General features: G+C 43.5%; 4 protein-coding genes across 8 annotated transcripts; 2 read left to right on the top strand and 2 right to left on the bottom strand.

Annotated features, from left to right (window-relative positions):
- Positions 1–37,176: 37,176 nt before the first annotated feature.
- CHCHD4 (coiled-coil-helix-coiled-coil-helix domain containing 4) lies at positions 37,177–50,152 on the bottom strand. Its single transcript, XM_004738602.3, has 3 exons — positions 49,887–50,152; positions 44,203–44,301; positions 37,177–38,310 (listed from the first exon to the last, which is right to left on the bottom strand). Exons 1-3 carry the CDS (start codon positions 49,906–49,908, stop codon positions 38,009–38,011), a joined length of 423 nt encoding a protein of 140 aa, XP_004738659.2. The 5' UTR covers positions 49,909–50,152; the 3' UTR covers positions 37,177–38,008.
- A 101-nt stretch (positions 50,153–50,253) lies between these two features.
- TMEM43 (transmembrane protein 43) lies at positions 50,254–66,636 on the top strand. Of its 2 annotated transcripts, XM_004738603.3 has the most exons (12): positions 50,255–50,469; positions 54,469–54,618; positions 55,447–55,581; positions 56,201–56,295; positions 57,011–57,060; positions 57,327–57,396; positions 58,161–58,231; positions 59,023–59,144; positions 59,432–59,506; positions 59,993–60,094; positions 62,650–62,767; positions 64,613–66,636. In XM_004738603.3, the coding sequence occupies exons 1-12, from the start codon at positions 50,458–50,460 to the stop codon at positions 64,813–64,815; spliced, it is 1,203 nt and encodes a 400-aa protein (XP_004738660.1). In that variant the 5' UTR covers positions 50,255–50,457; the 3' UTR covers positions 64,816–66,636. The 2 variants fall into 2 exon arrangements, with proteins under 2 accessions (XP_044919298.1, XP_004738660.1); XM_045063363.1 differs by lacking the exon at positions 55,447–55,581 and having other exon boundaries at positions 50,254–50,469.
- A 1,008-nt stretch (positions 66,637–67,644) lies between these two features.
- XPC (XPC complex subunit, DNA damage recognition and repair factor) lies at positions 67,645–120,080 on the bottom strand. 4 transcript variants are annotated; one of them, XM_013054933.2, is made up of 17 exons: positions 120,062–120,080; positions 113,839–114,034; positions 112,410–112,518; positions 104,092–104,210; positions 94,149–94,272; positions 93,114–93,198; positions 91,221–91,378; positions 90,604–90,724; positions 80,606–80,695; positions 78,871–79,740; positions 77,873–78,033; positions 72,299–72,380; positions 71,262–71,396; positions 71,008–71,177; positions 70,394–70,487; positions 69,747–69,836; positions 67,645–68,623 (listed from the first exon to the last, which is right to left on the bottom strand). In XM_013054933.2, the coding sequence occupies exons 3-17, from the start codon at positions 112,418–112,420 to the stop codon at positions 68,408–68,410; spliced, it is 2,526 nt and encodes an 841-aa protein (XP_012910387.1). In that variant the 5' UTR covers positions 112,421–112,518; positions 113,839–114,034; positions 120,062–120,080; the 3' UTR covers positions 67,645–68,407. The 4 variants fall into 4 exon arrangements, with proteins under 4 accessions (XP_012910387.1, XP_004738656.2, XP_044919297.1 ...); XM_004738599.3 differs by lacking the exons at positions 112,410–112,518; positions 120,062–120,080 and adding an exon at positions 119,850–120,053; XM_045063362.1 differs by lacking the exons at positions 112,410–112,518; positions 120,062–120,080 and adding an exon at positions 119,989–120,033.
- A 26-nt stretch (positions 120,081–120,106) lies between these two features.
- On the top strand, positions 120,107–133,956 carry LSM3 (LSM3 homolog, U6 small nuclear RNA and mRNA degradation associated). The gene is made up of 4 exons (XM_004738598.3): positions 120,107–120,260; positions 123,037–123,147; positions 125,748–125,843; positions 133,647–133,956. The coding sequence occupies exons 1-4, from the start codon at positions 120,240–120,242 to the stop codon at positions 133,725–133,727; spliced, it is 309 nt and encodes a 102-aa protein (XP_004738655.1). The 5' UTR covers positions 120,107–120,239; the 3' UTR covers positions 133,728–133,956.
- Positions 133,957–144,179: the final 10,223 nt, after the last annotated feature.

Here is a 144,179-nt window from a genome sequence, read left to right as displayed (position 1 = left end):
TGACCAGCCTGATGAGGAGACGCCCTCTCCTGTGATGGAAGAAACAAATACCTGGAAGTGTTCTAGTTTTCAAATGCTTCCCCAAATATTTTCCTTTTTCTTTCTTTCTTTTTTTTTTTTTTTTTGTATGTCTATATGTGCTCTGACATAAAGTACATAACTTGGGATCTGCCCTTGGAAGTTTGAGAGAATTTATCTAGGCTTGGGGCATCTGGGGAGGTATAACATGAATTGATTTTTTGTTTCTACTGTGGTTAGTAGCCTAGTTTATTGGAAAGGTTCTCTCTTCTTGCACACATTTTAAAATATATTGACCTAGAGTTGTATTTACACTGTCTTATAAGTAATTCTTTTTGATTCACCCTTTGATTGTTAGAGTACCCCTTTATACTTTACAACAGTTTTTCTTTCTCTTTTAAAATTGGTTAAATTTGTGAAAAGTGCTTGTTTGTTCCCATACTCCCCTCAAAAACAAAAACAGCCCTCAAACTTCTTTACCCATTGCATTGATATTCTGGATTTTTTTCTCTGCTTTCATCATTATTTCCTTCTGTGTTCTCCTGTTTTTTGTATCTTTTTGAGTTGAAAGTTTAATTCGCTTATTTCCACTTTTGTCATACAAAAATCATTCAAAGAAAGCTTTGATGACATCTCATACCTTTTGATTGACATATGCATTATTATATAGATGTCCCCCTCTTTATTTTTTTTAATTTTTAATTTTTTAATTTCTTTTTTCTTTTTTAATTTTTATTTATTTTAATTTTTATTTATTTTTTTTTGTATATGTAAGATTTAATTGTAAGAAACCAACAAATTGTCTTCCAAAGTGGCCATACTGTTCTACATTCCCACCAGCAATGAATAAAAGTTTCTGTTGCTCCATATTGTCACTGGTATTTGGTGGTGTCAGAATTCCAGATTTCAGTCATTCTAATAGGTGTTTAGTGGTATCTCTTTGTTGTTTTAATTTACATTTTTTCTGATGATATATGTCATGGAGCATCTTTACTGTGCTCTTACATGATCTGTATATCATCTTTGGTGAGGTGTCTGTTAAGGTATTTGGCCAGTTTTCTAATTGAGTTATTTGTTTTCTTATTATTGAGTTTTAATAGGTCACTGTATATTTTGGGTAACAGTCCTTTATCAGATGTGTCTTTTTCAAATATTTTCTCCCAGTCTTCCCAGAGCAGAAGTTTTAATCTTTTCTTTTTAGTGTTTTATTGTTTTTCTATTTTTGATTTTTAAATTTATTTTCAGCATAGCAGTATCATTGTTTTTGCTCCACACCCACTGCTCCATGAAATCCGTCTCCTCTCCAATACCCGCCATCTGGTTCCCTCAACTTCCCACCCCCCACCCCTTCAAAACCCTCAGATTGTTTTTCAGAGTCCATAGTCTCTCGTGATTCACCTCCCCTTCCAATTTCCCTCAACTCCCTTCTCCTCTCCATCTCCCCTTGTCCTCCATGCTATTTGTTATGCTCCACAAATAAGTGAAACCATATGATAATTGACTCTCTCTGCTTGACTTATTTCACTCAACATAATCTCTTCCTGTCCAATCCATGTTGTTATAAAAGTTGGGTATTCATCCTTTCTGATGGAGGCACAATACTCCATAGTGTATATGGACCACATCTTCCTTATCCATTCATCTGTTGAAGGGCATCTTGGTTCAATCCACAGTTTGGTGACCGTGGCCATTGCTGCTATAAACATTGAGGTACAGATGGCCCTTTTTTCACCACATCTGTATCTTTGGGGTAAATACCCAGGAGTGCAATGGCAGGGTCATAGGGAAGCTCTATTTTTAATTTCTTGAGGAATCTCCACACTGTTTTCCAAAGTGACTGCACCAACTTGCATTCCCACCAACAGTGTAAGAGAGTTCCCATTTCTCCACATCCTCTCCAACACATGTTGTTTCTTGTCTTGCTAATTTTGGCCATTCTAACTGGTGTAAGGAGGTATCTCAATGTGGTTTTCATTTGAATGCCCCTGATGGCTAGTGATGATTAACATTTTTTCATGTGTCTGACAGCCATTTGTATGTCTTCATTGGAGAAGTGTCTGTTCATATCTTCTGCCCATTTTTTAATACGATTGTCTGTTTTGTGAGTGTTGAGTTTGAGGAGTTCTTTATAGATCCTGGATATCAACCTTTTGTCTGTACTGTCATTTGCAAGTATCTTCTCCCATTCCGTGGGTTGCCTCGTTGTTTTCTTGACTGTTTCCTTTGCTGTGCAGAAGCTTTTGATTTTGATGAAGTCGCAAAAGTTCATTTTTGCTTTTGTTTCCTTTGCCTTTGGAGACATATCTTGAAAGAAGTTGCTGTGGCTGATATCGAAGAGATTACTGCCTATGTCTCCTTAGGATTCTGATGGATTCCTGTCTCACGTTGAGGTCTTTCATCCATTTCGAGTTTATCTTTGTGTACAGTGTAAGAGAATGGTCGATTATCATTCTTCTACATATAACTGTCCAGTTTTCCCAGCATCATTTATTGAAGAGACTGTCTTTTTTCCACTGTATATTTTTTCCAGTTTTGTCGAAGATTAATTGACCATAGCGTTGAGGGTCCATATCTGGGCTCTCTACTCTGTTCCACTGGTCTCTGTGTCTGATTTAATTCCATTTCCATGCTGTCTTGGTGATCACAGATTTGTAGTAAAGCTTGAAATCAGGCAACGTGATGCCCACAGTTTTGTTTTTCTTCTTCAACATTTCCTTAGCGATTGGGGGTCTCTTCTGATTCCATACAAATTTTAGGATTGTTTGCTCCAGCTCTTTGAAAAATACTGGTGGAATTTTGATAGGAATGGAATTAAAAGTATAGATTGCTCTAGGCAGTATAGACATTTTAACAATGTTTATTCTTCCGATCCAAGAGCATGGAATGATCTGCCATCTTTTTGTGTCTTCTTCCATTTCTTTCATGAGTGTTCTGTAGTTCCTCGAGTACAGATCCTTTACCTCTTTGGTTAGGTTTATTCCCAGGTATCTTATGGTTCTTGGTGCTATAGTGAATGGAACTGATTCTCTAATTTCCCTTTCTGTATTTTCATTGCTAGAGTATAAGAAAGCAACTGATTTCTGTACATTGACTTTGTGTCCTGCCACATTACTGAATTGCTGTATGAGTTCTAGTAGTTTGGGGGGGGGAGTCTTTTGGGTTTTCCATATAAAGAATCATGTCATCTATGAAGAGAGAGAATTTGACTTCTTCATTACCAATTTGGATACCTTTTATTTCCCTTTGTTGTCTGATTGCTGTTGCTAGGACTTCTAATACTATGTTGAACAAGAGTGGAGAGAGTGGGCATCCTTGTCATGTTCCTGATCTCAATGAGAAGGCTGCGAGCTTTTTCCCATTGAGGATGATATTCACTTTGGGTTTTTCATAGATAGATATGATGAAGTTCAGGAATGTTCCCTCTATCCCTATACTTTGACGCGTTTTAATCAGGAATGGATGCTGGATTTTGTCAAATGCTTTTTCTGCATCAATTGAGAGGACCATGTGGTTCTTCTCTCTTCTCTTATTGATTTGTTCTATCACATTGATTGATTTGAGAATGTTGAACCATCCTTGTAGCCCAGGGATGAATCCCACCTGGTCATGGTGGATAATCTTTTTAATGTGCTGTTGGATCCTATTTGCTAGGATCTTGTTGAGAATCTTAGCATCCATATTCATCAGTGATATTGGTCTGAAATTCTTTTTGGTGGGGGTCTTTGCTTTGTTTGGTGATGAGGGTAATGCTGGCCTTATGGATTGAATTTGGAGGTTTTCCTTCTCCTTCAATTTTTTGAAACAGCTTCAGTAGAATAGGTATTATTTCTTCTTTGAATATTTGGTAGAATTCCCCAGTGAGTCCTTCAGGCCCTGGACTCTTAATTTTTGGGAGGTTTTGATCACTGCTTCAATCTCGCTGCTAGTGATTGGTCTATTCAGGATGTCAGAATATTCCTGTTTCAGTCTTAGATGTATCTAGGTTTCCAGGAATGCATCCATTTCTTCTAGGCTGCTTAAAACTTATTGGCATATAACTATTGATAACAATTTCTGATGATTGCTTCCATTTCCTTGCTGTTAGTCATGATCTCTCCCCTTTCATTCATGATTTTATTGATTTGGGTCCTTTTCACTTTCTTTTTGATAAGTCTGGCCAGAGGTTTATCAATCTAATTAATTCTTTTAATGAACCATCTCCTAGTTTTTTCAATGTTTTCTAGTGTATCTCTTTTGGTTTCTAATTCATTGATATCTTCCCTAATCTTAATTATTTCCCTTCTTGTGCATGGGGTATGCTTAATTTGTTGTTGATTCTCCAGTTCTTTAAGGTGTAAAGAGAGTTTGTGTATTCAGGATTTTTCTTTTTCTTTTTCTTTTTTTTTCCATAGGTTTTGGACTAATGTGTCTTCACTTTTTTTATTTCCATGAATTGTTTAAGTTCTTCTTGTTTTCCCATTTGCTTCAAACCTAAACAGGATGGTCTTTAGCTTCCAAGTGTTTGAATTTCTTAACAATGAATACTGTTATGCTGAAAATAAATTTTAAAAAATTAAACTTCTCTTGTGATTGAGTTCTAGTTTCAAAGTATTTTGATTTGAGAATATGCCAGGAATCATCTCAATATTTTTGTATCAATTGAGATCTGATTTGTGATTCAGTATGTAATCTATTCTGGAGAAAGTTCCATGTGCACTTGAGAAGAATGAGTATTCTGTTGTTTTAGAGTGGAATGTTCCATATATACCTGTGAGTACCATCTAATCCAATGTGTCATTCAAAGCTCTTTTTTCTTTGTTGATTTTCTACTGAGTTGGTCTGTCCCTTGCTGAGAGTGGCATGTAAAGTTCTCCTGCAATTAATGAATTCTTATCAGTATGTCTCCTCATTTTGTTTAACAGTTGGCTTATGTAGTTGGCAGTTTTCATGTTGGAGGCATAGATATTTACAATTGTTAGATATTCTTGTTGAATAGACTCTTTTTTTTTTTATGAGTAGAGCTTTTAATATAATTTTTTTTCTTTTTTATAAACATATATTTTTATCCCCAGGGGTACAGGTCTGTGAATCGCCAGGTTTACACACTTCACAGCACTCACCAAAACACATACCCTCCCCAATGTCCATAATACCACCCCCCTCTCCCAAACCCCCTCCCCCCCAGCAACCCTAAGTTTGTTTTGTGAGATTAAGAGTCACTTATGGTTTGTCTCCCTCCCAATCCCATCTTGTTTCATTTATTCTTCTCCTACCCACTTAAGCCCCCATGTTGCATCACCACTTCCTCATATCAGGGAGATCATATGATAGTTGTCTTTCTCTGCTTGACTTATTTCGCTAAGCATGATACGCTCTAGTTCCATCCATGTTGTCGCAAATGGCAAGATTTCATTTCTTTTGATGGCTGCATAGTATTCCATTGTGTATATATACCACATCTTCTTGATCCATTCATCTGTTGATGGACATCTAGGTTCTTTCCATAGTTTGGCTATTGTGGACATTGCTGCTATAAACATTCGAGTACACGTGCCCCTTTGGATCACTACGTTTGTCTCTGTAGGGTAAATACCCAATAGTGCAATTGCTGGGTCCTGGGGCAGTTCTATTTTCAACATTTTGAGGAACCTCCGTGCTGTTTTCCAGAGAGGTTGCACCAGCTTGCATTCCCACCAACAGTGTAGGAGGGTTCCCCTTTCTCCACATCCTCGCCAGCATCTGTCATTTCCTGACTTGTTGATTTTAGCCATTCTGACTGGTGTGAGGTGATATCGCATCGTGGTTTTGATTTGTATTTCCCTGATGCCGAGTGATATGGAGCACTTTTTCATATGTCTGTTGGATGTCTTCTTTGCAGAAATGTCTGTTCATGTCCTCTGCCCATTTCTTCATTGGGTTATTTGTTCTTTGGGTGTTGAGTTTGCTAAGTTCTTTATAGATTCTGGACACTAGTCCTTTATCTGATATGTCGTTTGCAAATATCTTCTCCCATTCTGTCAGCTGTTTTTGATTTTGTTAACTGTGTCCTTTGCTGTGCAAAAGCTTTTGATCTTGATGAAATCCCAATAGTTCATTTTTGCCCTTCCTTCCCTTGCCTTTTGCGTTGTTCCTAGGAAGATGTTGCTGCAGCAGAGGTCGAAGAGGTTGCTGCCTGTGTTCTCCTCAAGGATTTTAATGGATTCCTTTCGCACATTGAGGTCCTTCATCCATTTTGAGTCTATTTTCGTGTGTGGTGTAAGGAAATGGTCCAATTTCATTGTTCTGCATGTGGCTGTCCAATTTTCCCAGCACCATTTATTGAAGAGGCTGTCTTTTTTCCATTGGACATTCTTTCCTGCTTTGTCAAAGATTAGTTGACCATAGAGTTGAGAGTCTATTTCTGGGCTCTCTATTCTGTTCCATTCATCTATGGGTCTGTTTTTGTGCCAGTACCATGCTGTCTTGATGATGACAGCTTTGTAATAGAGCTTGAAGTCCGGAATTGTGATGCCACCAACGTTGGCTTTCTTTTTCAATATCCCTTTAGCTATTCGAGGTCTTTTCTCATTCCATATAAATTTTAGCATTATTTGTTCCATTTCTTTGAAAAAGATGGATGGTACTTTGATAGGAATTGCATTAAATGTGTAGATTGCTTTAGGTAGCATAGACATTTTCACAATATTTATTCTTCCAATCCAGGAGCATGGAACATTTTTCCATTTCTTTGTGTCTTCCTCAATTTCTTTCATGAGTACTTTATAGTTTTCTGAGTATAGATTCTGTGCCTCTTTGGTTAGGTTTATTCCTAGGTATCTTATGGTTTTGGGTGCAATTGTAAATGGGATTGACTCCTTAATTTCTCTTTCTTCTGTCATGCTGTTGGTGTAGAGAAATGCAACTGATTTCTGTGCATTGACTTTATATCCTGACACTTTACTGAATTCCTGTATAAGTTCTAGCAGTTTTGGAGTGGAATCTTTTGGGTTTTCCACATAAAGTATCATATCATCTGCGAAGAGTGATAATTTGACTTCTTCTTTGCCAATTTGGATGCCTTTAATTTCCTTTTGTTGTCTGATTGCTGAGGCTAGGACCTCTAGTACTATGTTGAATAGCAGTGGTGATAATGGACATCCCTGCCGTGTTCCTGACCTTAGCGGAAAAGCTTTCAGTTTTTCTCCATTGAGAATGATATTTGCAGTGGGTTTTTCATAGATGGCTTTGATGATATTGAGGTATGTGCCCTCTATCCCTACACTTTGAAGAGTTTTGATCAGGAAGGGATGCTGTACTTTGTCAAATGCTTTTTCAGCATCTATTGAGAGTATCATATGGTTCTTGTTCTTTCTTTTATTGATGTGTTGTATCACATTGACTGATTTGCGGATGTTGAACCAACCTTGCAGCCCTGGAATAAATCCCACTTGGTCGTGGTGAATAATCTTTTTAATGTACTGTTGAATCCTATTGGCTAGTATTTTGTTGAGTATTTTCACATCTGTGTTCATCATGGATATTGGTCTATAGCTCTCTTTTTTGGTGGGATCCTTGTCTGGTTTTGGGATCAAGGTGATGCTGGCCTCATAAAATGAGTTTGGAAGTTTTCCTTCCATTTCTATTTTTTGGAACAGTTTTAGGAGAATAGGAATTAGTTCTTCTTTAAATGTTTGGTAGAATTCCCCCGGGAAGCCATTGGCCCTGGGCTTTTCTTTGTTTGGAGATTTTTAATGACTGTTTCAATCTCCTTACTGGTTATGGGTCTGTTCAGGCTTTCTATTTCTTCCTGGTTGAGTTGTGGTAGTTTATATGTTTCTAGGAATGCATCCATTTCTTCCAGATTGTCAAATTTATTGGCGTAGAGTTGCTCATAGTATGTTCTTATAATAGTTTGTATTTCTTTGGTGTTAGTTGTGATCTCTCCTCTTTCATTCATGATTTTATTTATTTGGGTCCTTTCTCTTTTCTTTTTGATAAGGCGGGCCAGGGGTTTATCAATTTTATTAATTCTTTCAAAGAACCAGCTCCTAGTTTCGTTGATTTGTTCTATTGTTTTTTTGGTTTCTATTTCATTGATTTCTGCTCTGATCTTTACGATTTCTCTTCTCCTGCTAGGCTTAGGGTTTCTTTCTTGTTCTTTCTCCAGCTCCTTTAGGTGTAGGGTTAGATTGTGTACCTGAGACCTTTCTTGTTTCTTGAGAAAGGCTTGTACCGCTATATATTTTCCTCTCAGGACTGCCTTTGTTGTGTCCCACAGATTTTGAACCGTTGTATTTTCATCATCATTTGTTTCCATGATTTTTTTCAATTCTTCTTTAATTTCCTGGTTGACCCATTCATTCTTTAGAAGGATGCTGTTTAGTCTCCATGTATTTTGGTTCTTTCCAAACTTCCTTTTGTGGTTGAGATGTAGCTTTAGAGCATTGTGGTCTGAAAATATGCAGGGAATGATCCCAATCTTTTGATACCGGTTGAGTCCTGATTTAGGACCGAGGATGTGATCTATTCTGGAGAATGTTCCATGTGCACTAGAGAAGAATGTGTATTCTGTTGCTTTGGGATGAAATGTTCTGAATATATCTGTGATGTCCATCTGGTCCAGTGTGTCGTTTAAGGCCTTTATTTCCTTGCTGATCTTTTGCTTGGATGATCTGTCCATTTCAGTGAGGGGAGTGTTAAAGTCTCCTACTATTATTGTATTATTGTTGATGTGTTTCTTTGATTTTGTTATTAATTGGTTTATATAGTTGGCTGCTCCCACGTTGGGGGCATAGATATTTAAAATTGTTAAATCTTCTTGTTGGACAGACCCTTTGAGTATGATATAGTGTCCTTCCTCATCTCTTATTATAGTCTTTGGCTTAAAATCTAATTGATCTGATATAAGGATTGCCACTCCTGCTTTCTTCTGATGTCCATTAGCATGGTAAATTCTTTTCCACCCCCTCACTTTAAATCTGGAGGTGTCTTCGGGCTTAAAATGAGTTTCTTGGAGGCTACATATAGATGGGTTTTGTTTTTTTATCCATTCTGATACCCTGTGTCTTTTGACTGGGGCATTTAGCCCATTAACATTCAGGGTAACTATTGAGAGATATGAGTTTAGTGCCATTGTTTTGCCTGTAAGGTGACTGTTGCTGTATATGGTCTCTGTTCCTTTCTGATCTACCACTTGTAGACTCTCTCTTTGCTTAGAGGACCCCTTTCAAGATTTCCTGTAGAGCTGGTTTGGTGTTTGCAAATTCTTTCAGTTGTTGTTTGTCCTGGAAGCTTTTAATCTCTCCTTCTATTTTCAATGATAGCCTAGCTGGATATAGTATTCTTGGCTGCATGTTTTTCTCATTTAGTGCTCTGAAAATATCATGCCAGCTCTTTCTGGCCTGCCAGGTCTCTGTGGATAAGTCAGCTGCCAATCTAATATTTTTACCATTGTATGTTACAGACTTCTTTTCCCAGGCTGCTTTCAGGATTTTCTCTTTGTCACTGAGACTTGTAAATTTTACTATTAGGTGACGGGGTGTGGGCCTATTCTTATTGATTTTGAGGGGCGTTCTCTGAACTTCCTGAATTTTGATGCTCGTTCCCTTTGCCATATTGGGGAAATTCTCCACAATAATTCTCTCTAGTATACCTTCTGCTCCCCTCTCTCTTTCTTCTTCTTCTGGAATCCCAATTATTCTAATGTTGTTTCGTCTTATGGTGTCACTTATCTCTCGAATTCTCCCCTCGTGGTCCAGTAGCTGTTTGTCCCTCTTTTGCTCAGCTTCTTTATTCTCTGTCATTTGGTCTTCTATATCACTAATTCTTTCTTCTGCCTCATTTATCCTAGCAGTGAGAGCCTTCATTTTTGATTGCACCTCATTAATAGCTTTTTTGTTTTCAAGTTGGTTAGATTTTAGTTCTTTTATTTCTCCAGAAAGGGCTTTTATATCTCTCGAGAGGGTTTCTCTAATATCTTCCATGCCTTTTTCGAGCCCGGCTAGAACCTTGAGAATTGTCATTCTGAACTCTAGATCTGACATATTACCAATGTCTGTATTGATTAGGTCCCTAGCCTTCGGTACTGCCTCTTGTTCTTTTTTTTGTATTGAATATTTACGTCTTGTCATTTTGTCCAGAGAAGAGTATATGAAGGGGCAAGTAAAATACTAAAAGGGTGGCAACAACCCCAGGAAAATATGCTTTAGCCAAATTAGAAGAGATCCCAAATCGTGAGGGGGGAGAAGGGGATAAAAAGAGGTTCAAAAAGGAAGAAAGAAAAAAAAGAAAAAAGAAAGAAAAAAAAGAAAAGAATTAAAAAAAAAGAAAACACCTAAGAAAAATATAAAAAAGAAAAAATATATGTATTATATAAACTAGTAAAAAATCGTTAAAAAAGAAAAAGGTAACAGTTAAAAAAAAAAATTTACCCGAAGGCGAGAAAAAAAACCAAAAATGAAAAAGAATAAAATTAAATTAACCGCAAGACTAAAAAAAATCACAGGGAAAAAGCCATGAGTTCCGTGCTTTGCTTTCTCCTCCTCTAGAATTCTGCTGCTCTCCTTGGTATTGAAACCGCCCTCCTTGGTAGGTGAACTTGGTCTCGGCTGGATTTCTTGTTGATCTTCTGGGGGAGGGGCCTTTTGTAGTGATTCTCAAGTGTCTTTGCCCCAGGCGGAATTGCACCGCCCTTACCCGGGGCCGGGGTGAGTAATCCGCTTGGGTTTGCTTTCAGGAGCTTTTGTTCCCTGAGCGCTTTCCGTAGAGTTCCAGAGGACGGGAATACAAATGGCGGCCTCCTGGTCTCCGGCCCGGAGGAGCCGAGAGCCCAGGGCCCCACTCCTCAGTGCCCGCTCAGAGAACCGCGCCCAGTTACTCCCGTCTGCCTGACCTCCGGCCGCGCTCCGAGCTCACCGAGCCTGCGACCGGTTCAAGGTAACCCCGAGCTGCGAGCTTACTGTTGGCTCTCTCTCTGTAGCCGGCTTTCCCGTTCCAATACCTGCAAGCTCTGCGACACTCAGACACCCCCGATCCTTCTGTGACCCTGCGGGACCTGAGGCCACGCTGACCCCATGTGGGCTTTGCCCCGGGTAGCCTCTGGAGCGATGTCCCTCAGCGGAACAGACTTTTAAAAGTCCTGATTTTGTGCGCGGTTGCTCCGCCGCTTGCCGGTAGCCAGTCCCTCCCCCCGGGGTCTATCTTCCCATTGCTTTGGATTCACTTCTCCGCCGGTCCTACCTTTCAGAAAGTGGTTGTTTTTCTGTTTCCAGAATTGCTGTTCTTCTTCTCTTCGATCTGCCGATGGATTTTCAGGTGTTTGCAATCTTTAGATAAGCTATCTAGCTGATATCCGGCTAGCTGAAGTAGTCTCGGCCTGCTACTTCTCCGCCATCTTGACTCCTCCCCGAATAGACTCTTTAAGAATGATATAGTGTACTTCTGTTCTTTAAGCACAGTCTTTAGCTTAAGATATAAATTGTCTGATATGAGAATTCTACCCCAGCTTTCTTTTGAGGTGTGTTGGCATGAAAAATTGTTCTCCATTCCTTCACTTTCAGTCTGGATGTATCCTTAGGTTCAGAATGAGTCTCTTAGAGACAGCATACGGATGGGTCCTGTCTTTTTATCTAATCTGCAATCTTGTGCAATTTCACGGGAGCATTTAAGCCATTCAAGTTGAGAGTGATTGTTGACAGGTAAGATATTATTATTATCATGTTGCTTGCGATGTCCTTGTTTCTATGTATATGTCTGTTCTGTATCACTCTTGGGCTCTTTCTCCTTTTATAGAACCCCCCTTAACTTCATTAAGATAAAAATTTCTGCACAGCAAAGGAAACAGTCAATGAAACAAAGAGGCAACCCACGGAATCAGAAAATATATTCTCAACTGACACTACAGACAAAGGGCTGATAAGAACTTTTCAAAATCAACAACCAAAAAACAAATAATCAAGTCCCCCCAAAATGGGCAGAAGACATGAACAGACACATCTACAATGAAGAATACAAATGGATCACAGACACATGAAACAATGTTCATCATCATTGGCCATCAGGGAAATTTGAATCAAAACCACATTGAGATACCACCTTACATCAGTTAGAATGGCAAAGATTAACAAGGCAGAACACTGTTGGAGAGGATGTGGAGAAATGGGAACAGTCTTACACAGTTGGTGGGAATGCAAATTGGTGCAGCCACTTTGGAAAACAGTGTGGAGATTCAATTGTTTGAACAATTGAAAATAGAACTACCCTATGACCCTGCAATTGTACTACTGGGTATTTGCCCCAATGATACAGGTATAGTGAAAAGAGGGGCCATATGTACCTCAGTGTTCATAGCAGCAATGTCCACAATAGCTAAAATTTGGAAGGAGCCAAGATGACCTTCCACAGGTGAATGGATAAAGATGATGTGGTCTCTATATACAATGGAATACTACTCAGCCATCAGAAAGGATAAATACCCAACTTTTGCATCAACATGGATGGGACTGGAGGAGATTATGCTGAGTGAAATAAGTCAAGCAGAGAAATCCAATTATCATATGGTTTCACTTACTTGTGGAACATAAGAAATAACATGGAGGACATTAAGAGAAGGAAAGGAAAGATGAAGGGGCAGAAATTGGAGGCAGGGGATGACCCATGAGAGACTGTGGACTCTGAGAAGCAATCTGAGGTTTTAGAGAGGATGAATGGTGGGATGGGTGAGCCTAGTAGTGCATATAAAGCAAGGTATATATTGCATGGAGCTCTGGGTGTTGTACATAAACAATGAATCTTGGAATACTGCATCAAAAACTAATGGTGTGAAGGAACTCAAACACCTGGAAGCTAAAGACCACCTTGCTTAAGAATGCTTGGATCAACCAGGAGATCAAGGAAGAACTGAAACAATTCATGGAAACCAATGACAATGAAGACACTTCGATCCAAAACCTATGGGTTTTCCTTTCCTTCTCAGCAAAATTGGTCCTAAGGGGGAAATACATAGCCATCCAAGCCTCCCTCAAAAAAAAATTGAAAAATTCAGAACACAGCAGCTGTCTCTACACCTTCAAAAACTGGAGAATCAACAACAAATCAAACCAACTCCACACATAAGAAGGGAAATCATCAAGATTAGAGCTGAGATCGATAAGGTAGAAACCAGAGATACAGTAGAACGTATCAATGAAACTAGAAGATAGTTTTTTGAAAGAATCAATAAGATCGGTAAACCATTGGCGATACTAATCCAAAAGAAAAGAGAGAAAGCTCAAATATATAAAATTATGAATGAAAAGGGAGAGATCACAACGAACACCAAGGAAGTAGAAACAATCATCAGAAGTTATTATCAACAGTTATATGCCAATAAGCTTAGCAACCTAGATGAAATGGATGCATTCCTGGAAAACTATAAACTCCCAAAATTGAATCAGGAAGAAATTGACAACCTAAATAGACCAATATCTAGTAATGAGATTGAAGTAATGATCAAAAACCTCCCAAAAAACAAGAGCCCAGGACCTGATGGATTCCCTGGGGAATTCTACCAAACTTACAAAGAAGAAATAACACTTATTCTCCTGAAGCTGTTTCCAAAAACTGAAGCAGAAGGAAAACTTCCTGACTCTCTCTATGAAGCCAGAATTACCCTGATCGCCAAACCAGGTAAAGACCCTACCAAAAAGGAGAATTTCAGATCAATTACACTGATGAATATGGATGCTAAGATTCTCAACAAAATCCTAGCAAATAGGATCCAACAGCACATTAAAAAGATTATCCACCATGACCAGGTGGGATTCATCCCTGGGCTACAAGGATGGTTCAACATTCTCAAATCAATCAATGTGATAGAACAAATCAATAAGAGAAGAGAGAAGAACCACATGGTCCTCTCAATTGATGCAGAAAAAGCATTTGACAAAATCCAGCATCCATTCCTGATTAAAACGCGTCAAAGTATAGGGATAGAGGGAACATTCCTGAACTTCATCATATCTATCTATGAAAAACCCAAAGTGAATATCATCCTCAATGGGAAAAAGCTCGCAGCCTTCTCATTGAGATCAGGAACATGACAAGGATGCCCACTCTCTCCACTCTTGTTCAACATAGTATTAGAAGTCCTAGCAACAGCAATCAGACAACAAAGGGAAATAAAAGGTATCCAAATTGGTAACGAAGAAGTCAAACTCTCTCTCGTCGCAGATGACATGATTCTTTATATGGAAAACCCAAAGACACCACCCCCAAACTACTGGAACTCATACAGCAATTAGGCAATGTGGCAAAATACAGAGTCAATGTACAGAAATCAGTGGGTTTCTTATACACTAACATTGAAAATACAGAAAGGGAAATTAGAGAATCGATTCCATTTACTGTAGCACCAAGAACCATAAGATACCTGGGAATAAACTTAACCAAAGAGGTAAAGGATCTGTATTCATGGAACTACAGAACACTCACGAAAGAAATTGAAGAAGACACAAAAAGATGGCAGATCATTCCATGCTCTTGGATCGGAGGAATAAACATTGTTAAAATGTCTATACTGCCTAGAGCAATCTGTACTTTTAATGCCATTCCTATCAAAATTCCACCAGTATTTTTCAAAGAGCTCGAACAAACAATCCTAAAATTTGTATGGAATCAGAAGAGACCCCGAATCGCTAAGGAAGTGTTGAAAAACAAAACGGGGGGCATCATGTTACCTGATTTCAAGCTTTACTACAAAGCTGTGATCAAGCTGCTAACCAAGACAGCATGGTACTGGCATAAAAACAGACACATAGACCAGTGGAACAGAGTAGAGAGCCCAGATATCGACCCTCAACTCTATGATCAAATAATCTTCGACAAAACAGGAAAAAATACACAATGGAAAAAAGACAGTCTCTTCAATAAATGGTGCTGAGAAAACTGGACAGCTATATGTACAAGAATGAAGCTCAACCATTCTCTTACACCATACACAAAGATAAACTCAAAATGTATAAGAGACCTCAACGTGAGACAGGAATCCATCAGAATGCTAGAGGAGAACATAGGCAGTAATCTCTTCGATATCAGCCACAACAATTTCTTTCAAGATATGTCTCCAAAGGCAAAGGAAACAAAGCGAAAATAAACTTTTGGGACTTCATCAATCAAAAGCTTCTGCACAGCAAAAGAATCAGTCAAGAAAACAAAGAGGCAACCCAGGGAATGGGAGAAGATATTTGCAAATGACAGTACAGACAAAAGATTGATATCCAGGATCTATAATGAACTCCTCAAACTCAACACACACAAAACAGACAAGCATATCAAAAAATGGGCAGAAGATATGAACAGACAATTCTCCAATGAAGACATACAAATGGCTGTCAGACACATGAAAAAATGTTCATCATCACTAGCCCTCAGGGAGATTCAAATTAAAACCACATTGACTTTGGGGAGGGTATGTGCTTTGGTGAGTGCTGATTCACAGACCTGTACCCCTAGGGATAAAAATACATGTTTATAAAAAAAAAATTAAAAAATAAACATATTGAGATATCACCTTACACCAGTTAAAATGGCCAAAATTAACAAAAAAGGAAACAACATGTGTTGGAGAGGATGTGGAGAAAGGGGAACCCTCTTACACTGTTGGTGGAAATGCAAGTTGGTGCAGCCTCTTTGGAGAACAGTGTGGAGATTCCTCAAGAAATTAAAAATAGAACATCCCTATGACCCTGCAATTACACTCCTGGGTATTTACCCCAAAGATACAGATGTAGTGAAAAGAAGGGCCATCTGTACCCCAATGTCTATAGCAGCAATGGCCACGGTCGACAAGCTGTGGAAAGAACCAAGATGCCCTTCAACAGATGAATGGATAAGGAAGATGTGGTCCATATACACTATGGAGTATTATGCCTCCATCAGAAAGGACAAATACCCAACTTTTGTAGCAACATGCACAGGACTGGAAGAGATTATGCTGAGTGAAATAAGTCAAGCAGAGAGAGTCAACTATCATATGGTTTCACTTATTTGTGAAGCATAACAAATAACATGGAGGACATGGGGAGTTACAGAGGAGAAGGGAGTTGGGAGAAATTGGAAGGGGAGGTGAACCATGAGAGATTATGGACTCTGAAAAACAATCTGAGGAGTTTGAAGTGTTGGGGGATGGGAGGTTGGGGGAACCAGGTGGTGGGTATTATAGAGGGCACGGATTGCATGGGGCATTTGGTGTGGTGCAAAAATAATGAATACTGTTATGCTGAAAATAAATTTTTAAAAAATAGTGCATGGAATTTGAAAGTATTCAATAAATATTTGCTAAATAAATGACTCCCCAATAAAAACAAAACAAAACAAACAAAAAACAAAACAAACAAAAATAAAAAAAACAGACGCATAGAGCAGTGGAACAGAGTAGAGAGCCCAGATATGGACCCTCAACTCTATGGTCAAGTAATCTTCAACAAAGCATGAAAACAATATATAGTCGAAAAAAGACAGTCTCTTCAAATAATGGTCCTTGGAAAATTGGACAGCTATGTGTAGAAGAATGAACCTCAACCATTCTCTTACACCATACACAAAGATAAACTCAAAATGGATAAAAGACCTCAGTGTGAGACAGGAATCCATCAGAATCCCAGAGGAGAACATAGGCAGTAACCTCTTCGACATCAGCCACAGCAACTTCTTTCAAGACATGTCTCCAAAGGCAAAGGAAACAAAAGTGAAAATAAACTTTTAGGACTTAATCAAAATCAAAAGCTTCCGCACAGCAAAGGAAACATTCAAAAAAACAAAGAGGCAACCCAAAGAATGGGAGAAGGTAGTCACAAATGACAGGGCTGATATCGAAGATCTATAAAGAACTCCTCAAACTCAACACACACAAAACAGTCATCAAAAAATGGGCAGAATATATGGACAGAAACTTCTCCAATAAAGACATACAAATGTCTATCAGACACATGAAAAAATGTTCATCATCACTAGCTGTCAGGGAGATTCAAATTAAAACTACATTGAGATATCACCTTACACCAGTTAAAATGGCCAAAATTAGCAAGACAAGAAACAACATGTGTTGGAGGGAATGTGGAGAAAGGGGAACCTTCTTACACTGTTGGTGGGAATGCAAGTTGGTGCAGCCTCTTTGGAGAACAATGTGAAGATTCTTCAAGAAATTAAAAATAGAACTTCCCTATGACCCTGCCATTGCACTCCTGGGTATTTACCCCAAAGATACAGATGTAGTGAAAAGAAGGGCCATCTGTACCCTAGTGTTTATAGCAGCAATGGCCACAGTCGCCAAGCTGCGGAAAGAACCAAGATGCCCTTCAACGGACGAATTGATTAGGAAGATGTGGTCCATATACACTATGGAGTATTATGCCTCCATCAGAAAGGACAAATACCCAACTTTTGTAGAAACATGGATGGGACTGGAAGAGATTATGCTGAGTGAAATAAGTCAAGCAGAGAGAGTCAATTATCATTATGGTTTTATTTATTTGTGGAGCATGACAAATAGCATGGAGGACAATGGGGAGTTACAGAGGAGAAGGGAGTTGGGGGAAATTGGAAGGGGAAGTGAACCATGAGAGACTATGGACTCAGAAAAACAATCTGAGGGATTTGAAGGGGCGGGGGTGGGGTGGGAGGATGGGGTACCAGGTGGTGGGTATTATAGAGGGCATGGATTACATGGAGCACTGGGTGTGGTGTCAAAATAATGAATACTGTTATGCTGAAAATAAACAATAAATTTAAAAAAACAGATAATCATATCAAAAAATGCACAGAAGACATGAACAGACACTACTCCAAAGAAGACACAAATGGCTAACAGACACATGAAAAAATGTCCATCATCACTAGCCATCAGGGAGACTCAAATCAAAACCACACTGAGATACCACCTTACTCAACTTAGAATGGCCAAAATTAACAAGACAGGAAACAAGACGTGTTGGAGAGGATGTGAAGAAAGGGGAACCCTCTTACACTGTTAGATGGAATGCAAGTTGGTGCAGCCACTTTGGAAAACAGTGTGGATATTCCTCAAGAAATTAAAAATAGAGCTTCTCTATGACCCTGCCTTTGCACTCCTGGGTATTTACCCCAAAGATACAGATGTAGTGAAAAGAAGGGCCATCTGTACCCCCAATGTTTATAGCAGCAATGGCCATGGTCGCCAAACTGTGGAAAGAACCAAGATGCCCTTCAACGGACGAATTGATTAGGAAGATGTGGTCCATATACACTATGGAGTATTATGCCTCCATCAGAAATGATGAATACCCAACTTTTGTAGCAACATGCACGGGACTGGAAGAGATTATGTTGAGTGAAATAAGTCAAGCAGAGAGAGTCAACTATCATATGGTTTCACTTATTTGTGAAGCATAACAAATAACATGGAGGACATGGGGAGATGGAGAGGAGAAGGGAGTTGAGGGAAACTGGAAGGGGAGGCAAACCATGAGAGACTATAGACTCTGAAAAACAATCTGAGGGTTTTGAAGGGGTGGGTGGTGGGAGGTTGGGGGAACCAGGTGGTAGGTATTAAGGAGGGCACATATTGCATGGAGCGCTGGGTGTGGTGCAAAAACGATGAATACTGCTATGCTGAAAAGAAATAAAAATTTTTTTTTAAGTAAGAAAATAAATAAATAAATAAATAAATACACACTGAGATACGACCTTACATCAGTTAGAGTGGTCAAAATTAATAAAACAGTAAACAACATGTGTTGGAGAGGATGTGGAGAAAGGGGAACCCTCTTACACTGTTGGTGGGATAGCAAGTTGGTGCAGCCACCTTAGAAAACAGTGCGGAGATTGCTTAGGAAATTCATACTAGAGCTCCCCTATGACCCTGCAATTGCACTATTGGGTATTTACCCCAAACATACAGATGTAGTGAAAATAAGGGTCATCTGTACCCCAATGTTGTTAGCAGCAATGGCCACAGTCGCCAAACTGTGGAAAGATCCTAGATACCCTTCACCAGACAAATGGATAAAGAAGATATGGTCCATCAGAAAGGATGAATACCCAACTTTTGTAGCAACATGCACGGGACTGGAAGAGATTATGTTGAGTGAAATAAGTCTAGCAGAGAGAGTCAATTATCATATGGTTTCACTTATTTGTGGAGCATAATAAATAGCATGGAGGACAAGGGGAGATGGAGAGGAGAAAAGAGTTGAGGGAAACTGGAAGGGGAGGCGAACCATGAGAGACTATGGACTCTGAAAAACAACGTGAGGGTTTTGAAGGGGCGGGGGTGGGAGGTTGGGGGAACCAGGTGGTGGGTATTAGAGAGGGCACATATTGTATGGATCACTGGGTGCAGTGCAAAAATGATGAATACTGTTACACTGAAAAGAAATAAAAAATTTTTTTAAAAAAGAAAGAAATACTAAGGACCATAGCTCTTAATTAATAGTTTTGTTATTATCCTGCCATAATACTTTATGTACTTTCCATCCACTGTGACAGGGTTTAAAAACTTTAGTGTTCTTCTTACTAAAAGTTGTTCTCTGTGAATGTTCTGTGCTATAAGTCACTGAAAATATTTTATTAATAAAGACAGATATTCAAGTTAAAAAAACGGAAAATCCTCCTTAGATCTGTAGTTCCTATTTAAAAAAAAAAAAAAGATATGGCCCATATACACTATGGAGTATTATCCCTCCATCAGAAAGGATAAATATCCAACTTCTGTATCAACATGGACGGGACTCGAAGAGATTATGCTGAGTGAAATAAGTCAAGCAAAGAGAGCCAATTATCATATGGTTTTGCCTATTTGTGGAGCTTAAGGAATAACATGGAGGACATGGAAAGATGGAGCGGAGAAGGGAACTGGGGGAAATTGGAGGGGGAGACGAACCATGAGAGACTGTGAACTCTGAGGAACTGAGGGTTTTTGAGGGTAGGAGGTTGGGAGGTTGGGTGAGCCTATTGGTGGGTATTATGGAGGGAATGTGTTACATGGAGCACTGGGTGTGGTGCACAAACAATGAATTCTGGAACACTTAAATTTTTAAAAAAATCATAAAAATGTGTTTTAAAGTTCCACTTTGTTCTTTACTACAACAACATGGTCTAGATTCAATGCCTAGGCTTTAGCTAAATTTAGCATTGTATTTGTGACAGAGCTCTTCCTGTTTTTGCATCTCCTAAGTCTACAGTATCAATTTCTGCCCTCCTTCTTCTTCACAGAACACATATCAATGCCTTGGGGTAGTAAATTACGGTAGCAAGAAAGACTATTTGCTCCACCTCTGATCAGAATCACCTTCCTTTGTTTAACCCAAAGTGTCTCTCTTCTTAATATAAAGATATAAGAGTTTGACCGTCAAAGAAAAGTATCACACTTCCTAAAGTCATAAGCATTCTTCTTCCCTTAGTCACATGACATTTGTATATTCTACAGAAGGGATATTTGGTCTTCCTTAACTATGCCAAATTGTTTCTCTGTATTTCCCTCAATGGTTTTGACATTGATTTCATGAGCATTGTGTTGAGACATGGATTCTCATTATCCATTAGAAATGTGTATTGATAAAATCATTCTGACAATCAGTTGGTTAAGCATCTGCCTTTGGCTCAGGTCATGATCTTGGGCTTCTGGGATTGAGCCCTGCATTGTGCTCCCTGCTCCAAGGGGAGTCTGATTCTCCCTTTTCCCTGCCACTTCCCCCTCTGCTTGTGCACACACTCTCTGTCTAATAAACAATAAAGTAAAATCTTCCTGAAAAAAGAAATGTGTGGCTTTTTTTTTATTTTTTATTTTTTCAGCGTAACAGTATTCATTATTTTTGCACCACACCCAGTGCTCCATGCAAAAGAAATGTGTATTGATAAAATTAGATGGTTATCCTAGATCTTTAGAGTCATTTATTCCATCATTCTTACTATTCACATGGAGATTGAGGGGAAAAATATATATTACATATATCATATACATATATAAGCAACATATATATATAAATATATATAATTGTATGTATATACAACTCTCTCAAGCTAAAGTTAGATGGTGATAAATAAGTCAATTGTTAACAAGTCTATAGTGCTTCATGTATGTTATGCATTTTCTAAACGGTCTTCATATATTTACTTATATATTCCCTACAACAATGCTGTGATGAAAGCACTATTCTTATCCCCCTTTTACTTGTGATGTTAATGGAGACAATATTAGTTAACTGAAAAAACAAAGCTCACCCAGCTAGTCAGAGGTGGAATCTGGGTTTAAACAAAGGCATCTGAATCTAGGGCACAAAATACTAAATCCTTCATAATTTTGCACTTTTGTAAATAAATGATGAGAATAGTCCTGTTGGGATTGCTTATCCGGAGGATTCTTATTTCCTCTTGTCCACAATTTACATCAACAGGCTTTAGTGAGTTGAAACTCAAAGGCTGAATAAAAGCAAGTCATGTTTATGTAGAATTATTGTGGTTAAAATGATGATTCTAGAGATTGAAAAGGATGATGTGATGATTCATAGAATAATAAAAACAATACTGTTGTCAGAATCTCTTATTTTTCTTTCCAGAAATAACATTTGCCTTAACATTCACATGAAGATGAATGAATGTTCCAGTTACGTTGTCATTAGAAAATGCCTTTTATCTTTAAGCTGGTATAGGATCTCAGAAACCTCACTTCTTTTCCTCCACATTTCACTTTTCTTTGTGGGACTTAAGCCCAAGCTCACTGACCTGACCATTACCCACTTTAGCTATAGTCCATATAATGATACTCCTCATCATGGGGTTCTTGTCTACAGACATTTGGTGACATGGGATATGCAAAGTGACTTCAAATGTGGAGTGATTGTCTTCCTTAAGGTACTGAGGGGACTCTCTACTTGTACACCTGCCTCTTAAGTGTGCTTTGGGCCATCACCATCATCCCTAGGAGCTCCTGGCTGCTAAATTCAAACTTAAATCTCCAAATCCCATCCTGTGTTTATTTCTTTTCTTATAGGTCCTGAACATATCCATCTGTAGCAATTTGTTCCTCTGTACTTTGACCACAGCCAATGAGACCTAGGCTAGTCTTTTGTTCCTAATGGAGCACTGTTCCTTTCTGCCCATGAGCTAAACAGGGGCCTATGTTTCACACTGATGGCATTCAGAGATGTCTTCTTCATGGGTCTTAGCTCCTGTCAGGTGCATACATGATAATTCTCTTAAGGAGACATAGGCAGCAGTCATAGCATCTTCACGGCAAGAGTCTCTCTCCAAGAAGCTCCCCAGAAAAATGGGCTACTCAGACAATTATGCTGCTGATGAGTTGTTTTGTGATCATATATTGTATGGATTTCATTTCATTTTCCATGGGCAAGGCATGGACAAATGACCCAATCTTGTTATGTATCCAGATGTCATGGCCAATGGTCATGACATCATCAGTCCTTTGGTGCTAATCACTGGTGAGAAACAATAAAAATTATGCAAACCATGTAGGGGAGGAAAGATCAGTGTTTAACAAAACAGCAATAGAAATATTTTAAGAGAAAAATGCTTCCACTCTTGTTAGAACAATCTTATGTTTCACAGAATTTTCTCTCTGAAAAAAATGGATTAAATATAGCATTAAAAATTTTCTGTCATAACATGGTAATTTAGTATCTATATGACTAAAAACTACATTGTAGATAATTTGGGCAGTCTTTTTTTTAAATATTTATTTATTTATTTGTCAGACAGAGATCACAAATAGTCAGAGAGGCAGGCAGGGAGAGAGGAGGAAGCAGGTTCCCTGCTGAGCAGAAAGCCCAATGCGGGGCTCCATCCCAGGACCCTGGGATCATGACCTGAGCTGAAGGCAGAGGCTTTAACCCACTGAGCCACCCAGGCGCCCCTTGGGCAGTCTTTTTTTGAGAATTATGTTGTCTAATGAAAATTCTTTTTATGAAAGATTGTTTTTTAACTTTTTCTAAATTCCTTCCACTCTTGGTGGTTTTAATTTCTTGTATTAAACTCTTCTGTACTTTCACTAAAATGTATCTATGTGTGTATATACTTTCTATATTGATATTGTTATATCTCTTATTAAGCCTTATTCCATGTAAGTGATTATCCTTCCTAGGAAGTTCTAAATCTTTATCACTTCAAATACTTGTTCTTTTTTTCCCCCTGTATTTGTGAAGTTCCAATTCAGTGTGTGTTAAACCTTATTATTTTATTTTCTATGTTCCTTAATATTTTTCATATTTTCCATCATATTTTCCATATGTTCTATGAACTAAGTCCTGAATAATTTCTTCAATCTATTACTCTAGTTCACTAATTCTCTCTTCAGCTGTGTTTCAAACTGCTATTTCACACATCCATTAATAGTGTATTATATTTATTGTTTATTCCTAAGAGTTAGTTTCATTTGTTCTTTTTAATCTGCCTGGAGTATTTTATAATTACATATTTTCTTCATATTTTATTAGTTTTGTATGTATGCCTTTCTAAAAAACGTTTTACTCTACTTAATAATAAATATCTGATATCCACGGAAATATAATTCCATTTTCGTTTTTGAGGGCTATTCTTAGTATTTGAATTTTTTTTTTTTTTTTTTTTTTTTGATGCGGAGAAAGGGGAACCCTCCTACACTGTTGGTGGGAATGCAAGCTGGTGCAACCTCTCTGGAAAACAGCCTGGAGGTTCCTCAAAATGTTGAAAATAGAACTGCCCTATGACCCAGCAATTGCACTATTGGGTATTTACCCTAAAGATACAAACGTAGTGATCCAAAGGGGCACGTGTACTCGAATGTTTATAGCAGCAATGTCCACAATAGCCAAACTATGGAAAGAACCTAGATGTCCATCAACAGATGAATGGATCAAGAAGATGTGGTATATATACACAATGGAATACTATGCAGTATTTGAAATTTTTTAATTATGGCTTCATATTTAGCAAATTTTAATTCATAGGGAAACTGAAAATCCTAGTTGAGATGTATTTATCCAGTGAAGGGGGATTTGAATTCTCTTCCTCCTAGTATATGACACAAGTCTGGGGAATTTTCAGATTAATCTTTTGTTTAGATTTTCCTGGACTCACATGGGGATAAATTTGAACTCCAAGCCAACATAAAAGCAAGATTTTGTTCCAAAAGAAGCCAACAAAGCAGCGGGGTAATTTCATTGTTAAGTTCATTTACCAGATTTTCCAAGCTCACATTTTTGCTAAAGACATCAATCCTTATGCACACTGGCTTTATGTAGGAGTCCTGTTCCTCCTCTATGCCTTGTGCGGATTCATGATATTGTCACCTGTCTGCATATAGCGGTCAAGATCCCCCTTTCTAGGTTCAATAAACAACTCAAGAGGAACCCACTTTCTCCATTTCAGATTCCTCTTCAGATTATCCCAAGGATTTCCCACAGTTTTATAAACTGTTACACATTTTTTAAAAGGCTGCTTTGTACATGGTTTATAACACATTAGTGGTGGAAAGTTCTTCTGTGTTTCTAGTCTGTGTTATTACCAGAAGAACCACTACTTGTATATGAAAGAAAAAAAATTTTAGACTAATTATATAATACCTTGTTAGGCCACAGTGTCTCATGAGAAATACCAATTTTGTGATGTCTTTACAAATGCTTCAAAAAAATTCCAGGGATCTCTGTTTCCGTTTTTACCTCTTAATTTGGGAAGTGGTATGTAAAAGAATAATTATTACATTAAATAGAATTAACCCTATTAAAATCACCATTCAGCTTATTAAAAAATGGGAGTCTATTCATATATTTGAAGCTCATGTGCATCTTTCTCTAAATGCATTGAACCAAAAATCAAAACAAAAAATAAAAAACTTCTCCCAAATGAATTGCTATCTTGATTATTACAATTATTTTCCTTGCTTTTCATTTTAAAGTTGTTACAATATATGTATATGAATATATCATTAGCTTCCCTATAACCCTACAATTGCTCTACTGGGTATTTATCCCAAAGATATAGATGTAGTGAAAAGAAGGGCCATCTGTACCCCAGTGTTCATAGCAGCAATGGCCACAGTCACCAAACTGTGGAAAGAACCAAGATGCCTTTCAATGGACAAATGGATAAAGAAGATATGGTCCATATATACTATGGAGTATTAGGCCTCTATCAGAAAGGATAAATACCCAACTTTCGTATCAACATGGACAGGATTGGAAGAGATTATGTAAATTAAATAAGTCAAGCAGAGAGAGTCAATTATCATATAGTTTCACTTACTTGTGGAGCATAAAGAATAACACGGAAGACACGGGAAGATGGAGAGGAGAGGGAGTTGGGGGAAATTGGAGGGGGAGATGAACCATGAGAGACTGTGAACTTTGAGGAACTAACTGAGGGTTTTGGAGGGGAGGGTGGTGGGGGGTTGGGTGAGCCTGGTGGGGGTATTATGGAGGGCATGCATTGTATGGAGCATTGAGTGTGGTGCATAAACAATGAATTCTGGACACTGAAAAGAAATTTTTAAAAAATATAAATGCTAAATTAAATTGATGTTTCCATGTTAAAAAAAAAAAGGTATGTAGTTACTGGGGCACCTGGGTGGCCCAGTCAGTTAAGCACCTGCCTTTAGCTCAGGTCATGATCCCACGGTCCTGGGATAGAGCCTCACATCAGGCTCCCTGCTCAGTGAGAGCTTGCTTCTCCCTCTCCCTGCTGCTTCCCCTGCTTGTACTCTTTCTTTGTCAAATAAGTAAATAAAATCTTAAAAAAAAAAGATATGTAGTTCCTTTCACAGATTATATATGTAGATAATTCTCGATGAAGTACCAGTAGTTTATTTTTACTTTTGTTTCCCTTGCCTCTGTACCTAGATGTACCTACTAAGAAAGATGTACCTAGTAAGAAGTTGCCACAGCAGAGGTCAAAAACGTTGCTGCCTGTGTTCTCCTCTAGGATTTTGATGGTTTCCCATCTCACATTTAGGTCTTTCATCTATTTTGAGTTTATTTTTGTGTATGGTGTAAGAAAGTGGTCCAGTTTTATTCTTTTGTGTATTGCTGTTCAGTTTTCCCAATACCATTTTTGAAGAGACTGTCTTTTTTCCAATGGATATTCTTTCCTACTTTTCCAAAGATTAGTTGACTATATAGTTGTGGGTTCATTTCTGGGTTTTCTATTCTGTTCTATTGATCTATAGATCTGTTTTTGCCAGGACCATACTGTCTTGATCCTTTGGGCTTTATAATATAGCTTCAGGTTCAGAATTGTGATGCCACAGCTTTGCTTTTCTTTTTCAGGGTTGCCATAGATAATTCTATATTCATTCCTGGTGACTTGGTTCCTATGCTAAGCCTTCTGTTTTGAGAATATCCTTGATGCATGAAGCTGTAGTTCATCAACATTTCCATGGAATGGCATCACATGAATATAAAAAGTCTTTTTCCAATCATCTGACTGTGTGCAGGTAAAAAGTCTCCTCTGAATATTACTCTAGATGTTTCCTGGTCACACACATAACATTTTTTCTAGGATGCATACAACTGAGAGAATTTATTTATTCCTAAATTATGCCTGTGTTTATTTATATTAGTTCATGCTAAATTGTTTTCCAAATGGTTCTATAAATTTACCTTCTATATTTGCAGTATGTAAGAGTTTTCATTCTAACCAACAGTATAATCAAAGTTTTAAAATTCTTCCAATCTGGTGCGCTTGAAATTGTATCTTATTTTATTTTTTATTTTGTATTTCCTTGATTAATAATGAGGATAAGTACATTTTCAAATACATTAAACATTCTTGTGTATTTTTCCCTAAATAGCCTGTTCACATGTTTGCCCACTTTCCCACTGGGCTATTTGTAGCTTTATTATTAGGGGTCCATTTGATATTCTGTATATTAATAATTTGCCAATTACATACACTACAAGTACCTTCTCCCAGTCTGCAGCTTGTTTTTTTACACAGTTCATGGTATCTCTTCAACTTTTAAACTTACTATATAAAATATGGGATATAAACAAAAAAAGGGTAGTATAATATCAGCTATGTACTCATTACCCTTCTTCAAAAATCATCAGTTCATGGCCAATTTCATTTCATTTCATTTATAGTCACTACTCTCCCAACTTATTTTTTTTAAGATTTTATTTTTCACTTGAGAGAGAGAGACAGGGAGAAAACAAGCAGTGGGAGAGGAAGAGGGGGCAGGGAGCCCAATGTGGGGCTTGTGATCCCAGGACTCACAACCTAAGCCAAAGGCAGATGCTTAACTGGCTGAGCCACCCAGGTGCCTCCTACCCACCCATCTTATGCTGAAACAAATATCTCTAATAAATTACTTCATCAGTAAAAAGTCAATGTTTCTATTAAACAAGGGAATTTTCCTTTTTAAACATATTCACAATATCATTATTGCACCCTAAAATTTAACTTAATTAGATATATCATCAAATATCAAATGGCCATGTTTTCTGTATTGTGTATATATCTTCAGTTTGTTTGTTTGAATCTGGTCAAATAAAGTACCACAATACCTTGTGATTGATTGATATGTGTTTTAAAACAGCATCCATATATCCCAAGAAAGTAGTCTGGGACAGTTTCAGTTTTCATCATTTACTTTGTTTGCTAGCATAATCCAAAGTGACTAAAGAGTTATTTTTGTATTATTATGAATTCAGATGCTTAAACATGTTTAATATGTTTCAACATATTACATTTATTATCCTTACTGAAGATCAAACTCTCCTGTCTTTGGTATATAGAAGTCTATTCAGTGTGGCTTCTGAGTCCTCATAGTATTTGATAGCATAGCATCCACACTTCTTTGTATAAGAAATTCCAAGTTCATCTACCTTTTCTGCCCCAGACTTGAAGTCAGCCATTTCACCAACAGGTGAATGCTTTGTATAGACCACAAGCTGGATGCTAGAGAAATTCATTGCTATTGGGTTTGTAATTTTTCTTAGACATTCTTTATCAAAAACTGAAAAGCATTTTATTAAAAAATACATATGAGTTTACACTGATAACTTAAATTTGAATTAGAACAAAGGGTTTTCACTATATTTTATCAATTTTATATATTTGTTTCTTTCTGATTTTATACCATCCTTTCTGCTTTTGTTTATATTTCAAATTTTCTATAATAAAAGAAGTTGAGAAAAGATATCATATATGGTTTTTTAAAAAAGTTGCAAACCAGAAGATATTTGTAGGATATGTTATTGACCAAGAATTAATAGTTCTCTAAATTTCCAAAATTCCTAGTTCTCAAAGGCATGAAAATCATTTCTCATTTGCATTATCCCACATTACAATCTTATCCATTTACAATAAGAACTTGGACTAGTTACTTCTTGAAGTCAGAAAGGCAAGGAAGAGATTTTTTGCCTTCCTGGTTCCACTATGATATTTCAAGATATGCTCTTAGCTGTAGTCAGCCTACTCATGTATGAGAAGCTTTGAGCCATGTCACCTTACTTTGGACCGAGGGAAACCTGGGCTACATTCCTAGATCTTGTATTTTGCAGAACCTGATAACTCATTTATTTCCCTGCATTTCTTCCTTACTTCCCTACTCATTCTAAATTTATGCCATTTTCAGTCTTTCATATTTTTCATTTATATATTTATTTATCTAAAAATATTCTTGAGCCCTTAGTATGTGCCAGCTACTGAGTAAGGCTTTCAAGAGGAATTTTTTTTTTATTTTTATTTTTTAACAGCATTATTGATGTGTGATTAATATAAAAATTGCACATATTTAATGTATACAGTTTGATGGGTTTGAACATATGTATGCACCTGTGGAACCAGGATTAATTTGTGATCGAGACACATACAATCACTGCCCTCATAAATCTTACAGCCTAATAGGGGATCCAGACATTAATAAAGTATTCACGCAAATAAATGCAGAAGATAAATATGGTGAATGCCATGAAGTACAGATGTAGTGTTTAAGGGATAAATATGTCCAAGGTATTACAGGAATTTTGAGCAATGGCCTATGAGGTTTAGAGATATGTGTAAAAGTGCAGAATGTACATTCCAAAATGTGTGGAACTCATGCAGATAAACACAGGATCGAGAAATAGTTGATTTGAAAGGAGAACTATAGGCTATGCTATGTTTTAGAAATTAAAAGTGAGTCAGAGAGTACAGTAGATCCCTGTATGTGAAAAGTACCTCAATTCTTCACTGAAAAACCATCCTTCCCCCTTTTTCACTCCATGTAATTCCACAGAGTTGACTCCAGCAATGAAATCATGAGGAAGACCTCTAAAAATGTCAAATCCAGAGAGTTTATCTCATCTACACTGACTGATACAGAGATAACCATGTGAACCATCATGAACCTATCAGGGAAATTAACTTTGTGTTAGGTTCCAAAACAGACATTATTCTTTCAACCTACTGTACCTCTAACAAGGGCATAGGAGTTGATCCTGCTGTCCCTATCTGAAGCCTGATTCTAAAACCAATACAGAAGCACCAAGCCCTCCAAGCCTACCAAGCCCAAAGCTGCAAAAATAGGAAACAAAGATTCTTCAAAGTGGATTGCTACATGTAATCATAAAAGGGCCTACCCTCTTGCCTCAGGTTTCCAGATCTGTGCACTCTGGATAAGGTAAGCAGATCCATTTATTGAACATACAACCCTGTCTGTAGCAGCATCCCAAACCCACAAGGTTTTGGATGTTCACAGATGGTTGTGCAGGGAGAAGATCTGTGGGCAGGGATTCAAATCCATACTCAGATTATGTCTACCCCAGTGCATAATGTGTCACCTTCTCTCCCCACCCCTCACCATGATCAGAGAAGTCCAATACAGTCAATCTGTCACTATGGAATATTTACATATCAAAGACTCAGTATCAACCTCTACATTTGGAAGGTTGGGTGCCTAGCCGTGGTAGCCATATCAGCCTTGGTGAGTGGGAAGTCACGGTGTTCACTCCTTACAGAGCCATCTCTTCTGCCATGGCCATTTTGTGCATGGTCACAATGAATATGGAGGAAGCTGGGCCAGAAGTTGAGTGATATCCACAGGATCATGATTATGGAGAATTCCCTCTGATATGGCTGCCTTTGCTGGGCAATTGTGTGGTGATAAGTATATACATATTCCGCCTATTCTGCAGGATTGATCCTCTTACCACCCTCCCACCTCCACTGCACCTCCCACCCCCACCCCATGAGACTGTAGGTATAGACTGAGGGAGAGAAGGTAAAGCAGAGGAGAGATGACTGATTGTCTAAGTTCTCAGTCTATGAACTTTACTTGTGGCTATTGAAATGGCTTTGGCCCAAACTTGCATATGCCCAAATCAACTTATATTTATTTTATATGCATTTTTTGTGATTCAGTGGATCACATTATACCCAATTCATAAGACATTCAGTTTACTTGCTGTCCCATGACCAGGTATCTACTTTCTTGCAGTGTTCATACAAAGCGGAAATAACTTTTAAAAAGGAGAGTAGTGGACAGCAGAAAAGGAGAAAGGCACAATCCTTCTTTTTATGGCCAGTGCTGATTCTACTGTAGGTTTTACCAGTGGAACCCTGTAGCCATCTGTCTGCCATGAACACCTCTGATACAGTTAGGTTTGCTGAAGCTTAAGGACCAAGAACCAGAGCAACTAGTCCTGTTACAGAGACGTTTCTTGTTCCAAGTCCCATTCCAAACTGGGAGCCTTATGGATTACCCTGTAAAGGATCAGCACTGCAGGTCCCAAAGTAAAGCACGTTGCCTCCAAAATCCTGAGACAGTCACCATTATGACTCTTTCTTTGTTGTGAGTAGTACAATATACAGTAACTTCTCTTTCACTTTCCTATAAATATCCCCTTTTGCTCCAGAATTTTGGACTCTTAGGAACTCCAACTATTTGACAATGATGCTGAACTTTATCTCCCACCATCTGGCACACTTAATCGTCTTAATAGGACGGTTATCTAGAGTGCTTCCTATAGGGGCCTACTTAGCCAGTGACTCCATCTCGGTTAAACAGCCATTTTGTTGTTTGTGCAGTAAAACTTAAACTGACCCTGGCTCCCACCCCCGGAGGAACTTATTTAAAAGCAAATCTAGAAAACCAGTAAAATATGGTTGACCAGTCCCTGGTAACAGAGCCCAAATACAAGAACGGGTCAGGTCAGGTGGAGATAACAGAGCCCAAATACAAGGAAAGGTCAGGTCAGGTGGAGACATCCAATCAGTAAAGCACACATACTATCTCCCTAACCACCAAAGAATGTAAACTCCATCTTATGGGTGCCAAACTAGGGTGCCAATTCTGATCAGAATGATAGGCTAGTTCAAACAGCTACTATAGGGTAAACTATAATTCAATTGGCCACCCACGTGTGACCTAACATGACTATGCAACTTTCTCTGCATGTTACAATCTCATTGGCCAGGTTCAACCACATGGCCTTTGCTCTATAAAAGCTAGTCTGTGAGGCTGGGGATGGTAGCTCTCTCTGTAAGAGACGGCCCTGGTCAGTTGGTTTGATTCTTGATGCTGGCGCAAAATAATCTTGGCTTGACTTTCGCTTTAGTCTCACTCCTTTGATCACGGACCCCATCACTTCCTAATGCCCGATCACCAGATCCCATTAGCATGGGGTCATGAACCAACATGATGATCTGGTGCATACAAAGATGAAAAGCTCCCCCAGACTTTATTATAATACAAAGGAGGAAAATGGGTATAGCAGTTGGCAAAATAGTCAAGTAATTTTGTCCTTGCCTTATAAATGCAAATTTGTCTTTTATTATCAGTGGGAATGGAAAATCAAACACATGCCTGGATCTATTCCCCATGTGCCTTGTACCACATCTGCCTCCCCTCTACTGGCCATCCCCTGTGCTCAGGCTCCACCCAGATGCCTAGAATCATAGCTACAAATCATTGCCTCATGCTAGGTTTACAATAACCTTTGGTCATTCTCCATCACCCACTGTTGAGAAGTCAAGTAGTCCCTAATCAGCAGCGTGGTGGCTCAGAGGGCATCAGGGATCAGTTATGGTGCTATAAGACTGGCTGGTTATACTTCCACAGAGTCAACCAAAAAGGATGCAACAGGCCCAGAAGGATTCAGAATGGAGGGACACGTTATTAGGTCCCCACTCATCTGGTCCCATAGGACGGCATAGAAATGGAGGGACAACATGACAAATAGCACAACTGGCAGTTTGCTCTGCCACCCGAGAGCCAACTCTAAACTCCAGCCAAGTCATTTTCAGATTCACATGGAAGCAGGAAAGCGGTTTCTGACTAGAGTTTTCCTTCTTTTTGAAAAAAAGTCCTTTAGAATTTTTTAAAAATTTCAACAGGGCTCTATATAAGTAGTAAGATTTCATATATTTTCAAATATTCTTGTGCCTTTTCCCCTCTACTATTTTTAATTGTATGTAGATTCTATTGGGAGCCACCAATTACTATGACCTCTCTGCATTTTGGAGATATTTACGCACTTTATTACTCATCTATTTTGCTGATGAGAAATCCACTGTTATTTTTACTGTTACTGATTTTTTTGAAAAGTTGTCTCTTTCCCTTGAAGGTATTTAAGATTTTTCTTTATTCTCAATGTATCAGTAACTTCTTCGCTAGTGTTCCACTTCTACGTACGGACAAAAAAAAAAAAAAAAAAAAAAAAATCTGTGTTGCATTCTGGTAAAGAAGCTCCCCAAACCCTTTAATTTGTGGGATTTTGCAAAGGTCCCATTATGTAGACATGATGGATTAAACCACTCATCACTGGTGATGAGACTGGTTTATTTTTTTAATTTTTATTTTTTAAAGATTTTATTTATTTATTAGAGAGATAGAGAAAAAGCACAAGTAAGGAAAGCAGCAGGCAGAGGGAGAGGGAGAAGCAGGCTCTCTGCTGAGCAGGAAGCCTGATATAGGGCTTGATCCCAGGACCCTGGGATTATGACCTGAGCAGAAGGCAGCCGCTTAACTGACTAAGCCTTCCAGGTGCCCTGATGAGACTAGTTTAAACTTGATCGTGACTTTTGAAGAATTTTTCCTTTCAACAGTCTTTTTTTTTTTTTTTTTAAGATTTTACTTATTTATTTGACAGACACAGTGAGCAAGGGAACACAAGCAGGGGGAGTGGGAGAGGGGCAGACGCTCAATGACTGAGCCACCCAGGCACCCCTCAATGATCTTTTTATATTTCTAAGTGTTCCATTTTTTTCTTATCTACTTGTATTTATTTCTGTTTTAAGTTTTTATTTGAGTTAACTTACAGTGTAATATTAGTTTCAGGTGTAAAATGTAGTGATTCAACAATTCTGTATGCTTCTTAGTACTCATCGTAAGTGCATTCTTAATCCCCTTCACCTGTTTCACCTATCCCTGCCCTCCTGGGTGACCATCAGTTTCTTCTCTATAGTTCGGTGTCTATTTTCTTTCTCTCATTTATAGCAGCATTATCTACAATAGCCTAATTAAGGAAACAGCCCAAGCGTCCATTGACTGATGAATGGATAAAGATGTGGTACATATGTCTGCAATAGAATATTATGCTGCTTTTCTCCCCTTGGGATAAAATATTTAAAAAAAAAAAGTTTTACTAATGTTTAACTGATACTCTGTTGGATGTATATAACTGATACAGTTGGATGAGTTTTGACATATATATGCAACCATGACACCATCTTCACAATTAAAATAATGTATCACCACCTGCAAAATTTTCATGAATTGCCTCTTCCCTCCTGATCCAACCCTATCCCCAGGCAATGGGGATCTATTTTATTCTTTTTTTCTTAAGATTTTATTTATTTATTTATTTGAAAGAGAGAGAGAGAGAGCAAGAGGGACAAGCAGACTCCATGCTGAGTGTGCAACCCAACATGGGGCTTAATCCCATGACTGTGAGATCATGATCTGAGCCAAAATCAACTGAATGAGCCACCCAGGCATCCCGATCTGTTTTCTATTATTACTGTTTGCACTTTGTAGAATTTTTATAGAAATGAAAGCACACAGAATGTACTTTTTATCTGGCTTCCTTAATTAAGATTCATCCATGTTGTAACAACATTTCAGTTTTTATTGCTGAGTATTCCATTGTATGAATATACCATAATTTGTTTAATCACTCACCTGTTAATGGGCTTTTTAGTAGTTTCCAGGTTTTTGTTACTACAAACAAAGCTAGTATGAACACTCATGCACAAGTTTTGTATGGACATGTGCACATTTCTCTTGGATAAATAGGTAGGTGTGAAATGCCTGGGTCATATGGCGGGTGTGTGTTTAAACTTTCTAAAAACTGTCAAACTTTTTTCCAAAATGGTTGTACCATTTTGTACTCGATTCCCTTCTCCCTGTAATTGGGATTTCAATTTTTAAAAAACCGAGGTAAAATTCACATAACATACAATTGTGTTAAAGTGTACAACTTGGTGTTTAGTGCATTCACAATGTTGTGTGACTTCTCTCTAGTTTCAAAGCTTTTTCATCACCCCTAAATATCCCATACCCATTAAGTAATCACTTCCAATTCTTCCCTACTCCCTGGCAACCATTAATCTGCTTTCTGTTGCTTTGGAGTTGGCTAATTCTAGAAATTTCATAAAAATGGACTCACACAGGGGCGCCTGGGTGGCTCAGTGGGTTAGGGCCTCTGCCTTCGGCTCAGTTCGTGATCCCGGGGTCCTGGGATCGAGTGCCGCATCTGGCTCTCTGCTCAGAAGGGAGCCTGCTTCCTCCTCTCTCTCTGCCTGCATCTCTGCCTACTTGTGATCTTTGTCTATCAAATAAATAAATAAATAATCTTTTTAAATAAATAAACAAATGGACTCACACAATTTGTGACCTTTTGCGTCTGGCTTCTTTCACTGGGCATGTTGTTGAAGCTTATCCAACTTGTATTATCAGTACTGCATTCCTTCTTCTGGCTGAATATAGTCCACTGTATGTATGTATATGTGTATGTATATGTATATGTATGTATCATATTTTGCTTATCCATTTATCTACTGATGAATATTTAGGTGGTTTCCACCTTTTGGTCATAGTAAAGAGTGCTGCTATGAACATTAATGATAAGTGACTTAATACCCATTTTCAATTTGGAGGAAATATACCTATGGAAATTGTGGGATAATATGCTAACTTGGTGTTATGCTAACTTGCTAACTTTTTGAAGAAACTCCAAGGTTCCTATGTTTCTATATGCTTACTAACAGTTATTTTCCTGTTTGTTTGTTTTTCTTAAATAATAGCCACCCTAATGGGTGCAAGGTGGTTATCTCATTGTGGTTTTGATTTGCACTTTCCTAATGACAAATGATGTTGAGCACCTTTTCACGTTGGCCATTTGCATATCTTTAGAGAAATATCTATAGGGCCATTATTTTGGACAGCAATAATTTGGCTATGAGCCTCCACTGACTTGAGGTAATAAGGAGCGCTTAAACATTCTTGCTTAGCATATGCTTTTTAACTTTCTATTATGGAAAATTTCAAAGATATGAAATTAGTTATTCAATTAATAGTTCATAGATATCCCTTGTAGTATTAGCCCTGACAATATTGGGTTTTCTTTCCTTATTTGATTGCCTAGCCGTTCACTTCAAAGATGGCCATCTCTAATAAACACATTGCTAGCTATACCCTAAGATGCCAGCATTTACTCCCCTATGGCCCAGGCTTCTTGGTTTTAGGAATCCTAGTTGGTTTCTGTAACTGACTACTTAAGCCACTTGTTTTTTCTCTTCCAGCAGTTTAAATTCCCACTCTTACGTTTTAAATTCACCAATAAAGTGTGAGTTCATGAAACCCTAGGCCCCACCCTCAACCCCAATAAAAGCATAACCCCGGGCCCACTCATTCACTCTTTCTCCTCCTCCTCAACCTTCCCCCCAATCTCACTGTGTGGCACACATAACTTCAGGTCCTGTAAGTAATAAACTTTTTTTTCAGTTTCTTGATGTTGACTGCTGCAAGGGATCTTGTAAACATTTACTAAGAACCATAAGGGCCAGTCCAGTCATAATACTGGTTAATGATAGGCTGTACCCAGCACCAAATAGTACTACGGTCTTCTTAATACCTGATTTTGACAAACTATGTGCTCTCTTTCTCCCTTTGTTTAATTAGAGGAAAAAGCCTGTCTACTTACATCACACTAACAAGTGATTTCTACAAGTACTATTTTGGGCCTATAGCAGACCTATAAAGTTATGTGTAAAATTATCTAATGCATGTGATTTTTCTTTGGTTCTTCCAGGAGAATGAGAAGGCTTTTATTTTTATATAAGGGCTATTTTCTAATAGTTTGGGCTACTAAAATGTTACTATTATAATAACATTTATGGGTTACCAAAATGTTGTTAAAATCTATATAGTCATAGAACTTACTGAGAAAAAAAAATGAGAGCATACAACACACCAGCCTGCATCACAAAATAACAAAACACAGACCGAAAACACTGTGTATAGGTAGCTGGTGCAAATCACTGGGATTCTGGGTCACAGCTTCACCTTGCTCTCACTTGTTCTCACAGAAGCCACCCACCATGTTATCAGCTGCCCTAAGCAGAGGCCTACGTGACCAAGAACTGAGGGAGGATGCTGGCAGACAGGCAGTGAGGAACTGAGACCCTCAGCCCAACCACCCCAAAGGAACAGATTTTTGCCCCCAACTACCTGAGTGACTTTGGAAGGCCTGTCAAGCTTTGAGATGTTCACAACCCTGGCTGACACAGGGTGTCAGATGATCACAGCCTTTTGAGACTCTGAGCCATGGACCCAGGTAAGCTGTGTCCAGACCCCTGACCATCAGAAGCTATGAGATAATAAATGTTTGTTTCAAACTTCTAAGTTTTAAGGTTAATTTTTTACATGGCAATAGATAACTAATACACCAGGAACAAACGAGGTAGTACTATATCCTGGCCTGGAATTTGTCCTAAAGTTGCCTTGGGCTAGTTACTTAACCTGTGAAGGCGGCAGTTCCTTATCTTCAAGATGGGCAGAGCCTTCCCTGCCTCACAAATTAACTGTGGTATCTGCATGGAAGATCTACTCATTGACAAAAACAACAGGCTTGCTAGGAATTCAACAGAAAACTTGAACAGATTCAAACCTGCTTACCAATATCTTCAAGGAAGAATTTCAGGGAATTTTTCATATTTCTATTTCCTTATACCAAAAATATTTATAATTAGTAAAAACAAAGGACACACTCAACATCGGGTAAAAATCACGTTTTCCTTTAATTGACTACTTAATTCACACCGTTTCGTCTCTTGGTTGCTACTTTGGTAACAATTAAGTCCCCACCTCAAGAACATTGCATTCTGAACGGGCTGACACAGAGCCAGTATGAACACAGGCCCCAAACCAGGGCTTTTGGAATAACTAGAACAGCAGAACCAGCCTTTCTCTTCACTCAGAAAGGGATATTGAATCAGAGGGTCTAAAGCTCCAATTTCCAAACACAGAAAACCTGGAGCTCAACGTAGAAATGGAAACCAAAATGCATCAGAAATGAAATATTGCACCTCCTCATATACTCAAGGTCAAGATGGCTCGTGAGAAGTATGTTATCTGATCAGCTGACTTGTTGTGTTAGGAATGGCCCCACTCCAGCAACTCTAAAGGAAGCTGTTTTTGTTTCTATTTCATTTCCCAGAGGGGTATAAAAATCTACTAAAAGGAATATAATCAATCAGAATAAATCAGCTCACTCACAAGACACTCCCAGATAATGCTTTTTGGTTGCTGAACACAGTCAGCACATTATTTCAAAGTGGCAAAATTCAGGATAATTTGAAAAGAGAATTCAAAAATGACAGCTACATTTGCTGATAGGTTTATGTGAGACACACATACATTTTTTTTCCAGTGTATATGTCAAAGGACCAAGATCCCTGATCATCAAAATAAGTTATTTTGTACATTATAGTGCACAGAACAACAGAGGGAAAGACACTTTCTCGGAGAATGACCAAAAGGCATTTTGCAAAAGGTTCGTATCACTCTGAAGCATAAGGACTGGAGCCCAGTGCCTTGTGGCCTTCATTAGCTTGACCCCTCTTCTTCTTTGGTTGCAGTGGCCTCAGTGGCAGCTGTCTCTTCTAAACGTTCTGCTGGCTTCTTCTCTTCCTCTTCCTCCTCGTCCTCCTGGGGATAGAGGTCGGGATATTTCTGCATGCATTCCTGCATGGCCCGGAACTGGTCTACACAGTCTGACCCCTTGATATCCTGTGTGCTATAGTGGAAGCAGGAAAAGGCTGACTTGAACTGTTCCCCGCAGGGGCCACTGGCCATTCCCCCAAGGCATGGGCAGTTCCAGTTAATGTCTCCATTTGGCAGGATCAATCCTAGAATGGGAAAATGTGAGACAGGCTCTCGAAGGTTTCTGAAAAAGCAAAACCAAGTCCAGTCCTCAAAAGATACTTGGGAAGTACAGAACAGCAGGAAATACTGACTGGTAGGCCCTTGCCTGTGGACCTACCTCTATATTTGGATTAGGCTCAAATGCCTGTGCAAATGCAGCATCCTTTGGCTTGGCTGGAGAGAAGCCACCAATGGCAACTTTCTCCATGCACTACCCTGATCTATATTTTCAGCCGCCTCCCAGTGCAATGGCTCTGGCTGTGCTAAACATTGTAAAGCACTTAATCTGAAGAAGAAGCCACCACTGGGTTGGTGAGCAAGAAGCTTTAAGGAGCTGAAGTACTGACCTCCTTCTTTCACCCTCTGCTCAGCTCCTGCTCAAATGATCAGAACCAGAACACCCCTGCCTCCAAAAAAGACACCTTGCCCCCTCAAGCCCCTCTGGCTCTGCAGATGCTCTCAGAAGCTCAGTGTGAGGACTGGTCAAGAGGAGGCTGAGCCTTCTGCATTGGCAGGGAGCTACCCAAGGCATGCTGTACGAGGAAAAAGCTAATGGCACACCAGATGGTGTATTCTAGTTTTATAACAATGAAAAACCTAGAAGGATGTTAACCATACTGACCAACTGTTAAATAGCATGTGTGCTTCAGGGAAAGGGGGCCACTACAGACTGAATTCAGTTGCAATATTCTACAGGGCCCCTTACTTTTGAAATTTACACTTTCTTTGAACCTTACTCACATCTAAATAGTATTTCCTGGTTTTCTAAAAAGCTTTCAAGATGACGGCTTCATTTCCAGCTTTGTAACAGACAGGGAAATAGGATTCATATGAAAGTTTCTTAACATGAGTTTTTTACAGGACTGAGAGCACTCTGTAAGATTCTAAGATGCCCAGTGAAGTGACAAAATTTTTCGCTCTAACCAAATACCGAGGCGTGGTCCTCTGAGTTAGTGTCCAAAGTCCTAGGCCTAGGCTGAGCCCCACCTCTTTGTTCTAGCTCAGGAAACTTCAATGACCAACAGATCTGCTGCTGCAGTTGCTTACTGGTAAACTGGGCTACCAGTGGAGATGTCAGTGGTTACCGCAACCCCAGCAGGCAGGTCACCACTAGACCATCACTAGCTGCAGGGCATGCTCTCAAGTACCGAACTATATGTAGCAAAACACATACTCCTTCTGAAAACCTTCTTCAGCATGTACTACAAATCCCAGTTCGCACAGGAGATTTTGTGGTTCAGTGGGGTCTAAATCAGGACTACAGCCAGGGCCCAAAGGATTCCCAGAGCCCAAGCTGTCTCCCTCACATTGTACCACCTCTCCCTATGCAGGCCAACAGGTGCCAGAAACCTACGGGTTCCCCTCAGAGATACTGTGGGTTGGCCTCCAGACACAATAAAGCTAGTAGCACATAAAGCACATCACATTATGTTCTTGGTTTCCCGGCGCATATGAAAGCTGTGTTTGCACCACCCTGTATTCAGGGCATAATAGCATTATGTATAAAAAACAATGTATATACATTAGTTGAAAATACTTTATTGCTAAAGAATGTTAACCATCATCTGAGCTTTCAGAGAGTTGTAAATTTTTGCTGGTGGAAGGCCTTGCCATGATGTTGATGGCTGCTGACTGATTTGGGTTGTGGTTCTGGCAATTCTTAAGGTAAGACAACAATGAAATTTGCCGCATCAACGGCCTCTTCCTTTCGAATTTCTCTGTAGCATGTGATGCTGTTTGATAGCATTTTACCGGAACAGAGCTTCTTTCAAATTGAAATCAATCCTCTCAAACCCTGCTGTGGTTTTATGCCCTATTCTAAATCTTTTGTTGTCCTTTCAATGATCATAGCATCTCTACTAGGCGTAGATTACTTCTCAAGAAACCACTTTCTTTGCTTAGCAATCAAAAATAACCTCTGATCCGATAAAGCTTCTTTTTTTTTAATTGAAGTGTAATTAACTTACAGTACTATATTAATTTCATGTGTATGATATATAATTCATATACCCTTCTCCGTGCTCATCAAGATAACTGTACTCTTAATCCCCCTCCCAGTTCACTCCCCCAATCCTGCAACCATCAGTGAAAGCTTGATCATGATATCAAAGCAGTTCAGTCACGCCCTCAGGCTCCACTTTTTTTTTTTCCAAGATTTTATTTATCTGACAGAGAGAGAGATTACAAGTAGGCAGAGAGAGAGGGGGAAGCAGGCTTCCCAATACAGTGTCCAATCCCAGGGCCATGAGATCATGACCTGAGCTGAAGGCAGAGGCTTGACCTACTGAGCCACCCAGGTGCCCCTTCAGTCTCCACTTCTAATCCTAGTTCTCTTGCTATTTCCACCACATCTGCAGTTACTTCCCTCCCTGAAGTCCTGAACCCCTTAAAGTCCTCCACAAGGCTTGTAATCTGGTTCTTCCAAATTCCTCTTCATGGTGATATTTTGACCTCTTCCCATTAGTCACACATGTTCTTTATGACATCTAGAACGGTAAATCCTTTCCCGAAGGTTTCCATTGACTTTGCCCAGATCCAACGGAGGAATCACTGTCTAACAACAGCTATAGCCTTACGAAATATACTTCTTAAATAGTAAGACTTGATATCAAAGTGACTCCTTGATCTATGGAATGCAGAATGGATGTTGTGGTAGCAGGCATGAAAAGAACAATCTTGTACATCTCCACCAATGCTCTTGGAGGACCAGGTGCACTGTCAATGAGCAGTAGTATTTTGAAAGGAATCTTTCTTTTCTGAGCAGTAGGTCTCAACAGTGGGTTTAAAATATTCAGTAAACTACACTGTAAACAGATGTGCTATTATCCAGGCCCATCCTCAAGGCCCTAAGGATTTTTGGAATGGTAAGTGAGCACTGGCTTCAACTTTAAGTCACCAGTGGGATTAGCCTCTAACAAGAGAGTCAGTCAGCCCTTTGAAGCTCTGAAGCCAGGCACTGACTTCTCTCTGGCTATGAAAGTCCTCATTGGCATCTTCTTCTACTACAAGGCTGTTTCATCTGCACTGGAAATCTGTCGTTTAGGGCGGCAACCTTCATTCGTGATCTCAGTGAGATCTGGGCGACACGCTGCAGCTTCTGCACCAACACTGGCTGCTTCACTTGCTCTTTTCTGTCACGGAGACAGCTTCTCTCCTTCACCCTCGTGAACCACCTCTGCCAGCTTCACACTTCTCTTCTGCAGCTTCCGCACCTCACTCAGCCTTCACAGAATGGCGGGGAGAGGGCCTTGCTCTCCATGAGGCTCTGGCTAAGGGGATGCTGTGGCTGGTGTTATCTTCTCTCCAGACCACTGAGACCTTCTCCATATCAGTGATGAGGTTGTCGGCTTCCTTACCATTTGTCTTCACTGGAGGAGCACTTTTCATTTCCTTCGAGAACTTTTCCTTTGCCTTCACAACTTGGCTAACTGTTCAGTGCAACAGGCCTAGCCTTCTGCCCATCTTGGCTCCTGACAGGCCTTCTTCACTGAGCTCAATGACTTCTAACTTTTGGTGAGAATGGAGAGACTGCAAACTCCCCCTTTCACCTGAACACTTAGAGGCCACAGCCAGGCTGTTAACTGGCCTAATCTCGGTATTGTGTCAGGGAACGGGGAGACCCGAGGAGAGGGAGAGAGACAAGGAAGAGCCAGTCTTGGAGCAGTCGGAACTCACACAATATTTACTGATTAAATTTCCTGGCTTATGGCACCCAAAACAGTTATAAGTAACAGCAAAGATCACCAATCACAGATCACCATAAAATTTATAATAATAACAAAGTTAGAAATACTGCAAGAATTACCAAAATGTGACAGAGACATGAAGTGAACAAATGCTGTTGAAAAAAATGGCACCAACAGGGCTTCGAGCATGGTCCTAACAAACCTTCAATTTGTAAAAAGCACGGTATCTGCAAAAGTGATAAAACAAGGCCTATATACAAACACTGCCCTCGGAAGGCTCGAGACCTGGAAACCTGCACAGCCAATTTCCAAATGAAATACTAACTTTTTAAAGTACCAGCCCAGGTCTGCAGGAGTCTATGCTTCGTCATTTCTCAGGGGAAGGCATGCTAGAATGAGGTCACTTCTCCCAGAGGGCGCTTAGGCAGCCAATCTGCATTTCAAGGACAAAATGTAAAAATACACAGACGTCAAGATGTCAAATTAAGCCCAGATGCTGCAGGTTTGGAACATACAATCAAAAGCCTGCAGTTCTAGTCCCTGCCACTAACTTTCTTGACCAGTCCCCACTTCCTCCTGGGCCCTCAGTTTTCCCCCAGACCAGGAGATCTTTAAGGCCCTCCTCTAGCCTTTTTGAGTGTGTGCAAATTCCTTCTGCCGCCTTTCTCGTGGAACTCTAACAGCACGAAGTGCTATCTTAGCCACAGAGCTGGGTGCTTGAATGCAGGCGGCCGGCAGGAACCGGGGGCCTACTTAGTCTGCTAGGTGGTTCTGCCACTGATGGCTCAAACCCAGGTCCCAGAGCTCTCTGTTGTATAAGTTTTTTGGTTAAATCATTCATTAGAAGGGGCTGCAAAGGCATATACCTCTACGGTCCAAGCAGATCGATTATAAATGACAGAATGAGTAGCACGGAAAACAGCAGGGATGGTAAGTCCTGGCAGGAATGGAAGCGGAATGCACAGGCTCAGCAGAGACATAGACAATTTTTAAAATGCCATGAGGCAAACAAAACATGGTGTGATTGGTTCTGTAGGCCCCACAAAATGTGCTTAACTAATACAGACCTCAAGAAAGGCAGAGCACTGGAACTGACAGGCGACTTATTTCCAGAGCACTGGACTAACAGACCGAGTGCTGACTGAAGGTCACTTCCATAGCTGCCTTTCTTTTAAAACACCTTTACCTCCCACCATTCCCAAAGGGGTGCTCAACATGCTGCCTTGGCTCGACTACTCTCAACCCCAAGAGCAGTAAGCCATTCTCCCTGAAAACATATGCTTCAATTAGCGTCTGAAAAATTCCAACTGGGAGCCTATACCCCATGGGCTGCTGCTGTTACAAGCTCTCTCGACCACAGTTACCACCAGGCAAGCACTGGAAGGGTCACTAATTATCATCACAGGTGTCAGAAATGGCTTTAGATTGGTCAACTGAGTACTGTTTATGATACAGACTGTATATAAACCCTGCACACACACACACTGGTCAGCCTTACGCACACGGGGGAAGTTCCAGTGAGCCCAGTGGTCTAAAGCATTCGGAATGGCATCCTAAGCCCAAAAGACTACTTACCATTACTAAGTTGTATGCAACAGTTCCGTCTAAGTGAGCTGGATCCTGCCACTGGAAAACTGTCCCTCAGTCCTGAATGAGCTTTTGTGCAGGGTCCTTCCTGGAGCCCCAGTGAAAAGACAGCTGACCTCACCACCTCATAGAACATGGGGTAGAGCTCTTCCGGGCCTGCTTGCTAACGGTCTGTAGATGTGGCAGAATCCCGTCTGGCAGCTTGACTGAGCAGGAGGATCCCTGTCCCCTTAAAGTGCCTGCCAGACCAGATTCCATGACCACCCCCACAACCCCTGCCTAAACCTTCATGGTCAGGAAGCAGCCAACCAGCTTCAGTCTGTGTAAAACCTCAAAAGAGAAAGAGGCAGAAGCCCTCAGTTCAGAAGAAACTTAAGTTCTGGCCTAACAGCCAGGGAGTGCAAAAGCATGAGGGCTGGAAAGCACTCAGCCAGCCCCTGATACCTGGGAAAGCTGGCTAAGCTCCTCATTCTTGGGAGATAGTCCATGGCTAGGAAGGACACCTGAAAAACCTGACCTTGGCCAGAATAAAATGGGAAAACAATTCTGGACATTTTCCCCCAGGAAGGGTCCGTGGGTCCCCAGCAGGCCCGTGTCGCTCACCATGCTCCTCATACGGATCGCTGGGATCATCGGCCACCAGCTCTGCATTGCTTGGAGTTTCATGGTCCTCTTTGGTCACAAAGATGATTCGATCCTTCCCTAGTGTTTGGAGAACAGAGAAAGATACATTTTGCTCAAGAGCAGCCAAACAGCCCCAAACCCAAAAGCAGCACAAAAACCAAGTTTTAAGACTGTCCTATGCCAAACCCCCAAGTGAGGTGACCATCAGACTGTCCTTCCTGGGCTGCATCACTGAGTCTGTGTGATGGTCTAGCAGCCACTTCTACTGAGTGCTGCAACTGGAACAAAAACTTGACCAAGGTCATGGGTGAGGGAGAAGATGCCATATGCACCCTCCAAGTAGGAGCCAACATGCCCAATCCAATGAAATGCAGCTGCTTCAATCCCCAGATGTGCTGATGGCAGAGAGATGCAACAACTTCTTTCTTCCTCCCATCAAGAAAGGGCCAGTCCCGTCTCAGAATTCCTATGGCGCTTGGACTATCAACTGGCTGGAAATGTCAAGGCAGGCCCCTCTGCCATCTGCCACCCTCCCAGCTCTCTCCCCTGCACCTTCCAGCCATCGACACTCTCTCACCATCCTAAAACCTGTGCACACCAGCTCACCACACAGCAGGTGTCTGTCTGATATTCCTGTTGTGGTCAGAAGCACTTTGTCTTCGGCACCCTACATACTGCATGTCATCGGTTTCCCCTGCAGTCCCTGGATGGCAGACTGAGGCCAGCCCCTCTCTGGGTCTTGTGTGTCAGCTAGCTCGGGCCATCCCATCACTACCCTGACAGCCAGCAGGGCCCCATACTAAAGTGGTGAGCCTAAGGCTCTGGAAGTGACGAACCTGAGCTCACACTGGGCTGGAACGTAAACCCAGCTCCGTGTGTCTCCAAAGGCCATGCTGTGGAGATCCTTGACTCAGACCCACACTGCCCCTACCACCCCCAAGACACACAAGAATAAAAGCAATAGCTAACACAGCATACTTAGCATGACTCAGACACTGTCCTGAGAGCTTCGTGTGCTTGGAGCAGGAATGAATGTTTTATACAATAAGCTGAGAATTCAGCTGAGAATTCCTGCTTGGAGCAGGAATGAATGTTTTATACAATAAGCTTGTTTTATACAAGACGCTGAGAATCAAGAGAATGTTTGCTGAATGAATGAATAGGAGCTTTCTTCTAAGCTACTGGGTACCCACCTGGTGAAGGGCAAGGACATATGCAACAACCCTACTGACCACCCATTCTCACCCAGGAGATGTGGGACAATGGGACCTCATCTGGAAGGAGATGGGAAGTGCCTGGCATTTAAGAAGACTTCTCCAGGTCCCATCCAGATTGGCCCTTGGACATGGCCCTCATCAGTGGCGTAGAGTGAGTTAGCTACAATGGGGGCAGAGGCTAGGCCTGCGGAAGTGTGGCTCTTTGGGAGCTGCTAGCAATTTCTATGATTATTTCAGTTGTTCTACCTTTATATTTAGGGAAGTTCAGTCATAGGCTTGTTAAGAGAAAACAAGGGAAAACGGTTGGCCCCCACCAAGCCTGGAGTACTTATGGAACAGGCTTGAGGCAAGTACAGGGCTAAAAGCAGAGCAATCTCCAGAGAAGACAGTTCTGGAGACAGAGGGAAGGCACCCTTCTCATGCCTCCACAGGGTCTCCCACATGGGGTAACAAACAGTAAGGACAGCTAACCATTGGCATGCTTGGGGACAGGCCTCCAGCCCACCTGCAGTTCTGCCATCCTGTGACTAACTCCTTCCTGCTTGTCAAACTAGGTCTCCCTCCATGCGCCAAACTGCAGTCCTGTCCCTGACTGTGAACTCCAAGGCTGGGTTCCTCAATTCCTCTATCTGGCCAAGGCCACTCAGCTGGTTAAGTGTCCAAGAAGAACTAGGGCCCATCTGCCTGCTGTTCGTGCCAAAGCACAATGCAGCCCCTCTGGGTCTTTGACTGAGGTTTGGTGTCCTCATCAGCACTGGTGTTCTGTCATTACCTGAGCAAAAATAGCTTCATCCGGACCATTCTTCGGATTTGCCTTGAGAGCAAAGTCCTGCATCTTGCTGCTCTTTGCCTCTTTCACCCATTTTTTTAATTTACTGGATGTTTGCCTACACATTCTAAATTAAGCTGAAGTTTATCGATACCTTTAGTTGATAATGGTGGCTTCACCTAAGTCTTAGAGGCTTCACAGACTGTGCGGGGAATGGTCCTGCTGAGCTGTCTGGCAGAGAAAGTAAGGATTCCAAGCCTCCCTGAGTGGCACTTTTCCTACCTGGATGGGTGTCTTGGTCCATTCAGGCTACTATAACAAAATACCACCACCAGGGTAGTTCCTAAAGAACAGAAAGTTATTGCTTACAATTCTGGAGGCTGTCAAGTCTAAGATCGAGAACCCAACATGGTCACCTTCTGGTGAGGGCCCCTTCCTACGTCACAGCAGCTGCCTTCCCTTGCGTCCTCACAGGGTGAAAGGGGCTGGAGATCTCTCCAGAGCTTCTTTTCTAAGGGCATTCATCCCATACGTGAAAGTTCCACCCTCATTCCCTAAGCACCTCCCAAAAGCCCCTTCTACTAATACTACCACCCTTGGAGGTTTGGATTTCAACCTATGAAACTGGAGGGACACATTCATTATCATCCAACTTGGGGGAGAGGATTCCCTGGGTGATCTGACTGGTTTCTAAGCAGGGATCTGTCTTTGCATCCCCAATCCTGGTATCCAGGTGGAGCTCCTTTTGTTTCATGGACAAGTAACAGTAAAGGCCAGAAACCATCTGTAGAAAGAACAGAAGCATAGCTCTGAGGCTGAGATGGAAGCCCAGCTTTGAGGGTCTGGCTCAGTGGCACTGATATCACAGAGTTTTAGACCTAGAGTTCAAATCTGAAAATAAGCACATAACAGCTGTGATCTCAGGCACCTTCTTGTGGCCTTAGGAAACAGGTCCCCCAGCAGCTCAGCATCTCTGAACCTAGTAAGGGTCAGGAATCAGGGGCCCCGGGGCCCACTCTGAAAACAGGACTTAAGGGTGAAGCTGAGAACAGAAAGCCTGATTAAACAGTTGGATACCAAGACACCCCCAATTCAGTATTTTTACTCTCTGTACACCATCCTTAACTCCTTTCAACCTTCATCATCAAATCTGGTTGGCTCTACCTTCAAAAACAGCCAGAAAGATCTGCATCCCTCACTACCAAGACCCTATCTCCCACTACTTGCTCTATCCATTCCCACAACTCGTTGCTTTTACTGGACACACTGGGGGCACACCTACCTCTAGGCCTGAGCCCAGGCTGTCTTCACATCCAGGAGCACCCTCCAGATCCACAGTCACCCTCTCCCTGCCTTCATACCTCCTGCTCAGATGCCTCCCTCTCCAACCACTCTCCATCTCCCTTGGTCTGCCTTTTCTCCAAAGCACTTTTCCTCATCTAACATATTATTATATATTTGCTGACTCCCTGTTTCCCCCACTGAAAGATCAGCTCTTCTGGGGTAAGAATTTCTCTATACCATTCATTGCAGTATTGCCAGAGCCTAGAACAGTGTCCAGAACATGGTGGGTAATCAATATTTGTAGAACAAATGAAACGAGAAAACAAAATGAAGACCTTAGCAGAGAACAGGGACACAGAATGGTTCTTACCATTAAGTAGACTACAAACAAAACAAAACAACTTTTGGATACGTAGTCTCATTTCCCCTAGAAATGGGAATAGGAACATACAGAGCATCTTGACATGTCAAAATCTTCAGCAGATCCAACCCAGATGGAGCGCCCATCTCTTCCCCAATGCCACAAAGTAGACGATGGTACCTGCACTCACCAGCACCTGCTCAGGGGCTGGCATACCACAGGTGCTCAATAAATGTCTGCTGAGGAACCAGAGAAGGCAGACAGCCACAGAAAAGAATGGTGTGGCACCAATACATCCAAGTGTGGGTGGTCTAAGGCCAGGGAGCGAGGCTGAGTCTACGCCATGGAACACCTAGGATGCCAAAACGTTTAACCTGAAAGCTGGGTGGTGGCGGGGGCCGGAGGGGGACCCTTGAAGTAAATTTGCTCAGGCAAGTGACTCATTCAGAATGAAGAGCCAGCCGTGGAAGAGCTGGGGAAATAGAGGTATCAGGCAAAGAAACAACTAAGACACCAGTGTAGCTTGGCACTGACAGGGTAGTTAGAAATCAGGCTGGAGCCAGATCACGCAGGGGCTTTCAATTCTCATCCCCAAACTAAGAGAGGGATCTTTGACCCAGGAAAAGATAAAGTTACATGTTTTGGGTGGCAGATGGAAACCACCTTTCCTTCCCAAATAACCTGAGACTCCTAGATATCCTAACAGGCAAGGGGAAGTGTTATTCATCTGGCACAGCTTCATTATACCTAAAAAGCTCAAAATTATTTGAGTAATTAGAGACATCAGTGAGTATTATGGCTTTATGACCATAAACTAGAACCAAAGAAGCAGTTCTAGAAGCAGCATGAGGTACTGGGAAAAGGCTTGAAATTTTGGATTGAGCTATTCTCCTAATTGGGTATATGACCTCAGGTAGGTCTTCCACGTCTCTGGTCTTCAGATTCCCTGAATTAAACTGAGGGAATCAGACTGACTATTCCCTAAAGAATTTCTGGGTGAGTTCCAACTCTTTGTAGTTTTATATTCTCATGTGTTCACCATAACTGCCAGGCACAGAGAAGATGCCCCTGAGTACCTTGTTAAATGAATGAAGACCAACTTTTCATTGTACCATTGGAAACTGGGGCCTAGAAGGGTTAGGTGGCAGCTCAGGGCCAAAAAGCCAGTGAATGGCAGTGTGTGGGGAGGCCCTTGTACTCCAGCCAAGAGACTCCTGGGTTCTTCAGTAGAGGTAAGAACAGATGAAGCAAAGAGAAAATAGGTGGAGATGGGCACTTCGTTGGAAAGGTGGGGGATTCCCAGAAGAGAGCTCCCTGGAATCCAGCGGGCCCCAGACTGAATGGTGCAGTTTCTGTGATCAGACTGATGAATCCCAGCTCCAGGATATTCGGGGTCAAGTGCCTTAGGCCAGCCATCTCTGTGTCTTAGGGTCCACTCTTTGATAAAATGCAGGTAAAAGAGCCTCACTTATAATTATTAAAATCGCCGCGAGATCAATGAGGTAAGCCATATAAAGACTCTTGAACAAGTGCCTGGTACGTAGTAGGGGCTCAATAAATGTCCACGTGGGTGGCATTTTTACACTCCAGAACAGCCCCTAACCCCTGTGGCAACTTTTCAGGAGGGACAGTTAAAAAGCGAGTACAAATGCAAACGCGTGGTGGGTGGTAAGAGCGACAGTAAAAAGGAAAAAAATCCCAGTTACGAGCCAGAGGAAGCGTGCTCAGCACTTCCTGTGCCCCCCTGGCCTAGTTTACTAAATCTCCCACGTGCCGGTCCTTCTGAGGTCCGGGTTCCAGTCTCACAGTGACCTTGGACCAGCCTCGTCCGTCCCAGTCTCGGCTTTCTCATCTGCAAAACGGACGTGGCGACCCCACTGTCCAGCCCTCCCAAGGGTCCCGAAGAAGGTACCCTGGGCCGCGCCTGCAGTGCCCCCGGGGCACCGGGGCCTAAGTGTCCCGGGGGTGGCAAAACCGCATGTCCCTTGCAGGCCCTCGTAGGCCGGTCTCCATGGCAGCCCGCCCTGCCTACCTTCCTGCCGGCAGTAGGCCATGGCTGCAGCCCCGGCACTCAGACCTCGCAGCGACAGCGGTGGTGGCAGCACAGGCGGCGGCGGGCTCACGCTGTGATCTCTTCTCGGGCAGGGCAGACGGCTCCGAGGCCCACGCGGAAACCCCCCTCCAGGACTGCCCGCCGCGCGCCTGCCTCTGCGACCTCCCAACCCCAGCCCGGCCCCAAACAGCCGGGAACTACGTTTCCCAAGAAGCCGAACGCTGCTAGGTTTCTCTTCAAGGCCGGAGGAACTACATATCCCGGAATGACTTGCAATGCGCAGGCGCATCAATGAGGTACAGCACGTGTTGTAACTCAGTGGTCAAAGCGCCTGCCCCCGGACTACATTTTCCAGGAGGCCCTGCGGCGCGCATGAGCAGGAAAGCTGTGGCTCTCGGGGCTGTAACTTTTGCACGTCGTCTCTGATTCCAGGCTTCGCGCGGATTTTCGCAGCTTTTTGTCGGGCGAGAGGCCTCTGGGCTTTGCACTCAGGCGGTAACCCGTTCCGTAGCCGAGCACAGCGTGGGTGAGCGCCCAGCCGGGTCCCACCATGGCCGCGAACGTGAGTGTCTCCTGGTCTGCTGGACCCCATCTTCCCCATCTCCCCGCCTGGGTCCGTCTTGCCTGCCTGACCCTTGTCTGTGCGGGTCCCTTCTCCCTCTACATGCCCTTGTTCCGGGTTTCCGGCCGCTAATACGTCCGTTCACCTCTCTTGGTCTGTCCGGACCTTCTTGTCGGGCATTGGGATCTCCTTGTGCTAGGGCGCCTTCTCGCAGCCCTTCCTTTCATTCTCAGCTCCCACCCGGGCCCTTGGGCTTCTCCTTTACGGGCTGTGAGAACTGGACGCGACCTCCGAAGAAGCAGGTCCACGGGAAGGGTGGGGAAGCCGATACCGCTCAGGTGGAACTTATTCATCAACTGACAGACTGGGTTGTGCGGACGGGCAGGGAGTTCCCCTGGGGAAGCGTCTAAACCGAGGCTGTGATGCTGCAAAGGGGTGCGGGCGAGATTGAGAGCGGAGGAGTTAGGATGACTGTGAGAGGGAGCATTTTCCTCTGCCCAGCCCCTTGTCTTCCTAGGTGTATTTGGTTAGAGACGTCATGGCTGCAGGTGCTTCCTTTCAAAAGCCTGTGGGCCGTTTCTCCCTGCAGCCTATCCCTCTCAGGAACCTTTCGATTTAAGATTTAAGCCCAACATTCATTCAACAAACCGAGCAAGCACCTCCCACCGCGGTGCTGGGTGTGGGAGAGCCTGGTGACTCACCACTCCGATACTGTGTGAAAGTGCTTGTGGAGCCAGCCCTGGTGCCCTGCCAGCCCCAGGACGCTCCCTCCCTCCTGCTTTGCTGGAATGTCCTAGCTGCTCTCCCCTGGCCTGTTACACCCTCCTTCCAGCCCCTCCTCTGTCCCCAAGATCCCTCTCTGCCCCCTATACCCCTGGAGAGGAGGTTTGTATCACTGACAGCCCTAGTATGCTCCGCCTCAATTGGAGTTGTCTAAGAGACCTAGAAACTTCCAATGCTGCCCCTGGAAAATTTTCAGAGGTAATCCGGGACCCAGGGTCTGCCAGGGGAGAAGACAGCCCAGAGACCAGCCTACCCCCATACCATGTTCTACAGATGGAGAATTTCCCCCAGCAGGTGAAGGCATTTGCCCAGGGCCTCACAGCTGGCTTGGCCAGCTACTTCACAGAAAGATACTGAAGACAGCAGGCTCTGGGGGCAAATCCAGTTTCTTCCTGTCAGAGCGGTGTGGCCCTAATCACTCTGGGTTTGTGTTTCTTCGTGAGGATCTGTTAGTGTGAAGTTTAAGGGAGTCAGTCTGTGCTTCCTACAGTGCCTGGTGCATAGAGGGAGCTTAATACATTAAAAAAAAAAAAAAAAAAAAAATATATTCACAGTCTGACACAGATGGCCCCAGTGGGCACAGACCGTCTTGGGTATACTGGCACGTGCTCTTTGCCAAGGAATGTGTATGAATGTAGGTATCTTCTGCAGCCAAACCTTTGCTGAGTCACCCAGGAGCTGGGCGCACGCTTACTGGAGCCACCAGACCTGGTGAGGAAGAAATTTCTGAAGCTGGTGGGGTGGAGCAGGGAGGCGACAGGATTTCTTAATTGGTATAACGACAGAACTGCCCTGTGACAGAGGTACTGTGAAACATCGCCATTTTGTATGGGAGTAAACTGGATCAGAGAGGTAGAGCAACTAACGCAGGGTTACACAGTTAGTAATTCTCAGGGTCTGCGTGTCAGTTTCTGTTCCATCACTCATTGCTCTTTGCTCCTGAGCCTAGAGTGCTCACTGAGGACCCATGTATATATTCAGCACATATCAAGGAGCCAACATCAAGATAAGGAGCTCAAAGATGACCTTGAAGGGGAAGAAGAGAGGCACTGGAAGATCTCCCTCAGGATAGGGAAATCGTCCTTTAGGGAGATATGGGTGGAGGAAATCACCGTCGTCCTCCATTCCAAGACCTCCATGTTTACTCGGATTTTGTTTTGGAATGTGGGCAGAGTGTGCCCTGTCATAGCCCACCCTACCCCCACCGTAAACTGAAGTACACCTTCCTGAGCCTTTCTTTCTTCCCTCCAAACCCTTCCATGAGCTCCTCTCTTTGGCATTGGCTCCTGGATGGATGCTGAGGGGAGGCCCAGAAGGAAATCATAGCCTGCTGGCTTCCAGTTTGGGGGCTGTGCTCTAATAGCGGAACGGACTCCTTTTCCTGACGCTCTCTGCAGCTGGCTTCCAGTGTTCAGCTCTCCTTACGGCCCAGTGTTCATTTCCTCCTTATGAGGAATGTGGCTTGGAGTAAAGTGGTCGGAGAATGGCCTCTGGTCTGTCCAGATATGAAACCTAACTCTCCCTCTTAGAGGCTGAGTGATCTGGGCTGATGACGTAACTGATGAGCCTTGTTTTCCTCATCCGTGAAATGGGATAGCAATAGCTTTCCTGTGCCTGACCTGTAACAGACTGGCATGTTGCCACTGCCATCATTATGTTTGATGGTCACCTACCTGCCTGCAGTGAACTGCTCTACTAATGTTTCCCAATGGTGTGGAAATTTAAGACCATTTCTGAATCTAATGGACATCTGGACTCTGGCAGGCCTGGGCTGGGGGCATTGGGGGACAGTCAGAGAATATGGCATCAGCCTTATTCAGGCAGAGATTAACCCGAATCTTTCCTCTGGGCCCCTGTGCCAGGGGCTTGGCTCACTCTGAGTGCGCATCTCAGAACCACTTTACACCTTTGTGACTTTTGTCAGCGTACCCCCAGCCATGGCACTGGTCTTGCTGTCCATTGCAGAGAAAGGTGATAACATTCCCACCCTTTGCACCCGTACATTATGGCCTATGTCCTAGGCACTGAGCTGTCTGATAATTAAGACCTTTGGTTCTTACCAGAATACTGTATACTGGATTTTTATCCCCATTTTACTGACAAGGAAATGAAGGGCATAAAGGGGTTAATTGCTCGCCCCAGGTCCCATAGCCTGAATTGAAACCCACTCCTGTGACTCTGGAATTCTGCCATTGATAATGATAGTCCGCAATGGCCACACTTCAAACCATACTTCTGTTATTGCCTGGATGAAACTTGACCCACTGACCATACTAGGGATGTACTCCAGGGTCTGCCTCTGAGATCTGTATTCAACACCATCTGCTCAGGCCCTGGAACCTGCTGGGATCCCCCAGCCGGCAGGGGTCCCTCATTTGGCACTGGACCTGCTCCTCACTGAACACTCAGCACGGCTTAGTACTATTTGTGCCTGCAGCTCAGTGGCCCTGCAACCTCCCCTCACCCCTGCAAGACCCAGCACAGCCCTTGGGAAGCTGAAGTGTTCAAGTGTTGTTCAAGTTTGTTGAATCAAATTAATTGTGTATGTCTGATAACCTCTTCGTAAAACAGTTTGGCAGTTTCTTAAAAACACACATCATCCCTGTGATCCAGCAATTTCCCTCCTCCATGGGTACTCGTTACCCAATACCCAAGGGAAATGAAAGCACATGTCTTCATAAAGACTTTACAGGAATGTTCATGAAGCATTGTGTATAATAGCTAAAAACTGGAAATAATCAAAATACCCATCCACTGGTGGCCAAGTCAGCAAATGCTGTATGCTCCTAGACAGAGTACTACTGGGCCATGTAAAGGAATGAGCTACCACCGCAGTGTAGATGACCCGTCTCAGAATCTGGACAGAAAAGAGGTTGTGCTGTATGATGGCCCCATTTATATTGACTTCTGTAAGAGGCAAGAGTCATCTGTAATGATACAAACTCAAGGACATGTTACCACTAGGAGGTGGGAAGAGAAGAGTATTGGCAGGAAAGAGGCACAAGGTAACTTCTGGGATGATAGAAGGGTCCCGTATCTTGATCTGGGTGTCCGCCAAATGGGATAAGCATTTGTCAAAACTCATCAAACTTTATGCTTAATATCTGTGCATTTTTACTGTATATAACTGAAACTAGTATACACAAATAGCAAAATTCAATTTACTTTTTAAAAAACTGATTTTCATTTTGATTTCTTAAAATATTTTTTCCTCAGTATTCCAGTACGACTAACAGGAGAGAACATGTCAAAATGACAACCAACCCCCAGCCAGGCTTCTTGGAACGGCTCAGCGAGACCTCGGGTGGGATGTTTGTGGGGCTCATGACCTTCCTACTCTCCTTCTACTTAATTTTCACCAATGAGGTAAAATGTCTGGCTTCCCTCTGTACAGAGTGAGGGTCCCTGCAGTATCAGAGAGCAAAGGCTATGAATCCAGAGGCTGGATGTGCTAATAGGGCCTACCTAGATTTTACAACAAGTAGGGTGGAGGGGGAGGGTGATGGTGCTGTATTAATCAGAATTCTTTCTCTTGTGACCTGTCTTATAACTGCCCTAAGTAGGAAGACAAATGGATTGGTTCACATGCCTGAAATCCTGGGGTGGCAAAAGGTTCAGGCATGGCTGGATCCAGGTGTTCATGTTGGGTCACTAGGAGTCTCCATTTTTCCATCTGTTGCCTCTTAACTTAGCAGCCCCATCTCTTCCAAAATCAACTTAGCAACAGTTGCAGAGAAATGGGTTAGTGTCCCGGCTTGTCTCAGTCCTCTCTCTGAACTAATCCCTGTGGACAGTGGACCCATGTTCTGATTGGCTAGGCCTGGGTCACATGTTTTGGGCAGCAGTACAGATGGGCCCATAGAAGCTATAAGGACTCAGGAGTGGAGGGAAAAAGGCAGAGTAAGATGGGGGGGGGGGCACACAGACAAAAGCACCAGCTGTTCCCAGCATGGGGTGGTGCTGAGAATTAGGGGAGTTGGGGTGTGCAGCAAGAAGAGGGCTGCCTGGGAAAGCAGGAGTCTTTGGCTCCAGTTCCAACTGTGCCACTCACCAGGCCTCAGTTTTCCAACTGTAAAATGGGGAGATGAGTCTCCATGTTTCCCAAGGTCCCAGACTGCTGGGATATACTGCCATGAGCCCAACTGTTGAACCACACCTAAGTTGAAAGGTGGCCTCACTCCCTTTTGCTCACAGGGCCATGCACTGAAGACAGCAACTTCCCTGGCTGAGGGGCTCTCACTTGTGGTGTCCCCTGACAGCATCCACACCGTGGCCCCAGAGAACGAGGGAAGGCTGGTACACATCATTGGGGCCCTGCGGACATCCAAGGTACATTTGAGAAAGGTTGCTGACCCCACCAGATGCTCAGGGCACATGGCTGGATGTTGTCTGGGTGAGGATTTTGAGCACGTGGGCTCTGGAGATGGGCACACATGTGTGACTCCCGGCCGCATCACTCAGCAGCTGTGTGGACCAATCACTTGAGTCTCAGCATCTTTATCTGTAAAATGCAGAGCATACCTGCTCTGAGCAGTCAGTGGGATTAGGTCACTCACCTCTTGGCACGGTGCTTGGCCCATGGCCAGAGCCTTACAACAAGGTGCTTTAGCGGTTAGGCTCAGCGTGTGTGGCTGGCACAGGGCTGAAAGGGACTCCAGTTGTCTGATCTCTTGTGTTTGAACCCTAGTACACTGTTTTTGGCACCATGCCATCGGACCTTGCCAACCAAGCCGGGACCATGAGGCTCCCTGTCCCCGGGCAGTGGGTGTGAAGGACTTAGGATGGGCAGCCTCACCCGACTCTCCCGCCCAAGATAGCCATGGTAGTCTCCGCTGTGTTCCTGTCCTTTGTGCCGGTCTCTTGTCCAGTCCCTCTTTCTCTGGCATCCTGGGCTCATGGGAGCCTTGGCCTCTGTTCTGTGTTTTGACTTGTGTGATTCTTTTCGAAGCTCTTGTCTGATCCAAACTATGGGGTCCGCCTCCCAGCTGTGAAGCTACGCCGGCACGTGGAAATGTACCAGTGGGTGGAAACCGAGGAGTCCAGGTGAGTGGCCAGGGACTGACTCCTCAGGCAGGAATACTAGAGTGACAGGTGTTGGGATACAACACAGGTGGCTTTTGATCTTGATGCTTCTAATGAGAGTGGCTCCAAGAAGGAGGGAAGACGAATTAGCCCCCTTGTGTACTACCCCATCAGGGGATGCCCAGGCTCAAAACATGTCTGGATCCAGGCTGCAGACAGTGCTTTCCTATGTGTGGGCTCTGTGTCCTCTCCCAGACCAGAGCAGAGATGGCCCCGAACTATGTCCTGTCCTAGTATGAGTCTGAGGGCAGGCATCCTTAGGCAGCCAGGGGCCCCTTGGAGCTGAGCAGCATGGACTGTGAGTGAGGGGTGAAGAGGTGGCTAGGGGAGCCAAGGCAGCTGGAGAAGGGGGGCCTCCGTGGGGCTATCCGGCACAGAGGGTGCAGCCAGGTCTCTGAGCTCAAGGCAGGGCTGCCACCCTTGGTGTGGGCCTAGTGGAAGCACATTTCAACTCAGGATGAGAAAGCTCTTTTCTTCAGCATGGGCCTTAAAGGGGTGGAGAGGACTGCATGGTGGGGAGTCAGCACCCTCTTACCAGGCTGCTCCAGACAAGGCCTGCTCTCATTTAGGGATTTTGACCTGGTGGCCCAAGTTGCTTCCAGCCGGAGATGCTTAGAGATGGGAATGCTTCTGGGGTGAGAGGCTAACTCTGGGGCTGCCTGTGCTTTCCCCGCAGGGAGTACACTGAAGATGGGCAGGTGAAGACAGAGACAAGGTACTCCTACAGTGAGTACCGCCACCCCCCTATCTCCGCATACATGGGGTCTCTGCCCTTAGCGGAGACTGACGGCAGTGGGAAAGGCGTGGAACCAGGCATCGGAAACCCTGGGTGCCGGTCCTCAGGGTCCTGCTGTTCCATTCAGTGAGGCTCCAGGAGCCACCGTTCCAGCACTGAAGTGACCACAGGCATAGATAAAAGGACAGAGCCAGTGGGCCTCAGACATGTGGCCACTCTTACCATGTTTCTGAGTTGTTCCCTCTCCCTGTGACAGACACCGAATGGAGGTCAGAAATCGTCAACAGCAGAAACTTCGACCGGGAGATTGGCCACAAGAATCCCAGGTGAGAGCTGGGTGCCCAGGCCTGAGCACAGTCTTGGCTACTCCTCAAGGGTCCCCAGCCTCAGCTTCCTCATCTGAGTGATGGGATTGAGTTCCTTCTGCCTTGTGAACTGATGAAAGTCGGGGACTTGGTTCTGAGGCCAACTCCCAGGCTGGGCAGGACCCAACTTCCTGAGCCCACACAGGCTCCCCTCACACTAGTCAAGAACGAAGGGCCTGGACCCGAGTGCCTGAAGGAACTTGCATGTCCAGAGCCAGGGTGGGAATAGCCATGTGGGTGGAAAGATAATCAAGAAGGGTGTTCAGGAGGCAATGGAATTTGATGTGGGCCTTTGTAGGATTTTGGCAGAGAGCGGCTAGGTCAGAGAAATAGAGGTGGTGAGCTGGTCTTAGCGCTGGAGCATGGCTTGGGTGGGGCTGTGCCAGGATGGGTTGGGAGCTCCCTGGGGCTGGGAAGGGTCAGGGAGGCTGTGAAGTCCACAGAAGTTCTATCTGACAATAGGTGGCTGGGGAGGGGGAGGCCGGTAGGGGCCTAGGCAAGGAAGTACGAAGCACTGGGTTATAGGAGACAGGAGGAGGGTGCTTTACTCGGGCGAGGAGGACAGGAGCATCCTGGGCGTAGGTGTGGTGAAGACAAAGTGCCTAGGCTGGTCTGGACTTGCAGGAGCCCCCTGGGTGGGAACCCTGCTGGGCATAACCCAAAGAAACCCGCAGAGCTCCCAGCCGGCACCGTACTCTGCCAGTAGCGCCTTCTCTCTCCCACAGCGCGATGGCGGTGGAGTCGTTCACGGCCACAGCCCCTTTCGTCCAGATTGGCAGATTCTTCCTCTCAGCAGGTGAGTCTCCAGCCCCTTCAGATGAGCCAGCAACACCCAGAGGCCCTGTGCTTCTACTTGGCTTCCTCCCAGGAGCGGTGCGGGTACAGGTGTGGGATGAGCCTGCCGGAGGGAAGGCGGGTCCCAGGAGTAGGGGGACTTGTACAGAAGAGCCCCACCCCAGCCGGCTCCTCTGAGACACGGTCTCTTCTGGAGAATAACTACCAGGCCTTGCTGGTGCCTGATCTGATCAGACAAAGCTGAGAGCCAGTGGTAGAGACAAGACCGCCCCCCCAAGGGGTGAGCAATTCATTGCAGGAAGCCACCCCCAAAGTGACTCCAAAGAGAGGTTCTAAAGGGACAAGGCAGCGCCTGGCGTGGGAGAGAAAACATGCAGGCACCAAGTAGCCAGGGCAGGGGAGGAAGGGTGGAGCCCCAGCGCTCCGCCAGGAAGCTCCAGGGCCTAGCTTGTCTGCCATCTGCCTTGTCGCTTGACTGGTGGCTGCTGTGCCAGGCAGCCCCAGCCTCAAGGGTACTACACGCAGCAGGGGAGCCAGGCACGGACAGGTAACAGCATCCAAGGCAGAAGGGGTGCAGGGCTCAGGCTGTTCCCGGAGCTGCAGTGGCTCCTGCTGGCCATGAGGGCAGACAGGAAGGCTTCCTGGAGAAGGCAGAGACTGAAGGGGACCCCCGCAGTACAGAAGGAGGGGTTGGAGAAGGGTGCTCCCGATGGGAAGGAGGTCAGGTCAAGGGGTGTGCCGACTGGGGGAGGTTGTTTGCACACCACTGTTGTGACCACTGCACACTCCCAGGCCTCATTGACAAAGTGGACAACTTCAAACCGCTGAGCCTGTCCAAGCTGGAGGACCCGCACGTGGATATCATTCGCCGGGGAGACTACTTCTACCACAGTGAAAACCCCAAGTATCCGGAGGTACGTAGGGGCTTGGGCTGCTCACACAGCAGAGATTAGGGCCCTGGGATTACCACCCCTTGGACAACACACAGGGGACACATTCCTGCTTGGGACACGGTTTCGATTCAGTTGAACTGCTTGGCCAAACGAGATTGGAAAGGAGAAGCCTCGAGGTGCTGGGAGCACCTGGGCAACAGTGTGCAAGCAGGAAGAGCGTGTGAGCTTTGGGATTCGATGGGGCCACGGACACAGGACCAGGCTGGCTGCTACTGGCGTACCCCAGCCCACTTCTCTTCCACCCCCAGGTTGGAGACCTGCGCGTGTCCTTCTCCTATGCGGGGCTGAGTGGCGACGACCCTGACCTGGGCCCAGCTCATGTGGTAACCAGCTTCCCCAGGGCCGAGCCAGGCAGGGCCTCCTCAGCTCCCACTGTGCACGGTGCCCTGAGTGGGGGGACCCCTCCTCTAGGCCACGCGTGCATGCACTCCCCTCCGTACCCAGGCGGCCCTGCCTCTGAGTGGCTTCAGAGCCCGTGTGCTGGACAGCCGTCTGCGGGCGTCCGTGGGCCGCAGGTTACGGGGCTGCTCCCAGGCAGCTTTGCAGAGACTGCCTAGTGATGCTGGTGAGAGTTCTGCCAATTGCATGCAGCTTTTCTTCCCCCTGGCTCCTAGTTTTTGCCCTATAACTACTTGGTCTCAGGTGCCTGACCCTGTCACCTGAAGTCCCAGCCCTTCCCCTGTGAGGGGTCCTCCCTGGAGCCTGAAACAAAGCAGCTCAGCCCAGCTGCCCCAGGGGGCACACAGCGCGAGGGGTGCTGGGCAGGGCCAGCTGATCCCCTCGGCTCTGACGCTAAGGTCTCTGACCAGGTCACTGTGATTGCCCGGCAGCGGGGTGACCAGCTACTCCCCTACTCCACCAAGTCTGGGGATACCTTGCTTCTCCTGCACCATGGGGACTTCTCGGCAGAGGTGAGTCCATTTGTGTGAGGGAAGGGAAGGCAGCTCCCTCCCTCCCCATCCCCACCTAGAGTTGTTCAGTCCATGCCTACACGGAGAGCATGGTCTGTGCAAACGGAAGGAGTAAGTCTCCGTGTGTGTGCAGCACGAAGGGGACAAGAGGGGGCACAGCACACCCCTCCTACTCCTCAGGCTTCTAGTCTCCTGTGGGGGCAACTCGCCAGAAGAAGCAATGAGGGAGGATACCCTTGTACTGAGTGTTGTGAATGTGGGGGCAGAGGAGGTCAGCAGAGGGGTCAGCAGAGGCCTCGCTGAGTGACAGTTTGGCTGCATCACAAGTGAAGAAGGTGGACTCAGAGCCAGCAGCATGCGGGGGTCAGGCGGTCACCAAGGCAGGAACGGGAGCACAAGGGTTCCCCTGGCAGGTGCTGCCCAGAGGAGGCAGGGCTACCCAGTGGGCAGGGGCCTCCATAGGGGTGTGGGACTTCTTTCAGAGCTTCAGGAAAGTGGGGGGATTTAGGGCCACAGAGTCCTGGACGGGAGTGAGGGCCGTACCCCATCCCCATCTGTAAACTGGGGAGGGTCATGCGTCACTGGAGTCCTGTCCTTGGCTGATCATGGGTAGTTCTGTTGCAGGCCCTAAAACTTAGCCTCTCTTCTCTAGGCAGAAACCCTTTTCTTTAATGGAAAAAATTGTTTTGCGTTGTTGGTGAACACTGTGTGTCACTGATGGGAAGTTCTGTGCTTACCTGGAGTAGGACTGCAGGACTCCAATCCATAAGAGAAAGGGCTAGTGGCTGGGGGGATAAGGCGTAGCTGTGGCCTTCCAACCCTGTTATTAGGCCCTCAACTGCCGTCTTTCTCACTTTAGCCCCCAGCTCCAGGTGGTGATGGGCCTGGCCTTTTCCTTTATCCAGGACCAGGGTGTGGCAGCCGGTTACCAGCCTTGGGGCACAGCTGCCACCTCCCACTTGGGCGGGGATGAGTCACCCTTTCCATCAGCCGCTCTCAGGGACTTTCTAAAATTAGGAGGCCCTGCTGAGGCCACCTCTCTCTCCAGCAGCTCTGTGCACTTCAGCCCCCTGCAAGTGGAGGCCTGGGTCTCCACACTGTCCCCCCAGAGAGGAGTGGCCTCCAAACTTCCCAGGCGGGAAGTCTTGGACCACACTGACCACCCTGGGCCTCTGACACAGGGTCTGGGGTCTCTGCCAAGCCAGGAGAGAAGGTCCTAAGCCATAGAGGTGGTGAGGACCCTGAGGAGGAACCCAGCCCCCGTGAGTCAGGATGCCCAGATTCCAGTCCCAGAGGCAGGAAGGTTGCGCATGGACAAGTATGGACCCCGGACATGGCCCAGGTCAAGCCCCGCTCTGCTTTCCGTGGGCTACAGGACCTTGGGCCCATTGTTTATCTTCTTGGAGAATAAGAATTATGATCCCTACTTTATTTAGTTGTTGTAAAGATTATGCATCCATTTATTCTGAGGCTCCATTTCCTAATCTGTGAACTGGAGATGAGCATGTCTACCTTGTGAAGTTAGTTTCAGGTTTAAGTAAAGCAATGCTGGAAAGCACTGAGGACAGTGACTGATAGATGGCAGACACTAAGTGTTAGCTGCTGTTACTGTTATTGTCCTAGATAACGACGGGGGCCTCTCCAAAGAAACACATTCAAGCCAACACTGGAAGAAGTGTGGGAGCTGACTGGGCAGGACTGTGGGCAAACCAGCTCTAGGTGGAGCCAGCACACGTGCAAAGGCCCAGGGGCAGGAGGTGGACATTTGACCTGGTCCCAGACAGGCGGCAGGGCCTTGGCTGGGGGCCATGGGGGAGGAGGTGACGGAAGCAGGGAGACCAGTGGGAGGAGGGTCTTGGAGTGGTCCTGGTGAGAAAGTGTAATTGTGGTGAGAGATTTGGGGAAACGGGGACACAGCTTGATAGGATTTAGGTGGTCCCTGGATTTTGGTGGTCCCTGTGGGGAGGCACAAGCTGTGAAACACCCCAGTCGTGGCCTGTGCAGGCAGGAGGTGGCTGTAGCACTCACTGAGGGAGATGCGACAGAAAGGACCAGCTGTCAGGGAGGCTACAGGGTTGGTGTCAGACAGCATGTGGGCAGCGGAAGGCCCAACCCAGGGCTGTAGCTGGAAGCTGGGGGGAGAGGGGTCACTGGCGGGGAGGACATGGGACTGACGCTGCTGCTGAGGTGCAGAGAACAGCCTGAGGGAGGGGGCAGCTGCAGGTGCGGAGAAGCAGGGGCGACGTGGAAGGTGAGGCATGCCAGAGTCGCAGGAAGAGCATCTGAGGTGAAGCACCACGCACACTGCTATCAGAGGAAGGGCCGGGCAAGGCATGCCAGCCAAGGCGATGGGCTAAAGACTCTTACCTTCATCTATGGGGCAGACGCTTAGGCCTGGGCAGGCAAAGTGCCCTTACATCCTGTCTGCTCGGAAATGGCCAGCGGCTCCTAGGTGGGCATGGAATGCACCCCTTGGCACCTGCCCTGCCATCCGGCGAGACGGGGGCCCCTAGGAGACCGGAGACGTGACACCTCTCCCCGGCTTTGTCCTGCAGGAGGTGTTTCGTAGAGAACAGAAGAGCAACTCCATGAAGACGTGGGGCTTGCGGGCTGCTGGCTGGATGGCCATGTTTATGGGCCTCACCCTCATGACCCGGATCCTCTACACCTTGGGTAGGTGTGCAGACAGGTCGGGGGGATCTAGTTCACCCTCGTGTGGGCCCGTGTGCTGCCTCTGTGCTGCTCACGCGTCTGTGGCCCTTTCTAGCTCGCAGTGCTCTTCAGGGCCAAGAGCGGGCAACTGGTCCATGTCTGTGTCCTGCTCCACAGCACTGGGCTGAATGGGCCGAAGAAGACAGATACGAAGGATAAAGGCTTTCAGGGGTGGGGTGGGGAGTTCCAGCTCCTAGGAGGCTGGTCTAGGCCTGGGGATCTGACAGCCTTCTGTCCCCAGCCCACCTGCTCCTTCTTTTAGCCCTTTACTCCACAAGTGAAGCAGCACAGCGAGCAGGCTAGCCAGCCCCTGGAATCGGTTATGTCAGAGTTCTGGGACACTGGGGCCGTGCCCTTTCTGTCTCAGCTTCAGTTACCTCACCTTGTAGGCAGAGTTTTGTGGATATTTGGCTAATAGGAAACACCCCCCCCCAACCATGGTGGTTCCCTCCCCACCCCAAGACCTGGGCCCAGTTTGGGGCAACCAACAAGTTGGAGCACAAGGCAGAGTACTGGGTGACACACTTGGCCAGAGTTGGCACCAGTGAGCTTAGCAGTTGCCAGGTGACCCGGCCTGGTGTAGGACTGAGGCCCTGGGTGACTGAGTAAGTGCTGGCCCCACACTGTTGATCTGGGAGGATGGCATCTCAGGGGACTCGCAGGCAAGCCTTTACCCCAGTGTGTCCATACCCAGTCTGTTGACTGTGTCCAGCCTGTGCCGGGCCGCACAGAAACCTCTCCCCTCTTTACCCTTTCTGGCTGAGAAGAGGTCTGGCCACAGTACCTCCCAGGCTAGGAGGAAAAAGGACACTTCCTCCCCTCCAAGGCATTTTTGGAGTCGGTCAGAAGTGCAGGTGGAGTGACTGGGGAAGTTACAAGGCAGAAGCCCTCATTCACTGTTCTCTTCAGGCAGTGAGTACTTACTGAGTGCCTGCTGTTTAGGACACTACTCTAAGCTCCAGAGAGAAATGCAATGAGCAGAACAAAGTCCCTGTCCTCTCAAGGCTCAGAACCACGGCTAAGAGCTCAGGCTCTGGCCTCAGACAGTCTTGGGTTTAAAACCTGGGTCTGGCACTTTCTAGCTGCAGGACATTGGGCAAGTTGAACTCCCTGGGCCTGTGACCTTGTGGGTAAAAGGAGGGTAAGAATAATACCAGCCTCCCCAGGCGGTTTGAAGAGATGGTCCACACGGTGCCCTGCATATGGTCAATGCACAAAAACATGAACTCTGCTTATTAGGAGGGCTATGGTGGGGTATTGGTGGGAACAGACCAAGAGGAGCCAAGAAGTGGCCTGCAGGGTCCTATAGTCATGGCAGGGCAGCAGGCCTTGCTCTGCAAACCCAGTGGCAACAGACTGCGGGGGCCTTCTAGAACTGAGGGGGAATTCCCCCCACAGACTGACATCAGCTAGGGAATGCCAACCTGGAGGGATAGACAGGCCAAGGACAGAGTAAGTCCAGATGGATTAGCTGGGTCCTAGACTTCACCATACTGGGCCAGTGTGGCAAATGCAACACGCCACCCTTGCGACCAGATGTCTTCTCTTGGCTTCTGACTGAGAGTGACATCCAGTCTTAAAGGCTACAAGGCACTTCCACCTGCCTGCTCCTGGAGTGGTGCGTGGTACCCGGGGCACACACCTTCTCTGGATCCACCAGCTCTCATGGGAGGCTGTTCGCCTTCCGCCCCAAACCCCTGGACATCGTCGGCCCATCCTTGTCTACAGACAGGAGCGACCTGCTCACCTCATGTGATGCAGAGCCTGGTGGCCTCAGAAGCCTCACCACCTTTCTCTTCCCCACAGTGGACTGGTTTCCCGTCTTCCGAGACCTGGTGAACATTGGCCTGAAAGCCTTTGCCTTCTGCGTGGCCACGTCGCTGACCCTGCTAACCATAGCTGCCGGCTGGCTCTTTTACCGGCCCCTGTGGGCCCTCTTCATCGGCTCCCTGGCCCTGGTGCCCATCATCGTTGCTCGGACGCGGGTACCAGCCAAGAAGCTGGAGTGAATCAGGCCCTGGTGCCCAGCCCCACCCGTGTGAGCCTCAGGATCCTGCTCCTCCCCCTCTCCCCCTGCCCCTCTTGACCCCAAGTCAATTTTGGATTCTGCGCCTGCTCCGCTTCTTGAGGAGCCACACTTGGCTCTGTGCACAGGTGTCAGGTACTGGTTTATGTGTTCCCCCTGTTTTGCTTGCCAGTGGGCAGCTCTGGTGAGCAGAAGGCAGTCCCCATCTGGCAGGGTCACAGGTGCCCTCCTTGCTTCCTTCCCCTCTCTTGGGACTGTGTGGCCGGTTCACATGCTTCGCTTAGCTGAAATCTGCAGACAGGGAGGTGGTAACACTGCCCAGGCTGCTGCCTGATAACTTGCCGCACCCCTCTCCTTGGAGACAAGTGCCAGGGCTCTGTCACAGTTGGTGTCCACTGTGAGCCCACAGGGCCAGCGTTCTCGCTGTCCCTGAGCAGGGCCGAGTGCCAGGACAGACTGAGCACACTCCCCTCCCCGCCGTGCACAGGTGCCCCCCATCCAGCCTGGGCACAGAACCCACCTTGGTACTCAAAAAAGAGGACTTCCCCTGAGGTCATGGTAAGGAAAATGAGACATTTGGTGGGCTTGATGTGTATTTTATGGTTTAGCCAGAAACTTCGTATGTAGGATTTCCAGAGGTCCCGAAGGTTGTTTGCCTTTGTTATATGCTTCATGGGTCTTCTACCCGAAAAGGTAATTGTTTCAAATCAGATTCAAACAAAGCCCTGCTTAAATGATGAACCATTCAGACTGTTACAGAAAAACTCCTTATAATCTGTCCATTGAAGTTCATTCAGGCACAGGAATGTATGAAACGGGGGTGTGGCTTCCTGGTTTAAGAAAGTTTGCTCTGTCAGTACTTGGGGCCAGTGGAAGGCTCGAAGATGCTTTTGAAGCTAGCGCTTGCCAAGGGCTTCCATTCTGGGAGGAAATGGGAATTTGTACAAGGCGGGGAAAGGCCTTTCCTTTCATCCTCTGGCATCAGAAACAACCGATTTCCTTGAAGATGAATTTTGAGTTTTTAGCTAACCATTAAAGGAAGAGGTGGGAAGCTTTCCTAAGTGGTCTCCCTCAGCGTGACCCCCATCAACTTGAATCAGGAACTGGAGGCCTGAGGCTTGTGCAGCTCTCAGGCCTCATTCCTTTCGCTGTGGGGCAGAAGGGTGAGACTTTCCCTTAAGCCACTGGGCACCTGCCGCTGAGTGACTCCTAGAACGTCCATAGCTTCACTGCTATGTACAATCTACGTGTACTTCCCCTGTTCCCTCTCACCCCCCGCTGAAAGATCGAGAATGTTGTCACCTTGATGGTTTAAAAGATCTTTCGTGTACCCTTTATCTTTTTATGACTTGGACTTGGACTTACTCTCCCTGGCTGGGAATGGCTGCTTTCAAAAATTGGTTGGTTGTTGAATAAGTGATCGGAACTCGCAAAACTAGCACCCTGACAATCTCGTTAGCCTGCGAGGTCTGTGGTGGCTTGAGATTCTTCACGCCGACAGCTGGTCCCAGAGATGACATCTCTCGATCTAAGAACTGATACAGTATTCACTGCTGCAGTTGTCACTGAATCTCTAAACTCTTAAAGGATGCTTCTGGAAAACAGTACATCTAGGTGGTAGCTATCTGTGGGATTTGGTTTGTGTAACTTGTTCTGGTACAGATTTTAAATTACTACAAATTTCAGTCCTGTTTTTAAAGAGCAAAAGAATGTTAAATATTTGAAGTCTTTGGGAAATCATGAAATTTGTATTATCTTCGTATTTTTTGATAAGAATTCAAAATAAATTTTAAAATAGCTTTTATAGGACCTTGCCGTTACTCTTTTTTTGAAATTTCTCTTAAACAATTCAGCCACAGAACTAAGAACCAAATGAATTTTTAGAATTCAGTTCTAAGTAGCTTTTAGTAGTTAAAATAGGTTTCTATTTTTCTTAAAAAGGCAGCTCGATACTTTTAGCACTTTGAAGCCTTACTTACCAAAGCCCACTTTGTTTTTGGATTGATTTAAAGTACTCAAACCTCCCCCAACTTCAGAATGCGTCAGAAAAGGTGGCTGGAGCCACAGTGTGACACCATGTGATAGGGCCCCTCCACCCCGGGGCTTTAGGTCAACACAGACCCGAGTTCCAGCCCCAAGCCTGGCTGTGTGACAGTGGCGCGTCTGCGATCCCTGCCTCTCAGCTTCCTCATCTAGAAAATGGCAGTGAGGCTGTTCTCCCTCCAGCACCATGGTGAGGCCTCAGTGAACTCAAGCCCATGACATGCCTGCCTTGTGGCACAGCACCTTTTCCCTTTTTGCCTCCTGTTCAGAAGCAGAGCTGTTGACTGTCTGCCCTGGAGCTGACAATTTGTGTACGCTTTGCGACAAGCTCTAAAGCAGGTGATTTCCCAAAACCACCTCTTCTTTGTCAGACCTGAGGTTCGGTTCCATAATGCCTCTAAGGAGCAGACATGGGCTGGAGTGAGTAACAGGTTGCTTGCTTCTAGGGTCTGGAAGTGCAAGGCTCTGCAGTTTCCATGGCAACCCCGGTTTGTTGTTCCACACCAGCCCTCCAGCCAAGCTCTCACTGCTGATGAGTCACACCCCAAGTGTTTTGTTTGTTTCCCTTGGATAGAACTGGCTCCGATTTTTAAGGGCTCCTGTCAAAGGTTAAGTAACATCTCTCTTCACTTTCCATGTGTGGAATGATGAGTTCACCATCTACCTGAGAACAAAACCTGGTCTTTAGTCTCATATGTGGACAAATCACTCTGTCATGCGGGTGTTCTTAGCCGACCATAAATCTGAAAGAAAAACGCAGAGCTGAGTCTTTTTAGGTAAATGTTTTATTTTTTTTCCTCAAAATGTTACAAAAGTTATTTCTCCTGAATATCTACAATGCATAGAGCTTTTATAAATTTATCCACAGTGGATAAAATCTGGTTGACACTAACCCACTTTCACTAATATTTCTTTAACTCTCAGTGTGTTTCCTTTCCTGATTTCAGCTCTTGGTTTGAGTCTTCTGCCACCCTGAAACGTTACTTCCAAAAGTGGGTCCCGCTACCATCAAAACTGGAGATGCCCATACTTCCCAACTGCTCTCCCTAACCCATGAAGAGGCATCATTAGGCAGTGTTAGTACATCTGGCTGAGAGAAAAAGGCATGGCCCTGACAGAAAGGCTCCACCAGCTGCAGGAGAGGCAAAAGCATGAGGGTCTGACAGATGAAGAACTCACCTGAAAGGAACTGTGCATTTCTAAATCAGCCAGTGGTTTCTATAAGAAAATGGACTCCTGTTTCCAAAGGCGGCTAAGCGACATCAAGGTGGTGGGAGAGTCTCCTGGGAAGTGTCCCAGAGCTCAAAGTATAAGGTGCAGAGATGGACAGCTCCGAAAGCCCTACCCCACATCTATCCGACAAGGCCCGGGCAAGACCAGACCCACAGCACCCCCTCAGCTTAACCCCTCTGTTCCCTGGCCCTCATCCATAGCACACGCTGCTTCTCTGCCTTCTCAGAGGAGATACCACAGCCACCAGGGCTGGTACATCCCCCAAGGCAGGTGTGGGGTTCAACAGGTGGCCACTCCCATCACAGCCTCTCAAAAGGGAACAGGTGGGAGGCCGCAGCCGCCTTCTCCTTTTTGGTCTTCTTAGGGCACTTTGGCTTCTGTTGTTCTTCAGCCTCTCGGTTCTGGGGCCAGGAGGCAGCCAGGATCCTCGATGCTTCTGCTTGAGAGCTGGTCCCCTCCTCTTCATCAGAAGACAGTCCACCTCCAGCAGGTCCTTGGAGAGCTCTCTCCTCTCTCTGGATGGGGAGGGACAATGGTGGGCCTCAAGTCAGCCATCAGATGGCAGGGAGCACCGCCAGAGGGCAGTCAAGCCCCAAGCAGCAGCCACCCCGACGCCCCCCCTCCTCCAGCCAGTGGCTTTGGGAGGGCAGGGAGGGCCACCACACGGGGCTGGGGGAGAGCCTGCCTCACACTGGGGACTCCACCGAGCAGGGACTGGAGAACTTGCTCTGGGCTCAGTGCTGGGAAACAAAAATGTTTATGCAGGGGACCGCGCTCAGGGAGCGTACAACTGAATGTAGATCACAGGACTGGTGCTTTGCACTTCTTTACCTCACTCCTGCACAAAAGCGCACTACCGTCTTCAACTGCACAGGACCAGCTTTCTGTGCCAAATGTTCCGAGGAGGCACTCCCTGACCAGGACCCACTGGGGAGCTGGGCATGGAGGGTTTGGATGCAGGTAGAGCATGTGGGTGGACGAAATCAACATAGAGCCTGGTGAGACGTCACCCAGGGGATTTGAGGGAAGAGCGTGTCAAGAATATTTTGCCAGTTTTAAAGGGAAACTGGCAGCATGTGGAGTTGCAGACAGGGAGAAAACGGGTGTGGTTATAGCTGTGCCAAGAGCACATTTCTAACCCAATACTGATCTCACCACATAACCATGTGGAGGGGCCTCTGCCCCTCTGGGAGACCCTCTGAGGGTGACACATCCACCTCGCACAGGCTGGCCCAGCCCAGGGAAGGTACCATGAAACACGACTTAAGTGAGCAACCCCGGCCCTGGAGGATAGTCGCAGGCACAGGAAGTGCAGCCAGGCTACGGAGGGCACGTCAAACACAGACACACAGGGTGCCTGTCACTCCCTGGATGGGCTCAGCATGAGCTCAGACCCAGCAGGCACCTGCTTGTGGCAGATGGGAGCAGGAAAGGGGGTTGTTGGGCTGAGGGCTGGAAGGACAGCTGAGGCACACACCAGGGACCCAGTTCCCAACAAGGAAAGTTAAGGACACAGGTGCCTCAGAGACACAGGACTCTGGTGACAAAACAAGGCATCTCTGGACAGAATCCAGGCCCAGGGTTCTGAGTCCCCCTCTTCCACTTGAGCTTGTCTCTTTCCAAAAAAGCCACACTGACCTCGTCCCCATAGCGAAGCTTCAGCCTCTCCCTGATGAGCAGTCCCCTGACCAACAGCTTCCAGTTCCCGAGGGCCCGTTTCTCTCTTTTCTGCAGGCAAAAACAAAGAACACAAAATGTTAAGTACTATCACTTTCAGGAAAAGTGTCTAGATGGAACCTATGAACATCTGAAGATCTAAAGATCCAAAATCAGATTCTTCGGTTAAGAGTTTCTCAACCATGCCATGTCTGTTTTAAAGGAGCATGATTTTATAAAGTGATGCATGTAAAAGGCACCAAAACAGAAGCCTCTTTTTAACTGTTAGCAACTTGAACATCTTTAAGGTGGAGGCTTGGATCACAGGCAATGCCTTTCAGTAGAGGCAGTGGTGGATGGCAGGTGCGGCAGCCACCAGAGCCGGGATCCAGGTACACAGTGGACAGGGATGCTGGATGGTGAGGTAAGGACAGGACCCTGTTTATCCAGGGCTGGCTCCCTAGGGTGCCCTCTGGCGTCTGAGAGCTGGAAAGAGCTTCGGGGCCCACGGTCCCTCCTGTTACCCACAGTGCAAGTGAGGCACCTGCCCCCACGTGGGGGCTCGTGTTCCCCGCCCTTCTGCTTTCACCTCAGGCCCCCACCCAACCCACCCTGGCCACATGGCTCACCTCCTTCTCCCGCTTCTCAATGAGCATCTGCTCCTTCTCCCAGGCAGCTAGGAGCACATCTTTGTATTCCTCGCAGACAATGTACCCGTCGGTTCTGTAAGGACGCAACAAGGATGGCCCTACTTGAGGCTGCCGCCTCCGGCCTCGCCTCCCTCCGGCCTCGCCTCCCCCTTGCAGAGGCCAACCAGCTGCTCCCCAAAGAATTTCCAGATCAGGTATCTGCAGTCCCAGCCCTAGCTGCCGAGAGCACCCGTGCAGGAGGCAGGCCTGTGGACTCCGGCCCTGCATCTTCCCCATGCCCAGCCCCATCCGCTGGGATGACAGAGGTCACCTAACCAAGAAACGTGCTGACCTCGCCTGGTCCCTTGTCCCCAACCCCCAGGAGATGGTTTTCATCTAGCATCACGAGCATGTGGTTTCATTGGTTTTGCTGCCTCTGGATGGAGGCAGTCAGCCCGAGTAAAAGTGTGAAAGGAAAAGGTAAAGAGTTAAGGCTGACTTGGCAAATCCAGAGTAAAACCCGGAAAATGGCCTCAACCCCGACATCGACTTCCTGCCCCTCCTCTAGGACAGCCCAGCCCTCCTGCCGGTGCTGCAGAAGGACCCTCACGCACATGGGATGGGAGTAGCCTTTATGGAAATCGAAGCCGGTGATGGCCTGGACACAGTCAATGTCCAGCTTGCGGGCCACGCGGTGCAGGTTGGGCAGGTTGAGCTGGACGCAGCCAATGGGCATCATGCTGGGCAGGAAGAGGTACACGTTCCCAAACTCATTCCGGGGGACCTGCAGAGAGAGGGTAGCACAGCCGGTCTAGCCAGCAGCAGTGTGCAGCAGGCCGGTCCTGACCCATCACAACACTGCCCTCACCTTGCCATCCACAGCCACAGGCGGCTGGTACTCCTCCGTCTGCCACTCGCCAAACAGGCCCAGGTCGTTGTGGTCCTGCAGCTGGGGCTCAGCAAGGCGGGCCTTCCGGGCCCGGTTGGAGTAGCCTTTCACCATCTGCACCAGAGGGAACAGCCAGTTTAGAGGAGGACCACCGCTTTCAGAGCACTTACTATATACTGAGTACTGTGCTGAGGGCTTTCCTGAACCCATGGCCTCATTTAACCTCCATGAGCCCGAGATGCACGCACTTCCCACCTGCTTACAGTGCCTAGTACCACCGTGGCCCCGAGGACAGCTGCTGCTAGCCAGCACCTGCAGATGGTCCCTGCTCTATGCACTATGCCCCAGAGGGCGGTCCCACCACTGTCTCCACTGCGCAGACAGATGGGTGACCCGCGAGCTGCAAGCCACTGCCTACAGCCACAGGCCAGAGGGCCAGAACCAGGCTTTTACCAGCCACACCACGTGCTCTACCTTCATCGCAGACAGGGTCACTGGGGCCTGGAGATGAAGTCACTGAAGTCCCATCGCTCAGTGAGTGACAGGGCTGGGATTTAAACCCGGGAACTAGCTGTGTCATGCATTCTGGAAGGCACTGACAGCATGGGACCCGCCACACACTACCTGACCATGTCTAGTGCCCAGAAGTTTCACTGGGGAGCGTGAGCAAGAAAGCTGCGTACGTGTCACAAGGAGGAGCAGGATGGGCACACTGGGCGCCTCTGGCTCAGGACTCAGCACGTTTTTTTGGAAAGGGCCATATACAGCCTAGCCTGTATTACAACCCTTAAAAAATGTCACATGTCTTGCATGCTCGAAAGATCCATCTTACAAATTCCCCCATTAGACTAAGACATAATTAAATGCTTTTTCTTCCTTTGGTCTTTCTCAGGTTAGAAAAGTCAGCCCTGGATTCCTCTCCCGGGTGTGCATTCAGCAGCCCGAAGTGCCCAGGCCTCTGTCCCCAGTGCGCCGCAGCCGCCGCACCCTCCCCCCCTCCCCGCCCCTATGGTTACCTTGTAGGGCACTTCTCCCAGCCTCACCACTCTGGCCTGTTTCAGCCACGTGTCCCGGGAGTGCAGGGTATGCACGCAATCCCTGAGGGAGCCAACAGAGGGAGACAGGACAAACTGAGTCCATACCCAGATTGGAGCACTCGCGGCACAGATGCCTGCCTCACAAGTCTCCCCAGAAGGAAGGGCTCAGGCCTCCATTCTCTCCTCAGGCTGGGCTCCTGGGGGAACCAGGAGACCTGGGTTATACAAACAGCTAATCTGGACTTCCTATCTTCTCAAAAATGTGTCCGTTTACAAATCTGACCTAAACAGAGTTGTCTTGTCTGTCATGAACTGCAAGCCAGGACTCCCCCACTCCTCCCACAGTGGGAGGCAAAGCAGTACTGGTACCCTCCACACCACCGTGCCAGCACTTGGCTGCCCAAGGCCCGGTCTGCTACTAAACACAGAGATGGGGGAAGGACCGAGTGTCCAGAGAAGGGGCAGGGAACCCCCAAAAAGACCACACCAGAACTGCGAGCTAGGGAGTTTGCACGGAATGACGACTCACGCACATGGACAGTCTTAATTCCTGGCAGCCAGTGACTGCAGAGCACGCCTCTGGCTTCACTCTCCTTCCAGGGTAAGCACTGGGTTACCCTGGCAGGTGCCCAGCCTTGCAAGGCTACCCCACCAAGAGTTCCAACTGCCTTCCTTGCTGAGCTTTCTGTGACAGGACATGCTCCTCTCCTCCTCAGTCAGCAGCCCTGCACTCTGGCCAGAGAGTGGGCTCCGCAGAGTGAGGGCATGAAGTTCCCTTCCAGTGCAGAAACCAGACCCTCTGCTCCTGCCTCCTCTGTGCCACGGCCTACCAGGGAGACCCTGCATGAGCCACTGTCCCTTCTGGAGCCTTGGGGGCATCCTCTATCTGTCATGATATGAGCTCTGTCCTCTCTGCTCTGCCAGGCTGATGGAGGACCAGACGCTTTCCCGGTGTTAGAGCATCCCGATTGGGGCTGAGACCTCCACTTGCACTTCCCCCCACCCCTTGGCAGGCTACACAGCTCTGATCGCCCCAAGAAGCCATTATGTCACAGTCATGATCTTCACATGGGGGCTGGGGAGAGGCTGGACACTGTCAGAACATTCCAACGAGCACGGTGGGGAAGTGGACAGACCCCTGTCAGGCTAAATCTCAACTTCTAACCACTTTACACCCTCAGAATGGCTGTTATCAAAAAACTCAAAAAGTGTTGGCGAGGCTGTGGGATAACTGGCATCCTTGGGTGTTGCTGGTAGGGCTATAAAACCATGCAGCCATTGTGGAAAGCAGGAGCCTAGTTCTTCAAAAGTTAAATATAAAATTACCATATGATCCAGCAATTCTACTTCTGGGTGTGTACCCAAAAGAAATGTAAGCAGAAGCTCAAAGAGATTATCTGTATACCCATGTTCACAGAAGCACTATTCACAACAGCCAAAAGGGGAAGCAATGCAAGCGTCCGTCCCTAGAGGCCAGTCACAAAAGGACAAATACTGCATGGTCATATTTACGTAAGGTCCCCACAAGAGTCCAGTAAAAACCAACGCGGTGGCTGCCAGAGGTGGGGGGACAGGGGTTAAAGTGAGTGTTTCATGGGGATGGAATTTCAATTCTGGAGATAAAGTCCTGGAGGGGTGCCTGAGTGGCTCAGTGGGTTCAAGCCTCTGCCTTCGGCTCAGGTCATGATCCCAGGCTTCTGGGATCGAGCCCCACATCAGGCTCTCTGCTCAGCGGGAAGCCCGCTTCCTCTTTCTCTCTGCCTGCCTCTCTGCCTACTTGTGATCTGTCTGTTAAATAAATAAAAAATCTTTAAACCAAAAAAAAAAAGTCCTGGAGACAGATGGTGAGGATGGGCGTATGAGCCAATGTTCTTAACACTACCAAACCATACATTTACAAATGGTTACATGGTAAACTTGGTTTTGTCTATTCTACTATCCAAAAAAACACGTCCGCCTCTAATGCTCTTTCTGATGACTGACATGGTTGGTTCCTGGGGACCAGGTCTGCTTCCTTCTCACTGGACCTGCTTTCCTCCCACCACCTGAGGAAGCCTATGCCTTCCAAGCTCTGACTGCCAGGGGCTGAGGCCCCAACCAGGTAGGACACTCTTTGCAGACAATATGATACTTTATGTGGAAAACCCAAAAGACGCCACTCCAAAACTGCTAGAACTTATACAGGAATTCAGTAAAGTGTCAGGATATAAAATCAATGCACAGAAATCAGTTGCATTTCTCTACACCAACAACAAGACAGAAGAAAGAGAAATTAGGGAGTCAATCCCATTTACAATTGCACCCAAAACTCTAAGATACCTAGGAATAAACCTAACCAAAGAGGCTAAGATCTATACTCAGAAAACTATAAAGTACTCATGAAGGAAACTGAGGAAGACACAAAAAAAAAAAAAAAAAAAAATGTTCCATGCTCCTGGATTGGAAGAATAAATATTATGAAAATGTCTATGCTACCTAAAGCAGTCTACACATTTAATGCATTTCCTATCAAAGTACCATCCATTTTCTTCAAAGAAATCGAACAAATAATCCTAAAATTTATATGGAACCAGAAGACCCCAAATAGCTGGAGGAATGTTGAAAAAGAAAACCAAAGTTGGCGGGATCACAATTCCAGACTTCAAGCTGGACAGCCACATACAGAAAAATGAAACCAGATCATTTCTTTGTACCACACACAAAAATAGACTCAAAATGGATGAAGAGCCTCAATGTGAGACAAGAATCCAAAACCCTTGAGGAGAACACACGCAACAACCTCTTTGACTTCAGCCGCAGCAACTTCTTCCTAGAAACATCACCAAAGGGAAGGGAAGCAAGGACAAAAAATGAACTATTGGGACTTCATCAAGATCAAAAGCTTTTGCACAGCAAAGGAAACAGTCAACAAAACCAAAAGACAACTAACAAAATGGGAGAAGATACTCATAAATGACAGATCAGATAAAGGGCTAGTATCAAAATCTACAAAGAACTTATCAAACTCAAAACCCAAAGAACAAATAATCCAGTCAAGAAAGGGGCAGAGGACACGAACAGACATTTCTGCAAAGAAAACATCCAAATGGACAATAGACATATGAAAAAGTCCTCAACATCACTCAGCATCAGGGAAATACAAATCAAAACCACAATGAGATACCACCTCACACCAGTCAGAATGGCTAAAATTAACCAGTGAGGAAATGACAGGTGTTGGTGAGGAAGCAGAAAAAGAGGAACCTTCCTACACCGTTGGTGGGAATGCAAGCTGGTACAGCCACTCTGGAAAACAGCATGGAGGTTCCTCAAAAAGTTGAAAACAGAGCCACCCTATGACCAAGCAATTGCACTACTAGGTATTTACCCTAAAGATACAAATGTAGTGATCTGAAGGCGCACGTGCACCCCAATGTTTATAGCAGCAATGTCCACAATAGACAAACTATGGAAAGAGCCTAGATGTCCATCAACAGATGAATGGATAAAGAAGGTGTGGTATATGTATGTATATATATATACATACATATATATATACACAATGGAATACTATGCAGCCATCAAAGGAAATGAAATCTTGCCATATGAAATAAGTCAATCAGAGAAAGACAATTATCATATGATCTCCCTGATATGAGGAATTTGGGAGGCAGGGTGGGGAGTTGTGGGGGGGCAGGGAGGGGAAAAAATGAAACAAGATGGGATCATGAGGGAGACAAACCATGAGAGACTCAATCTCAGGAAACGAACTGAGGGTTGCTCGGGGGTTGGGGTTAGGGATAGGGTGGCTGGATGATGGACATTGGGAAGGGTATGTGCTACAGTGAGTGCTGTGAATTGTGTAAGACTGATGATTCACAGACCTGTACTCCTGAAGCAAATAATACATTATATGTTAATTTTTTAAAAAAATCCTCTACTCTATTTTTTTTGTCTTTTATTCCAGTTTTAAAAAGCCACTTCTTGGGACACTTGGGTGGCTCAGTTGATTAGGCGTCTGCCTTCAGCTCAGGTCATGATCCCAGGGTCTTTGGATCGAGTCCCCCAGGGGGCTCCTTGCTCAGCGGGGAGCCCACTTCTCCCTCTCCCTGCCGCTCCGCCTACTTGTACATAGTCTGTCTGACAAATAAATACATAAAATCCTTAAAAAAAAAAAAAAATAAAAAATAAAAAGCCACATTTTAGTTATCATTTTTGTTTTTTTAGATAACAAAACTGTTATCTGTTTTTTATTTAAATTCAATTTAAATTTAAATTCAATTAATTAATACATAAGGTATTATTGGTTTCAGAGGTGGCGGTCAGTGATTCATCAACCTTACATAATACCCAGTAATCATTACATCACGTGCACTACTCTATCGTTTCTCAGCCTTTTGGCTAAGATCAAGTGTAACATCACATGCCCTCCTCAATGTCCATCACCCAGTTACCCCACTCCCCACCCCTCCAGCAACCCTCAGTTTGTTGCCTATGATTAAGTCTCTTATGATCTGTCTCCCTGATTTTGTCTTCTTTTATTTTTTCCTTTCTCCTATGATCCTGTTCTGCTTCTTAAATTCCGCATATCAGTGAGATCACATGATAACCTTCTCTGATTGACTTGTCTCGCTTACTGTATTCTTCTAGCTCTAGCCATGTCATTGCAAATGGAAAGATTTCATTTTTTGATGGTTGAGTAGTATTCCATTGTAATTTCTTTCTATTGCTATTTTCTTAAAAGGTCTGCTTCTACTTTTCTTTCTTTCTCACCTTAAATTGACATTAAAAGTTTTTGTTTTAGGGGCACCTGGGTGATGCCATTGGTTAAGCGTCCGACTCTTGATTTCGGCTTAGGCCATGATCTCAGGGCTGTGCAATGGAGCCCTGCTTTGGGCTCTGTGCTCAGCAAGGAGTCTGCTTCAAACTCTTTCCCTCTGCCCCTACCCTGCGTGCATGCTCTCTCTCAATAAATAAATAATCTTTAAAAAGTATCTTTTGTTTTAATTCTGTATGTACTTTACGTTCTTCTCTTATTCCCTTCCCCTCTTCTGCCATTTTTTTTAGTGTGAACAAAATATATACAAAATATACCATTTTAACCATTTCTAAGTGTGCAGTTCCATGGTGTTAAGTCCATTTATGCTGTTGAGTAACTGTCCCCACCACACACCTCCAGAACTTTTCCATCTTCCCAAACAGAAGCTCCGTCCCCATTAAAATATCCACTCCCTTTAATTTTCATGATCAAATCTTTTATTTTCTTCTTTAGTATGTTTGTAACTTACATTTTAGGGATGTATTTCCTATTGTCCCATATAAGCCTTGTCATACTTTTCAATTTTTCCCCCATAACTCTTTTGCACCTGCTGGCCTTTTAACCCTTGTTTTCATCTTCAAGCCTGAATCCCTTCTACATGTGCCCCCATGAAACAGCACACACATACACACACCATAAAGCTCATCCCGTTTGACATAAGGGCTGACATAAGCAGCACTCCCCGCCCCCATCCAGGAGCCTGATAGTCCCAGGCCATCGGGAAGCCCACAGGGCCACCAAGCTGCCTCACGCACCTGGAGTAGACAGCTTCTCCACGACAATAGCCAAGAATCGCAGCTGTCTCAGGGTAGATGGCCTCGTATTTCAACAGATGCCTCTTCAGCGCATACAGAGGGTGGTTCTTGTATGTGCCAATGACAGTAGGCAAAGGCTGGCCCAGGTGCTTTGCCTGGAACTGCAAAGGCCAGAGAGATAATGCTGAACATGTCTGGAAGAGGAGGGGAGGTCTGAGGCAGGCGAGCCCTAGACCACCTTGTTCAGCAAAACAGTGAAGCAGAGGTTTCGTGAGCACCAATAACCATAACATTGCGCCTGCAGTCTGGTTCTAGGCAGGTTTCAGATAAAGCATGGAATCCCGGGGCTTGTGGCAACTGTGAAAAGTCATCTAACCTATTCATTCTCAGTGCTTGGACACCCTGGCCAACACAAGCAGGTTAGTGCCTGCTCTTGTCCTCAGGGAAAACACAAGGTTTTCTTCAGGAAGGCCTTACCTGCTCTGTGATGGGGGTCTACTTGGGTCTACTTGACCCTACTCTCCCAGGAAACTCCAATGGGCCATTGGCACCATGTCTCTCCTTGCCCTTGTGCTCCCTGTGACAAACACTCATTCTTTTAGTAGTTCTTTCAGGATTCTGATTTCTCAGTGGACAATTCCACATGGGGCTCAAATAGGGCAGGGAGACACACGGCCACCACACTCATGAGTTTTGTCTTCTTTCACTCAGAGCAATTTATATGGCTGTGTAAATTGTTTTAAAGCTCCAAATTTACAAATAGAAGGTAACTAAAAGTGTGCTGCATAACGGCCAGATAGATGTGGGCTCAAATACCAAAGCAGTTAATCTCTCAGAGCCTCCATTTTTAACTGGTAAAATCAAGGCAAAAGCCATCCCAGGTCTATAGTATTGTGAAAATTCCAGATCACACACAAAGATACCCCCACCACATGGGACTGGGCATATATAAGGGGCACCAAGATGGGCCTTCAAGTCCGCAGCAGCCAAGGCCTTACCTCTGAGTCTTCTTTCTTCTCCCTCTCCACCAACGGGCTCTGGTATGGTCTCAAGGTTTCAGCCCACCACTTGGCATCGACCCGGCACTTGCGGGTCGCAGTCATCCAGTCTGGATCGTACCTCTGGGTAACATCCCGGACCCAGCCATCACCGTCGATGCCCACCACATAGGTCATGGGCTTGGTGGCATACTTGTAACAGGACAGAGCCTGGCCCACCACACCATGCACACAGTCCACACACACCCACTTTTCCTCTTGCTCACAGAACACCTCTAGCCACTGGTCTACACCAGCTGCTTTCCCTCTTTCTGCCCCCTCACCATCACTGAAGATTTTCTTGCCTCGTTTACTCTTACTGCTTGAAGAGCTCGTGGTTGCTGCTAGGAAGCCAGGGTGCTTAGGGTGCCTTCCACGTTGGGTCCTGGAGTCACTCCTGGACCCTGCCTTTGATCTCTGCCTGGGAAGGCCAGGTTCAGAATCCTCATCAGATGAGTGATGGGCTTCCCCGCTGGAGAGCTCGAACTCAGAACTGCTATTACCCTTGTCACTCCCACTCTCTTCTTTATAAGACACCCTGGAGGCCACCTGCCGCTCTCGGCCATGCCGACGTCTCTGGGTATCCTCCTGCTGCCCTCCTGCCTTGTGCTCTTCTTCCCCACTGGAGGGCTCTCTCTGTTTCTTCCTGACTGTAGCTGCTTTGCTCCTCTTCCCTTTGGCACTTGGACGGCCAGAGCCCTTAGATGATGTGACTTCTTGTCTGGTTCCTTGGCTGGTCTTGGGTTTGGTTTGGCTTTCTAGAACTGGGCTGCAAGTTTCCAAGGAGCCTCCAGCACCTTCCACAGATGTCACCTTTGGAGCTTTCTTTCCCTTAAACAGAAAAGGAAACTATGTTTTTCCTTTCTGTGCTCATATGATAGAGATCCTATACTCTGCCAGGGCTAAATCACTGGCTACAGAACCAGCACACACAGGATGTCCCCAGCTCAGACAGGGTAGGGCAGGGCCAACAATCCTTTAGGAATGTAAGAATGTATTCACTAAAATCTGTGGTATCTTAGCTAAGCCACAAAGTAAACTCTTTGCACTCTAGAACCTGGTGGGAGGGGCAGGGGTGTGAACACAGGAAACACAGGAACCTGGTTTCCAACTCCAGTGCTGCTTCTCATCCATTATGTGTTCCAGTCAACTATATATACATTTATTTACATTTTCTCAAATATTTATTTATTACATATGGGTAAAACTCTACATCAGTTTCCTCGGTAATAGTACCCACCTTGCACATAACATGCCTTGCAAATAAATACTGATGGACTTAAAAAACTTGCTGCATTAAGATGATGGAATTAAATCCACCTCTGGACCACTAAGTCTCGACAGTACCAACAGTGCAGCTCGTCTAGTGCCAACCCTCCTCCTCAGATGACAGCAGAAGGCAGAGTCTTTCATCCCTAACTGTTCAGCACAGCCAAGGAGGAGGAGGATAGGGCCATTCTGCTGTGTCACAAGGCAGAAACTAAGCCACCAGGCAGCCAGGACCTCTCTTGGGCCCCTCTGTGCCCTCTGTGCCACTGGCGACCAGTCTTCCAAACATGGGGGTGAGCAAGGTAGGCTCCAAGGGGCCCACGCTCCATAAAGGCCGACCCATAAAAGTAGTCCAATGACCAATTATTTTGTTATATGATAATTTCTCCCTCCCTGCTGAGCCAACTGCCCTTTGGGAGAACCCCACCTTTGCTGGGGGTAACTTCAGAGGAATCGGCTGCAGAGACAGAACCAGTCGGGTCGAGAGCTGTAGGGCCCGGAGGATCAGTAAAAATATCTGTGGGGAAAAAGAATGATGCATTTATCCTAAGAAAAGAATGGAGGTTTTAACAAAATTCATGGTATTTGTTGTGGTAGTTCCTTTTTTTAGAATACGGAAAAGTTAGAAACCACCAAATAGGTGCCTAAAACCCTGAACACTACTAAAAATGATGCCAAACAGGTATCTTTTTATAGAAAAATGGAAAGATGTTCACTACATCTCAGAGAAGCTTGGTTTTTAATGTGTTATGTTAAATTTCATTAAAAAAAAAAATAGTAACAAAAAACAAAAAAAGCCTGGGGCACCTGGGTGGCTCAGTGGGTTAAAGCCTCTGCCTTTGGCTCAGGTCGTGATCCCAGGGTCCTGGAATAGAGTCCCACATCAGGCCCTCTGCTCGGCAGGGAGCCTGCTTCCCCCTCTCTCTCTATGCCTGCTTCTCTGCCTACTTGTGATCTCTATCTGCTAAATAAATAAATAAAATCTTTAAAAAAATGTAATTGTTTAAAAAAAAAAAACTGACAAAAGAATAACTCTTGGAACAAAAAAGCGACCACATTCTGGAAGGCAGGAAGTGCAGAAAAATGGAAAAATGAATATGAGGTGACAGAAGGGAAGACAGGTCGCGGCGGGAGGGGCCGGCTCTCGGCAAGCCACAGAGCACCAATGCACACAGTCGGAACTTTTATAAGTTTGCTCCACTGAGGGACGATGCTCCAGAGTGGGAGGGTTGTAGCCCTCGCGGGGACAGTGTGGTCTCAGGTCCTGTGGGGCCACAGAACAACCCAGGGTGCCTGAGTGTGGCACAGCCCCCAAGTATCAGAGTAGGAAAGTAGGCTACAGAGACAGAGCCGAGGAGTGGGTGCTCAACTCAGGGTTGCCATAAACCGTAATCTTGGGCACAGTCGGGCAACTGCTCTTCATGCAGGAACCCCACAAGTGGCAGATCCGGGGAACAACCCACCCTTCCTCCACTAGGAGGAGAGGCATGGGAGCACGCTGCAGGAATCTGCTGTGTTTGGAGACTCTAAGCAGGGCCATGCACCAGAGCTGGAAAACGGTCAGCCACAGGATGGGTGAGCCTGGAGTGCAGCCGGAGATCAGGGAAACAGGAGGGACTGACTGCTTTTCTCTGAGGGCGCACTGAGGAGTGGGGCCCGGAGCTCTCAGAGCCTGGCCCCTGGCAAGGGCGGTACAAAGACATTTTGGAGAGTCACTGCAACAGGCCCCTCCTCCAGAAGATCACTAACAACACCTAGCCAAAACCAAGTTCAGCCATCAATGACAACTGTTGAACTCCAGAGTAAGGGGAATACAGCACATACAACTCCTGGCTTTTTTTTAAACCAGGACTCTTTAGTCTCTCCAAGTTAAATGTTCTAAATTTTATTTTTCTTTAACTCTATTGTTTTTTAATTTTTTCTTTACTATTTTAACTACTCTATCTTATCAATACCTTTTTAAAACCTTTTTTAATTTTCATGGTTTTATTCATATTCTATCTCTTCACTGTATTTAACCTTATTTTTTGGATACATGTAAGTTTTCCTTTCTTTAAAATTCTAGTATACAGTTTCTTCTAACAGATTGAAATATACCTTAAATCTAGCATATGGCTTTCTTCTACTCTCTAGCCTGATAACATTTTTTTGTTTTTCTTTTTTTTTTAAGTGACTTCTCATCAATTCCTTTTTTAAAATCATTTTTAATTTTCATCTTTACAATTAGAATCCATCCCTTCATTGTGTTTACCCTTATAATTTTATATATATATTCTTTTCTCTAAAATTTTGGCAGTTTCTTTTAACAGACCAAAATATACCAAAAATCAAGTGTGTGACTCTATTCTATTCACCAGTGTAATCTTGTGTGTGTTTGTGTGTGTGTATAAATACATATATATTTTCTTCTCCCTTCTTCTCCCCCTGGCTTCAGGTCTCTTCTGATATGGTTAGTGTACATATTTCTGGGGTCGTTGCTACTACCCTTTTAGTATTGTGCTCTCTCATTCATCTATTCTTACCTAGATAAAATGTCAAGGCGGGAAAAACTAACCTCAAAAAAAAAAAAAAAAGAACAAAAGGCAGTACTGATGGCTAGGGACCTAATGAATACGGACATTAGTAAGACGTCAGAACCAGAGTTCAGAGTTCAGAATGACAATTATCTAGATGCTAGCTGGCTTGAAAAAAAGCACACAAGATACTAAAAAATCCCTATCTGGAAAAATAAAATAACAAAAATCTAACCAAGTTGAAATAAAAAAACCTATTAATGAGGTGCAATAAAAAATGGAGGCTCTTACTGCTAGGATAAATAAGACAGAAGAGAGAATTAGTGATATATATGACCAAATGATGGAGAATAAAGAAGCTGAGAAAAAGACAGAGAAACAACTACTGGACCATGAGGAGAGAATTTCAGAGATAAGCGAAAACATAAGACAAAACAGTATTAGAAGAATTGGATTCCCAGAAGAAGAGGGGTGAGCAGAAGGTATATTGAAACAAATTATAGAAGAGAACTTCCCTAATATGGCAAAGGGAACAAGCATCAAAATCCAGGAGACATAAAAAAAAACCCCTCAAAATCAATAAAAATAGGTCAACACTCTGTCATCTAAGAGTAAAATTTACAGGTCTCCATGGCAAAGAGATAATCCTGAAAGTAGCTCTGGACAAAAGATCTGTAATCTACAATGGTAGAAATATTACATTGGCAGCAGACTCGTCCACAGAGACCTGGCAGGCCAAAAAGGGCTATATATTCGGGGCAATAAATGAGAAAAACATGTAGCCAGGAACACTATATCCAGGTAGGCTGTGACTGAAAGTAGAAGGAGAGATAAAAGGTTCAAACAAAAATTAAAAGAATTTGCAAACACCAAACTAGCCCTAAAGGAAATATTGAGGGGTCCTCTAAGCAAAGAGAAAGGCTAAAATAACAGACCAGAAAGGAACAGAGACAACATACAGTAACAGTCACCTTACAGGCCATACAGTGGCACTAAATTCGTATCTTTCAGTAGTTACCCTGAATGTAAATGAGCTAAATGCCCCAATCAAAGACACACGGTATCAGAATGGATACAACAAACAAAACAAAGACCCATTGAGATGCTATCTGTAAGAAACTCATTTCAGACCCAAAGACACCTCTAGATTTAAAGCGAGGGGATGGAAAACAATTTACCATGCTAATGGACATCAAAAGAAAGCTGAGGTGCCAATCCTTATATCAGATAAATTAGATTTTAAGCCAAAGACTATGATAAGAGCTGAGAAAGGACACTGTATCATATGCAAACGGTCTGTCCAACAAGAAGATCTAGCAATTTCAAATATCTATGCCCCTAACATGGGAGCAGCCAACTATATAAACCAATTAAAAACAAAACCAAAAAAACACATTGACAACAATACAATAATAGTAGGGGACTTTAACACCCCCCTCACTGAAATGGACAGATCATCTAAGCAAAAGATGAACAAGGAAATAAAGCCTTTAAATGACACACTGGACCCGATGGACCACACAGATATATTCAGAACATTCCATCCCAAAGCAACAGAATACACAGTCTTCTCTAGTGCACATGGAACATTCTCCAGGAGAGATCACATCCTGGGTCACAAATCAGGTCACCCCCGGTACCAAAAGACAGGGATCACTCCCTGCATATTTTCAGACCACAATGCTCTGAAACTAGAACTCAACCACAAGAGGAAAGTTGGAAAGAGCTCAACTATATGGAGGCTAAAGAGCATCCTACTACTACTCCCGATGAGTGAGTCAACCAGGAAATTAAAGAAGAATTTTAAAAATTCATGGAAACAAATGAAAATGAAAACACAACTGTTCAAAATCTTTGAGACACAGCAAAGGCGGTCCTGAAAGTATATAGCAATATAAGCCTTTCTCAAGAAACAAGAAAATCTCAAGTACACAACCCAACCCTACACCTAAAGGAGCTGGAGAAAGAACAGCAAAGAAAGCCTAAACCCAGCAGGAGAAGAGAAATAATAATCAGAGCAGAAATCAATGAACTAGAAACCAAAAGAATACTAAAACAAATCAAACAAACTAGGAGCTGGTTCTTTGAAAGAATTAGTAAGACTGATAAACCCCTGGCCAGACTTACCAAAAAGAAAAGAAAATCATGAATGAAAGAGGAGAGATCACAACCAACACCAAAGAAATAAAAACAATTACAGGAACATATTATGAGCAACTACACACCAGCAAATTTGACAACCTGGAAGAAATGGATGCATTCCTAGAGACATATAAACTACCACAACTGAACCAGGAAGAAGTTGAAAACCTGAACAGACCCATAACCAGTAAGGAGATTGAAGCAGTCATTAATTATCTCCCAACAATCAAGAGCCCAGGGCCAGACGACTTCCCAGGGGAATTCCACCAAACATTTAAAGAAGAATTAACATCTATTCTCCTGAAACTGTTCCAAAAATCAGAAACAGAAGGAAAACTTCCAAACTCATTTTATGAGGCCAGCATTACCTTGATCCCAAAACCAGACAAAGACCCCATCAAAAAGGAGAATCACAGACCAATATCCTTGATGAACACAGATGCAAAAATTCTCACCAAAATACTAGCCAATAGGATCCAACAGTACATTCAAAGGATTATTCACCACGAAGAGTGGGATTTATTCCTGGGCTGCAAGGGTGGGTCAACACCCACGAATCAATCAGTACGATACAATGCATTAATAAAAGAAAGAACAAGAACCATATGATACTCTCAATAGATGTTGAAAAAGCATCTGACAAAGTACAGCATCCTCTCTTCGTCAAAACTCTTCAAAGTGTACAGATAGAGGGTACATACCTCGATATCATCAGAGCCATTTATGAAAAACCCACACTGAATATCATCCTTAATGGGGAAAAAACTTGAGAGCTTTTCCCCTAAAGTCGGGAACACGACCTTAGGGCTGTCCACTATCACTACTGCTATTCAAATAGTACTAGAAGTCCTAGTAATCAGACAACAGACAACAAACGGCAATCAGACAACAAAAAGAAATAAAATGCATCCTAATCAGCAAAGAAGTCAAACTCTTACTCTTTGCTGATGATATGATACTTTATGTGGAAAACCCAAAAGACTCCACTCCAAAACTACTAGAACTCATACAGGAATTCAATAAAGTGGCAAGACATAATATCAATGCACAGAATTCAGCTGCATTTCTTTTTTTTTTTTTAAAGATTTTATTTATTTATTTGACACAGAGAGAGAGAGATCACAAGTATGCAGAGAGAGAGAGAGAGAGAGGAAGGGAAGCAGGCTCTCTGCTGAGCAGAAAGCCCGATGCAGCATTCAATCCCAGGACCCTGGGATCATGACCTGAGCCGAAGGCAGAGGCTTTATCCCCCTGAGCCACCCAGGTGCCCCTTCAGTTGCATTTCCATACACCAACAACAAGACAGGAGAAATTAAGGAGTTGATCCCATTTTTTGGACCCAAAATCATAAGATACCTAGGAATAAATCTAACCAAAGAGGCAAAGCATCTCAGAAAACTATAGAGTACTCACGAAAGAAATTAAGGAAGACACAAAGAAATGGAAAAACGTTCCATGCTCATGGAAGAACACTGTGAAAATGTCTATGCTACCTAGAGCAATCTACACATCTAATGCAATCCTTATTAAAATACCATCAATTTTTTTTCAAAGAAATGGAATAAATAATCCTAAAATTTAAATGGAACCAGAAAAAAAAACAAATAATCATAGGAACATTGAAAAAGAAAACCAAAGTTGGTGGCATCACAATTCTAGGCTTCAAGATCTATTACAAAGCTGTAATCATCAAGACAATATGGCACTGGCACAAAAAGAAACATATACATCAACTGAACAGAACAGAGAGCCCAAAAATAGACTCTCAACTCTATGGTCAACTAATCTTCAACAAGGCAAGAAAGAATGTCCATGGAAAAAATACAGTCTCTTTAACAAATGTGTTGGGAAAATTGGACAGCCACATGCAGAAGAATGAAACTGAACCAATTCCTTACACCACACATACAAATAGACTCAAAATGAATGAAAGACCTCAATGTAAGACAGGAATCCATTAAAATCCTTAAGGAGAACTCAGGCAGCAAACTCTTCAACCTCAGCCACAGCAACTTCTTCCTAGACACATCTTCAAAGGCAAAAGCAAAAACGAACTATTGGGACTTCATCAAGATCAAAAGCTTTTGCAGAGCAAAGGAAAGTCAACAAAACCAAAAGACAACTGACAGAATGGGAGAAGATATTTGCAAATGATGTATCAGATAAAGGGCTAGCACCCAAAAATCTACAAAGAACTTATCAAACTCAACACCCAAAGAACAAATAATCCAGTCAAGAAATGGGCAGAAAACACGAATAGACATTTCTGCAAAGAAAACATCCAAATGGCCAACAGACACATGAAAAAGTGCTCAACATCACTCAGCATCAGGGAAATACAAATCAAAACCACAGTGAGATACCACCTCACACCAGTCAGAATGGCTAAAATTAACCAGTGAGGAAATGACAGGAGTTGGCGAGGGTGCAGAGAAAGGGGAACCCTCCTACACTGTTGGTGGGAATGCAAGCTGGTCCAGCCTCTCTGGAAAACAGTATGGAGGTTCCTCAAAAAGTTGAAAATAGAGCTACCCTACGACCCAGCAATTGCACTACTGGGTATTTACCCTAAAGATACAAAGGCAGTAATCCAAAGGGGAACGTGCACCTGAATGTCTAGCAGCAATGTCCACAATTGCCAAACTAAAGAAAGAACAACAGATGAATGGATAAAGAAGATGTGAGATATATATATATATATATACACACACACACAATGGAATACTACGCAGCCACCAAAAAAAAAAATGAAATCTTGCCATTTGCAATGACATGGAAGGAACTACACAGTATTACGCTAAGCGAAATAAGTCAATCAGAGAAAAATAATTATCATATGATTTCACTGATATGAGAAATTTGAGAAACAAGACAGAGCATCATAGGGGAAGGGATGAAAAAATGAAACAAGATGAAACCAGAGAGGAAGACAAACCATAAGAGACTCTTAATCTCAGGAAACAAACTGAGAGTTGCTGGACAGAAGGGGAATGGGAGGGTTGGGGTGACTGGGTTATGTGCATTGGAGAGGGTACATGCTATGGTGAGAAAAAATAAATAAAATTAAAGAATTAAATGAAGTATCACTTTGAGAAGAAAAAGTACAAAACATCATTATCACCAGATCTCCAAAGCCTATTCCGTTTATAATTTTTCCCCATAAACAAGTCTTTCCACCAGAAGCTGCAGTTCTAAAAATTCTGCTATCCTTTAAGGAGGGGAGTCTTCTCATCAGAATGAACCTCCAAAATGGCATGCAATAAAGCATCTGAGCAAGAACTTCCAGGCAGACATCAGTGTCTCCTGAGTCACTATAATGCCTCACTGAGAAGGCCAGAAAGAGGAGGGCATATTTTCTTTGAGACACTGTGTCATAGCAGAAAAAATAATAATTTTTGCGTATTTATTCTGGAGTTCCATGTTGGGGGGAGAATGAGAAAATAACAGAGAAACCCAAATTGAAGGACACTCTACAAAATTCCTCAGCAGTACTCTGAAAAGTGTCAAGGCAGGAAGGATGAGGGAAGACCCAGAAACTGTCAGAATGGAGGAGACAAAGGAGTCATGATGGTTAAGGCAATCAGAAGTAAGCCAGACACCAACAGCCAACTGCTTTTTGACATGGGTACCAAGGCCATGCAATTCCCGTTGAAACACTTGTCTTCAACCAGTAGTGAAGATAACAAAATAAATAACTGGAAGAATAGTCTCCTCAACCAAGGGGTCTGGGACAAGTGGATATTCACATGCAAAAACGAGGGAGTCAAACACCAGCCTCAACTCATATATAAACATTAACTCAAAATGGATGAAAGACTCAAAATGGATGTTAGAGCTGAAACTGTAAAACTCTTAGAAGGAAACATAAAGGGTAAAATTAGATTTGACACTAGATTCTTAGATATTGGAACCCTTGTATGTTGCTCGTGGGAATGTAAAATGGGGCAGCCGCCATGGAAAAGTTTGACAATTATTCAGAAGTTAAACATAAAATGACCCAGTAGCTTTACTCCTAGGTATATACCCAAAGAATCAAAAACAAGTACTCAAGTACATACACGTTTATGGTAGTACTCCTTACAACCGCCAAGAGGTGAAAACAACCTAAACATCCATCAACTGACGAATACACAAAATGGGTCTATTCATACAACAAAATAATATTCACCCATGAAAAGGAACAAAGGGCTAACATAAGCTACAACTTAGATAAACCCTGAAAAGGTTTTAGTGAAAGAAGCCAGACACAAAAGGTCACATAGGATACTTACTTCTTCCACATAAAACATCCAAAATACATAAATCCATTAGGGACAGAAAGCAGATTGTGGCTGCCACGTGCTTGAGGGAGAGAGAGGAGGGAGTAGAATGGGGAGTAATTATTTAATGGGCACACGGTAGCCTCTTAGGGGGTAAAATAATTTGGAAATACACACAGGAACCGAGTTTTGGAGAATGATACTCAAATATTAACGCTTTTCCCTGGATGGTGGTATTACGGCATCATCACTGGCTATGTCAGATATCTTAAGACTTATTTTTTTTAAAGATTTTATTTATTTATTTGACAGAGAGCGATCACAAGCAGGCAGAGAGGCAGGCAGAGAGGGAGAAGGAAGCAGGCTTCCCGCCGAGCAGAGAGCCCGATGCAGGGCTCGATCCCAGGACCCTGAGACCATGACCTGAGCCAAAGACAGAGGCTCAACCCTCTGAGCCACCCAGGTGCCCCATCTTAGACTTTTTTAAAGTGAATCAGAAGAGAGGTAAAGATGCCAGTTGTTTGGGCTTTTAAGATCCAAGAAGCCTGGTCTCCTTCCGTAAACAAACAGAAAACGTATGTAATGAATAGGAACCTTCCGGAAATAAAGCCGTATTTCTATCTCTATTTTTGGTAGACAGAACTCTCCTGACTGCACCACTGCCAGCCAATATCATTTCTCAAATCGGAAGGTAGGGAAATGCTTCCTGATGGATTTCAGCAGACAAGGTTTGAAAAAACATTTCCTATGGACTTCTGAACATTGAATAGTTAAGGGAAACAAGGCTAGGGCACCTGACCAAAAAATAAGTGTTTACAATCCCAGGACACCAAGCAACTGAAAGAGTGCAGGCTTTCCACCCATATACTGGTCCCAAACCTGACTCTAGTTGCTTACCAGAAGAATGACCCTGAGAAAGTTCTTTGGCCTCCTTGAGCTTCTAAACGTATTTTTTATTTCACAAGGCCTTAATAAGGAAGAACATGGAAAACTCTGGAATGGTATCTGGCACGTGACTGCCATGGCCATTAGCTCCCAGCACTAAAAAACTGTGCCAGGGCACCTGGGTGGCTCAGTGGGTTAAGCCTCTGCCTTCAGCTCAGGTCATGATCTCAGGGTCCTGGGATCGAGCCCTGCATCAGGTTCTCTGCTCAGCAAAGAGCCCACTTCCCACCCTCTTTGCCTACTGCTCTGCCTATTTGTGATCTCTCTGTCAAACAAATAAATAAAATCTTTGAGATGGAGAGGAGAAAGGAGTTGAGGGAAACTGGAGGGCGAGATGAACCACGAGAGAGAGACTATGGACTCTGAAAAACAATCTGAGGGTTTTGAAGGGGCGAGCGTGGGAAGTTGGGTGAGCGTGGTAAGTTGGGTGAGCGTGGTGGTGGGTATTATGGAAGGCACGTATTGCATGGAACACTGGGTATGGTGCATAACCAAAGAATTCTGGTACACTGAAAGAAATTCAAAACAAAACAAAACAAAAAACCATGCCAGGAGGAATCACTTACATGTACCAACTCTTCATCATCCCGTGCAGAGTAAATAGCAAACCTCCTTTCCAATGTTGTCTGCAGATCATGTCGCTCATTGGTTGAGAGGTCTGCATTCACTGTAAATGTACCAACGAACCTGGAGAGAAACCAGACATTCCCCATGTCACAAGTCAGGGCCAAGAGGAACACTCGCTATCCTCTTATAGCCAAGAAAATCAGATGGGAGAGTCTCAAGAGGGAATCGGGAGTCCTGCTTGCCTCTGCTCTCATCTTCTCAGTCTGTGTGGCTGACCCCGGCTCCACTCAAGAGCCCAGCAGACTTCACACGTCCTTGGGAGGTGCATCTAAAGGACCATGCTTAGGTGCTCCATGCACCTAAAGTACCCAGCAGCTCTCTTCCAAAGCACTCCTCACACTACCCTGATTACCTGGGGTGCATCTGTCTCCTCAGCCAGGCTGGGAGCTCTTCCAGGGCAGAGACTGTGCCTGACGTGTGTCTATCTTCAGGGCTGTCCACTCAAGGCCCAGCATAAGGGGTCCCCTCAGGGAAGTCTGTGCAACTGCCCGGCCCCCCACCTCTTAGAGACACAAGTCCTACTCTAGGGCTCTGCAGGACAGGCCAGAGGGCATACCATTTCACCAGGTTTGACAGATAGCAGGCATCCACATCCCGAGGTGGCACTCTGGTAAAACGAGCTGGGATGATGGACAGGCTGATAGCAAGTAGATCTGGCTGGCTGCAGATGTTACTTCGATAGAAACCATTTGCCAGCAGGCATAGCAGGTGAACCTGGGAAAAAGGGGAAGATGGTAGGCTGAGAACTAGAGGGTTTTCTGCTGCCAAACTGAGAGATATTTTGTGGGCAGGAAGTATTTATTATTTCTATACACAAGAAAGTAAAAATCCCAACATTAGCCATTTCCCAAGACCTTGTCTTTCACCCTGTGCTCTCCCTAGATACTTATTCCCTCGACAAAATAACCAAATCTCAAAACTGCAGCATATAAACTTCTATATTTTAAGAGGCCTTGCTGTTTAGGATTTGCTCCAAAAAGACAGGGGTGAGAAGGGAGAGACTGCGCAAGTGCCAGTAGCTGTCCAAGCTGGCGGATGGCGCGGGTTCACCACAGGGTTCTCTGCCCTTCCCTGGGTGCCAGGACCCAGCCACTTCTGCTGCAGACCCTAAAGCCAGCTGGCCCTGCTCCCAAGCTCCAACCGCTCCCCAACCTCCGGAGATGATAATGTGACTCCTCACCGCCTCCTCCAAAATCTTACATCCTTTTCCCTTCAGAACTGTCTGCCTCCTTCCCCACCTCTGACCTCCCCATTTCAGTCAACAGCTCTATTCTTCTCCCCTCACTTAAGCTTCCGATCTTAGTCATATGAACTCTTCCCTTCCTTCCATCTCTTCCAAAAGGTACAAGCAGCACCGCTATCCCACGTGCTCCTCAAGGCCTCAGGGAGGTGGGTGTCTCATCTCCTCACTGTCCTTGCTCTGAGCTCATCTCACTCCCAGATCTCTGCAGCTGCTCTAGACGTACTGTCTCTTCCAGCCCTGTCAGCTCTTCTCACTCTGGCTGCCTGCTGCCCATCAGAGGGAAAGCTGAGCGCCCTTCCCTCACTCTCACAGGCCACCAATGCATGCACCCTCCATTACACAGACACACAGAGAACTAGAGGGCCCTCTGAACTTGTCACAGGCAGCCTCCCCAGCTTCTGTCCTCCCACCTCTCCCCAGTGGCCTTTCTCTTAAAGAAAGCCACGTTCCTCGGCCATTCAACCCACACCGTTCCCTTTCCTCATTCTGAGCCTTGAATTTCCAGTTTTGACATCTGTCTTGTTCTGTCTGTGAGAACAGACACTCCTTAATGGTAGGAAATAAGCTTTCTACAAGTCTCCATCCCCACAACGCCAAGTACCTTGCTAGGTCTATAATGTGGTTCACTAACTGCTGGCTGAAGTCAAATACACGTCTCTTCAGCGGTGGTAGGAATGGAGGTTATGAGGGGTGCCTGGGTGGCTCAGTGGGTTAAGCTGCTGCCTTCTGCTCAGGTCATGATCCCAGGGTCCTGGGATCAAGCCCCGCATCGGGCTCTCTGCTCAGCAGGGAGCCTGCATCCTCCTCTCTCTCTGCCTGCCTCTCTGCCTACTTGTGGTATCTTGTCTGTCAAATAAATAAATAAGTAAATCTTAAAAAAAAAAGAATGGAGGTTATGAGACAGGTGGAAGAAGGGATGGAGGGAGCGTACCCATGGGTCCGGCCCTCCTTTGTGCCGGGTCTGTGCTCCGGACTTTGCATGTCATATTTGCTCCGTCCCCACAACCCCCTCCAAAGCAGGCACTTATCACACCCCACCTCAAAGATGAGGAAACCGCTCAGGGAGACAAAGAAACTGGCCAAAGTCACAGAGTGAGTAGAAGAGCCAAATAAAACCAGGCTTGACTGAGAACCAAAGCTGTGTGCACCACACTACCCCGCCATGACACAAAGGACCCTGTCCCTTCACCTCCCACCCTTCCTTACCTTGTGTGTGTCCTCATGGACTTCTTTACTGAAACGTTTCATCATCCTCCGAAGATAGGTCTCAAACTCCACTTTTATCCTTTCACTGCCATGCATATTGAAAAATCCAAGAATAAAGTGGGAGACTGACCCCTGGGCCCTGACCCCAGGCCCCCAGTCACACATCATGGCTTGTGACTCACTCTTCTGGTTCTCTTATACAAGGCCGTGCTACTCAGGCATATCTGCAAGCTGGCTATTTTCCACAGACTTTTCTGTTCCTTCTCACCTGCACACCTTGGCTCAGGACACTCTCTACCCATCAGGCCTCATGCACGTGCTTTGAGGCGCACATCCTACAAGGAGTCTTCCCTGCCTGACTGACCTCCCGACTACTGACTCCCTCCTTTGCACCAGTACTTCCGGGCTAAATTGGTGTACACACATTTCTATGGTGCCGTGAAATCTTTCATGCCTGCATCCAGACATCTACCCTCCTCCTTCATGCCTAATGATGTACCCATCACAGAGTGGAACTCATTCGCCAATTGACCACCAGGCGTTGTGTTCACATTCCCAAGCCGCCAGCAGATGCGCAGTCCTGGGAATGGGGGCTCCTTACCACAGGGGGCACTGCCTCAAATCGTGCAGTGTGATGTAATGTGAAAGCATGAGTGTCGAGTTGGCAGGAGAGGGATTTGAGTCTTGGCTCAACTGCTTCCTAGCTGAGTGACTCCTAAAATGTTACATCTCTGAGCCTCCACATCTTCATTCACACACTATCTTCAAGTTTAAGTTAAACAAGGGACAACCTGCAGAGTCCTCAGCATATACCAGATATTCACGTTTCCTCTTCCCATGTCCTGCCACAGCCATAAAACAAACCAGGATTCTTGTTCAAGTCCTCAAGGTAAACCCAGGGCTTTCTCACCTAAGCCTGCTGACCACACTGGTACTCAGCCCCAGTCTCCTATGTGTTTCTCAAAACCTTTCATTAAGTATCAGCTCTTGTTCAATATGTGTGACAGGAACTTAGAGAGAAGGGCCTAATCTTACCTTCTTTCCCTTGCTTTAGCCTGTTGGGGTGTTTCGATCTCTATCTCCACTGGTTCCACAGGCAGGACAGATTCAGAGAAAGCTGTGTTTTCTCCCATGTCACCTGGCACAGGCTCACCAAGTTCTATCAACAATAATTTTTTATAAAATCAGTAATAATAAGGGTACCTGGGTGGCTCAGTCAGTTAAGTGGCCATCTCTTGGTTTCAGCTCATGATCTCAGCATTGTGGCATCGAGCCCTGCACTAGGCTCCATGCTCAGTGTGGAGTCTGCTTGAGATTCTCTCTTCCTCTCCTAATGCCTCCCCCAAATGCTCTTCCTCTCTCTCTCTCTCCCTCTCTCAAAATAAATAAAATATGTTTTAAAAATCTGTAATAATAATAATTATTATGATCGCTATCATATTAAACAAAATGGAGGTTCTGAGGGGAGTGAAGAACAGATGAAACGTAGGAGACCCCTACTCCTGCAGTGTGCTTTGAGTATCTCAAAAATGCGACAGACTGTTGTTTCACATTTATTTCTCATTTAATTCAAACAACACAGAGAAACAGCCCTTAGAGGAGGGAACTGAGGCACAGAAATACTGACTTGAATTCAGACCTCTGATATTAAGGATCTGATGTTAATGTGTGTGTTTTAGTAGAGACTTAGTCTTTCTCCAAGAGACAAAAACAACAACAAAGAATAATAATTACCTATTCTTCTTACTACAATAACCCATATCACAATTTGCACCATATACAGGCATGAATTTAGGGGTCTTGCAGCCCCAATCGCAATCTTATAATGGTAAGGAATACATCCTTTTTATCTCTTTATCCTCTATATCGCTTATAAATACTAGCTGAAATAAACTGAATTCGCTGAACTGGATCTAACTGTAAACTTTGTTAGCACAGGCCTCGTCAAAGATGCTCTGGGCCAAGAAGCAGTGACACCCCACTGGCGGCAATGAACACACCTAATGCCAAGATCTGGTTTCTACATGTCAGTCACTGATGAAATGAGCGAGGGCTTGCTGGAGAAACAAAAGCTGATCATAGGTCTAGAGCAAGAAGAATACAAGATGGGCCTGGAATATCTTCTTGTGCCAGAGAACAAAAATGTACTCAAAAACGTTTTTGAGGTCCAGAGGAAGCAAGACCACGGAGCAGTAAGACACTGAAATATCATTAGGTCCCAGCAGTTCAGCTAGATAGTTATTAAACCATTCTTAACACCTACAAACTCAACAAGAGATAGAAGAGAAGAAGAGCAGCAATTCCAGGAACAGAAAATCAACCACTTCCCAGAAGGCAGGATGTGGGGGAAAAGTGAATCCAAAGCAATGGAAAGACAGACCCCAGGGGAACAGGTTGGCTCCTGGCAAGTGGTGAAGCAGCACAAAATCAGAATTTTAAGAAGTCTCCTCCATTGAGAGACATCGCTCCAGAGACTAAGCAGGGGGTGGAGCCCTGGCGGGGACAGTGTAGTCTCAGGACCCGTGGGCTCACAGAAAGACTAGGGGTGTCTGAGTGTGGCAGAGCTCCCAGGTATTAGAGAGAGAGGAAACTGGCTACAGAGACAGACTAAGGAGTGGGCTCTCAGCTCAGGGTTAACTTAAACTGTGATCCAAGGCACACTCAGACCACTGCTCTTCCAGGAGGGACCCCACAAGTGACAGATCTGGAGAGACTCCCTCCTTCCTCCTCCAGGAGGAGCAGCACGGGAGTGCGGAGCAGGAATCTGCTGGGTTTGGAGAATCCAAACACGGCCATGTACCAGAAATAGAAATGCTCAGTCACAGGCTGGGTGAGCATGGAGTGCAGCTGGAGACCAGGGAGACAGGAGGGACTGAATGCTTTTCTCTGGGCACACTGAGGAATGGGGCCTCAAACTCTTAGCTCCTCTGGGCTGGAGACTGGGAGGCTGCCATCCTCATTCCCATCCTTCAAAGCTGTATGGAAAGCATTCAGGGAACAAAAGCTACCAAAAGTGAACCCAAGCAGATTGCTTAGCCTGGCCCCTGGGAAGTGTGGTGCAATTCCACCACAGACAAAGAGATTTGAGAATTATGACAACAGGCCCCTCCCCCAGAAGATCAGCAAGAACATCCAGCCAAGACCACATTCACTGATCAATGAGAACTGCAGAACTCAAGAGCTAGGGGAAAGCAAAACACAGAATTTGTGGCTTTTTTCCCATGATTCTTTAGTTTTTCAAAGGTAAATTTTTGTAATTTTATTTTTTTCTTATTCTATATTAACTTTTCCTCTTCCCTTTTTAACATTTTTTAACTATTTTATCTTATCGATACCTTTTAAAAAAAATCTTTAAATCTCCACTGTTATAGTCATATTTTATCCCTTCATATTTAACCTTTTTTATATACTATAGGCTATTTTTCTTTAAAATTTTGGGATACAATTTATTCTAACAGATCAAAATATACCATAAATCTAGCACATGGCTTTGTTCTTGTCTCCAACCTAATAACATTCTCCCCTTTTTTTGACTTTTTTTCAAACCAACTTAACAATTCCTTTTCTAGAATCTTTTTAAATTTTCATCCATACATTCATATTCCATCCCTTCATTGCATTTACCCTTTTTTTGCATATATGTAAGTTTTTCTTTCTTTAAAATTTTGGGAGGTAGTTTCTTCTAAAAGACCAGAATACAACCAAAACCAAGTGGGTGGCTCTGTTCTATTCACCAGTCTAATAAATTCTCCCCATTCTTCTCCCCGCAGTTTTAGGTCTCTTCCGAATTGGTTAGTGTATATTTTTCTGGGGTCTTTGCCACACGTTCAGTATTTTATTCTCTCATTCACCTATTCTTATCTAGATAAAATGACAAGGCAGAGAACTCACCACAAAAAAAAGAACAAGAGGCAGTACCAACAGCTAGGGACCTAATCAATACAGACATTAGTAAGTTGTCAGAACTAGAGTTCAGAATGATGATTATCAAGGTGCTAGCTGGGCTCTAAAAAAGCATGGAATATATTAAAGAATCCCTTTCTGGACAAATAAAAGCCCTTTCTGGAGAAATAAAAGAACTAAAATCTAACCAAATTGAAATCAAAAAAGCTATTAATGAGCTGCAATAAAAAATGGAGGCCCTTACCGCTAGAATAAATTAGGTAGAAGAGAGAACTAGTGATGTAAAAGACCAAATGATGGAGAATAAAGAAGCTAAGAAAAAGAGAAACAACTACTGGGCCATGAGGAGAGAAATCATGATACCGTAAGACGAAACAACATTAGAGTAATTGGGATCCCAGAAAAAGAAGAAAGAGAGAGTGGGGCAGAAGGTATATGGGTACAAATTATAGTAGAGAATTTCCCTAATATGGCAAAGGGAACAAGCATCAAAATCCTGGAAGCACAGAGAACCCCCCTGAAAATCAATAAAAATAGGTCAACACCCCATAATCTAATAGTAAAACTTACAAGTCTCAGTGACAAGGAGAAAATCCAGAAAGGAGCTAAGGACAAGAGGTCTGTAACCTACAATGACAGAAATATTAGATTGGCAGCGACGTATTCACAGAGACCTGGAGGCCAGAAGCGACTGGCATGATATATTCAGAGCACTAAACAAGAGCCATGATCCCAGGGTGCTGGAATCGAGCCCCACATCGAGCTCTCCACTCAGCGGGGAGCCTGCTTCTCCCTCTCTCTCTGCCTGCCTCTCTCTCTGTCTGTCGAATAAATAAATAAAGTCTTTAAAAAAAAATAAAATATAAAATTAAAAAAAAAAAAAGAAAAAATGGAGTCAAGAGTACTATATCCAGCTAGGCTGTGACTGAAAGTAGAAGGAGAGATAAAAGGTTCAAACAAAAATTAAAAGAATTTGCAAACACCAAACTAGCCCTAAAGGAAATATTGAGGGGTCCTCTAAGCAAAGAGAAAGGCTAAAATAACAGACCAGAAAGGAACAGAGACAACATACAGTAACAGTCACCTTACAGGCCATACAGTGGCACTAAATTCGTATCTTTCAGTAGTTACCCTGAATGTAAATGAGCTAAATGCCCCAATCAAAGACACACGGTATCAGAATGGATACAACAAACAAAACAAAGACCCATTGAGATGCTATCTGTAAGAAACTCATTTCAGACCCAAAGACACCTCTAGATTTAAAGCGAGGGGATGGAAAACAATTTACCATGCTAATGGACATCAAAAGAAAGCTGAGGTGCCAATCCTTATATCAGATAAATTAGATTTTAAGCCAAAGACTATGATAAGAGCTGAGAAAGGACACTGTATCATATGCAAACGGTCTGTCCAACAAGAAGATCTAGCAATTTCGAATATCTATGCCCCTAACATGGGAGCAGCCAACTATATAAACCAATTAAAAACAAAACCAAAAAAACACATTGACAACAATACAATAATAGTAGGGGACTTTAACACCCCCCTCACTGAAATGGACAGATCATCTAAGCAAAAGATGAACAAGGAAATAAAGCCTTTAAATGACACACTGGACCCGATGGACCACACAGATATATTCAGAACATTCCATCCCAAAGCAACAGAATACACAGTCTTCTCTAGTGCACATGGAACATTCTCCAGGAGAGATCACATCCTGGGTCACAAATCAGGTCTCACCCGGTACCAAAAGACAGGGATCACTCCCTGCATATTTTCAGACCACAATGCTCTGAAACTAGAACTCAACCACAAGAGGAAAGTTGGAAAGAGCTCAACTATATGGAGGCTAAAGAGCATCCTACTACTACTCCCGATGAGTGAGTCAACCAGGAAATTAAAGAAGAATTTTAAAAATTCATGGAAACAAATGAAAATGAAAACACAACTGTTCAAAATCTTTGAGACACAGCAAAGGCGGTCCTGAAAGTATATAGCAATATAAGCCTTTCTCAAGAAACAAGAAAATCTCAAGTACACAACCCAACCCTACACCTAAAGGAGCTGGAGAAAGAACAGCAAAGAAAGCCTAAACCCAGCAGGAGAAGAGAAATAATAATCAGAGCAGAAATCAATGAACTAGAAACCAAAAGAATACTAAAACAAATCAAACACAAACTAGGAGCTGGTTCTTTGAAAGAATTAGTAAGACTGATAAACCCCTGGCCAGACTTACCAAAAAGAAAAGAAAATCATGAATGAAAGAGGAGAGATCACAACCAACACCAAAGAAATAAAAACAATTACAGGAACATATTATGAGCAACTACACACCAGCAAATTTGACAACCTGGAAGAAATGGATGCATTCCTAGAGACATATAAACTACCACAACTGAACCAGGAAGAAGTTGAAAACCTGAACAGACCCATAACCAGTAAGGAGATTGAAGCAGTCATTAATTATCTCCCAACAATCAAGAGCCCAGGGCCAGACGACTTCCCAGGGGAATTCCACCAAACATTTAAAGAAGAATTAACATCTATTCTCCTGAAACTGTTCCAAAAATCAGAAACAGAAGGAAAACTTCCAAACTCATTTTATGAGGCCAGCATTACCTTGATCCCAAAAAACCAGACAAAGACCCCCATCAAAAAGGAGAATCACAGACCAATATCCTTGATGAACACAGATGCAAAAATTCTCACCAAAATACTAGCCAATAGGATCCAACAGTACATTCAAAGGATTATTCACCACGAAGAGTGGGATTTATTCCTGGGCTGCAAGGGTGGGTCAACACCCACGAATCAATCAGTACGATACAATGCATTAATAAAAGAAAGAACAAGAACCATATGATACTCTCAATAGATGTTGAAAAAGCATCTGACAAAGTACAGCATCCTCTCTTCGTCAAAACTCTTCAAAGTGTACAGATAGAGGGTACATACCTCGATATCATCAGAGCCATTTATGAAAAACCCACACTGAATATCATCCTTAATGGGGAAAAAACTTGAGAGCTTTTCCCCTAAAGTCGGGAACACGACCTTAGGGCTGTCCACTATCACTACTGCTATTCAAATAGTACTAGAAGTCCTAGTAATCAGACAACAGACAACAAACGGCAATCAGACAACAAAAAGAAATAAAATGCATCCTAATCAGCAAAGAAGTCAAACTCTCACTCTTTGCTGATGATATGATACTTTATGTGGAAAACCCAAAAGACTCTACTCCAAAACTACTAGAACTCATACAGGAATTCAGTACAGTGTCAGGACATAAAATCAATGCACAGAAATCAGTTGCATTTCTATACACCAAGAGCAAGACAGGACAATTTAAGGAGTCCATCCCATTTACAACTATACCCAAAACCATACGATAGTTAGGAATAAACCTAACCAAAGAGGCAAAGAATCTGTACTCAGAAAACTATAAAGTACTCATGAAAGAAATTGAGGCAGATACAAAGAAATGGAGAAACATTCCAACCTCATGGACTGGAAGAACAAATATTATGAAAATGTCTATGCTACCTAAAGCAATCACCACATCTAATACAATCCCTATCAAAATACCATCAAATGTTTTCAAAGAAGTGGAACAAATAATCCTAAAATTTATATGGAACCAGAAATGGGTTCCATGCATATTCCATATATACATATATATGTATATACCGTGTGTGTGTGTGTATATATTCACTCATATATATATATATATGTGCCATACATATATACATATATATGCACATGCCATATATACATATATATGGAATAGGCATGGAACCCATTTATATATATATATGGAATATGGTTAGTCCTTAATAGCCAGAGGAATGTTGAAAAAGAAAGCCAAGGTTGGTGATGTCATGATTCCCGACTTCAAGCTCTATTACAAAGCTGTAATCATTAAGACAGTATGGACTGGCACAAAAACAGACACACAGATCCCAGAAACAGACTCTCAACTCTATGGTCAACTAATCTTCAACAACGCAGTAAAGAACGTCCAATGGAGAAAAGTCCCCTCAACTAATGGTGTTGGGAAAACTAGACGGCCACATGCAGAAAAATGAAACTGGACCATTTCCTTATACCACACACAAAAAAAGACTCAAAATGGATGAAGGACCTCCATGTGAGACAGGAATCCAGCGAAACCCTTGAGGAGAACACAGGCAGCAACCTCTTCGACCTTAGCCGCAGCAACTTCTTCCTAGAAACATTACGAAGGACAAGGGAAGGAAGGGCAAAAATTAACTATTGGGACTTCATCAAGATCAAAAGCTTTTTCATAGCAAAGGAATCAGCAAAACCAAAAGACAACTGACAGAATGGGAGAAGATATTCAAAAATGACATATCAGATAAAGGACTAGTATCCAAAATCTATAAAGAACTTATCAAACTCTACACCCAAAGAACAAATAACCCAGTCAAGAAATAGGCAGAAGACAGGAACAGCTATTTCTGCAAAGAAGACATCCAGATAGCCAAGAGACACATGAAAAGGTGCTCAACATCACTTGGCATCAGGGAAATACAAATCAAAACCACAATGAGCCAGGTGGTGGGTATTAGAGAGGGCACAGATTGCATGGAGCACTGCGTGTGGTGCAAAAACAATGAATACTGTTACGCTGAAAAGAAATGTAACAAAAACAAAAACAAAAACCCACAATGAGATACTACTTCACAGCAGAGGATATGGAAAAAGTAGAACCCTCCTACACTGTTGGTGGGAATGCAAGCTGGTGCAGCCACTCTGGAAAACAGCATGAAGGTTCCTCAAAAAGTTGAAAACAGAGCTACCCTATGACCGAGCAATCACACTACTGGGTAGTTACCCCAAAGATACAAATGTAGTGATCCAAAGAGGCACATGCACCCGAATGTTTATAGTAGCAGCAACGCCCACAATAGCCAAACTATGGAATGAACTTATATGTCCATCAACAGATGAATGGATAAAGAAGTTGTAGTGTGTGTGTGTGTGTGTGTGTGTGTGTGTGTGTGTTTCCAATGGAATATTATGCTGCCATCAAAATAAATGAAATTTTGCCATTTGCAACAACATGGATGGAACTAGAGGATATTATGTTAAGCACAATAAGTCAATCAGAAAAAGACAATTATACGATTTCTCTGATATGAGGAATTTGAGAGGCAGGGAGGGGGTTATGAGGGGTAGGGAAGGAAAAAATGAAACAAGATGCAATCAGGAGGGAGACAAACCATAAGAGACTCTTAATCTCACTAAACAAACTGAGCATTGCTGTGGAGGTGTGTAGGGAGAGGGTGGTGGGGTTATGGACATTGAGGAGGGTATGTGCTATGGTGTGTGCTGTGAAATGTGTAAGCCTGATGCTTCACAGACCAGTACCCCTGGGGCAAATAATACATTTTATGTTAATAAAGATAAAAAATTAAAAAAAGAAAAACGTTTTTGAGAATGAGGCCATATCAGAAGGACACTGTAAGGCACAAGGCTTAAAGGGGCTCTCACTAGCCAAATCTGGGACAATCTGAAGATCAACAAGTATAATGATGATAACTGATAACATGTGAGTTTTAAAAATCTCTCTAAGTCCATAGTGATACTCAAAATAAATATAATTTAAAAGAGAGAGCTCTTCTTTACAGATCACAGTCACCTGAGAAATGCATATGAGATGACAGAATCAGAGAGTCCCATTACATGATGCTCAATATAATAATCTGATTCAGTAAAGATCAAAGCATATGAAAAACTGTTAAGTAAAAAGTTACTAGAGAATAAGATATTCACACAGAATCAGAGTATCACCCGATATGGTTAATTACAGAGGGAAAATGTACCTTTATGTTTTCACAAACTGGCAGAACCACCTTGTAGGATCACACTTAGCATCACTAGTGGGGCAAACTGACATGAGGAGTCTCTTAATGGATGCAGTATGAAATACAAAGCTATGAAGTATACTTGCCCCCCCAAAAAAGTTTAACCTAATGTTCAATCAAGCCTTCACTTACAGTTTATAAGAAACCTGGGGATACTGAAACAAGTTTACCATCACCCTGAGATGCATATCACACAAAACTGGAATCAAAGACATCCCATAAGAGAATAGGCCAGGACTCTTCAAAAACAGCAGTGCCACAAAAAGAAAAAAAGAAAAAAAAAGGTGTTGGGGGGTGGACACACTGTTCTAAACTAAAGGAGACTAAAGAGGTATAACTCACATTTTGATTAGATCCTGGATTAGAAACAAACAATGGCTATGAAGGATATTTTTGCAACAATTAGGGGCTTTTCATTTTCTTAAGTGTGAAACTATTTCATCATTCAGGAGAACGTCTTAGTCTTAGGGGAACTGATGAAGTATTTACTAGTCAAGTACCAGGATGTCTGCAACTTACTTTCAAATGATTCCACACTGCATATTTACAGAGAAAGATACATTCATTCACTACTGGCAAATGTTAAAGTTACTAAATCTAAGTGAAGAGTCCATGTACTACATTTTCCATTTTGTAGGTTTTCAAAAATCATTTTCAAAATCAAAAGCTGAGATAAAGTTAGCACAGACAGAAGGAATCAGGGATGATTACATTACTGTGAGCATATGATGCTTTAGGCCCGTTACATTTGCAGACCTTTCTTCCTCTGCTACAATCCTACAGCCTAGCCTGTAAACAGCTCACACGGAGCAGTCAATGCTTACTGAATGTTATTGGTGAAAAATCTCTAATTTTTTCAGAGTGGATTTACTTGTTCACACAGCTATACAAGTAGCAAGGCTGGACCCTGAACCCAGATCTCACTACTCTCAAAGCCTATGTGCTGAGATAATACTGCCTCTCAGTTTCACAATCTCCTCCACTGACAGCCACAAGAGGAAGAGAATATACAACCATCTTTGGTAACCTGGTCATGAATTTGTCTTTACATCAAAAGCAAGTCCCTACTGTAACCTTATTTGGTCTTAGTTTCACAAGGAAACAAAAGAACTGCAACTAAATGATGTGACTCCAAGCAGATTCAAACAGAAAAACAGGATCACACAGCAATGTTTTACCTTCAACCTCTTCCCAATCATCTTCACTTTCTTCCTCATCTTCTCCTTCACAGCTGCCTTTGTCCACAGCAGCTTCTCTCCGTGGGGGCTGTGCCTTCTTGCCACCTTTTGTGAAGTCCCTGTGTAAAGATCACAGGAAAGAAGGTGAAGAAGGCTCACACATCCTAGTGCTACATTTAAGCTAAATGGAATCCTAAGGACTCCTTCTATTTATCGAGACACTGTTGCAATTATGTAAAGATAATGGGTGAGCTCTGAGACTCATTCCCTCCACTAAAGGTCTCAAGGGCTCCTCGAGATGAGCTCTGATCATCAGTCTACTACTAGATGTGCTGTCAAAAAGAAAGCATGCAATGGACCTAAAGCCTAGAGCTGTGGGAGGGAAAACAGAGCTGTGCCTTGAAGTGGTACAGGAGTAAGAAGAAACCACAATAACATTGTAAGTTCCAGAAATAAAAGCTGGGATATGGATTATACATGCACAGGTGGACACCACATTGAAGAAGAGGGCATTCACATTTGCTGATCATACCATGAGCCAACTCAAATGACTGTTTCTCCCCACCTCTACAATGTAAGGAAATGGAAGCTGGTAGAATTCTAACCGCAAAGTATGTGGGGATGTGTTCATACATAGGTATGTCACAAGTAACAACAAAAACACAGATAACTAGCTAGTTAAATAGGTACCAACACAGATAAGCAGCAAGCTGAATACTGACTAAAGATGCAATGGTTGCTAATATGTAATCCATTTTCGCAATTTCATATATAAAACGTGCTTGGTGGGGGAGGAGTCAAGATGGTGGAGCAGTAGCAGGCTGAGACAACATCAGGTAGCAGGAGATCAGCTAGACAGCTTATCAAAACATTCCAAACACCTACAAATCCAACAGGAGATCGAAGAGAAGAAGAGCAACAATTCTAGAAACAGAAAATCAACCACTTTCTGAAAGGTAGGACCCGCAAAGAAGTGAATCCAAGTGTCAGGAAGATAGACCGCGGCGGGAAGGGCCCACCCTCAGCCAGCCGCAGAGCAACGCAGTACAAAATCAGAAACTTCAGAAGTCTGCTCCACTGTGGGACTTCACTCCGGAGGTTAAGCTGGGGTGAAGCCTACATGGGGACAGCGTGGTCTCAGGTCCCGCAGGGTCACAGAAGTATCAGGGCTGTCTGAGTGTTGCAGAGCTTACAGGTATTAAAGCGGGGAAGCCGGCTCAGAGACGGATCCAAGGAGTGAGCTCTCAGCTGGCGGTTACCTTAAATTGTGATCCGTGGCACAGGGACCCCACAAAATCCAGGGAGACCCCCCCTGGAAGAGCTCAGGTATCTGTGTGGTTCGGAGACTCCAGGGGGTGCTGTATGCCAGAGACAGAGATGCTGGGTCACCAGCTAGGTCAGCTCGGAGCACACCGGGAGCCCAGGGAGATGGGAGTGATTGAGTGCTTTCCTTCCAGGGCGCACTAAGAGTGGGGCCCTGAGCTCTCAGTTCCTCTGAGCTAGAGATTGGGAGGCGGCCACTTTCATTCCCATCCTCCAGAACTCTATGGAAAGCAGAAAGCATTCAAGGAACAAACGAACTCGAGCAGATTACTTAGCCTGGCCCCTGGTAAGGGCCGTGCAATTCCGCCTCAGGCAAAGACACTTGAGAATCTCTACAACAGGACCCTCCCCCAGAATATCAACAAGAAATCCAGCCAAGACCAAGTTCACTTACCAGGAGAACAGCAGAATTCCAGAGGAGGAGAAAGCAAAGTATGGAATTCATGGCTTTCTCCCCATGATTCTTTAGTCTTGCAAAGTTAATTAATTTTTTTAATTTTACGTTTTTTCTTCTGCTAAATTTTTTTTAACTTTTACCCTTTCCTGTTTTAACAATTTTTAACTAGTTTATCTTAACAATACCTTTCATTACAAAAAAATCTGTTTTGAGCCTTCATTCTTATAGTCGTATTTTATCCTTCACTGTATCTAACTTTATTTTTGGTATACACATAGGGTTTTTCTTGTAAAAAAATTTGGGGTACAACTTCTTCTAATAGATCAAAATACACCCTTAATCTACACAGGGATTTGTTCTAGTCTTCAGCCAGAGCAAATTCTCTCCACTTTCTTTTTCTTTATTCTCCCAAACAACTTATCTTATCAACTCCTTTTTTAGAAATTAAAAAAAAAAATTTCATCTTTATAATCATACTCCAACCCTTCATTGTGTTTATCCTTATATATGTTTTTCATTCTTTAAAATTTTGGAAGGTAGTTTCTTCTAAGAGACCAAAATACTCCCAAGATTAAGTGGGTGACCCTGTTCTAGTCACCAGTCTAATGTATATTTTTTTCTTTATTTTTTGAATTTTTTAAATTTATTTTCAGGGTAACAGTATTCACTGTGTTTACACCACACCCAGTGCTCCATGCAATCCGTGCCCTCTCCAATATTTTTCTTTTTTATATTTTTTATTTGTTTTCTTTTTTAATTTTTTATTCTGAAATTCTTTTTACTCCCTTTCTCCCCCAATGATTTGGGATCTCTTCTCATTTGGTTAAAGCACATTTTCCTGGGGTCTTTGTCACCCTTTTAGTATTTTATTTGCTCCTTCATATAGATAAGAATATACAAAATGACAAGGCAGAAAAACTCACCACAAAAAAAAGAACAAGAGGCAGTACCAAAAGCTACGGACCTAATCAATATGGACATTGGTAATATGTCAGATCTAGAATTCAGAATGATGATTCTCAAGGTTCTAGCCAGGCTCGAAAAAGGCATGGAAGACATTAGAGAAACCCTGTCTGGAGAAATAAAAGCCCTTTTTGGAGAAATAAAAGAACTAAAATCTAACCAAGTTGAAATCAAAAAAGCTATTAATGAGGTGCAATCAAAAATTGAGGCTCTTGGGGCGCCTGGGTGGCTCAGTGGGTTAAGCTGCTGCCTTCAGCTCAGGTCATGATGTCAGGGTCCTGGGATCGAGTCCCGCATCGGGCTCTCTGCTCAGCAAGGAGCCTGCCTCCCTCTCTCTCTCCCTGCCTGTCTACTTGTGATCTCTCTCTGTCAAATAAATAAATAAAATCTTTAAAAAAAAATTGAGGCTCTTACTGCTAGGATAAATATGGAAGAAAGAGTTAGTGATATAGAAGACCAAATGACAGAGAATAAAGAAGCTGAGCAAAAGAGAGACAACGACTGGACCATGAGGAGAGAATTCGAGAGGAAAGTGATACCATAAGATGAAACATTAGAATAATTGGGATTCCAGAAGAAAAACAGAGAGGGGAGCAAAAGGTATACTGGAGAGAATTATTGTAGAGAATTTCCCTAATATGGCAAAGAGAATAAGCATCAAATCCAGGAGGTGCAGAGAACCCCCCCTCAAAATCAGTAAGAATAGGTCCACACCCTATCATCTAATAGTAAAATTTACAAGGCTTAGCAACAAAGAAAATATCCTGAAAGCAGCCTGGGACAAGAAGACTGTAACATACAATATTAAACATATTAGATTGGTAGCAGACTTATCCACAGAGACCTGGCAGGCCAGAAAGAGCTGGCATGATATATTCAGAGCACTAAACGAGAAAAACATACAGCCAAGAATACTATATCCAGCTAGGCTGTCTTTGAAAATAGAAGGGGAAATAAAATGCTTCCAGGACAAAGAAAAACTGAAAGCATTTGCAAACACCAAACCAGCTCTACAGGAGATATTGAAAGGGGTCTTCTAAGCAAAGACCCTAAAAGTAGTAGATCAGAAAGGAACAGAGAAAATATACAGTAACAGTTACCTTACAGGCAATACAATGGCACAAATTTCATATCTCTCAATAGTTACCCTGAATGTTAATGGGCTAAATGCCCCTGTCAAAAAACACAGGGTATCAGAATGGATAAAAAAACAAAACCCATCTATATGTTGCCTCCAAGAAACTCATTTTAAGCCCGAAGACACCTCCAGATTTAAAGTGAGGGGGTGGAAAAGAATTTACCATGCTAATGGACATCAGAAGAAAGCAGGAGTGGCAATCCTTATATCAGATCAATTAGATTTTAAGCCAAAGACTATAATAAGAGATGAGGAAGGACACTATATCATACTCAAAGGGTCTGTCCAACAAGAAGATTTAACAATTTTAAATATCTATGCCCCCAACGTGGGAGCAGCCAACTATATAAACCAATTAATAACAAAATCAAAGAAACACATCAACAATAATACAATAATAGTAGGGGACTTTAACACTCCCCTCACTGAAATGGACAGATCATCCGAGCAAAAGGTAAACAAGGAAATAAAGGCCTTAAATGACACACTGGACCCAATGGACCACACAGATATATTCAGAACATTCCATCTCAAAGCAACAGAATATACATTCTTTTCTAGTGGATATGGAACATTCTCCAGAACAGATCACATCCTGGGTCCTAAATCAGGTCTCAACTGGTATCAAAACTGGTATCAAAAGAAAGAGATCACTCCCTGCATATTTTCAGACCACAATGCTCTGATTCTGAACTCAATCACAAGAGGAAATTTGGAAAGAACTCAACTACATGGAGGCTAAAGAGCATCCTACTAAACAATGAGTGAGTCAACCAGGAAATTAAAGAAGAATTTTAAAAATTCATGGAAATAAATGATAATGAAAACACAACGGTTCATAATCTGTGGGACACAGCAAAGGCAGTCCTGAGAGGAAAATATATAGGGATACAAGCCTTTCTCAGGAAACAAGAAAGGTCTCAAATACACAACCTAACCATACACCTAAAGGAGCTGGAGAAAGAACAACAAAGAAAGCCTAAGCCAGAAGGAGAAGAAAAATAATAAAGATCAGAGCAGAAATCAATGAAATAGAAACCAAAAAAATAGAACAAATCAAACAAAGCTGGTTCTTTGAAAGAATTAATAAGATTGATAAACCCCTGGCCAGACTTATCAAAAAGAAAAGAGAAGGTACCCAAATTAATAAAATCATGAATGAAAGAGGAGAGATCACAACCAACACCAAAGAAATACAAACAATTATAAGAACATAATATGAGCAACTCTACGCCAACAAATTTGACAATCTGGAAGAAATGGATGCATTCCTAGAGACATATAAACTACCAAACTACAACTGAACCAGGAATAAAGAAAACCTGAGCAGACCCATAACCAGTAAGGAGATTGAAACAGTCATCAAAAATCTGCAAAGAAACAAAAGCCCAGGGCTAGACGGCTTCCCAGGGGAATTCCACCAAACATTTAAAGAAGAATTAATTCCTATTCTCCTGAAACCATTCCAAAAAATAGAAATGGAAGGAAAACTTCCAAACTCATTTTATGAGGCCAGCATTACCTTGATCCCAAAACCAGATAAGGATCCCATCAAAAAAGAGAATTACAGACCAATATCCTTGATGAACACAGATGCAAAAATTCTCACCAAAATACTAGCCAAAAGGATCCAATAGTACATTAAAGGATTATTCACCACGACCAAGTGGGATTTATTCCAGGGCTGCAAGGTTGGTTCAACATCCGCAAATCAATCAATGTGATACAATACATTAATTAAAAAAAGAACAAGAACCATATGATACTCTCAATAGATGCTGAAAAAGCATTTGACAAAGTACACCATCCCTTCCTGATCAAAACTCTTCAAAGTGTAGGGATAGAGGGCACATACCTCAATATTATCAAAGCCACCTATGAAAAACCAACCGCAAATATCATTCTCAATGGAGAAAAACTGAGAGCTTTTCGACTAAGGTCAGGAATACGGCAGGGATGTCCATTATCACCACTGCTATTCAACATAGTACTAGAAGTCATAACCTCAGCAATCAGACAACAAAAAGAAATTAAAGGCATCCAAATTCGCAAAGAAGTCAAACTCTTTGCAGATGATATGATACTGTATGTGGAAAACCCAAAAGACTCCACTCCAAATCTGCTAGAACTTGTACAGGAATTCAGTAAAGTGTCAGGATATAAAGTCAATGCACAGATATCAGTTGCATTTCTTTACATTAATGACAAGACAGAAGAAAGAGAAATTAAGTCAATCCCATTTACATGTGAATCCAAAACCATAAGATACCTAGGAATAAACCTAACCAAATAGGCAAAGAATTTGTACTCAGAAAACTATAAAGTACTCATGAAAAAAACTGAGGAAGACACAAAGAAATGGACAAATGTTCCATGCTCATGGATTGGAAGAACAAATATGGTGAAAATGTATATACTACCTAAAGCAATCTACACATTTAATGCAATCCCTATCAAAATACCATCCATCTTTTTCAAAGAAATGGAACAAATAATCCTAAAATTTATATAGAACCAGAAAAGACCTCGAATAGCCAAAGGGATATTGAAAAAGAAAGCCAACGTTGGGACCATCACAATTCCGGACTTCAAGCTCTATTACAAAGCTGTCATCATCAAGACAGTATGGTACTGGCACAAAAACAGACACATAGATCAATGGAACAGAATATAGAGAGCCCAGAAATAGACCCTCAACTCTATGGCCAACTAATATTTGACAAAGCAGGAAAGAATGTCCACTGGAAAAAAAAACAGCCTCTTCAACAAATGGTGTTGGGAAAATTGGACAGCCACATGCAAAAAAATGAAATTGGACAATTTCCTTACACCACACACAAAAATAGACTCAAAATGGATGAAGGGCCTCAATGTGAGAAAGGAATCCGTCAAAATCCCTGAGAAAAACACAGGCAGCAACCTCTTCGACCTCAGCCGCAGCTACTTCTTCCTAGAAACATTGCTAAGGAGAAGGGAAGGAAGGGCAAAAATGAACTATTGGGACTTCATCAAGATCAAAAGCTTTTGCACAGCAAAGGGGACAGTCAACAAAACCAAAAGACAACTGACAGAATGGGAGAAGATATTTGCAAACGACCTATCAGATAAAGGGCTAGTATTCAAAATCTATAACGAGCTTAGCAAACTCAACACCCAAAGAACAAATAATCCAATCAAGAAATGGGCAGAGGACATGAACAGACATTTCTGCAAAGAAGACACCCAGATAGTCAACACACACATGAAAAAGTGCTCTGTATCACTTGGCATCAGGGAAATACAAATCAAAACCACAATGAGATACCACCTCACACCAGTCAGAATGGCTAAAATTAACAAGTCAGGAAACGACAGATGGTGGTGAGGATGTGGAGAAAGGGGAACCCTCCTACACTGTTCGTGGGAATGCAAGCTGGTGGAACCACTCTGGAAAACAGCATGGAGGTTCCTCAAAAAGTTGAAAATAGAGCTACCTTACGACCCAGCCATTGCACTACTAGGTATTTACCCTAAAGATACAAACATAGTGATCCAAAGGGGCATGTGCACCCAAATGTTTATAGCAGCCAGGTCCACAACAGCCAAACTATAGAAAGAACCTAGATGTCCATCAACAGATGAATGGATAAAGAAGATGTGGTATATATATACAATGGAATACTACGCAGCCATCAAAAGAAATGAAATCTTGCCATTTGCAATGACGTGGATGGAACTGAGAGAAATACATCAATTGGAGAAAGACAACTATCATGTGATCTCTCTGATAATGAGGAAGTGAAGATCCACTTCCTCATTATCAGAGGGGTCTGGGGGATAGGGAAAGAATAAATGAAACAAGATGGGACAGGGAAGGAGACAAACCATAAGAGACTCTTACTGAGGGTGGTAAGGTTATGGACATTGGGGAGGGTATGTGCTATGGTGAGTGCTGTGAAGTGTGTAAACCCGGTGATTCACAGACCTGTACTCCTGGGGCTAATTATACATTTTATGTTTATAAAAAAAATTTTTTTTAATGTGCTTAGAGGGGTGCCTGGGTGGCTCAGTGGGTTAAAGCCTCTGCCTTCAGCTCGGGTCATAGTCTCAGGGTCCTGGGATCGAACCCCGAGTCAGCCTCTCTGCTCAGCAGGGAGCCTGCTTCCTCCTCTCTCTCTGCCTGCCTCTCTGCCTACTTGTGATCTCTGTCTATCAAATAAATAAATAAAATCTTTAAAAAAAAATGTGCTTAGAGCACATTTACTTTTTGCTTTCGTAAGGTCTGACCTGTGGTATCAAGTGAGAACATCATCTAAGATTTGAGCTCAGACTTTTAAAATAACCAGTTGGTCTTCAGCTCTAAAATTACATGCATTCCCCTTACGGTCAACCACTTTCAGCACCAGAGAAACAAAAATTTCTCCTTAGAATAAATGTAGTGAAAATGTCCATGAACTATGGATCTGACAGCAGTTGACTATCAATGTAGAGGGGAAGGGGGCCCAGAGCTTTACCTACCAGCACAGCATCCTGGTCTATGTGTACATGGATTTCTCTGATAATTCAACTAGTGGGAAGACACAACTGGGAAGCAGGAAGCTCAGAGGCATGCACTCTCAGGAAAAGTCTAAGGGAAAAGAAGACGTGACTTGAGTGCAAAATTCCCATGCTTCCATGGCCTGTCTACTGCTGGCCCTCTCCTGGGCTGCCTTCCTCTGCCAGGACTGCAAGCTGCAGGGAAAGCCAGCATGAAGATGGAAGACTGGTTTCTGAAGGAACTACTACCTCTCTGTTCTGCCTCTTCCACCCCTCCCCACAACTTTCCTGAAAGGTGAACAATCAAGTGTTCTCAAGGCTTGTAGTCACTGTTCACCACACATTACTATGCATGTTTACTCAACTGCAAATTCAGCCCAACAAAAGGCCCTGCCCTAGATGCCACAGGGCCTACAAAAACAAACCAGGTGTGGCTGGCTCCAGGCTTCAGAAAGCCTGCAGGGTAGTAAGCCAAGATACATGGCCTAGGCACAAATAAATGCAAGAAATCAGAGGAGAAAAAAAGGGGAAGAATCAGTGAAGACTGTCGAGTGGACGGATTCTGATCCACATCTTCCAGGTGGAAGAAAGCATTCCTATAGCAGGAAGAACGAGCACGCTTCAGAGGCAGAAAAGTCTGAGCATGTGGCAAGAGAGCGACAAGAAGTCCAGTTGGGTGGGAGCAGAGAGAACTTGTGGAGAGCAGTACAGGTGAAAGCTGGAATGGCAGGCCAGTATCTTAGGTATGTAGTATCACTGTGTATTATAAAGAGCACTGGACCAAGTCAGAGGCCTAAATCTCATCTGGTTTTTGCCACTGTCCAGTTGTGTAACCACAGATAAATGCCTTTCTGTTGACCATCGCTGTCATCCAAAAAGTCTGGGAGGCAAACAATACAAAGCTGACCCTTGAATAACACAGGGTTAGGGCACTGACCACTTGCACAATCAAACATCTGCACAGAACTTACGATACCCCTAAAACTACTACTACTAGGCTACTGTTGACTGGAAGCCTTACCAATAACATACAGTTGATTGAACATATATTTTGTATGTTATACATTTTATATACTGTATCCTTCCAGTAAAGTAAGCTAGAGAAGGACACATTTTTTAAAAGTTACAAGAAAAACTACATTTATAATACTTACTAAGGTATTTGACAAAAAAAAAAAAAAAAAAAAAAGAAAAAAAAAAAAACCTCCATGTAGAAGTGGAGCCATGCAGTTCCAACCTGGTTGGTCAAGGGTCTACTGTAATTGTGAAGAATCTTACTAGTGGTCTGAGCTCCAGCTGGAGGAGCTTAAAGATCCCATCTTGGGCACAGATACCAGTGACAGCAAAAAGAGACTCACACTTCCAGAGGGACAGAATCAAGACCTGGCTGGAAGCTTTTCAGCCATCTCACCTGAACTCCTCCCCATCGCTGAGGGCTTCATCCTTCACAACTGTGGGGTTTTCAGATTTAACAGTCACCTTGGCCACTTTCTTTTTGGCTGGACCGTGGGCAGGGCCACCAGGATCACTGCAGCCTCTCTTCCTCTTTCCTTGTGAGACTTTGGAGAGAAGGCTTGTCTTTAACGGTTTCTCGTCTTCCAAGACATCTAGATGACCACAAAGAACACAAGGTAAGCAACACAGGAAAGGCAGAAGCAGTGTGCCTTCACAGGCAGGTGATGGAAAGCCCTCTTCTGTCACCTCCCTCCAGACCCCATCTCCATCGCTGGGACACCATTCCACTTATTCCACAACCAGCCTCCAGGCTGCTCCTGCCTCCAGCCCAGTATACACCCTGCACTCCCAGTAAAAACCAGCTTCCTTTATCAGGGTTTATTCCATTCCCTCGTGAGGTTACAAGAAATGCCACATAACCCTAGTAAAACCTGGCTTCCAAATCTCAAATTTCAGCGAATAGCCAGGAAGGAAAAATACATCAATCTGCTAAGTAATACCTTGCTTACTTATTACTTGCCAAGACTAGTTACTTTAGGAGTAACCTAAACCTATTTATTAAGTAAATGTTTTGAGCTCATAAACATGTCCAAGTTTTATCACAAACTTACTATTACTAATCCATGTTTCTACTATCTTTCAAAACCAAATCCTGCTCAAAATATACTTCATAAAACCTTTCTAATCTAACCCAAAAGTATACTCATATACCATCCATCTCAGCAAGCTTAGGGTTGGAATAAGACAGTAGTAATTCAAAAATACCTTTATTTCCTTAAAACAATTGTTTTGATAAAGGGAGATTTTAAAAATGTACAGGCTGCTGGCTTTAGTTAAATTAGGGTAACTAAAGGTATGGTCTGTTTCTTAATATATTGATAAATCAATTTTCAATAAAGAATAACACAGCAGGGAAAGATATCTTCTATTTTGCAAATATATTCATAAAAATAATCTTGAATCTGAAATAAAGCATCTTCCTTTGTCTTTGGGTGACCACTTCAGTTAATTTTGGAAAACAAAAATACTTTAGTTGTTTTTGAGGTTCTAAAAGGAGCAGCAATACTAACCTAATATCAGATTGTTCATTCCTTTCATTTATGTTTTGTCCTACTGACTCTACTGAAAGATATTTCTATTCCCCAAGAATATACTCTTGCATGGGAGAAAAGCTTTCCATCTAAATAAAATCATAATTTTAATAGATTTCTCCTAGTAGTAGGGCATTTGTTCTAACACTAGATAAAATCACTAATTCAGTTCAGTTTCTTTACAATGTTTTATAAAAGGAATTCAGGCATTCTCATGCTTTAAACATTCTAACCAGGGCGCCCGGGTGGCTCAGTGGGTTAAGCCGCTGCCTTCGGCTCAGGTCATGATCTCAGGGTCCTGGGATCAAGTCCCGCATCAGGCTCTCTGCTCAGCAGGGAGCGTGCTTCCTCCTCTCTCTCTCTGCCTACTTGTAATCTCTCTCTGTCAAAAATAAATAAATAAAAATAAAAATAAAAATAAACATTCTAACCAAAACACAAACAATTTCAAAATTCTTTCCAATCTGAGACGCTTCTTATTCCAAGGCCAGAAGCTGCTTAAAGGTTTATGACTTGACAGTCTGAGTAGGATGATCCTGACATCAGGATTTCTGGATCTTTTTACACTTTTTAGCCCTCTATGAACACATGTGAAACAAAGGTGTGAAATGCTTCATTTTTACTAATCTAAAAACACAGGTGGGAGGATAACTCAAAAGCACCATTTCTTCCACACCAAACTTATATAGTTGGTTAAAAAAGTACAACTGTGTCCATTTTTGTGCTTTGAAGAAAGAGTTAAACGAGTCAGAAGGCAGGCAAGAATGGAAACAAAAAACTCTGAATCAAGAAAAATTTCCACACGATTATTTTCAATCATTCCCCCCATCTGTGGTTTCAATTGGTGCGGGTAAGGGACCAACCAGGGTAGAAGCCAATGATCCCCCTTCTGACACTCTCCTGAAGGACAAGAGTAGCCTAAGACTACGTCACAATGCCTAAGTCATTCACTCAGTCACTAAGCATTTTATCATCTCACATCACCTTAAGAATTAGAAGGCTGAGTACAATACAATTAAGATACTTTGAGAGAAAGAGAACATATTCACATAACTTCTACTATAGTATATTGCTTTAACTGTTCTATTTTATTATTATTGGCTATTAATCTCTTACTGTGCCTAATGTGTCAATTAAACTTTATCATAGGTATGAACATATAGGAAAAAAACACGGCATATACAAGGTTTCGTACCACCCATGTTTCAAAAATCCACTAGGTTGGGGGGGTCTTGGAATATATATCCCTGCGAATAAGAGGAGGGACTACTCTAATACCCGTAAAATTTTTAAAATCTGCATGCCCAACCATGATATAATCATTATGCACATACATTAGAATATTAACTCAGTCATCTTTTAAGACAGAGGAAATGACATGATAAAATGTTAAACATGCAAAATTGTTTTTACAGTATGGTTTCCACTACTTAGAGAAACAGATGAGAAGGAAATATGCCATTATTTCTGGATAGCAGAAATACAGGTTACTTTTTTTTTTTTTTTAATTCTTTACACTTTTGGGGTCCCAGAGAATCCAGAGGCTATTTTCTAGGCCTCTCTTAAGATCTAGAGCTACCTAACCAGTCTCCTTGAGCTCAATATGTTAATTTTAGAAGGGCAGGAATTATCACTTTGGTCTGCTTAGCCTTCTATTGAGGTTTTTAAATACCTGCTTAAAACTGCGAGTACTTAGAATAAAATATGAACTCCTTAACTTGGTTTCCAGACAAGGGTCCTGCTTACCTTTCCTGCCTCAATTCCTACTACTTGCTTCTCACTGTGTCCAGTTGTGTGCCAACCACATTTCCTTTCCTCCTAAGTCTTTAAACATATTGATTCCTCTGCCTATAACTCTTCTCTGAGAACTTCCTTTGAAAAGCTCCTTCGGGACCCTAATTGATTCAAAGTTTCACCTCCTCAAAATAGGTGTCCCTGGACCACTGACTCTGACTTACTTCCCCCCGAACCTGCCACCCCCATGTCAGTTCTATCACCTTTAAGTCTTTTCATAACTCTCATCACCATGTGAACTTATTTAACTTTTTATTGTCTGTCCTACCAAGACCTCCCCACAAACTGTAAGCATCGTGACAGCAGGGACCTTGCCTGACCCATTCACTACTAGAATTTTAGTGCCTAGAACAGTCTCTGGAAATAGCAGGTGCTCAGTAAATACTTGTTGAAGGAATTAATGAGTCATATCAATGAAAGCATTAACACAATGAAGAAACATGAAGAAATTAGAGGGGCACCTGGGTGGCTCAGTGAGTTAAAGCCTCTGCCTTCAGCTCAGGTCATGATCTCAGAGTCCTGGGATCGAGCCCCACATCGGGCTCTCTGCTCAGGGGAGAGCCTGCTTCCTCCTCTCTCTCTCTGCCTGCCTCTCTGCCTACTTGTGATCTCTGTCAAATAAATAAATAACATCTTTTGAAAAAAAATTAAAAAAAAGAAATTAGAGATGCCCTAATAGAAACACGGAAATACTGTGGAAGACCATTTTCTTTGAACCTAAATGTTGAATGATGCCAGGGGTCATCTTGGCATGCACTGAGGTGCTGCTAGAAACCACACTGAAGGTCACTGAGTCAGTGTCACCTGTAGCCCAAACCACAGCCAGATTTTTCCTCCACCCAAGCACAGCAGAAGTAGTAACTCTTCCTGGAAGCTGCTCACCGGTTAGCTCCTCCAGCTGAGTTTCAGTGAAGCTTGGGTGCATCCTTGCCTACACCTAAGCTGAACTGATAGAAGCTAGCCCATCTGATTGCCTGATATGGACCATGGCAGGAGTGCCTATCTCACTGAAAACTCACAACCACCCTGAAAGACAGTAGTATGTTTCAGAGCAGCTAAACTACTTGTCCAAAATAATTTACACAAGTACATATGAACAACTAATTGTTGGAGCTGCACCAAATAAAGTGTTTGGCATTTGGATTTGGCATCCAAATAAAGTGTTTAGCAGGAAGGAATGGTACCCAGGCAGGAGGAATTTCCATCAGATTACAACTTCTAATTTTTAAACTGCCACATATTCAGAATATATTCTGACTGGAAATAAAAACCCCTTTCATAGCCATTTGCTGAAATGTTACTCATTCTCAAAGTCGCAGATCAAACATAACTCCTTTAGAGAGCATTTCCCAATCTCTCCAAACTTATTATTCCTTCAGAAGCCACAAAGCCTGCTACCTTCTTCCAATGTATCACACTGTCTTGAGTATTTTTTGTAAACATCAACACTACGGAACTTTAAGCTCCTCCAAGTAATCTCTCTCACGTCAACTAGTGTGTGCACAGCACATATCAGGTATCCCAAAAATGTCATCTGAATGAGTAAATGAATAAAGTAGAACTCATAGCATTAACCATGAGGTAAATCACCTTCTAAGTTTAGAAATGACTTCCATTTGCCTATGTACTAACGGATGATAAACTTATGTAAAGAATCACAGGATTATTGAATCTAGGGTCATAGGAGTCCTTGCTGGTTACCTAATCCACACAGATTATTTTAAGAACCCCAGAAATCCCTTCTACAGCATGCATTATGCAATTATTTAAAATATTTACTGAGCACTTAATAAATGCACAGCAAGACAGAACAATATAGGACACAGCAAAAATAAAACATGTTTCATAAACTTAAATTGTGGGAAGCAAAAAAGAAGTAAATTAACAAGATCATTACATTATGTGACAGAGGCTGTTAGGGCCTGTGGTAAGAGTACCTGGGGAAGATCACCTTAGCTAAGGCACTCAAAGTGGTGTGATTTCTGAAGGAACAGAAGAAATCTGCCACCCTAGAGCCATGGAGAAAGGAACATCAAAGCCAAAGGCTCACGGTGAGAAACAACATGGCATGTCTGAAGAATAGAAAGGAAGCCAGTAGAGAGGGTATCTGGCAGTCATAGGAGACTACAAGAGAAGCAGCAGCAGCCAAATCATGTAAGGTCTTGCAAGCCATGGTAAGGAATTTGGAGTTTAGGCCAAGAGCAATGGAAAGCCACAGGTCTATCAGAGGAACATGGCATGATTTGATTTTTTTTTTTTTTTTTTTTTTTAATCACCTGGGCTCCTGGGTGGGAAAACCACTGCAGGGGGATAAAAGAAATTCGGGAGTCCAGTAAAGAGGCATCTGTAATCGTTCAACTGAAAAGTAATGGTGGCTTTAGGCAGGGATTGTGACTGTGGAAACAAAGTGAGGTGAAGAGATTTGAGATTCAGATGGATTAGATGTGTACCTGTAAGGGAAAGGTGTGCTTAAGAGCTAATTTAATTTCTGAACTGCCATATATTCGGAATGGGAAAAGGTGGGGAAATAGGTTTAAAGGGGGAAATCAGGAGTTTTGCTTTGCCCTTGACAAATATAAGAAATATATTTGATATCCAGGTGGAGAAGTCAGATTGGATCCGAATCTGGAACTCTGGGGTGAGATTTAACTGAAGATATTATTCTGGGAGTCTGCAAACTACAGCACTCTGGTCCATCCGTCTTCTGGGACCACAAACAACTGCAATGCCTTTTTCCCTATTCAGCTGTTTGCATCTGCAGGAGGCTGAACCGTATCCTGTGGGTAACAGGGAGGAAGAAAGAAGCTACGCGCGAGAGCCAATGGCCAGGCAGAGCTCCAGGGGGAACGCCTAGGGTGCATCACTCCTCACGAGGACTAATGAGCAGCGACGTCGGTAAGGACCAGAGCACCGACACAACCGCCTGTCTCCCCTTGCAGCGTAATGTCGTCTCCTCCGGGAAGATGGACACGGGGCAGCCTACGCCCCCCACCTCCCAGAGCCCGGCCTCCCCGCTCCCCACACCTTGCCTCCTGCCCTCCGCCAGCATATCCCCCTAAGCCCGGCTAGATCTCGCTCTCACCCGCCTCCTTCTCCTCACGCCCGGCCATGCTCTCGCCCTTGGCCTTCCGGCCGCAGGGTTCGCGTCCTTGCGGCTCCCTACCGGCCGCGCGCTTCCGAACCATATTGCCCAAGCAAGACTCCCCTAGAGAGTGACGCACCACACCACGGAAAGCTGAAAGCGGACTCCGCCCCACAGGGCAAAAGACGCCGCAACGCCCCTGCCTTACGGACCTAATTAAGCCCATGAAGCTCCGCCCAGCCTCAAATGACCAATACAAACCCTACGAAGCAAGACGGCGCGTAGCAGTATGTTCTCCTTCCGTCGCATTGCGTTTTCGCATTTCCGGAGACAATAACGAGGGGCTCGCGTACTCCCGCGAGAGGCGGGAAAGGGCGCAGGGTTTGAAACATGGCGGACGACGTGGACCAGGTGAGTGGGTTCTGAGTCGCTCGCTCCAGGAGGACTTCTTCGCTATGGGTCCTGGCCCCGCTGGGCTTTGCGTACTAGGGCTACCTTCTCCAGCCTCACCGGAAGGTGGCCTGTCATGCCGCCTGTCTCTGGGTTATCACGGCTTTAAGCTGCCTCTTGGTAACCGCGCCCCCTCCGAATTTTGTCTCAGGCCCTGAGATGTTTTCCTTTCCGAAGCCAGCCTGAAAACTAGTTATTCTTCATGTTGTTAACTTCCTTTCTCTTGAATCTCATCTTCGTCTGCAGGGTGAGAAATATTATCCCTGCCTGCCTTACGGATTCTGATAGAAAGCGTGATAATAAGGCTTACTAGTTACGATTATTTTTTTTTAAAGATTTTATTTATTTGACAGACAGAGATCACAGGTAGGCAGAGGCAGACAGAGAGAGAGGAGGAAGCAGGCTCCCCGCTGAGCAGAGAGCCCGACGCGGGGCTCGATTCCAGGACCCTGGGATTATGACCTGAGCCGAAGGCAGAGGCTTTAACCCACTGAGCCACCCAGGCGCCCCACTAGTTCCGATTATTGAGCGCAGCAGTTTCATCTATCCAACAGATACGTAGTAAACATCGGCTTTATATGGTTAGATACCGTTCTGTGCACCAGAGACACCGGCATTGACGAACATCCCTATCCCCACTTGGAGCTTATATTCTGGGGAATGGCAGATAATAGAAACATGTGCAATAGGTAGGAACTGTAATGTGGTATGAGGAAAACAAGCAAGGAATCGGTCTATAAAATAAGTTGATGGTCCTTCAGGCTTTCTCATCTGCTCTTCTTTTCCCCCAAAATCCTTTTCCTCAGATATATCTGTGGGTGAGGCTGCAACTTAAGCTTTCTCCTGAAATCTCCGCCTCAAGCAGGACTCATGTGGCCGCCTACGTAAAACAGCACTCTTTCTTAGTCGCCTTGATTTTTCTTCATAACATGTTGTTAATATTAAATATACTCTTCGTTATTCAGTGTTTTATCTTTCCTTCCAGAATATGAGGGGGGGTTTTGTTGTTGTTGTTGTTTTTTTTTTTTTTAATTTTTAAAGATTTTACTTGTTAGAGCACAGCAGGGGTAGGGGCAGAGGTAGAGAGAGAAGCTGACTCCCCACTGAGCAGGGAGCCGGTGGTGGGTCATGATCCCAGGACCTGCGATCATGAGGTGAGCTGAAGGCAGATCCTTAACCTACTGAATCCAGGCACCCAGAATATGAGTTCTTTAAAAACAGGAGTTCTGGGCACCGTCCTGACCATCCTGTTTAGAACAGTGCTGGAAACACTGAACAAATAATTTACTGAACAGATGAATTGGTTAATCCTTTGAAATGGCAGTATTTAAAGCTGCAGGAGGAAGAGTATGTGGCTAGTGGGCATTCTAGACTAAGCCTAAAGGAGCACTAGGGCTCTGTGGTGTGTATCTTATAGTATTACTGTATATTTGTTAATATGCCTCTCCCCACTTGAATGAACTTGAGGGCAGGGACTGACCTCTCTATCATCTCGTAGTTGGTTAGCTCTTCCTTAACAAACACCTGTTTTTCTGGGAGTGGGAACTAGTTTGGTTCCCCACCCCCCTCCACACCCCAATCTAGCTTTTTAAGCTGAGAGCCTGTAGCATTCAGTCACATACCTCCACTAGCCTAATGTACTCACTGAAGAAGCACTCCTTGAATAATCTTACCAACTCCTGGCTTCAACCATCCCTTGCATTTGGATGACTCAGAGTCATCTTAGCCCTGATCCGTCACAGTTCTTTAATTGTTAATAACAAGAACCATTTCTAAGTACTCTCAGATTGCCAGGTACTATTTTAAATACATTAAATATGTTGATTTCATATATTAGCTCATTCTACACTCACAAGATATGAAGGGAAGACATGGCTTCCTCATTTTACTAACAGGGAAGCTGATAATTAGAGATGGCATGATTTTTAATCTGAATTCATAAGTATCACAAGATGTCTGTCAGTGGCTCAGTTAGTTAAGCATTTGACTCCTGATTTTGGTTCAGGGTGGGGTCAGATCAAGCTGCAAATAGAGCTGCGCACTGGGCATGAACCCTGCTTAAGATTCTGACTTTCCCTCTGCCCCTCTGTAAGTGACAGCACGTACTGTCTCATAAATTAAGTAATTGAAATACAGGTTTGAATTTATGTAAGTATCAGATTCAGGAGTTGAACCCATACTGCCTGACTTCAAAGCTAGTGCCTTCAACCAGTATTCTGTATATTCATCTTGTGGCCAGTTGGTACCCTAAACTCAACCTTGACCCAAACTGAACCCATAATCTTCCCTCAAACATTCATGTTTCCTTAGCATTCTGACTAGTGTGTGTGGTAATCATTAAGTGGATGTTTTTCAAATCACTAAGTGATATTTGAGGTAAGGCTAAAGTCCCAGAGACTAACTTCCCATAACTGAAATTGGGTTAGGCAGTTTGGATTTTGAGGCAACAAATACAGTGATGATTATTTTGCCATATAACTACTTCCTGTGTATGTATGTTTCAGCCTTCATTTATACAGCACTTACTATGATCCAGGATCTGTTCTAAGCCTTCATACATGTCATTTAAGCCTCACAACAACAGTATTAGATTGGCACTATTATTACTCACATTTTGCATATTCGGAGACTGAGGCATACAGGGGTCAAGTAACCTGCCCACAATCACACAGTATAGCAATGATTTGAACACCGCACTCCCTAGTTCTGTATTACTAAGCCTGTTTTCTTTCATCAGCAACAAACCACCAACACCGTAGAAGAGCCCCTGGATCTCATCAGGCTCAGCCTGGATGAGCGAATTTATGTGAAAATGAGAAATGACAGAGAGCTTCGAGGCAGATTACATGTAAGTAAATTTATTAAATTACCTTGAAATCAGATTATTTCCTTGTCATCCCTTACTAACCCAACCCCTTTGAAATATAAACACTGTCCAGTGTAGAGGAGTATTTTGAGTGTAGATAAGAGAAAGGTAGGTCATCCATATTTGTACAAGCCAAATGGAACTGCATTTTGTTCATGTTTTTAACATGTTTTCCCCTCACAGAAATGATGTGTTTATTAAAGAACATTTTCATTTCTTTCCTTCTGTTTATTTGTAAATATCATTTACTCTCCATTCTTACTTCAGTGTTCTTTCAGTTACTGACATGTACATAAATTTTTGTTTTCTTGTGACAAAAATTAAATAGCATAGAAGTACATAGAGTGAAAGGTATAATCCCATTTTTTCTTTTGCTAACCACTTAAAAATCAGGTCTGTGGTCTTTCAGATCTTTTCTGTATATTTACACAAATATACATATATATGTGATCACATGCATATATATGCACTGTATACACCAACTCTAAATAAAAATGGATCTTACTATACATGTTTTTGAGCCCCTTTCTTTTTCACTTAATCTTTCTTGGAGATTATTGATCATGAGTGTATATAAATCTTTATTCTTTTTAATGACAGCATAGAATTCTATATGGTAATAGTGGGTTTTTAAGACTGTTCTCTATTTCTTGCTACTACAAATAATGCTGCGGTATATATCTTTATACATATTTCTTTGTGTGTGTCCGCAAATATTTCTACAGGTTTGGTCCTTTGAAGTGGCGCTATTTATTCAAAAGAGAGTATACTGAACCTTTTGCCCTTTCTTGGCAACTCGTTCGTTTCCTGAGTATATTGTTTTTATTACTGCCATTCTGCCTTAAAGTGATTTAAAATAGCTAGTATTTATTGAGCATTAATTACATGCCAAGTGCATTTATTATAAATGTTTTGTATGGGGGCACCCAAGTGGTTCAATCAGTTACGCGTTCAACTCTTGATTTTGTCTCAGGTCATGATCTCAGGGTCATGGGATTGAGCCACACCTCAGCCTCCACATTCAGCACAGAGTCTGTCCCTCTCCTTCTGCCTCTCCTCCTGCTCTTCTCTCAAATAAATGAATGAAATATTTTTTTTAAGGTTTTATTTATTTATTTGCCAGATCACAAGCAGACAGAGAGGCTGGCAGAGAGAGGGGGAAGCAGGCTCACTGCTGAGCAGGGAGCCTGATGCAGGACTCAATCCCAGGACCCTGAGATCATGACCTGAGCCAAGGGCAGAGGCTTTAACCCACTGAGCCACACAGGTGCCCCTTGAATGAAAAAATTTTAAAAAATAAATAAATAAGTGTTTTGTCTGCAATACCTCATTTAACCTTTAGAACAATTCTGTGAGGGTAGATACTTATTAATCCTGTTTTGCATTTGAAGAAGCTCAGGCTCAGAAAGGTGAAGTTACCTGCTTGAAGTTTAACAGCCAGTAAAGGAAGGGCCAGAATAGGAACTAGGCCTTTTGACTGCAGCCCTACTCTTTTAAGTACTTTGATTATTACTTTCCATAAAACCTAAAGTGAAGGACCTCCTGTACTTGGAGAAGAAGTAGGGACCTAGGGAGACAGTAGCCTTAATACACAGCTAGCTTTACGAGAAGAGTGACCCCCAGAAATGGAATAGTGGCGATTTTGTCAAGAAAAATAGAATAGCGCTTAATCATGTGGGCCGGTGGCACGTGGACAGGCACTCCCGGTTTGTTATGTTGTCTGAGCTCTCGGAGGCTGCTTCTGTTCCCCGCTAGATTTGATTACCTCTATACTAAATGGCCCTCAAACTTCGTGTGTTTGTTTTTTGGCCCTCGTATAGATTTTTGCTCTGTTAGTGTGCTTTGCTACCAGTTCCCCACGTGGCTGATTGGCTGCTTTTATTTTCATACAGTCTGGTCAGCCATTTAATTAATACTGTTAGAGGTAAGCCTCATTGGGTTCTGAATAAGGCCCCTGGAGTTTCACCTTTCAGTAAAATACATGAGCTTTGGAGTTTGGATTGAGGACATCCCTGAATATCAGAATTGCAGCATTTATTGATTGAGTCCACAAGTGCCAAACACAATTTATTTTGGCTAGATTTTCAGTGGGCAGGGTGTTGCTCTACTTACTTTACATGGTGGTGGTTAGGACAGGGAGGGCTGAAGGGTAGTATCCTGTGCCTTTGGGAGACTGCAGTGCCATCGTCTTAGCAGTTGAAGAATTTTATTTCCTTTACTGTCTCTTTCCTGTCATGCTGTTCCAGAGGGAATTGAAAGAAGTCTACTGAAAAGTGATGAATTTCCCTTTTTTCATAATTAAATATTACAAATGATGTGATTGCCTTGGATGACCAGTAAGGTGGATACTTTAAAAAAAATAATTTCAAGTTATTTTGCGTAAACTCATATAAACAGCTTTGTACTTTTATCAGGTTAATTAAATTATCACTGGAAATAATTTGTGAAGAAACAGTATATTACTAGCAGAGTTATTCTTTGCTTGCATATAAAATTTGTGGTATAAGTATTGTGCAGAAGACCTGTTCATAGTTTCTTAATTTGATTATTAAATTTCTTGGTCCCTCACCTTTCCACTTCAGGCTTATGATCAGCATTTAAATATGATATTGGGAGATGTGGAAGAAACTGTGACTACTATAGAAATTGATGAGGAAACATACGAAGAGATATATAAAGTAAGTCATGCAGTTCTGTTCCTCACTTTTAAAATGTCAATTGTTCTTAGTCTCCAGCAGCTTCACACTTACAGGAAGCCTGTCATGATTGGATACCTAATAGGGCTCAGTAAAGTATAGCAATCAAATGTAAAAGCTTTGGGGTCAGACAGACCTGGTTTCTAGTACTGGTCTGGCCATGTCCTATCTAGGATACACTGGGCCAGGGAATTTAATTTCCTCATTCTTAAGTGGGAATACTACCACTACCTCATAGGGTTGCCAGGGTTCATGGATACATGAGAGTGTAAGATGCCTATGTATGCTAATATATGAGAGTAATGCTGGACAATGTTGCTAATGTTTGATATGGATCTGAGCTATAAAAACTAAAACTGAGAAATTCTAAAAGTACTCCTTAAAATTAATAGTAAGCCTAGTACATGTTAGCATAAGTAACATTCTTATTTAACAATAACTAAAAATGGTGAGAAGCATCTTTATTGTACCTGTTTGCAAATTTCTTTCATACCTGGCTTATTTGATGACATCTAGATTCTCATACCTTTCTCTGCATTTAATCTGTTATGTATGTTACTGTTGAAGAAAATGCAGCCTCACAGAGAGGTAGTTAGAAAAAGGAGGAGTATTTTTTGTGGATATTCGCCTTTGATGCTATGTTAAAACTCAACAAGTGGTAGTTTCTTAAAGGTTAGATGCCGGATGCCTGGGTGACTCAGTTGGTTAAGCATCTGCCACACATCATAATCCCAGGGTCCTGGGCTGGAGTCCTGCATTGGGCTCCTTGCTCAGTGGGAAGCCTGCTTCTCTCCCTTCAACCACTGCCACTCCCCCTGCTTGTGTGTTCTCTCTCTCTCTCTGACAAATAAATAAAATCTTGAAAAAAGAAAGTTAATTGCATTGTGGCATCTGAGACCATTATCAGTGAACTTCTCATACTCTTATTATATGCAAATTCATTGGTCTACTTTCGTCCTTTCAGCGGATTTGTTACAATGCAGGATTCTGTAACAACAGGCATGACACTTATCATTTGGAAAATATTAGTTTGTGAAGTTATGCAGATCTTCTGAATGTTGGCATATTTCATTGTTCAATATAAAAGAAGAAAATTACACTTAAATCTTCTAAGTATTGGGAAGCCAGTCTGATGCTCCTAGAGCATAGTGGTTTAAAACATAGACTGAGAGTGTAGGACTGGATTTAAATCTTGACTCCTTCGCAGACCAGCTATTTAATTTTATCACACTACCCAACCTGTCTGTGACAAGTGTCCTTACCTATAAAATGGAGTTGGTAATAGGACCCACTTTATACAGCTATTTAGGATTCATTGAGAGGTTATGTGAAAAGCCTTTAGATTAGCAATAGGCACATAGTAAGTGTTCAGTTGTTAGCATTTGTTGGTTTTTGTAGTTCTGCTTTATCCTGGCTTTCTGTCTTCAACCACTGCTGACTCCTTTACAAATTTTCTTCCTTTCTTCCTGTAAACATGGGCTTTTAAATTTTGATCTACGTTTTTTTCCCCTCAGATCCATCATTTAGTCACTATCCTATGTGATAAGCCCGGAGTCCATACCAGTAATCAGTACAGCACCAAAGCTTGGGCTCTTCATAGATCTAGGCTCAAATGTTTGCTGCTGGTGATTAGTTTCATGACCTTAGGCAAGTTAGAGAAACTTCCTAAGCTTCGGAGGCTTCTGTAAAGTGACAACTATGCCCACCTCCCAGGATTACAACAAAATGCACTAAATTTGGTATGTGTAAAGCTCTGGCATGTGGTGATTGGTGGCCATTGTGATTGTGGACAAATCTGTATCTGCAGTTACTTTCCTTTTCTGATCTTCACTCTTTCATATCCAGTATTCTAACTGAAAATATTTTCCCTTTTGATGTTATCTTGAACTCAGTGCCTCTAAAGCTAAATTGCTGGTGTTCTTCACCTTCAAAACAAGTCATTTTCAATTCCCTGTTTCTGTTCACGATTTTCTACTATTTAGACCATAAATTGCAGAATTTTCTTGGACTTCTCTCTTTCAGTCACACTGATCAATAACTAATTAGTTGATTCTTCCTTCATGCTGATTTAAATGTGTCATTTTCTTTCCTATTGCCGTGACTCACTCAGGTATTTCCCTTTATGTCCACCTCCATTTCAGCCCATGCACAACTGAGTGCCAAAGTAACTGTCTCACACAATGCTTTCATTTGTTACATTCATGCTTAGAGACATTTAAAGCTTTTTGTGGCCTATAGAGCAAAGCACAAGTTCAGGCTAGGTTAAGACCCTCTTCAGTGTGATTGAAACTTTCTAGTCTCCTCTCGGATGACTCCTCTGGCCATAGTGGTCCACTTGAGTCTTCAAAGTGTGCCCTCTGTAATCCTGCTTCTATTTTTTTCCCCATAATGTGCCCCCTAACTGGAACGTTGCCCTTTTCTTTTTTTCTGCAAAGCCTGTTTCAAGAACTGCCTCAGTCCCAACTCCTCAGTGACACTTTATCTCTGACCACCTGGGCCTTCTTTCTTCCTTTGGTCATTTCCTCCTTTGGTTGGGTCGTCTAACCTTTGGTACTCTCAGCTGACACTGATCTTACTGACTCTTCATTTCTATAACCCTTTTCATCTTGTGAGCTATTTGATAGCAGAGCCCAGGACATTACTCATACTGTTCCCAGTAGTGCCATGTTAGCTACAGGTGACGAGTATATGTGCAGATTGTTAGAGGAGTATGGGAGAGGGCAGTAGGAGAGATAACAGAGATAAAGTATAGATCTTCTTAACATACAGTGGGGTTACAGCCTGACAAACCCACTCTAAGTTGAAAATACATTTAATACACCTACCAAACATTGTAGCTTAGCCTAGCCTAGCCTACCTTAAATGTCTCAGAACACTTACGTTAGCCTGTAGTTGCCCAAAATCATCTACCACAAAGCCTAGTTTTTAATAAAGTGTTGCATAATCCATGTAGTTTATTGAATAAAGTACTGAAAGTGAAAAACAGAATGGTTGTTAAGTATATTGGTTGTTGACTCTCTTGATCATATGGCTGACTGGGAGCTGTGGCTGCTGCCACTGCCCAGCATCACGGGAGAGTGTTGTACTGCATATAACTAAGACCAGGAAAAGATCAAAATTCAAATTTTGAAGTACAGTTACTTGTAAATGCTTTTTGCTTTCACAAGTAAAGTCAAAAGATAATAAGTCTAAGAACAAAAAAGAGATAAAAGTAGAGGGAAAATATCCAAGAAGAGAAGAGAGAAATGGGGTAAAGGAAACTAAGACATGTTGAATAATTGCTGTGAACCAAAGATTTACAGATTTTATTACATTTAATCCGGTAACAGGCCAGCAGTGTTATTCCAACTTTGTAGCCTAGGAAACCCAGGTTCAGCTAGGAAGAGATAAGGTAAGATTTTCCAATACCAGCCTAACTGCCTTCAAAGCCTGTTGGGTTCATTTCTATGTATTAGGGCCTGGGGCTCAAAGTAGTTGACGATGGAATTGATGACAGTGGTATCTTCAAGTTAGCAGTATGGCACTAGTTCTTTTGGAGAGCTCAGAAGTAGCTGAGCTAACATGGGTAGACTGCCCGTTCTATAAATCTCTAGGATCTGGCAGACCATGCTCTGTCCCTGCTATGGTGTGCTTTAAAATCTAACTTAGAAAGTGCCCACTATACAGAAAAATTGTGGGTGCCTTGAATGTGAGCAGTTAGGCAAAATAGCTTCAGAGAGATAACACTAGAATATGGACAAGTATTCTGTCATAAGGTAAACTGACTCTAACAGTAAACAAGTGGAAATGGGAGGGATTGGAGAGTTAACCTTTGCTGAATGCTTGCTATATGTCAAGTGCTGTGCCATGCATTTTACATACATCATGTATAATTCTAATAGCTCAGTAAAATAGGCCTAGGTTAAAGCTAATTGGCAGTACTATCTCCAGAAAAGTATATAGTATGCAGTATTTCCCAAACTTAAATAAGCATAGTACTTTTTGCCTTAAGAATGCATATTGCTACATAACAGATTACCCCAAAACTTAAAAGCTTAAAAGCACATACATTTATTACCTCACCATTTCTATAGGTCAGGTGTCCAAACGCAGCATAGCTGGGTCTTCTGCTTCAGGGTCTTTGATGAAGCTACGCAAGGGCTGGAGTCTCATCTAAAGGCTCAGCTGAGGGGCGCCTGGGTGGCTCAGTGGGTTAAAGCCTCTGCTTTCAGCTCAGGTCATGATCCCAAGATCCTGGGATCGAGCCCCACATCGGGCTCTCTGCTTAGCAGGGAGCCTGCTTCCTCCTCTCTCTGACTGCCTCTCTGCCTACTTGTGATCTCTGTCTGTCAAATAAATAAATAAAATCTTTAAAAAAAAAAAATAAAATAAAGGCTCAGCTGAGGAAGAATCTGCTTCCAATCTCATTCACATTGATATTGGACTGAAAGCCTCCATTTTTGCCATTGGGTCTTCACTACTTGGCAGCTTGCTTCATCAAACCTAGTGAGAGAGTTGGCTAGCAAGATGGAAGTCAACTTTTTTATGGAATCTAATTATGATAGTGACTCCCATTACCTTTGCTGTATTATGTTGGTTAGAAGCAAGGCATAAGTTTCACCCACACTCAAAAGGAGAGGATTTCACAAGGTTGTGAACACCAGGAAGCATGAGGATCATTAAGGGCAATCGTAGAAGCTACTTGTCTTGGAAGATGCTGCCATGTTCATTTCTGTTCACTGAATCTCCAGAAAACTATCATTGAATTAATGGAGAATCATTACAGATGAAGTGGATTCCACAGGAAGGGAAGGAACTTTTTAGTTCAGAAATATGACCACTGAGTAAGAAATTTAAGTAAAATATATCAATTATTTTGATGAACACGGACTCTTTCACTAAACTTGTTGCCCTTGAACTAAGCATACCTTTTGCAAGTGGAAGGAAACCAGAAGGAATAACTGCTTCATAACAGCAGTCACATGACACTTGTTTCTCAGAGAGTGCTTCTTAAGAGTATGCACCTTAAAGCCGGAGCTTTGGCATCACCCTCCACTGTGTTTGAAATGCAAACTCATGGGCCACACCCTGACCTAAATGAGACTCTGGGCTTGGAGCCTAGGAAACTGTCTTAGGAGCTGGTAAAGAGGTGATTCTTTATGCACGATTGAGAGCCACCGTCCTGAGTGTTACAGGGAAGAGTTAGATTACTTTTTCAGTGATAGATAAGTGTACTTGAGTTTAGCATACTAGTAAATATAGAAATTTAGTGAGGGATTCTCCTTTTATGTTAGTTCCAGTACCCAAGAAGCTCGTAAAATGTGGTTTTCACATTTTAAAAAAAGTTATGAAAACACAGTCATCATGAGCACGCTATGAACGTGTACACTGAAGATACAAGAGTTGTGTCTCTCCACGATGTCAGCTTTATTCAGTCACGAAGCAAGGCTAACTTAATTATAAAGCAGGTTCGGGATTCCAAACTCAATGACATTTCACCCCGTGATTAACTTGGCTTCTTACACAGTACACAAAGCAGAGCACAAGACAGGCCACACAGCAAACAAGATAACACAGAGGGCCGGAAGTTAACAAACCAAACGCCAAGTGAGTCTGTGGAGGCGCAGTGGAGATAAAAGCTCGTCCAGTCCAGGTCAGCTCTTGGCACTTGCAGCTTCTGATGTTCAGTAAAGGTTCTCAGTTCTGTGTGGAGATCAGTCAGACAAAGAGCCTCTGGCGGCAGCTGCCCTTTTGAAGTGGTCAGACGGAGGGAGGGGCCCTTATCTAAGCCTTCCCTTTTGAAGGGATTTAATCAGTCTTGGGCCCCTGTACATCTCCTCTGCTTCTGCTTGCTGTCAGTTCTGGGGTATCATCATCTGGTTCTGGTGTCGGTAATATCAGGTAGCTGCAGCCCACTTAAGCTCCTCCTGTCACTGCTTGACACGGCCCCCCGCGCAACATGAAGGACTCCATCTTGCTCTCTACAACTGCTCTTACTAATGCTTTCTGCCTGGCAGAATGAATTAATTACCATTGCCCCTCCCACATCCTCTGTAGCAGAGCAGGGACAGGATAATTGCCCCCTCCTACCCCCCCCCCCCCCCCCCAAAAAAAAAACCTCTCTTTGGAATGGAAACAGAGCAGAATCCCCTGGAGAGTTGTTCCTGACCTGGTAGTAAAAGTAATGTCTTTTAGGTCAAGTGTGTCCCATGTGGTATTTGGAACATATTTACACCAAGAAAATTCTTTTCTATTTATGTGGAATTCAAATTTAATTAAGCAGTCTGGGGGTTTTTTTGTTTTGTTTTAGATTTTGAGAGAGAGACAGTGAGAGCGAGCATGAGCGAGGAGAAGGTCAGAGGGAGAAGCAGACTCCCCATGGAGCTGGGAGCCCGATGCGGGACTCCATCCTGGGATTCCAGGATCATGACTTGAGCCGAAGGCAGTCCTCCAACCATCTGAGCCACTCAGGCGTCCCATAAGAAGTCTGTATTTTTATTTGCTAAATCTGGCAACCCTAAGTGGGGGCTGCAGAGTTTTCACAGTCAAGTTCTTGCTTATGGTGGAAGACAAATAGTCAAGGGCTTTTTTAGCCAGGTTTAGTTTCTTTGAATGCAAATTCTTAAAAGCTTAGGACTTCACCTGTGTCTGATCTTCAGTTCTATGGGCCAGTAACCTCAAAGTTCTTGCCTGTACGTGGCTTGCTGATGCTGCAATTTAGTTTCTTCCCCCTGTTCCTCTCTCTAATTAACATTGACCCTTAACACCATTTGCCTAAATTTGGGTGGGAAGGCAGCACCCTTAATCTGATCCTTGCCTCAGGGCTGAGTTTGTTTAACTGAGAAGGTTTACTAGGCTTGGTCCTCAAAGCTTTTGTTCTTGTTTATTGTCTATAGTTCTGGATCTAAAGGCAGTTGGCTTTTTGAACCAGTGAATCCTATTTCTTGTAATCTTTGCTTGAAAACCAGCTCAGTCTTGCCTGGGCTTATCTCTTATACTACCCTGCTGAGTGCATCAGCAACTAACATTTGGCTTTTCCAACCTCTTTCCCTAGAACCTTTAGGTTTAGGAGGCCCTTAGACTACTTACCAAGTCATTGCAGGTAACAGTTGTACCCCACGTTTTGCCAAAGCATAAGAGGATTTTAGATATTCGTTATCTGTTTCCTTACTTCCCAAGTCTCAACCTGTAGGCTAGTGCCCCCAGGGTACTCATTCCGCATGTGTGAGTACAATGGCACATGGAAGCACCAGCTAATGACTCAGCACAGCAGAATTTTATTTCTCACCCATATAACAGTCCTGAGTGGAGTTTGAGTTTAGCATAGCTTTCTTCCACATGCTCAGTCAAGGACCCAGGCTTCCTCTGTCCTATGGCCCTGCCATCTTCAGAGTTCATTATCTGAGTCCCATCTAGTCATGTGGGGAAGACCACAGAGAGGCATTCATAAAAGGTTAATGGGTCAGTCACTTGTGTTTTCTTCCAATTTGTTAAAACCCAATCCTATGGCTGCACCTGGTTGCTGGGGAACATGAGTAATGTAGCTGTGTGCCAGGAAGGGGAAGAGAATGGATTTTGGTGGATAGCTCCACTCTGCCCCAATTGTTGACGTCTAGAAGAAACAAGTAAACAGTTAATTCAATGGTTCATTGTGCTACAAAGGTAAGTAAGTGGTCAGGTTTTCAAATCAATTTGTGTTATGGTGAATCTATGTTATTTTTTGTTTTGTTTTCAAATTTCTCAAAAAATAAAAATGCTACTATGTATTTGTTATAAATGTGTTGTGTTTTTGTTTTCCTCTTCCAGTCAACAAAACGGAATATTCCGATGCTTTTTGTCCGGGGAGATGGTGTTGTACTAGTTGCCCCTCCATTAAGAGTTGGCTGAAACAAAGAATTTATCGTGTCTGGAATATAGGAGTTTTTGTATGATTGCCTCTTTAAATGTAGAAGACATTCAAAAGAGAAACCTGCGTAAATTTGGATATTAAGAAGTGACCAAGGATTCTTCCACTCCTGAAATGAGTTGATTTACAGATAACTCAAAAATTCTGCACGCTAACGGGCATTTTAATTTTATTTCCAGTGCTTTCAATAAATGTGATCGCCAAGATGCAGAACTCTTTTCAGGAATTAATTTGTTCTGTTGTTTTCTCAGACAATTTCTGGGTTTGCTTTTCTTTTAAATTAAACTTGTTGTTTCCTTTTTTGATACATATTTTTTTTCATGCAGTCTCCTGTCTTGTGAATTCTTTAAGCACACATCTTACATTGACTTTATTTGTACACATTTATCTGTGCATGCACTAGGTTTGAGACACCAAGGGGAGTATTGAAAACTACAGTTTTGCCAATATGTGTCCTTCCTTGAGTCTTCTGGGTAGGCAGTTCTTTAAACCAAGAATTGGAGGACAGGGAGATAAGTGCTGATGTAATAACGCATATATAGGATGTCATAAGAGCACAGAGAAGAGAGCCCAAAGAACATGTTGAGTGGGCAGGTGGCTGTGGGGGAGGTATCATGCCATTGTAAATGTTAATGTGGCCATGAGCTGTGAAGCATGATTTCTGTTACTTCTGCTCAGTCTGACTGATCTCTAAGGTCAGGCTCTGGTAGTTATACACCAGTGTGGTTCAGCTTGGTCCTCTCTACCAATGCTGCCCATATTTTAAGACTCACAGAACATTTTTCCCCTCTTGGATCACAGGCCATTATTGGTGACAGGTCTACAACAACATACCTGAGTTGCACAATAAAACAAAGCTCCTTTTATTTCTAGCTTCAGTAAGCAGTTCATGCTTGAAAGGGAAAGAGGAAAGTATGTATGTTTTGCAGTCTCTAAAACTTTATTTATGCAGGAATTAGAACTTGACATCCTCTACTTAGTAGGTTGTACCATTTTGAACTGTAGAAAATCTGATAATGTGGATGGCTTGCCTGTAAATATGCTGGATGTGTGTTTGTTAATCTATTACCCAGCACGATATGCTAATTACGCACAATATTTTAAGCCATGTGCAGGAAGGACACTTTGGCTAAACATTGTGTAAAAAGATTTTATTTTCATTATTTATTGTACTTGTCCCTACAAGTTAATGGAAGGGGGAAGACAAGTGTGGGCAAGCTGGCAGGTTTTATCTTATGTGAATAGACAAGAGAGAACCTTCCTTTGCTTCTGCTTACCCCCACAATTTGTCCTTGGGCTTCAGTATTCCGGGAGGTAACCTGTTTACATTAGCCTGTTCAGTATGGGAAAAAATGGGACCTGTGCTTCTGGTGGTAGCAAATGGCCGATCCTTTGGATCACCCTTTCCTAGTAGAACTCTTGCCTAGACGATGATCTAGGATGATTACCATAATGTACTGAACGAAGTATACCTGGCAAAGGTGGTTTGTGTGTGTATCCCTATTTAGTCTTTATGACAACTCTCCTACAGAATGTTACAAGACAGTGAAACTTAAAGAGCTCGTGTTGCCTGCCTGTGGTCCTATAGCTAGCATGGGGCAGTAGGTGTGAATCTGCTGGGCTCTTATCAAGCATTTTGTGGACACCCCTGGCTCTGGGTAGTATATTGCACCTAATGCCCACCACAGCCCTGACATGACTGGCCATCTGGTCCTCTTGCTCTGCCACGCCGTCTAGTTCTTTCCAGGGCTGTGTTTATTTTAGTGGCTTCTGATATCCATGATTAGACCCTGGATACTTCTGTTCTTGATCATCTTTCTCCTTTTTTCCTAGAAGTGATAGATTATACTAGAACTTTTGGCAGTGAGGGGTGTTGTTCACATACCAAGGTTTCTAGAAACCGTGGGCCTTTAAAATCACACTGCTGCCGTCATGTGCCAGTAAGACTCAGCTGCAACATAACAAACATCCACCCACCTCCTGGCTGCTAAGATACAGGGAGAGGGACCATAAAAGATCAGCTGCAGGATAACCACTTGCATGTTACCAGACAGAGGAAAAGGAGGCAGTGTGCGTTTGGGGAGCACTTTCGTGGTTCTTGCTACCTACCTGGAGGGTTGATGTCAGCACTCATTCTGCAACAGGGACAGCTCAAGCAGCAACCTGACACAGCCCTCATCAAGGCTGCGCAGTGCTGCCCTCTGAAGGCTTACACAATATGAGGGCACCCTGGAGCCATGCCTTGGACTCAAATTCCGCACAGCACTCTGAGCTCCAGCCAGCTGGACATCCTGTGGTCATTGGAGCTGGTGATGAGGTTTCTGCAACATGGTGTCACATAGCTCAAGAGGAGCCTTCTGACCATCTCTCCTTTGGAAGTCTCTCCAGCAGATGCCATACTTAGATCCCTGTCTTGGTGGTTTCCTGAAGGAGATTGTTACGAATTGTCATTGCTTCCTACAAAGGAAGATGGACAGACAAAATATAGGACCATGCATTTATCTTTGAGATGAAATGTGCCCAAATTGAAACCCAAGTAACTCAAGTATCTCGAGTTAGATTAAAATCATTAGGTACAAGTGGACAATTTTCATACATTTCAAATAGTGGTTTTTTTAAAGATCTGCATAAACTCTTCCTGTACCCCAAGGGAGAAACTGGTTTCATACACCCTTTTATTACAAAAATACCTGTTACCCACAATGCATTTAGCCTATAGTCAGGAGAGGAATGTTCCACTGGGAGTGTTTGCCAGCCAGGGAGCAATGCTCACCTGTGTTGAACCAGGAAAAGAACTGGAAATTCCAGGAGTCATTCTGGCAGAATCAAGAGGCCCAGAAGGTGTTTCTGCCACCCAGTGCCAATGAACTATATGGACAAGCGCTACCCTGTAGCAGAGCAGGCTTACAACCTACCAGCCAATAGCAGTGGTCTCACTCTCAGTTGGTTCATGTGCAGGTCCACAGCCAGTCATCATGGTCATGAGAATGTAGGGCTCTGACAGGCCTGAGCCACACCCCCATACTGGAAATAAGCAAGATTAGCCCTACCTGAGCCCTATGGCCTGTGCATAAAGGGGGTAGTTCTCTAAAGGGAACCCGAGGAAAGGGTGGATGGGAGCTGAGGACAAAAAATGCCTGTTAGATAGAGGTGACTTATAGTCTCCTAATTTATGGACAAAAGACTCCTTTAATTTACTTGATAACTGGTAAGATTTCTTGGAACACACCCTAGAGTGGACACCCTGATTTGAAGCCATTGCTCTGGAATCTAGTAGGAGGTCCTGGATCCTGAGGAGAAGTCAGCGTGGGTGGAGCTTAGACTTATTCCATGACTGGGCCTGATGATAGCTGGAGTCTCCTCTGGTAGTTAGGTGTGGTGGGAACTGCCACACAGGAGGGTATTGGGCTGAGTGGAGGTACTGGAGTCCTTGGAGCTCTGAAGCAGGTGAGTTACTTGTAGGATGTGAGTGAAGTACACAGCCCCATAAGACAGGTGGCTGCTTAAGAGCAAGGACAGTGTACCCACAACCCCTGGCATGGGACCTGGCCAAGAGTTTGTCTTCAGTAAATGCTAAATGAGTTATTGAGTCACAGGAAAACCAGTGACAACACTCTGGGTAGAAGGAGCAAATGGTACTATTTTCTCTCCAGCTTTATGGCGGTATTATTGAAAAAATTACAAGACTCATAAAATGCTTGTGGGATTTGATAGATGTATACATTGTGAAAGGACTGTCACCATGTAGTTAAGTGACACATCCATCACCTCACAGTTTTTTTTGTTTCATTTATTTGTTTGGGGGTTTTGTTGTTTTTTGTTGGTGGTGAGAACATTTAAGTTCTCTCTGAGCACGTTGCAGTTATACAATATAGGGTCATCAATTCTAGTTACCATGTATTACATTAGATCGTCAAACCTTACTCACCCTTACCAGCCTCTCCCTATTTCCCCAACCCCAGCCCCTGAAAACCATTATTCTAATCTCCAAAGGTTTGATTTCTTTCTTTCTTTTAAGTTCCACATATAAGTGGTACCATGTAGTATTTGTCTTTGGCTTATTTCACTTAGTGTAACTCCCTCAAGGTCTACCCATGTTTCAAATGAAAGGATTTCCATTTATGGCTGATTAATACACACACACACACACATATACACATATACATATACACCACAATTTCTTTATCTGTTCATGGCAAATAACACTTCCAAGGTGAACTTGGCACACTTTTCCAGATGTTGTGATGTCCTCCATATAACTGGACAATGCTTCCCACTTCTTTGCCCCAGTCATCTCGTCTCCATTACCATTTACCTGAGAATAACAGTATGTGTCAACTATAGACACCAAACTAGTTATCAATTTACATGGAAAACTAACACCAAGAAATGAGGAAGCCAAGGCCAAGTGTTTTAAATTCCTTTTAGATCCATTGCTCACTTTTAATACCCAGAGCATGTAGATTCTTATTTTCTTGGCTGCTTCTCGAAGCTTGCTGGATGTGGAAGCAACATGCCCCACTGCAGTTCCTGGTATTGATGACCCCAGAGAAATTCTTTTCTTGGCTCCCATCCCACCCACCTACAAGCCTGTGGGGATCTGGGCTCTGGATGTTGACAGCATCTCCACAGAGTTGCCCTTGGTGGGTAGGAAAACTAACCAGAGAGTCTGGAAGTGTGGTAGAGTCATAAACCTGGCTTTAAATTCTAGCTGTGCCATGTACCAGCTAGGCAAATTATATATGCCTGAAGCTGTAAGCTGTAAGGACTGGAAAGCATTTATATAAATGGCCTAGGATAGTGCCTGGAATGTCCCTTGACACATCACACGCACCAGTTGCAGAAACCACAAAAGTGGAGACTGTATTGGAGGCCAGTTCCGTTTTCTAAGGTCACTCATTCATCTTAGTCCAACTATCCCCACTCTTTTTCTCCCTTGATAGTTTGCAGGAGGATCATGAATGTGAAATAATTTAATTCAATCAATTAAAAATTGTTATCAAAGTCTACTAACTGCCAGGCTCTGTCAATAGAGGACCAAACAAAACAAAATGAGTACACAATGCTAAGTGCTACGAAAGACATGGATGGTAAGGAAAAGGAGCATGACAGTAGCAGGGAAGAAGGCAGAATATCAAGGAGGCTCAGAGAAAGGTTGTCCAACCAGGTAACATTTGAGCAGACATCTGCAGAGCTAGAGGGAGCTGGCCCCGTTGGGAATTGGCAAAACAGCATTGGTCCAGGCAACTGGAACCCATGCCGAAGCTCTGAGGCAAGAACAGAGGGTCAGCAAGGAGGCCAGTAGGTGGGAGGAGAGTGAGCCGAGGAGATGAGGTCAGAGAGGGACCAGATCCCAGCGACCTCAATGGTCCAGGTGTAATTCAGCACCTTCGTTGTACACATGGGGAGGAAGAGGCCAAGATTGAAAAAGACCTGCCGATCACCACAAACAAGTCCAAGCTAATCTAGTTCTAGAACCTCAACTTATGCCCCTGTGTGACTCACTCTGGCAAGCGCTGCTCACACTGTAGTCCTTGGAGTTACCCAAGGTTTAATTTGTGCAGCAGTACGGGGTCCCCTAACTTCTACTTGCGTGCTACGTCACATCCTTTCTTTTTTTTTTTTTTTTTCTTCTTATCCAAAATGTGTTTCTTGGGATGGTTTTCCACTCATCTTGGTTCAGAAGGCTGCCTGTGTCTGAAGCAGCAACCTTCTGCAAGACTTTTCTTTCCTCCCGTGAGCTGGCAGAGGAGAGTGGAGCAACTAATGTTTGTGCCCAGCTACAGAGGGCGGTGACTTAAGAGCATGCTGGGCTCTTCCTTCCCTGAAGTGTAGGAACTGGGGCTGGCACTTGTGTTTTTCTTCTTCTCTTCTGGAGAGGGATGAAGGAGATCTTTACAAGAGGCATGTTCTTGTGGGAGGTCATCACTGCCAGCAAGGTCATTCTCCTTTTCAAAGGAAGAGGTCTTCCTGCTGAGGGCCAGCTGCCATTTAGTCCCTGTAGGAGCTAGTAGGCCATCTCCACCAAGGGCAAAATGACGGTGCTCTCTCCCCTTCAGTTGGGAAAAGACAGAGTTAGAAATCAAAAATAGGACTTGGCTCTCATCTCCTGTTCTGCTAATTTTGGGGGTCCTTTTAGCCTTTCGAGTCTCCATTCCTCACCCAAAGGGAAATTCAGGGGAGAGTTTTACCCCTGAGGGACTTGTAGTTGAGCAGCTTCCAGAGGAGCCAGGGCACCAAAACTTACCTATCTTGATTGTCAACACCAGGTGGCACTGCACTCTACGCTTTTCAACTGCAACTCTTCTTGGTTTGCAGTGTGTGTTAATACTGGCCAGCAAAGTCTGTGCCATTTATTTTCTTAACTCTAAACAGTTTGTGGAATTCCAACGAAGGAAAGAAAACAACATGCTGTTTAGGCCCCGGGGAGCAAGCTGTAAGGTGAAATGCCATTCTGATTGTGCCCACATCCTGTCAAGCTAAAATGAGATTGTCGACAAGGCCACATTCTAGATGAGATGGCTGTTGTCAGCTCTCTGTCCTTTGCGTGTAGTTGACTGGCGGCTGGAGAGCGCTTTGGTCAGGGTTTGAGGCCGGATGCTACCCCTCCGCAGAGCAGATTCTTTTACCTGCTCGAAGCCTCAGTGTCTTCATCTGTACCGTGTCCTTTCAGTTCAAACTTTGCGTTATGGAGGAAGGCCTGGGATAATTCTGTTACTAATGAAAAGAGCCCAAGTGTGGAGTCTTGATAAATTCTTGGTAACAGTATCTGAAAGCCAGTCAATTGTGTACTAGGTAAAGAATACAGATTTGGAGTCAAGAAATTTTGTGTTCTCATTCCAGCACCACTACTTACTAGTTGAATAACAGACTCAGCCTCTCTGATCCTTTCTTCCTCCATGACATGAGGACCACGGCAGTACCCACTTCCCAAAGAGGGGCTGCAGCTTAACAGACATCCAAGCTCAGGGCCTGGCATACAGTAGGAGTTCAGTATATCATCGTTTCCTTTCATTAAACCAGGGTCTCCATATAATGTGCTTCCTTTCTCCTCCTGCCTTTCAGGCCTCTGTGGTTGGCCTATAGTGCAAAAAGACTACTTGTAAATACTTATCTGTCTTTATAACAAGGATCAAAGTCCTTTTTATGAGTCCATAGTTTCTACCTTGCTGAGTCCACTATGTTTAAAAACTAATCTCAGTGATCTCTTCTCACATTGTTTTTCCTTTATTGGCTTTTCCAGTCTGAGGATTGCTAGAAACTGGGTCAGATAAAAGCTGATCATGATAAGTGTTTGGAAATCAGGTGAGAAGGCCAGAGGACTTCACTTTTGCAGAGTCTTGACCCACCCTGTCCTTGGTTCTCAGGAGTGTTTTTCACAGTTCAACATTAGGATATAAGAGAAATACGTGGAACCAGTTTGGTGAGCAAGGTCACCCAAAAATATCACGAGATGATGACATCACTGTCAGCTCCTGCCCAGGAAAAACCCAGGGCTCAAATGATGGAGGGAAAGGGCAGGTCATCTTCATGGCAGGTTGACAGGGTTAGCTGCAGGCCACCATCAAATATCAGGCCTGGGAGTGTTGCTAAAAATTACCCAGGGGCCACACCTGCCTTTGCTCAGTTTGCCCTGGGCAGCTATGCTGCCCTCACATGCTCAGGACAACAGAGTATCACCAACAGGTTTTTTTCCATTTCCTAGAAGAAAGGTTACCAACTGCCAGAATGAAAATAGAATGTGAATTGTGTCACAGGAATCCTGTCCAATCCAAGCACACTCATATTGTGCAATGGCCTTGAGGGGATAGAACAGATAAGCAAAATCTCAAAGTTATTATCACTTTGTTGGACTTGACATCTCAGAAGGCCCCTCGCCATCTTCTCTCTACAGGCTAGTTATGTTTCTGCAATGCTATGTGTCAAGTGAATCATGTTTTTAGTGCCCTAGAGGGACACTAGTACTTAGGTCAACTTGACGCAAAAACCCTCACATCAAGAATCTTTGTGGCTCCCTGTATCTCTCTATGTCAAATAAATAAATAAAAATCTTTAAAAAAAAAAAAAAAGAATCTTGGTGTTAAAGTGAGTAGTTTTTCCCAACTTTGTCCCTTTACCAAGTTCATGGTTCTATATATTTTCTTTTCTCTTCTTCTCATTATTGGTTTAAATTCTACTATATTATTCTTAATGGTATGTGATAGTTTTCCAAGTAGTAGTGAAATACTATGGTAACCTGGAGAGCAAGTAAAAATTTAACAAATTGAAGAATTTGGTACTTTGCAGATTTGTCTTTCACATATATGATGAATATTATTTTTTTTATTGTGGTTAAAAAAAAAACACATAACATAAAATTTACCATCTTAATCATTTTTAAGCAGTAGTGTTAGGTATATTCACATTGTTGTGCAATATTCATTGGTTTTCTTGAAGCAAAGCACTCCTAGATGTCTTTATCCATAGAGACATCCCCTATCTGCCAGGTCCTTCTCCAGTGACATAATACTTTATTATTGTGCCTGAACTTACCTTTCAAGGATTTCAAAACCTTGGACAGTAATTCTAAACACAATTCATGGGCAATACTTAAAATGTGTGTGGGGAGCATGTAGAGAAGGCTGTGAAGCCATTTCATATTTTATTTGTCACAAGCCAAACTGATTTGGGTAGAAGGGCCTGGCAGGAGAGCTGGCCACAAGACTGTTGGATGAAGGTCATGATTAAAGCATTCAGGTCATACCATCCTTCCTTAAAGCCTCCATGGCTTCCCATCTCACCACAGAAACTTCTGCAGTCTGACCCATCTCATTCCTTCCTGAACCCATCCCTGCCTACCTCTCTGACTTTACCTCCTTCTGCTCAGCCACACCAGCCTCCTTGATGTCCCTCAAAAATGTCAAGGTTAATCCTTCTTAAAGGCCTTTGTATTTACCCCTACCTGTTCTAGAACAATCTTCTGAACTTTTGCTAAGCAACAGAACCACTTATAACCACTTATAACATTCTCAGTGCCCAAGCCACATCTTACACCAATTAAGTCATAATCTCTGGGGCCTTAAGGGCCAGTATTTAAGAAACAAAAGAACAAAAACAAAACAGAACAACCCAGAAATTCCAATATGCAGCCACATTTGAGAACCAGTGTCTAGATTAGTGTTTCTCAAAGTGTCCCAGATCAGCAGTAGCAGCATCACCTGGGAACTTGTTAGAAGTGCCGATTCTCCATCTCCACATAGGGAATGAGAAACTTTGGCAGTAGAGCACAGGAATACGTATTTTAACAGATCCTCCATGTGATTCCAAAGCATGCCTTGGTTTGAGAACCATTGCCCTACATCTTTGGTGCTCAAGATGTGGCTTATGGATCAGTTGTGTCAATATCACCTGGAAGTTCTTTAGAAGAGCAGAATTTCTGATACCATCCCAGTTCATAACCCAACCAACTGAATAAGAATCTGTACTTTTAACTTTATCCCCGATGACTCCTAGGCACATTAAAGTTTGTGAAGCTTTCTATGTCTGTCCCCTGAGAGAGCCTAGGAGCTATGACACACTGGTAGTAGGAGCCCGCCTGGCGCCTAGATTCTAAATCTCAGATTCTAAATACCTTTTAACATCGAAGGGAACTGGGCTCATTAGAGAAAAGGCTGATTTCAGGCCTAGTGCCAGGAAGGTGCAAGATGAGCCTGAAATATCTTGTGCCAGAAAGCAAGGCAATTCTTGAGGGTGATGCAACATGTCAGAAAGACACAGGAGTCAGTTGCAAAGGGCTCTCACAAGCCAAATCTGAGAAGAATCTGATAGCAGTGGATTATAACCTATTGAATAAAATAAAAATGGATAAGTTCATGGTGTTATAAAGAAATAGATGATTGTATAGATAAGAGAGATAGAAGGAAAAACTCTTCTTTGCAATAGAGTGTTAACTAACAGGGGTAGAAGGAAAGATGGGTAAGAAAACCATTTGTGAATGCTAAAACTAATGGGTGAAAGTTTGAGGAACAAGAATGTTTACATTCTAAAAGTACCTCCCCACAAATGACTTGGTTACAGAAGGAAAATAGTAGCGTGGTATGGAGAAACCTGGCAGAGACCACCTTCATCCAACAGTCAAACTTAACATCACCCATATTGGGATGGACCACAATGCACTGAGGAGGACATGGCATTACTTCTGCCAAAAAGGCATTAACTGAATCTACTCCTCAAGAATCATCAAGAAACCCAAGGGGAACATTCCACAAAATAACTGGCCTGCACTCTTAAGAAATGTCAAGATTGGGACGCCTGGGTGGCTCAGTTGGTTAAGCAGCTGCCTTCGGCTCAGGTCATGATCCCAGCGTCCTGGGATCGAGTCCCACATCGGGCTCCTTGCTCAGCAGGGAGCCTGCTTCTGCCTCTGCCTCTGCCTGCCATTCTGTCTGCCTGTG

Source organism: Mustela putorius, unplaced genomic scaffold, assembly GCF_011764305.1.
Source record: "Mustela putorius furo isolate JIRA1106 unplaced genomic scaffold, ASM1176430v1.1 tig00003850_pilon_pilon_pilon, whole genome shotgun sequence".
Lineage (NCBI taxonomy): Eukaryota > Metazoa > Chordata > Mammalia > Carnivora > Mustelidae > Mustela > Mustela putorius.
Note: the sequence above shows the minus strand (reverse complement) of the source record. Positions and strands in the feature narration are given on the sequence as shown.

Coding starts and splice junctions, on each gene's coding strand:
- CHCHD4 (XM_004738602.3), bottom strand. CDS start 49,908: ATGGCCTACTGCCGGCAGGAAG. Junction 44,302..49,886: donor GGCCTACTGCCGGCAGGAAG/GTAGGCAGGGCG, acceptor TCCAAACACTAG/GGAAGGATCGAATCATCTTT. Junction 38,311..44,202: donor CGATCCGTATGAGGAGCATG/GTGAGCGACACG, acceptor TTCCCATTCTAG/GATTGATCCTGCCAAATGGA.
- TMEM43 (XM_004738603.3), top strand. Junction 58,232..59,022: donor CAGATTCTTCCTCTCAGCAG/GTGAGTCTCCAG, acceptor GCACACTCCCAG/GCCTCATTGACAAAGTGGAC. Junction 62,768..64,612: donor CCGGATCCTCTACACCTTGG/GTAGGTGTGCAG, acceptor TCTTCCCCACAG/TGGACTGGTTTCCCGTCTTC.
- XPC (XM_004738599.3), bottom strand. CDS start 119,952: ATGGTTCGGAAGCGCGCGGCCGGTAGGGAGCCGCAAGGACGCGAACCC. Junction 93,199..94,148: donor GCTAAAGCAAGGGAAAGAAG/GTAAGATTAGGC, acceptor TATGCATGGCAG/TGAAAGGATAAAAGTGGAGT. Junction 79,741..80,605: donor TGAAGTTACCCCCAGCAAAG/GTGGGGTTCTCC, acceptor TTTCTGTTTAAG/GGAAAGAAAGCTCCAAAGGT.
- LSM3 (XM_004738598.3), top strand. CDS start 120,240: ATGGCGGACGACGTGGACCAG. Junction 120,261..123,036: donor TGGCGGACGACGTGGACCAG/GTGAGTGGGTTC, acceptor TTCTTTCATCAG/CAACAAACCACCAACACCGT. Junction 123,148..125,747: donor AGCTTCGAGGCAGATTACAT/GTAAGTAAATTT, acceptor TTTCCACTTCAG/GCTTATGATCAGCATTTAAA.